Here is a 144179-nt window from a genome sequence, read left to right as displayed (position 1 = left end):
AGTGGGCATGGAACACAGCAGCTGGGACAGTCTTCATTGCTTCAGTGCCATGGAGAAGACCACTGCAGAAAACAAGTGAAATTGGCTCTCGTCCTGACCGACAGCCGATCTTTTCAGTGTATCTGGGCTGGTGTTTAAATTGACCCAACAGTGGAACAGTGAAAGGCTCTGGCACCCGAGATAGTTGAGTAAACATCTCAAAAAGCGAGCAAAATTGGCTCTCATCTCCAATCTGGGTCGGTGTTTAAATTGTCTAAACAGTGCATTGTACTTCACAATATGACCCAGGCATCACTGCTGCAAAAAGCCCTGGCCGAGACCATAAGATCATAAGACATAGGAGCAGAATTAGGCTATCCGGCCCATCGAATCTGCTCTACCATTCAATCATGGCTAATAATTTTTTTTCTCTGCTCCTCAGCCCCAGTTCTCGGCCTTCTCCACAAAACTTTTGATGCCATGTCCAATCAAGAACCTATCAATCTTTGCCTTAAATACACCCAACTACTTGGCCTCCACAGCTGCATGTGGCAACAAATTCCACAAATTCACCACGCTTTGGCTAAAGAAATTTTTCTGCATCTCTGTTTTGAAAGGCCGCCCTCTATCCTGAGGCTGTACCCTCTTGTCCTAGACACTTTCACCATGGGAAACATTATTTCCATATCTACTCTGTCTAGGCCTTTCAACACTTGAAATGTTTCAATGAGATCCTCCCTCATCCTCCTGGATTCTAGTGTGTACAGACCCAGAGCCATCAAACTTTCCTTATATGAGAACCCTTTCATTCCTGGAATCATCCTTGTGAACCTCCTCTGGACCCTCTCTAATGCCAGCACATCTTTTCTAAGATGAAGGGTCCAAAATTGTTCAAAATACTCAAGGTGAGGTCTCACCAGTGCCTTATAAAGCCTCAGCATCACATCCCTCTTCTTGTATTCTAGATCTCTTGAAATGAATGCTAACATGGCATTTGTCTTCCTCACCACTGACTCAACCTGCACGTTAACCTTCAGGGTGTTCTGCACAAGGACTCTCAAGTCCCTCTGCATCTCAGATTCCTGGATTTTCTCCCCGTTTAGAAAATAGTCCACACATTTATTTGTCCTACCAAAGTGCATGACCATGCATTTTCCAACATTGTATTTAATTTGCCACTTTCTTGCCTATTCTCCTAATCTGTCTAAATCTTTCTGCATCCCACCTGTTTCCTCAACACTACCAGCCCCTCCACCAATCTTCATATCAACTGCAAACTTGGCAACAAACCATCACCTAAACGATGACCACACCACCCAATGACTCGCTCCAGGCCCGGGTTCCACTGTCTAGCCTGAAGTTGCTCTCAAGCTCTTCAGATCAGCTCGGTGCCCAGATCAATCCAACCTCACTCTTGAGTCAATTGAACGAGCACTGAATGTTCTCCGTCTGGGCCCTGACTTCTCTTTTCAGCACTCAGAATAATCCAACCTAATTCTGGGGCCAGTCAAATGGGCTTCGGACCTCCACCTGCAATGCACCATCTTGGCTCATCTCCCGAACTCGCCTCGTCATCACTTACCCCTTCATTGTTTGCGTTGATAATTTAACACAATTTGCCTCAGAAAAGATGTTTTTAGCGATGATTTTGTTAGATTTTTTAGCTTTTTGACTCCCAGAAGCTGTCACAAACATACGTTAGCAACATCTTAACTGGAAGATCAAAAATATACTAGAATGTGAGGTATTATCAAGATCATGGGAGGTTGTTGAACTGGGTCAGGTTATACAGGTGGGAGTGGTCGTCACTGAAAATAAGCATACAAATTTTAACTTTAAATATTTCCAGACAGAGCTTATGCAGCTCAGCAAAAATTGATGATAGAAAAGGATGATATAAATTGGATTATAAACAGTATATGTTTTACATGAGCTTAATTTGAGTGGCAAAGTGGGCAGCTGTCCAGGAGAGCATTGGGACAGTTGGGTTTAGTGAAGTCATGAGTGAGGGTACCAACAGTTGCTGAAGGGAGGTGCAGAAATGGGTGATGGTCCAGATTTGAAAGTAGGTATAATGCAAGAGAAGATATAGGTTCACAAGTTTGGTCCAGGATTAAACAGAATTCTCCTTTACACTTCTGCACTGAAGAATAACAACAAATGATCTTGAATACCAATGTTGTAAATGACCTGGATCAGCATCAGACAGCTGCTGGGTAACGGGCAGAATTATTGCAGTATGATGGAGTTTGTGGGAGGGATTGTTGGCTTTCATTGGCTTTCATCTCTTTGGTGCTAGAGGAAATTTATGCTCATTTACCATTGGATGTTGAAAAGCAAACTGCAGCTTGAAGGTCTCAAGAATGGTGAAGATGAAATAAAACTAGGTGCCCTTGATGAGTATGTACTGATGTCAACGAGGGAGAATATGGGTGAGAAATAGTGCAGATGTATGGGCATTAATAGTCACAGGTGATTCTCGGTGATGGGATTAGGAGGGCAGGAGATAGGCAAGGGCAATCTCATCTGACTAATATCAGAGGAATGGTAATAGGAAAGGGTGATGTGATCAACTAGATCAAAAGCTAGAGACAGGTATGTAAAAGGACAGAGAGAGGTTAATAGAGACAAGGAAGGATAGTTACCACACAACTGTAATTTTGTTGAGAGGAGGGAGAAACATAGCTGTGGCCACAAAAAAAAGTACAATTTTCCTCAGCTTTTCTTAATTACCCCTAATACTCAATTAAAGAACCACAGAATAGTGCATTCATTCTCTAGCACCACAAACCATAAGACCAATACTCCACCATTCCACCATGGCAGATTTATTATCCCTCTCAACCCCACTCTCTTGCCTTCTCCCCATAACCTATGATGCCCTGATTAATCAAGAACCTATCAACCTCTGCCTAAAATATACCTAATGACTTGACCTACATGGCTGTCTTTTGCAGTGAATTCCACAGATTCATCACCCACTGGCTAAAGAAATTTTTCCTTACATCTGTTCTAAATGGATGTCCCTCTATTCTGAGGCTGTGCCCTCTGGTCCAAGACTCCCTCATTACAGGAAGCTCTTCTCCACATCCACTCTATCTAGGCCTTTCAATATTTGACAGGTTGCAATGTGTTCCCCCTTATTCTTCTCAACTCTAGCAAGAACAGGCCCAGAGGCATCAAACGCTCCTCATATGTTAACCCTTTCATTCCTGGGATCATTCTCATGAATCTCCTCTGGACTTTCTGCATAACCAGCACATCTTCTCTTAAATAAGGGGCAAAAAACTGCTCATAATTCTCCAAGTGTGGTCTGACAAATGCTTTATAAAGCCTCAGCATTACATCCTTGCTTTTGTATTCTAGTCCTCTTGAAACTAATGCTCACATTGCATTTGTTTTCCTTAACATCAACTCGGCTGGCAAGTTAAATTTTAAGGAATCCTGCACTCACAAGTCCATTTGCACCTTTGATTTTTGAATTTTCTCCCTATTTAGAAAATCATTCACACCTTTATTCCTTCTACAAAATGCATGACCATACACTTCCCTACACTATGCTCCACCTTCCACTTCTTTGCCCATTCTCCCAATCTGTCTAAGTCCTTCTGCAGACTCCCTGCTTCCTCAACACTACCTGCCTCTCCACTATCTTTGTATTGTCTGCAAACCTGGCCACAAAACTATCAATTCCATCACTCTAATCATTGACATATAACGTGAAAAGAAGCAGTCCCAATGCCAACCCCTGTGGAAAATCACTAGACACCAGCAGCCAACCAGAAGAGACCCCCTCATTCAGACTCTTTGTTTCCTGCCAATCAGCCAATCTTTTATCCACGCTGGTATCTTTTCTGTAATACCATGGACTCTTATCTTGTTAAGCAGCCTCATGTGTGGCACCTTGTCAAAGGCCTTTTGAAAATCCAAGTAAACAACATCCATTGACTCTCCTTTATCTATCTTACCTGTTATTTCCTCAAAGAATTCCAACAGATTTGTTAGGCAAGATTTCCCCTTAAGGAACCATGCTGACTTTGGCCTATTTTATCATGTGACTCCAAGTGCCCCAAAACCTTATCCTTAAAAATGAACTCCAACATCTTCCTAACCACTGAAGTCAGGCTAACTGGCCTAAATTTTCCTTTCTTGGAACATAGAACTCTACAGCACATCACAGATCCTTTGGCCCATAATGTTGTGCTGACAAAGTAATCTACTCCAGAAACTGCCTGGAATTACCCTACAGCATGTCCCTCTATTTTTCTTCTGCTGCCCTCCCTTCATAAAGAGTGGAGTGATATTTGCCATTTTCCAATCTACCGGAACCATTCCAGAATCTAGTGACTCTTCAAAGATCAATACTAATGACTCCACAATCTCTTCAGCTACCTCTTTCAGAACCCTTAGGTGTAGTCCATCTGGTCCAGGTGACCAGATTTTTCAGCTTCCCAGAGCATGTACACTACACAATCTACCTGAAGTTTGCAAGGTGCTTCCCACAGATGACGTGGGTTTATTCAGTCTTACAATTGCTTCATAAAGTCACAGAGATTTAGATGGAGACGTAATGTAAAGATTTTTACTCCTCATTAATGTGAAGGACATCAGAAATAAAGTCAGTTCAATTCAATTCAATTCGAGTTGTACAGCGCAGAAACAGGCCATGATGAACCTTTACTCACATTACATCCATGTTTTTTTCTGCCTTGCCTATTCAAATGTAGTAATCGAATCTGATTCCACGGTCTCCTCTGGCAGCGAGTTCAGCTATCAACCATTCTGTTCTTTAAGGGAAAAAAAATGCCCTCAGGTTCTTCCTCTTCAATTTACCATGGTAAGAAGTTTCTGTCTATTTAACCAAGCTATGCTTTTTATAATTATATATGCCTCTGCCTTCTTTGCTCTGGGGAAATAAAGGCAGCCTGTCCAACTTATTCACATAACTAAAGTCCACCAATCCAGGCAACATCCAGGGGAATCTCCTCTGCATCCTCTCCAGCCTCATTAGAAATACAAGCAATTCTTCAGATGCTGAAATCCAGAGCAAAACACACAAAGTGCTGTAGGAACTCAGTAGGTTAGGCAGTACCTATCGATGGAAAAAAACACTTGACAGTTCGGATTGAGACCATTCATCAGGATATTTAGATCCTTCCTATTGTGTGGTCACCAGAATGCACACGGTTTCCCATGTGCAGTCTAACTAATGTTTTGTAAAATTACCACGTGACATCACAGCTCATATATTTCATGACCTGACCTCTGGAGGCATAGGCCTTCTTCACCATCCAGTCTTCCTGTGCTGTCACTTTACAGGGAGCTATGGATTTGAAGCCGAAGTATTAAACACGTGGCAGGCAGCTCAATGATCTAAATGTCCATCGGAACACAGAATCAGAGGGGTTTTAAGTATCAAAGAGATGGCTAACGTATCTGTCTCATCAAACCAACCCAGCATTGCCTCCACAGTTTTCTGCAGACTGTCTTTTGTGGGCAGTTTCTCACCTGCTGTGCCACACTCTCAGCAGGACTCTGGATAGGCTTAAACAGACTGCACTGTTTGAGCCATGACATCTATAATAAGCATATTTGTTTGTTATAGGACAGACAAACAGATTAATAGCATTGATCCTCTTTGATCACCTTTGCACTTTTCTTCTTGTTGATCACTTTCCTGTAAACTGCCGTCTCTGTGTTTTAAGTGGAACTGCGCATTTACTGGACACGCCTTTCTTCTTAGACAGCTGCTTTTCTATCCCAAGGAGACTAGTTTGCTGACTTAGCAAACAATTCATCTTCCAAACACCAGGAATTCTTTTGCTCTTGTGTTCTCCCTCTATTTATATTCAGTATTTCACAGTTGGATTTCCTTGCTCTACACTTTCGTAGCAGTTAACTGGTTGTTGACTTGATTATAGAATAATATTGCACCTTTGTTACCAAACTATCAGTCACCCAGTGCAATATCTCCTTGAATGATTCAGTGTTAATTCTTGTTTGATTATATTAATATGAAATATCTTGGGGTATTTTTGTATGTTAATTTAAATTGTTAATATGGAATTTCTATTGCTCAAGAGTTATGAACTATATACGATAAGATATTATTGCAAACCAGCCGCAAAGTACTTACTGTATACTTTCTGAAGTCTTCAGTTTTTCATGTTATGACCATGCAGACATGGTCAAGATGTTTAATTGTTGTTCAGACCAAGCATCAGAATGGGGAAGAAATGTGATCTAAGTGTCTCTGAGCATGGGATGATTGTTCATCTCAGACATGTGGTTTGAGTATCTCTTAAACTGCTGATCTTCTGGGATTTTCACGAGTGACATTTTCGAGTTTTCAAAGAATGGTGTGAGAAACAAGAAACATCCAGTGAGCGGCAGTTTTGTGGGTGAAAATGTCTTGTTAATAAGAGGGGTCAGAAGAGAATGGCTAGACTGGTTCAAGCTGACAGGAAGGGAACAGTAACTCAAATAACCATGCATTGCAAAAGTGGTTTACAGAAGAGCATCTCTGAATGTACAGCACATTGAACATTGAAGTAGATGGGCTACAGCAGCAGAAGACTACAGTGGGTTCAACTTCCGTATATAATAAAGTGGCTGCCGAGTGTGTGATGCATTGTTGCACAGAGGTACCTGTATGCCAATAATGGCATCCTAAGGCACGGTTCCGAAATACGGATGCTAATGCTACACAGAAAATTTCATTTTCATCAGCCTGGTGCCTGGGCAATGATTGCTATTCATCCAGAAGCAAGTTTTTATTAGGAAATCTGCCCGATCAGGTTGCACCCTGTGGAATTCTGGGAGATGGCTAAAAGAAGTCGCCCTTTGTTCAAAACTTACCTGACTCTGCAGTCATTGCACAACACACCACACAGCAGCCAATCACGGATCTCTGAAGCTCAGCTGATTCCCCCTACCCCCCAATCTTTTTCCTCCTCCTGATTCCTCTATGTGTCCCTTGTCCTCATTAACTGTCTTGTAACTAACCAGTTTTCCTCGGTCCTCTCTAAAACAGGACTGAAAACACCTCCGAGCACAGTAATTGTGCTATTGAATGTGATGCCTAAGCTTCTCGTATAGTAGAAATTTACAAAGTCACCCTTTGTAAAAACTTCCTTTGATCTGATTTGCATTGTATGCTGCGCTCTATGTTAGAATAATAGAACACTACAGGTCAGAATCAGGACATTCAGCCCATCTAGTCTGTGCCAAACCATTAGACTGTCTAATCCCATTGACCTGCACCTAGGCCACAGCCCTCCATACCCCTTCCATCCATGTACATATCCAAATATCTCTTAAATGTTGAAATCAATCCTGCATCCACCATTTCTACTGGCAGCTCGTTCCACACTCTCACCTAATTTGTTTCACTCTTCACCCTTAACTCATGACCTCAAGTTGTAGTCTCACCCAACATCAATGGAAAAGCCAGCCTGCGTTTACCCTATCCATACTCCTCATAATTTTATCAAATCTCCCCTCAATCTTCTACGTTCCAGGGAATAAAGTCCAAACCTATTCAACCTTTCCCTATAACTCAGGTCCTCAAGCCCTGCCAATATCTTTGTAACTTTTTCATGACTCTTTCAGCTCTACTTACATCTTTCCTGCAGGTAGGTGACCAAAACTGCACACAATACTACAAATTAGACCTCACCGACGTCTTATACAACTTCAACATAACATCCCAACTCCTGCACTCGATACATTGATTTATGAAGGCCAATGTGCCAAAAGCTTTGTTTACAGCCCTACCTACCTGTGACGCTACTTTCAAGGATCTAAGTATCTTTATTCCCAGATCCCTTTGTTCTTTAGTGTCCTATTGCTCACCGGTAAATCCAACCCTGGTTGGTCCTTCCAAAGTGCAACACTTCACGCTTGTCTGCATTAAAATCCATCTGCCATTTTTCCAGCTGGTCCAGATCCCACTGCAATCCATGATAGCCTTCCTCACTGTCCACTACGCCCCCTGTCTTGGTGTCATCCACAGATTTGCTGATCCAGTTTAACAGATTATCATCCAGATTATTGATATAGATGACAAATAACAATGGACACAGCACTGATCTCTGCAGCACACAACTAGTCACAGGCCTCCAGTCAGAAAGAAAGCCATCTATAACCACTCTCTGGCTTCTTCTATGAAGCCAATAACTAATCAAATTTACTACCTAATCTTGAATGACAAGCGAATGAAACTTCTTGACCGACCTCCCATGCAGGTCCTTGTCAAAGGCCTTGCTAAAGTCCATGTAGACAACATCCACTGCTTTACTTTCATCAACATTCATGGTAACTTCCTCAAAAACCTCTACAAAATTGATAAGACACGACTTACCATGCACAAAGCCATGTTGATTATCCCAAATCAGTCCCTGTCTGTCCAAATACTTATATATCTGGTCCCTTAGAATACCTTCCAATAACTTGCATACTAATGATATAAGGGACAATCATTTCCTGGCTTATGTTTTGAGCCTTTGCCTATCCTCCAATCTTCTACCTCTCCTGTCACTAAGGTCGATTTAAATATCTCTGCTCGGGCCCCGGAAATTTCTGCACATGCTTCCCACAGGGTCTGAAGGAGCATATTGTCAGCCCATGGGATTTATCCAACTTAATTTGCCTCAAGACAGCAAACAGCTCCTCCTCTGTAATCTGACCTCGCTGCTGCATTGCCAGACATCTATAGACTCTGTGTCCATCTCCCAAGTAAGTACAGATGCAAAGGCTCCATTTAAGATCACCCCCAATTTTTTGGCTCTAAGGATATATTACCAATCTGATTTTCCAGAGGACCAATTTTGTCCCTTGCTATCCGTTTACTCTTAATGTATCTGTAGAAGTCCTTAGGATTCTCTTTCACATTATTTACTAGAGCAACCTCGTGTTTTCTTTTATCGCTCCTGATTTCCTTCTTAAGTGTTCGCTGGCATTTCTTATTCAAAGAGTCATAGCTTCGAAGGTCATTTATTATCAGAGTATGTTGCAGTATACAGCCCTGAGATTTGTCTTCCCACAGACAGCCACAAAACAAAGAAACACCATGGAACCCGTTCAAAGAAAAACATCAAACCCCACCCGCGTGCAAAAAAAGAAATCCTGCAAACAACTAAAAAACGAGCAAAAAACACAGAATTTAAAACACAGTATTGAAAGAGTCCAGCCATATTCACTTCAATCTAGTGCCTTGTCATTCATTATCAGCAGGCTGCCCTGACCAAAGGCACCTAACATAGCAACCCAAAAAAAAGGAGAGATCAGAAACACAAAACCCATCATTACATGACCTACAGAGTCCAGTCCACAAACCGCGTCAATTAAACCTTGCCCAAGACCCAGGACTCCGGCACCATTCTCTGACAGCATCGAAGGAGAGGGAGAGACCATTCAAATACCAACATCTTCCTCTAGTAGCAGCGAGTGAGAGGCTGGTAAACGGTACTGATCAGCCGCTAGTCTTCCTCTCTCGCCTCGATGATTTCAATCTTCCTTGATGCTTTAATTGGCAAGAAATGGAGTCAATCATGGACTTGGGCCCCATCTTTAGGCTTCTTGGTCTTGAAGCCACACACTTCGCTCGAAACCTCACGGAACCTTCTTGGAAACAGCAAAGCACCAGATTACTCAATTGGCCTGAAAACACACCATCAACCTGTACGGCACAGGCTCCAACAGTAGCAGAACTATATTTGAAAGAAAAAGAAGAGGTGAAAGAAGTAGTTTTGTGAACCATCTGGAGGATGTTGTCCTTGGTCGCATTGTTCGCTAGCACCATCTTCTCAAGTACCTCATTTGTTTCTACCTGCCTATGCCTTCTATGCACCTCCTTCTTAAATATTGCTTGAAAAGTACGCTTCGCTAAACCTTTGCCTTTCTTTCTGACATGAGCATACAAACTCTGTATTTTCAAAATTTCACTTTTGAAAGCCTCCCAATGACCAAGTACACCTTTGCCAGAAAGCTAACTGTCCCTATCCACATCTGCCAAATTCTTTCTGATATCATCAAAATTAGCCTTTCTGCAATTTAAAATCTTATCTCAAGGACCAGATCTATCCTTTTCCACAATTACTTTGAAACTAATGACATTATGATCATTAGATGTTCCCCTACACAAACTTTTGTCATCTGCCCTGTCTCATTCCCTAATAGGAGATCTAGTATTGCACTCTCTCTAGTTCAGACTGACGTACTGATTAAGGAAACTTAGCTGAACACTTAGAGTAACTCTATCCCATCCAGCCCTCTTACAGTTTGGAAGTCCCAGTCAATTTGTGGAAAGTTAAAATCACTTACTTTCATAGCCCTATGTTTCTTACAACTGTAGCCCCCCCGGCCAGCCTCAGGGTTGCTCAGCTCGCTATCGTCTAGGGAAACAGCCAGACTGGGTAATAGTTTGTGTGGATGCTGTGTGATGTACCCTACCCTGCCCAAATAACAGACAATACACCAGATACGATTAAATGATTTACAGTTTATAGATGTTACTGGAACTATATAATTAATAGAGAATAAAATATAAAAGGAAACTAAAAGGCGCTACACTTATCAAAGTTCAATCTCTTCGTGCACAAACAGTTGGAGCAAAGGACCCTCCTTCTTCACCCTGCGATCCCCTCAGACCACCTCGACCTGCCACCTGGGACCAACAACGGTGGTCGACCAGACGCTCCACACGAGTTCGTCTCCATCTCCTCTCCTCGCCAAACACCCTGGACTTCGGACACCTGCTCGGGGTCCAACCCGTTAGCGGACTCACAGCACCTGGTTCATCCTCTGTCTCTCTCTCTCTCTCCCAGCTTCTCCCCAAAAACCCACGCATCACACTAACTTACAGACACACAGAAATAATAACATCTATCCCAATTGGTTTGTTCACTCTCTTATCATTAACATGATCCAAACAAACTGCTAGCGGGAGGACTTTCTCAGCAGTTAACATAACAAAGAAGCCATTTCAATTATAACATAACAAAGAAGCCAATTTAATTAGACTATGCAGTAACATGAAAGAAGAAACCCCTTGCACAACAATTTGTGACCTCTCCACTAATTTGCTCCTCAAAATCCCACGGACTGTTGGGTGGTCCATAATATAATCCCATTAATTTGGTCATATGTTTCTTCTTCCTTAGTTCTACCCATAAAGCCCCACTAGACAAGCTTTCCAGTCTATACAGACTAAGCACTGCTGTGACATTTTCCCTGAACAGTAACGTGTTTAATACACCTTTCTAGTTGTCAAAGAACTCTTCAATAAAAAATTGGTTACTCAGCCACCACTTGTAGCATAAGTCTGAGTGGTACTTCCATAGTGTACAGGTAAATGCTTCTTAAGTAGTGTGAAAATAACATAGAACATAGAATAGTACAGCACATTACAGGCCCTTTGGCCCACAATGTTGTGCTGACCCTCAAACCCTGCCTCCCATATAACCCCCCACCTTAAATTCCTCCATATACCTGTCTAGTAGTCTCTTAAACTTCACTAGTGTATCTGCCTCCACCACTGACTCAGGCAGTGCATTCCACGCACCAACCACTCTCTGAGTAAAAAACCTTCCTCTAATATCCTCCTTGAACTTCCCACCCCTTACCTTAAAGCCATGTCCTCTTATATTGAGTAGTGCTGCTTTGGGGAAGAGGCGCTGGCTATCCACTCTATCTATTCCTCTTATTATCTTGTACACCTCTATCATGTATCCTCTCATCCTCCTTCTCTCCAAAGAGTAAAGTCCTAGCTCCCTTAATCTCTGATCATAATGCATTCTCTCTAAACCAGGCAGCATCCTGGTAAGTCTCCTCTGTACCCTTTCCAATGCTTCCACATCCTTCCTATAGTGAGGCGACCAGAACTGGACACAGTACTCCAAGTGTGGCCTAACCAGAGTTTTATAGAGCTGCATCATTACATCGTGACTCTTAAACTCTATCCCTCGACTTCTGAAAGCTAACACCCCATAAGCTTTCTTAACTACCCTATCTACCTGTGAGGCAACTTTCAGGGATCTGTGGACATGTACCCCCAGATCCTTCTGCTCCTCCACACTACCAAGTATCCTGCCATTTACTTTGTACTCTGCCTTGGAGTTTGTCCTTCCAAAGTGTACCACCTCACACTTCTCCGGGTTGAACTCCATCTGCCACTTCTCAGCCCACTTCTGCATCCTATCAATGTCTCTCTGCAATCTTCGACAATCCTCTACACTATCTACAACACCACCAACCTTTGTGTCGTCTGAAAACTTGCCAACCCGCCCTTCTACCCCCCACATCCAGGTCGTTAATAAAAATCATGAAAAGTAGAGGTCCCAGAACAGATCCTTGTGGGACACCAGTAGTCACAATCCTCCAATCTGAATGTACTCCCTCCACCACCACCCTCTGCCTTCTGCAGGCAAGCCAATTCTGAATCCACCTGGCCAAAATTCCCTGGATCCCATGCCTTCTGACTTTCTGAATAAGCCTACCGTGTGGAACCTTGTCAAATGCCTTACTAAAATCCATATAGATCACATCCACTGCATTACCCTCATCTATATGCCTGGTCACCTCCTCAAAGAACTCTATCAGGCTTGTTAGACACAATCTGCCCTTCACAAAGCCATGCTGACTGTCCCTGATCAGACCATGATTCTCTAAATGCCCATAGATCCTATCTCTAAGAATCTTTTCCAACAACTTTCCCACCAAAGACGTAAGGCTCACTGGTCTATAGTTACCCGGACTATCCCTACTACCTTCTTGGAACAAGGGGATAACATTCGCCTCCCCCCAATCCTCCGGTACCATTCCCGTGGACAACAAGGACATAAAGATCCTAGCCAGATGCTCAGCAATCTCTTCCCTCGCCTCATGGAGCAGCCTGGGGAATATTCCGTCAGGCCCTGGGCACTTATCCATCCTAATGTATTTTAACAACTCCAACACATCCTCTCCCTTAATATCAACATGCTCCAGAACATCAACCTCACTCATATTGTCCTCACCATCATCAAGTTCCCTTTCATTGGTGAATACCGAAGAGAAGTATTCACTGAGGACCTCGCTCACTTCCAGCCTCCAAGCACATCTTCCCACCTTTATCTCTAATCAGTCCTACCTTCACTCCTGTCATCCTTTTTTTCTTCACATAATTGAAGAATGCCTTAGGGTTTTCCTTTACCCTATGCGCCAAGGCCTTCTCATGCCCCCTTCTTGCTCTTCTCAGCTCCTTCTTAAGCTCCTTTCTTGCTTCCCTATAATTCCTCAATAGACCCATCTGATCCTTGCTTCCTAAACCTCATGTATGCTGCCAAATTTATTCCTAACATCCTGCAAAAGATCTCCAAATATCAACCACATGCCCATAGTACATTTCCCTGCAAAAACATCATCCCAATTCACACCTGCAAGTTCTAGCCTTATAGCCTCATAATTTGCCCTTCCCCAATTAAAAATTTTCCTGTCCTCTCTGATTCTATCCTTTTCCATGATAATGCTGAAGGCCAGGGAGTGGTGGTCACTGTCCCCCAGATGCTCACCCACTGAGAGATCTGTGACCTGACCTGGTTCATTACCTAGTACTAGATCTAGTATGACATTCCCCTTAGTCGGCCTGTGCACATACTGTGACAGGAATCCATCCTGGACACACTTAACAAACTCTGCCCCATCTAAACCCTTGGAACTAATCAGGTGCCAATCAATATTAGGGAAGTTAAAGTCATCCATGATAACAACCCTGTTATTTTTGCACCTTTCCAAAATCTGCCTCCCAATCTGTTCCTCTGTATCTCTGCTGCTCCCAGGGGGCCTATAGAATACCCCCAATAGAGTAACTGCTCCCTTCCTGTTCCGGACTTCCACCCATACTGACTCAAAAGAGGATCCTGCTCTCAGTTCATCACCTTTGTTCCTGATGCTTCTTGCATTGAGGTACACACATTTCAGCCCTTCTACCTTACTGTCTTTACACCGTTTATTCTGCTTCTCTTTCCTCAAAGCCTCTCTATATGTTAGATCTGGCTTTACTCCATGCACTTCTTTCACTGCTCTATCGCTCTGGGTCCCATCCCCCTTGCAAATTAGTTTAAACCCTCCTGAATAAATTAGTAAACAGATTGTTAGCTATACTCAGAAGGACAAGTTACCCGTCAACAATTTTTGAATCATTTCAAACCGCAAGTGAAGTGTTAACTTTCAGCCGAATTCACTTGCAGATTATGATAATATAACCTTGAAATTCAGTTCATTATTATTATATTTTGTAACTGAAGTGTTGTTGTTACAGATTCAAAGTTATAACTTCTAATGCAGCGTTGCTTATTCCATCCCATCATTGGAAATACAGTGCACGTTAAGATAGACCAGATGCTGAATTGAATTCCGTCCCATCCACATCCCCTGTCAGGAAGGAAATCCTGAAAGTAGAGGATTGTTTATCTATCAGAAAGGAATAGCGTTTAGTGAACTAGAAGCTACAATTCGTGCAGTGAAGATTTGCATCAAATAATGCTTGTGATCATGTTATTTGGCATTTGTATGACAGGAAAAGATCACAAAGTAATATTTTGTCTTAATGGTGAGACTTGAGTAACAGCAATTTTGACACTTCCTTAATCCTTTGAGATAAAATTTTGAAGTTTTACTGTAATTCATTTTGTTAGTTGGATGTGACTCCAGTAATTTTTTTAAAGGTTCTGAGGTTTATCCTGAGGTTTATGCTGAGGTTTGATGGTAACATATAATAAGATTTGGGCTATTTAGGAGTATTGTGATACAAGATTAAGAGGGCAAAAGCAAGATTTTCCCCCTAAATATTAACAAATTGAAACTTCTAAATGATTTAATTAACTTCTGATTGTTTTTGAAAAACTGCAATGTTAATTTCATATGTGGACTTTCTGTGAACACTTTTGAAATCATTAAATCTCTGATTTTTTTCCCCTTTTGATCTTCAAATCTGTGTAAATTGATTGAGGTCTTTCTTGACACAGACTAGCTAAGGCGTACTGCACTGACATCAGTATAAGTTCACTGCAGTATCCCTTGTCCTATCTTTGGAACTCTTGACCAATCTTCGCAATGCATTGCAGACTTCTAAAGTATCTAGCTCAATCTGTGCGTGATTCTGTTCATTTAACAACTCTGTAAGTAATAACAGCCTTATAGACACTGAGCTCTTCTCCAGAACTTGTAAATTTCATTCTATCCATCTATATTGTCTTTTCTAGACTTTATTAAAATTACATTGACCTTGTAGTCGATGATTTTCACATTACCTAAGCAAACTTGTAATATCAAGACTATTGTGCTGAGACTCCACTAAAATGGCTCTCTCATACTGTCCAAACAGATTAGATAATTCCTCTGAATCTCTTGCTATCAAGGATTGTAAGAATTCCCATTGTTTTGAAAATGCTAAATCACTGTAAAAACATTGCTCAGAATATGGGCTGCTTATAGTGAACAATCTTTCACAATGGAATTTCTTCCACTGGTTTTAATGTCTGGCCAGTTTGTTACTTCTCTCTTCAAGTTTGTTTTCCAGCCTCGTGGACATACACATATGCTTCTGTAATGGACACTGGTACCTCATTGCCATCATAATGCAATAAATATTTCGGCCGCTGACCAGCTACAAAATAAATATGTGCCCAAACAATACCAAGCAAATCTATGTCTTTCAAAAAGTTGCCTCCATATTCTCATCCCATTGGAGGTATATCCTCTGCTGATGTGGCCAATTTGCCTTCCAGCTACACTTCTGGAATTTCATCTTCTTATTTACCTGCTTACAATTTCACCGAAGCCACTGACTCATTTTGCTTGATCTCCATAGCATTCTTTGAGCATACACCTAGCTTACCTTTTCACTTCACATTCTTCTTATGAAATTCCATTTGCAATACTGTCACTACAGCTATTGCAATGGATATTCACTACCCAGGAGGTTGCCAAGCTCAGTTTTCTAAACATTGCAGCTGACACTTCTAAAGATCAAAGCATTGATTTTGAATAAATTAAACCAATATACTTCGTTTAGCTTCTGTTCCTAAACAGGAATCAGTTTTCAGTTCTTAATGTAAATGGTAAGCAATAATCAGTTTGAAGTTAAGACAGCTTTGCAAACAAGCACTGTATATAGCGCAGACTTGCTGGCCCCACACTAACTGGACTTACTGCTCAAGAGGAGCAGTGTAAGACAATATTGAATTGAATTGACTTTATTTCTTACGTCCTTCACATACATGAGAAGTAAAAATCTTTATGTTACGTCTCTGTCTAAATGTGCAATGTGCAATCATAGTAATTTATAATAAATAGAACAGTCAATGTAATATAGAGTACGCTCAAATCAGCATGAGTTAATCAGTCTGATGGCCTGGTGGAAGAAGCTGTCCTGGAGCCTGTTGGTCCTGGCTTTTATACTGTGGTACCGTTTCCTGGATGGTAGCAGCTGGAATAGATTGTGTTTGGGGGACTCGGGTCCCCAGTGACTCTATGGGCCCTTTTTACGTACCTGTAACTTGGCTTGTTTCAAACTAGACAATAATGAATAAATTGTTTAGTTCAAGGAAGCTTGCACACCAGATTGATATTATCACTTAGCATATCGATAGCTGATCTGTTAATAGTTGTAAGGTTTGTATACGCAAGAGTCAGCTTCACAGCATTAATTGTGGGTACCTGGGAACTGTCTTCAGAAGTTTTTAGACCACTTGTGTTAAAAGGTATCTGAAAAAAATATCATGTGTGTGAGGTTCAAAGTAAATCTTATTGTCAAATTACATACATGTCACCACATGCAACTCTGTGATTCCTTTTCCTGCAGATATACTTAGCAAATCAATAGATCAAGTAGAGTGCAGATGATGACAAACTGTGCAAACACAAATATAAATGAATAACAAGAACATGAAGTAACAAGTTAAAGGGTCTTTAAAGTGAAATCATCGGTCGTGGGAACATCTCAGAGGATGAGCAAGCGAATGTAGTTACTGTATCCCCTTTTGTTCAAGAGCCTGATGGTTGAGGGGTAGTGACTGTTCCTGAACCTGATGATGCAAGTCCTGAAGCTCTTGCACCTTCTACCTGATGGCAGCAGCAAGAAAACAGCATGGCCTGGGTAATGAGGATCTCAGATGATGGATGCTGCTTTCCTACGACAGTGTTTCATGTAGATGTGCTCAATGGTTGGGACAGCTTTATCTGTGATGCACTGGGCTGAATCCACTACTTTTTGTAGGAGTTTCCGTTTAAAGGCATTGGTGTTTCCATACCAGACTGTGATGCAGCCAATCAATATATTCTCTACTACAAATCTACAGAAGTTTGTCAAAGTTTTTGATGTCATGCCAGATCTCCACAGATTCATAAGGAAGTAGAGGTGCTGTTATGCTTTCTTTGTAATTGAATTCATGTGCTGGGTCCAGGACAAGTCCTCTGAAATAGTAACACCCAGGAATATAAAGTTGCTAACCTTCTCTACCTCTGATCTTCTGATGAGGGCTGACTCATGGACTTCTGGCTTTCCTTTCCTGAAGTCTATGATTAGTTCCTTGGTCTTGCTGACATTGAGTGAGAGGTCATTGTTATGGCACCACTCGGCTAGATTTTAATCTCCCTCCTGTATGCTGATTTATCACCATCTTTGATACGCTCATTAACAGCAGTGTTATCAGCAAACTTGAATATGACATTGGAGCTGTGCTTAGCCACGCAGTCATAGGTATAAAGGGAATAGAGCAGGGGGCTAAGTACACAGCCCTGTGGTGCACCTATGCTGTTGGAGATCATGGAGGAGATGTTTTTGCCAATCCGAACTGACTGGGGTCTCCAAGTGAAGAAATCCAGGATCTAATTGCACTTGATGTATCAAGGCCAAGGTCTTGGAGCTTATTGGTTAGTTCTGAGGGGATGAAAGTATTAAATGTTAAGTGGTAATCGATAAAGAGCATCCTGATCTATATATCTTTGCTGTACAGATGTTCAGATGCTAGGGGTGGCATCTGCTGTGGACCCGTTGCTGCGGTGGGCAAATTGGAGTGGATCTAAGTCAGCTCTCAGGCAGGAACTGATATGTTTCATCACCATCCTCTCAAAACATTTGATCACTGTGGATGTAAGTGCAACTGGGTGATGGTCGTTGAGGCAGGTCATCAAGCTCTTTTTGTGCACCGGGATAATTGAAGCCTGCTTAAAGCAGGTGGGTACCTCAGATTGCCAAAGTGAGAGGTTAAAGATCTCAGTGAACACACCAGCCAGTTGGTCAGCACAGGTCTTTAGTACATGGCCAGGTACCCCATCTCATCCAGGTGCTTTCCTTGGATTCACCTTCCTGAAGGCACATCAGCTTCATATATTGTGATCAAGGGATCATCAGGAGATGTTGGGGTTCGTGATGGTTCCTCCATGTTCTGATGGTCAAAACAAGAATAAAAGGCATTGAGCCCATCTGGAAGTGAAGCCCTGCTGTCCCCCATGTCACTTGACTTAACTTTGTATTAGGTTATAGCATTCAAACCCTGCCACAATTGACTAGCAGCGCTTGTCAATTCCAGTTTGGTTTGGAATCTCTTTCCCCTGTGAGATTGCTTTCCAGAGATCATACCTGCACCTCTTGAATGCCTCTGATCTGACCCTCAGCCAATTTCAGATCTCATGATTCATCCAGGGCTTCTGACTGGGAAAGACTATGACTGATTTAGTGGGGACACACTCATCTACAACTGTTTTAATAAAGTCCGTTACAACCCTGGTGTATTCATTCAAAACTCTAGATGAGTGCTTGAACACAGCCCAGACTACTGACTCAAAGCAATCCTGAGTCCCGTGACCACCTCCTAGTTGTCCTAATCTCTGGTGCCCTGCTTTTTAGGCTCTGCCTGTATGCAGCTAGGAGGAGGACAACCAAGTGATCTGAATTACCGAAATGAGGTCTGGGCAAGGAATGGCAGGAATAGTGTTTTGGGACCTCTGGTGCAACAGGTTATATGCTGGTGATTTCTTTATACAGGCCTGGTTGAAGTCTCCAACTATAATTTGAAATGCATCAGGATGGGCTGTTTCTTGTCTGCAGACAGCATTGTGCAGTGTCGCAAGTGCTTGCTTATAGTCGGCCCCTGGTGGTATATAAGCCACAATCAGAATCACAGATGAGAACTCTCGAGGCAAATAGAATGGTCCACATTTGACCATTAGGTGCTCCAAATCAGGGGATCATGAGTTCAACATAACCGCCACATGGAGCACCAAGGAGAATTGACCATAAAACACACGCCACCTTCTTTTGACTTACCACAGTCTGCAGATCGGTCCATTCTGAAAATCGTAAATCCTTCCGGTCTGACTGCAGTTTCTGGCGTGCCCACAGATAACCAAGTCTCGGTACTGCAAACAATTGAGATTTGCCTCATCTGCCTCTGGTACAGCATTCGTGCCCTCAGATTGTCAATTTCATTCTCCTGCAACTGCACATTCACTAACAAGACGCTGGGTAGAGGAGGCCTCATCCCTCTGTGTTTCAGCCTGGCTTGGATTTCCCCTCTCCAGCCATGGCAAAGGGCCTTAAAGGTGCTGTGCCTGACTGACACGGTTTCTTTAGTCGATCTTGAGATCTGAAGGTCATTGATGTGATTTAGGAGTCCATTGTTAAGAGAAAATTTACATGCTGCAGATTGCAGCGAAAGTAATTCAAAAGATGTATATTTAAGAGGAAATCTGGAACAATTTTCTTCAGCCCACAGAAAGTCACCGACGATCGCTGGTGCTATGAATAAGTCACCCAAGTAACAAAGAAATGGCGTAAATGTTAAGAAAGCTGTCAGGCTTTTGTGGTATGGTTGAAGAACATCAAGAAGAATGACAGAAACAGGGCGAATTAGAAACTATTCATCTGTTTCAATTTCTGCAATGGATGACTGATTCATCAATGGCTCGTGGGTGTGTCTTTTTAGCTGAAAGGACTTGTACCTTTGGAAATCCTGTCTTAGAAACCGTTTGCTATTTGGAAGTCTTTTATAAGGTAAAAGTTCTCTGTGAGTTTTAAATGTGTTTGAAGAGTGTTGTTTGGATTTAAATGTGTATCACTGAAAATAAATGAACTGTGTTTAAACTACTTTGTTAGCTGGAAGTATCTCCTCCTTGGAAGGAAGGGGGGTGTTGTTGCATGAATGAAATCACTGGAGAGAGTTAGTGGTAGATACAAAGCAGCTTCTTTATTCGACAAAACCAGGTACAGCAGGCATCATACGGAGATGCTTTCAGTGGAACGGTCTGCTGGCCCAACGTGGAGCTCGATATTTATTTGCTAAACACAAAGGACAACTCCATATTTACAAAGTATAGACAATGCTTTCTTTTGAAGCTACATACAAACTTCACACCTTCTGATTCCATCCATCCCACAGGCGCCAGCAGTGTCTGGACTGGGATCCACAGCTTTTAGGCAAAGCATTGTCCCAAATTAAATCCACAATACATTATCAAGGAACAGAAGACTGGTAGCCAAAGCCATTTGCTAAATGTAAATGGCCTAAACCCAAAAATCACTCTAACAGGGGGGCTCACCACTCAAATAATAGGTCTTATCCTAAACTCCCTGTGGAGGTTAAACAGGGTAGTCACCTATCTGGGAAGATTGGGTAATTACAGTATAACCTCCATTCTTTCATTGATTTCTGCAAGAAAGTAAATCTCAAGGTTGTGTATGGTGACATATTACTTTGATAATAAATTTACTTTGAACTTTAAAATTTTTTTGTGAGGATACCCATGATTATCTATATCAGATAGGCTTACTTAAGGTCATTATTTGTTTAGAACAGTAATTTCCAACAGGGGCAGTTATGTGTCCTAAGGGGGTGTTAGGGAGAAAAGATGTCATCAGGGGGCATTTAAGATTCTTGGGAGTGGCAGTAAGCAACACCCTAACTTGAGGCATGAGACTTTACTGATGTAATCTTTGCTGTTGTGATCATCTTCATTTTTGACTCGTTGTTCCTTTGTGTGCCACTACCATCATTTCATCCATGTCAACTTGCTGCCATCATCAATATCTGATGGGCATTTCCAGTTTGTGTTAACTTTTAATTTTAATTTAGCCCTGTTGATGATGGATAAGTATATATAGCACGATCTCTATGAGTCTGAAGGTGATGAAGCCTTGAATTCTAATTCCGCTAAGAAACAGAAACTACAGAAAGCACGTCAGTACAATGTTACATACCTAGAGTGTGATTTTATTCCATTCTCATCAGATCAGCGATGCCTCATATTTCTTATTTGTAATACTGTACTGTCTAATGAAACCATGAAACCATCAAGATTGCAGGAACACTTCTGTAAAAGACACCCTGAAAAGGCTACTTATGGTATTATGCAGTTCCAGAAGATGACAGAAATCATTTGCCAAGAAAGCTAAAAGTGATGTGAATAGTGGTCTCATTGCTTCTTAAAACATTTCTAAAATGATAGCAAAGTGTGGGACATCTCATTTTAATAATTAATAATTCCTGCTGTGCCAGAAGTGCTCACCACTGTTCTTAAAATGGATACTAGTATTTTATAATCAATTCCTGTGAGTAATAACTCTGTAGCCCGTCATATTGACAAAATGAGTGAAGACATTGAGTATCAACTATGCATAGAGCTCCAAAAAACAGAATTTGGGATACAACTGGATGAGTCAACTGTGTGAGACAATGAGGCATTGCTAATGGCATATATATGGTTTATCAAAATGGAAAAGTTTATGAAGAGATTCTCTTTAGTAAAAAGTTTAAAACAAATATCAACAGAGAATCAATCTAAGATGAGCTCAAAATGTATACTGAGGATAAAAGTATTCCGATTAGGAACATGATTTCTTGTGCAACAGTGGAGCACCATATATGACAGGTTGCCATGAAGGTTTGGTGGCATTTATGAAAAAAGTAGTTCCAAGTCTGTTTTTAATACATTGTGTACTCTGTTATCAACATCTCACAGCCAAAAACCTCAGCCAGTGACTTTTTTCAAGCATGACTCTCGTAATATCTGCTATCAACAAAATTAAAGCTCATCTATTAAAGAGGACAATATTTTGCCAGTTATACCAAGATAATGATGAGGAGTTTGAACACCTGCTTCTTCACACTGAAGTGTGATGCCTGTCAAAAGCCTGCCGCTTAAAACGCCCTTTGATCTTTTTGACACTGTGGTTAAATTTTTGCTCAATTTTCACAAGAGCTTGGGAAACAAGAATGAATTTTTATGTGGAGATGCGACATACCTAAATGATCTGTATGACAAAATGAACATTATAAATATCAAACTGCAGGGTGAAAATTTCAAGTTAATCCAGGCAAAAAGTGCAGTGTCCTCTTTTATCAGAAAATTGGAAATATATAGTCATAGTCATACTTTATTGATCCTGGGGGAAATTGGTTTTCGTTACAGTTGCACCATAAATAATAAATAGTAATAAAACCATAAATAGTTAAATAGTAATATGCAAATTATGCTAGTAAATTATGAAATAAGTCCAGGACCAGCCTATTGGCTCAGGGTGTCTGACCCTCCAAGGGAGGAGTTGTAAAGTTTGATGGCCACAGGCAGGAATGACTTCTTATGACGCTCAGTGTTGCATCTCGGTGGAATGAGTCTCTGGCTGAATGTACTCCTGTGCCCAGCCAGTACATTATGTAGTGGATGGGAGACATTGTCCAAGATGGCATGCATCTTGGACAGCATCCTCTTTTCAGACACCGTGAGAGAGTGCAGTTCCATCCCCACAACATCACTGGTCTTACGAATGAGTTTGTTGATTCTGTTGGTGTCTGCTACCCTCAGCCTGCTGCCCCAGCACACAACAGCAAACATGATAGCACTGGCCACCACAGACTCATAGGACATCCTCAGCATTGTCCGGCAGATGTTAGAGGACCTCAGTCTCCTCAGGAAATAGAGACGGCTCTGACCCTTCTTGTAGACAGCCTCAGTGTTCTTAGACCAGTCCAGTTTATTGTCAATTCGTATCCCCAGGTATTTGTAATCTTCCACCATGTCCACACTGACCCCCTGGATGGAAACAGGGGTCACCTGTACCTTAGCTCTCCTCAGGTCTACCACCAGCTCCTTAGTCTTTTTCACATTAAGCTGCAGATAATTCTGCTCACACCACGTGACAAAGTTTCCTACCGTAGCCCTGTACTCAGCCTCATCTCCCTTGCTGATGCATTTAACAATGGCAGAGTCATCAGAAAACTTCTGAAGATGACAAGGCTCTGTGCAGTAGTTGAAGTCCGAGGTGTAACTGGTGAAGAGAAAGGGAGACAAGACAGTCCCCTGTCGAGCCCTAGTGCTGCTGATCACTCTGTTGGACACACAGTGTTGCAAGCACACGTACCGTGGTCTGCCAGTCAGGTAATCAAGAATCCATGACACCAGGGAAGCATCCACCTGCATCGCTGTCAGCTTCTTCCCCAGCAGAGCAGGGCAGATGGTGTTGAATGCACTGGAGAAATAAAAAAACATGACCCTCACAGTGCTCACTGGCTTGTCCAGGTGGGCGTAGACACGGTTCAGCAGGTAGACGATGGCGTCCTCAACTCCTAGTCGGGGCTGATAAGCGAACTGGAGGGGATCTAAGTGTGGCCTGACCATAGGCCGGAGCAGCTGCAGAACAAGTCTCTCCAGGGTCTTCATGATGTGGGAGGTCAATGCCACTGGTCTGTAGTCATTGAGGCCGCTGGGGTGTGGGGTCTTCGGCACAGGGACGAGGCAGGACTTCTTCCACAGTACAGGAACCCTCCGGAGCCTCAGGCAAAACATTGGGAGAAGGATGTTCTCACAGTTTCCCTGCATGGAAAAAACAGATCTATTTCACAGATGGTGATTTGTAAGAGTACTGCTTACACCTGCGGTCACTGAAGAAGGATTTTCAGAATCGATTCAAGGATTTGAACAATCTGGAAATTTCGGACTGGGTAATTAACCCATTTCTTTGCAAGGTGGAAGAACAGGAAGAGACCTTGCAAGAAGAAATTATCAAATGCTTTTCAAAGATGTTGGCTTTTATGGTATTTGGCTACTTTGTATTAGAAAGTTCCCTGGTCTTTGGAGAAGAGCTAAACTGCTCTTCATTGCATTTCCATCCTCCTACCTTGTTGAAAGAGGCTTCAGTGCAGTGAACTACATACTCACACAAAACAGAAACCACTTGGTCATTATTACGCATGGGTCTTTTGCTGTCACAACTTGAACCAAATATTTGATCTCTTGCTAAAAACCATCAAGCTCAAGGATCACATTGATATCGAAGCTGCTGTACAGTGCACAGGTACTGTGTAAGCTAGGTTTAAAGATAAATAAAAATTTAAAGAAGAATCATTTTACTCGTGTGAGCATATGGTAGACATGTTTTTACACTATGGGGGGTGCTGGAAAGTGTGAAGGTGCTTTAGAGCCAAAAAAGGTTGGGAAACACTGCTTTAGAACATCTCGGTCAGCATACCCAATACCATCATACTACTTACATCGGTCCTCTTTAGGATGGCAGCTTGCCTTCATTCTACTCTTTGAGCAAGTCATATGACATCTAGAATCAAATTATGAAAACCTTCTATGATCATTTGTTATTGTAGATTACATCATGGGTAAGGTCAGTTCCTAAATGTATATAATCACTCATAATCTACACTGTTAATCAATAATAGTTAATAACCTACACTTCATCTGAAATTGATGGTATAGTGAAGCGCTTTAAAATAGTTCTGAGATGCAGGACACCGGCTGGATGAGAGATGTTTTAAGCTTTGTGTGATCTATACCAGTTGTGGTTTGGTATCTATCAATCTTTGGTTACCATGGTTTCTAGTAACTCAGATCCATCAGCGTTTGTGATCTCTATGTTGTTATACTATATTGATACTAGAACATACAATCATCACAGCGACATTTGATTCTGCGCTTCCCGCTCCCTGGATTACAAATATAAAATACTAAAAATATTAAAAAATAGTAATAATTAGTAAATATAAAAATTTAAATTATAAATCATGAATAGAAAATAGAAAAATGGAAAGTAAGGTAGTGCAAAAAAATAATGAGAGGCAGGTCCAGATATTTGGAGGGTACGGCCCAGATCCGGGTCAGGATCCGTTCAGCAGTCTTATCACAGTTGGAAAGAAGCTGTTCCCAAATCTGGCCGTACGAGTCTTCAAGCTCCTGAGCCTTCTCCCGGAGGGAAGAGGGAAGAGGGACGAAAAGTGTGTTGGCTGGGTGGGTCGTGTCCTTGATTATCCTGGCAGCACTGCTCCGACAGCGTGCAGTGTAAAGTAAGTCCAAGGACGGAAGATTGGTTTGTGGCTGGTATTCTACCTCCACATAATCTGAAGAATCTCTTTTCCAGATGTGCCCACATCATTTTGCTCTGCTTCAGTAGAAATTGATTGAGGTAGTTCTAACACACGTCCCGGTCCACATCAGACCAATGTGCAGCAGTATCAATATACTTCTTTAAGGTGGATTGGCTTTCTGAAGTAATATAGAGTCCTTAAACATATTGTCTTTATCATCTTTCTGTCTGCAATAGATGAATATTTGCATTTTCATTTTTTGTGTGCCACTCCATTAATAATTATTCCTTACCTCTGCCCTCTTGCAGCCATGACAAACCTGACTGATGTCACAATTACTTTCTTTGGGAACGTGTGGTCCCATGGAATATCCAAGTCCTGTTACCATTATAGCCCAACCTGTCTAGAACAGATAAAACTCAGGTTGGAAGAGCAACACCTCATATTCCATAAGGATAGCCTCCAGTCTGATGGCATGAACATGACTTCTGGTAATTACTACCCCCCTCCCCCTCATTTTCCATTTTCCATTCATCTCTTTTCTTCTCCTCACCTTCCCATCACCTCCCTCTGGCTCCCCTCCTCTGTCCTTTTCTTCCATTGTCCACTGTCTTCTCTGATTAGATTCTTTCTTTTTAACCCTTTACTGCTTCCACCTATCACTTTCCCCTCAGCTGGTCTCACCTATCACCTGCAAGGTGGTACTTCTTAGACTATAAGGTATAGAAGCAGAATTAGGCCACATTGCCCATTGGGTCTGGTTGATCTGGATCTTTCAATATTCGGTCGGTTTCAATGAAACCCCACATCATTTTTCTAACATCCGCTGAGTATAGGCCTAAAGCCATCAAGTGCTTCTCATATGTTACCCCTTCTATTCCTGGGATCATTTTTGTGAATCTCCTCTGGACCCTCTCCAATAAGGGGCCTAAAATTTCTCACAATACTCTAAATGTTTTCTGACCAATGTTTTGTAATCCAAGCATTACACCTTTGATTTTATATTGTAGTCCTCTTGAAATGACTGCTAATATTACATTTGTCTTCCTTATTACCAGCTAAACCTGCAAGTTAACATTTAGGGATCCTGCCCTTGGACCCACACGTATTCTGGATTGTTCTCCCTTCCTTTCCAGTCCTGATGAAGGGTCTCAGCTTGAAATGTTGGCTGTTTATTCCCCTTCATAGATGCTGCCTGTCTTGCTAAGTTCCTCCAGAATTTTGTGTGTTTTGGTGAAGATTTACAGCTGAAACACTCTGGTTCTGTCGGCTATGTAAGTCTAGGGAAGACAGTCTCCAGCCCCACCGAACGTGTGAGATTGAGACGTGAGCCCACCCCAAACCCCCTGTTTGTGTGGATGCTGCCCGATTCGTTACCCTGTTACAAATAAGTGCCACGAAATAACAGACAGCACACTGCTTACAATTAAAAGATCTCGCGTTATAATTCTTAATTTGACTAAAGGGTTAGTAAAGAAAGAAAAAACAAAAGGCTAATTTTAATGACACAGTCTAATGTGCACAAGTTGGAGCTCATGGTTTCCCCTTCGCCGATCCTCCTTTGATCCCACCCTGGGCTTCGTTGAATCATGGCCCCACTCCAGGTCGAATCCCACAACCTCTTCTCTCCAGCGTTTCTCTCTTCATCTCCTTAACAAAAGACCCCAAGCCCAACTTTAGTGTCCTTCACCAGAGAAACTTCCCCTTAATCCGGCCACCCTAATCGGATGGCACACAATTCTCCTATCTCTTATCTCAACAGTAACCCAAACAAGCAGCTTGCAGAGAACAGCACCAAAATCAAATACAGAACAGCATAACAGTAAAAAAAATATGAACCAGGGCATTTCACAGCATCTGTGGAATCACTTGAGTTTATCCTTTATTGAAGCTAGTCAACATTCCATTAACAATACTGCTGAGTAGACCAACGTATTAAGCAATCTCAATGCACGGAACACTTAGTCTTCGGTCGTTGCTCTGCTGTTGCTTGTGCGTGGGGTTGGTGGTAAGGGTTCTAACGATTTTACTGTCATTCATTCGTTGGGGCACTCTTCTATTTTCGTGGATGTCTGCAAAGAACAAGAGTTTTTGGTTGTAATTGTATACAAGTTTTAGTACCCCTGAAAAAGGGAGGCAAACAAAACATGAACTCTGTAATGTTCATACATCAGTAACTTTGGTGAAGGAGCACAACGTGTACCACCTCGGCATTCTCGTAGGTATGAGTAATCAATCGCTGCTGAAGATTGATGCAAGCCCTTACAAGTTAATGCTTAATACTTTAAAAGTATACCTTGCACACAGATTCTCAGAATTTTCAACTAAGCACTTTTCAACGTTTTTGAAGTAATATCCCTTTTTTCTCAATGTGAAATGATATTCACATTAAATAAATTATTTTAACTCTTAAAAATTATTTGAACAATTATTTAACAGATTTCAACCTAGCCATACACTTCCCCTCAAAAGTAGATCTTGTCCCGACATCTTCTCCCAGTGTTAGACTTGCAATCACTAGTTTCCTTGTATGAAACATTCCTTTGGTTTGTAGTAGGCACATGGTAATCGATGTAGGAACTGAGGTACAGATAGCCATGAAGTTATTGACGTTACACAATAACAAGGCAAGGCCTGATACTGATGTGGCCTCCAGTCTACAGTCTGTAAGCTGTGACATATGGGGGTCCCAACTCTATCGTAAGTAAAGCATTTTGTGCTCGTCATCCTCCCTGAGGAAACTCTGAGCTCACTTGTCTTTGCTCCATCAGGTTGTTGGGCTCATCATTCACAGGAGTAAATACAGGAACTGGTATTGGTTCACATACAGAAAAATCATTTGGTTTGGATTAAGGTACAGGGACTGGTAATGATTCACAGTCGGGTAAGTCATCTAGGTTACTTGGTACAGACGAAGATACAGGGACTGGGACTGGTTCACATGCGGGTAAACTTAACAACTGTTCATTCTCAGACGTTTGTCGCTGGAAGTATTGTGAATCCTCAATCCTCGTTTGCTACTCAGCAAGTTGTATAGGCTCTACTTCAAAACTATTGCTGTCTTACTACTGTGAGGTTGGGGACATTTGACTTGGTAGTAATATTCATCCTCACTGTCATTCCCTTTCTTTAGGAGAATGAGCCCTGGTGGTTTGTTTTGGCAGAAACCCTTGCTTTGTTGCGGTATCTATTTGTGGTTCAGCATCCAAAGGCAGGTGTTCACATGGCCTGAGAGGATTGTGATGTAGTACTCTGGATCTGGATCAGCTTTTATTTCATAGATTGGCACATCCTCCCCAACATTTCATAGAACAATATGGATACAGTCCTCCCAATAGTTCTGAAGCTTTCCCAGACCTCCACAGGGTGTCAGATTCTTTACTGGGACATGATTCCCAGGTTGTAACCCTGTAAATCTCACTGTGCTGTCATAATTTCTCTTATTTCTCCCCAAACCCTTTTTGTATATACTCCTTGACAATCTGATAGGCTTCTTGCATGCCTCTTTCCCATCATTCCAAATATTCACTGTGGGTTGCAGGACTTTTGTCAGTGTTCAGGCCAAAGAATATATCTATGGGCAAACTTGGCGATCTACCGAAGAGAAGGTAGAATGGAGAGAATCCTGCTACTTAACCGATCTTGTAGATTTATAAGCATAGACTACTTTATTTAATGAAACACTCACAACACGCTGGAAGAACTCAGCAGGTCGGGCAGCATCCGTGGAAAAGATCGGTCGACATTTTGGGCCAGAACCCTTCGTCAGGACTGTCCTGACGAAGGGTTCTGGCCTGAAACGTCAACCGATCTTTTCCACGGATGCTGCCCGACCTGCTGAGTTCCTCCAGCGTGTTGTGAGTGTTGCTTTGGCCCCAGCATCTGCAGATTATTTTGTGTTTACAATTTTATTTAATGACACTTCCCAATTTTCTTTTTGTCTTTCTGTTGGAATTTTCAACATTTGCAGAAGGGTCTGGTTGAAAGCTCTCAACTTGTCCATTTCCCTGGGGGTGGTACAGTGTAGTTCTTGATCCAGCCTCACCGCTATGCTTTCTCAGTGGTGTGAAGAGTTGGTTCTCATATTCGGCCCCTTGGTCATGGTGTATTCGTGATGGGAACCCAAACTTCAGGGCAAAGTCATTGAAAAGATGCACAGCAATAGTTTTTCCTGACTTTGAAGTTGTGGTGCAAATCATGTAAAATGGTCAGTAATCACTAGAATGTACTTGTATCCACCCTTGCACTTGTCTAGGTGAAGAAAGTCATCTGAGACAAGTTCAAATGGCTGCGTTGCCATGATGCTCTTGAGTGATGCCCTTGTTTCCCAAAATGGCTTCTTTTGGTTGAGACAGGTACAGACTCTTCGCACATGGTGCTCAATGTCCTTATGCATTGAGGCCAGAAAGATCTCTCTCTTACCAGACCTGTTGTGCAATCAATGCCTTGGTGCCCCATTTTATCATGTAGCTCTTTCAGAACTGTACACTTGAACTTCTCAGGTAGCGCCAATTATGTTCGTTGGGTAGTTTTCTGATGAAGGATACCATCCTCATCCAATACTAATTTATCCCGCTTTCACAGAGAGCACCTGGCTCACTTGCTCAATGTCTATATTTGTTGAAAAGTATGCTTCGAACCTGAGCATACAAAGTCGATTGCTGTTGTGATGTTGCCATCCTCTTCTGTGCTTGACAAATCTCTCTCCTGGACACTGGTGGAATTGGCATGTTCACCAAGTTGACGTTTATTGTGTCCAACTGTATAGATACTGCCACGGACCAGGGTATGTCTGTACTTTGCTGCACTTCAATAACCTGAGCTGTGGCTCCCACTGAAACGGATGGGATTTCTTCTGTGTACACATTTCTAGTCATTTCCATGGCTACTAACATTTGGGGCAAAGAACCAGCATCAACATTTTCTTTTCCAGGTCGATAATAGATAGTGAAGTAGAAATCGGCCAGTTCATCAACCCATCTAGATGTGGTTGCATTCCACTTTGCTGAAGACAGAACATACATGAGGGGGTTGTTGTCACTGTGAACTGTGGATGTTGGGGCATAGTACAGGTAATCTCTAAATATTTTAGTAATTGCCCACTTCAGGGCAAGGAATTCCAACTTCCTGCTGCGTAGGTGGTGTTTTTTTTTGCATTTGTCAATGTTCATGAACCATAGGCTATTACTCGCAATTTGTCATCTTGCTTTTGATAGAGGACTGCTCCCAACCCCTGACCGGAGACATTAATCTGGAGAATGAATGGCTGTGCGACGTCTGGGAACCCCAGCACAGGTGGCTCTACTAGGCAGTCAATCAGCTTCTCCAAAGTTTCTTGATGCCTTTCTGTCCAAATGATCGGTTTGCAAGAGGGCACACAGTTCCTCCTCTTATTTTCTTTCTAATGCTACCCCTACTAAGCTGACTTTGGACACTGTTGTCTCTGCTTTTTAACAGGTCATGGCGGGGGTGTTGTGATTTGTGAGAAACCTTTCGTGTACTGCTGATATTAGCTTAGTAGGCCCAGAACCTTTCTCAGTTCTTCCACTGTGTCTGGCCTCTTCTCTTTCAGTGCTGTTACTGCCACTGTGTCTGCAGGATTCATCCGATATCCCCCTGCCAGCACAATTCTCCCCAGGTAGTGAACCTCTGCTTAAAGAACTCCCACCTGCCGGGTTTAGGTTTCACTCCATGTGCCTGTATTCACTGTAGCACTCTTCTCAGCACATCAACATGCTCATTGAAGATCTTAGTGAACACCAGCCTGTCATCCAGGTATGGTGCACAGACTCCATCTCTTAATCCTTCAAGGCGCCCCTCCATGAAGTATTGGTAGGCTGTTGGCACATTCATGAGTCCAAAGGGGATTCAAACTCATACAAGCCCCACAGGTTATGAAGGCTGTTAGTGGCCTGCTTTCCTTCATCATGAATCCTTCATGGTATGCTTTCCCTTGGTCAATTTACGAGAACCAAGCATTCACCCGTAAGCTGTCCGTGATGTCTTGCACTCTTGGAATGGGCTGGCAGTCAGGAAAAGTTTTCCTATTCAGGTCCCTATAATCAATGCAGAGACAAAAGCTTCCATCTTTCTTTCTGACACATACAATTGATGAGGTGTAAGGAGAGTTAGATTTCTCGATCCACCTGTGGACAATTAGGTCATGTAAGTAATCCTTCATTCAGTTGTAGTGGGGTTTTGGACCTGAAATATCAGAGTGGGCAATCCATTCATCAACTTTGAGAGAGATGCTCAGCTGCAAAGCTTGGATGCATCCAATGTCATTGTCTGATTTTGAAAAAGATTGGCATTCTTCTTGCAGGATCTGCCTCACAATCTGCTGCTGTTGTATACTTAGGTGGCTCACATCGACTGGGGGATCCCATAAATCAGAGTCAAGTTCACCCATATCATCCTCTATTTGGTGTCGAGTGGCTGGGTCGATTATGGTTCGTTCTTGTGCATTGACAGGGAACACGGACTTAACTGGTTGCAATGTCCAGAGCACTGTCTCCTCAGCAGGCACGATGTCATGGTCTATTCTGTTGTGCACATCAATACAATGTATGACATGCACTCCTCTGGAGTGTTACAAGTGCTTCACACAGTTCAAGGCCTTCTGCCTGCTGTGGGTTCACTTGTGGTTCAAAGAGCATTGTTCTGTCTTCCCTCACAAATGGAACCTCTACATGGCTTTGAACTTGCATTGTTGTACGTTCTGGTATGTTAATTCTCTCCTTTATTGTCTTTACACGATACTCACAAGGATTCTCAATGCTAATCAGACTGATGAATGCTTTAATTTTGCTTCTCTTCAGGCTTGGGAACGCAGCTCTTATTGTTTCATACAAAGGCTCGCCCTCCCTGTCGTTAAATTTTCTTTCTCACTCTCCTTTATAATCAGTTCAATCACGTTGACTGCAATGAAGGGATGCTGTAGAGGTCTGCCTTTCAGAACCTGAACTGGTATGATTAATTCTTTTGCACCAGGCGAAGCTAATTTGAAAGTGATTTCAACCCATCCTACCCGTGGCATGCTTGCGCCATTGGCTGCCACCAGCTGTAATGCCTCAGGTGCCCCTACTGTCTCTGAAACATCCTTCAGTTTGATTGCAGGTAAGTGCTTAGTTTTCCACTGCTCATTTACAATGCACACCTGTAAACCTGGGTTCCATATCACTTCACTTCAACGTCCATGTAAGTAGCATTCTATGAGGCACTGAATGCCCACCAGTGAAGTTACAGACAAATGTTGATTGACTTGGCACTGTGCAGCTAAAACACTGGTGAATGGCTGTCTTACTCCTCGTGCTTTCCACACACCCTCTCTGCTGACAGTGGAAACACCTTCTAGTTCATAGTGAATGAGGTCGCTGAGGCAGGCCAGGATAAGGACATACTGGGACTGGATACTCTTCTACAACTCCATGCTGCCATGGTAAAAATGAATCATTCTGTGGAGCTACTTGACATGGCTGCTGAGCTTCAGATGGCAATGCATATGATACTGTTACATACTGCTGAGATGGGGGAACATTTTGTTGTTGTGGGGCTGGGTATGATTGAAGCAGAGCTGGTTCGATTGAGTGGTTTTGCTCTCTCCACCACTGTTTCTGTTTGCTGCTTGGCCATCTCTGGAGTTCAGATCTGACTATGTTTTTCCCTACAGACTGGTCTTTGTACCCCACTCCGGTGGCTGCTGGTCACTCTGTGCTAGGTCCTGCGGCTGAGAAGGAGTTGCTCTTACCTCCTGCTTTTAATTTGAAACTGAGAACATTGTTGACACACAGGTATGGGCTGCTGAAGTTGCTCCTTGACCTGTGCAATGTCTTCACTGAATGTTTTCAATGGTGAGACTAGGTCTATATGAGTCCTTTCCATCTGACATTTACACTCAACAGGATGCTCCTCTGCCTGTGTAGAGTTAACAGTGGCAGTGCAGGCTGACCCAGCTGGCTTCCGTTTATTCTTTTTCTGTTTATTTGCACATGCAGTGTTTAGCTTCTCTAATAGTACTTCATCTGAGGTTTTGGGATCTAAAAGGTATGGCTGGAGGTAATTTTGAATGCAATCACTTTGTAAGCTGGTGAGTACAGTATGTAAAAACATACTCCGCACTAAGGCTGGATCATATTTCAGACCAGACTCCCCTTCCTGTGAGGCAAGCGGTACTTTCTGCTTCAGATCAGAAACACGTATTAAGAAACCTTGTGGCGTCTCTGTACTGCATTGGGTTTCAGCTGTCAGCTGCTTGTACTGTTCAGTTGCCCCTTTTTCTTGATAATGTGAGCAAAGGATCTGTCTAAGGGTAGGTAAGTTCAAGTCTGATATGGCCTCAAGATAACTGAGCAGCTGGAGCCCAGACAGAACCGCTCTGATCACTGCATCGATGATCTCCTCCTCTGGATAGCCTCTATTTAGGGTGCTTTCTCTCTGGCAAATAAGGCTAGAAAATGACAACTTGTCTTTCTTACTGGGCTTGCCAACCTGACAAGTCTTTGCATCATGCTGGTGGGACAATTTCCCTCTGAACTAACCACTGCTGATCACTCAAGGTCATCCTGTTAGAAGCTGACCTTTGTATTGAACTGCGGGTTATTGTAATTTCCCTGTTTTCTTCCTCCATTTCATCAGCCACAGCAGTTGTTGTAATCACTAACTCATTTAACTTGTCTCCAAGCAGTAGAAGTTCAGACATGCCACTATCATCCTGAAGTTCCAGCTCCTCTCTTCCTGGATGGTGACTTATTAGGGATACAAGAGACAAACGTGTTTTCTTAGTGATGTCCTCTCCTGGGAGCAAAAGGAAGCTACTGGGTTCCAGCAGCTTCTCTTTAGGTAATCCACACACTTTCTCACTTGTTTCTTCTTGGAGATTCCTAAGCACATCCATTTTCTTTTCCCCTTGGCAGTGGTGCAAGTTATTGTGGTGGCTGTAAGATTCCCTGCTGCTGACTGGATGCTGCAGCCTGGAGCATTCACTGTGCCGCAAGTGCATCAGCTCTCAGCCTCACCTACCTCAGTCAACTGCCTCACTCTGCTGCTGCTGTAGGTGATTAAGAAAAGGCTGGATGTGGCTTGGATGAACTCAATCTGGCAAGTAGTAGGTCCACCTGCACACCCAATCCCAGTGGTGCCTCCAGGGTTTTGTGGTACCTCTGAAAAGGGGAGACAAATGAAACTTAAACTCTGCAATGTTCATGCATTAATAACTTTGGTAAACCAGTACAATGTGTGCTGTCCCTCCCAGGCATTCTGCTAGGCATGCACAATCAATCTCGTGCTGAAGATTGAATGTGAGCCCTTGCAAGTCAACGCAGATTCAGTGCTCAATACTAGAAAAGTGTACCTTGCACACAGATTCTCCAAATTTTCAATGAAACACTTCTGCATATTTTTGAAGTAATATCTACTTTTTTCAATATGAAATGATATTCACATTAAATAAATTATTTTAATTCCTTTTGAAAATTATTTGAACAATTGCTTATAAATAAATTGAACCAGATTTCAACCTTGTCACACATTCTCCGATATTAAAAGGAACTATTGTACTAGTATATAGATGTAGGTATAAAGATATTCATGATGTACTGTGTTTAAGAAACAACAATCCCTCCAGTTGAGATTAAATTCATGGTGTACTGAAATACTTAGGTATCATGCATGGACCGCTTGATGAGAAATATTAAGGTCTGGCCAGCATTGATTATGTCACCACCGGCCAATCTGTTCCATTGATCAGCTTTGGAAAGTGTAACTTTTATCTGGGTTAGTTTCATAGCCAAGTTTTAGCTCACACTCCTTTCTATTGGTAATTCAGAAGGGAATAAGGTCAGAGACCATGTTGTGATTAGTCAAAAAAAATCAAAATTTAAACAGTAAATTTAGCCCAACAAGAAACCCTAGATTTACATAATCCCTTTAATAAGGACTCTGCTTTTTATTGTTGCAATGCTTAGCAATTATTTATATTAAAAGTAATTTTGTTTGTGAATATGACAACATGAATGATCATTGTTATGACTGGATGAGCTTTTATAATGAAGGAGTGATTACAGAAAGTTTTCATAATCTGATTTCAGTTATCAGATGACTTGTTCAAAGTATTTTCTTTTTGGTTTTATCTTTCCTATTTTCTTCTCTATCTACAGTATTTATTTGGACTGTAAAGTGATTTCCAGATAATTTATTGCTGAAGCAGTAATGTGATCCATATATTTTCAGATGCCTCATCAGTAATATCTTTCAACTATGACTCTCAAACTCTATAGACTTAGCATGCTAAAGAGTGATTTTAAAACTAAAATAAACTTTAGATCTTGTGGTATAAAGAAAATAAGTACCTGAGAGTGAGATTAATATGGTTTTCAATTTTGCAATTCTGCTGACATTCATAAATGGTTGTTCAAGTTTGACACAATTGGAGCTGACCAGTTGAATTACTGCTTTGTGACTCACTGCTAAGCATCTATATTCTTTACCTTGCTGGTTCTCCGCACCTTTTTCGAACTCACAGTCTTCTATTTCCCTTTATGATTTCTCTCTTCTCAGTGTAGACCTTAAGTTATTTTCAAAAATAAACTGAGAAAGTCTGAATGATGTAATCAGAATAGCAATTTGTCACAAAGGATCAAATATTGGAGCAAAAGCTTCTGTCTTTCTTCTGTCTGTAGAGTCTGGCTGTTATCAGTTGCTGCAGTCATATGGTCAGTATTAAGTGGTAATTTTACAATGCAGAGGAATCTGAGTAAATCCAACCCCAATTGAACATAATTCTGAAGCAAATAGGAAGATTTCTGGACCACGTCTGCTAGGACTTTATTAAGATTCAATTCCATACTTCAATCTTAACTAAGAACATAAGGAAATCATGGAATGCAAAAAGGCCATTGGCTTATATTTCGTTTCATTACAGCCTTGCACTTCAGGCAGGAACCAAGTCCAGGGCCTGAGACACAGACGTTTACCATTAATCCTCTCTGGTGTGTTCTACCATTCAGTCAGGTTAAAGCTCAGCTCCATTTTCCTGCCTGTCCTTGAATAACATTACCTGACAAGATCTACTTCACCTCGAGACATTTCAGCTGATGTAGAGCCAGCAGCCTGTCAAGGGAACACTCTCTGCAATACTTTTATTCTTGTATACTTCCTGTCATTAGTCCTAAATGTCTCAGCTTGAAATTTAGGTTTTGTCTCCTTGTTTTTGATTACTCCTAAACCAGAGAAGGTACCTTCTCCCTCTCTACACTGTCGAATCTTTTAATCATTTTAAGGACATCATTTACATTTGTAGATCATTTCTCAGACTTCTCAATTCGAGCTACTGTATCAGATCTGGCCCTTGTATCAGATCCTTGCACCTTAACATGTTTAACCCTCAATTCATGCTCATGAGTCTGAACTATAGCTTCTCTAAAGTCAATACATCTTCCCTGTGTCCAGACTAAACACAGTACTCTGAATCTAGCTAACCTTAATTTGACAGTATAGCTTCCTTTACTCTGTTTTACAGCCTCTTGAGATGGATGCTAACATTCCATATGAGTTTAAAAAGTTTTTAGAAAATTTACTTTTAGCAGTTTTTGCACGTGTCATTAATCTTTCTGCTTCCCCACACTTCGTAACTTCTTGTCATTTAAAAAATACATTTATCTATTTTCTTATGTCCAAAGTAGATGACCCCACAGTTCACTACACTGACCTCCACATGTCACAGTCTTAACCACCCAATTTATTATGTCACTCACCAACCTCCTAACGAATTACTACTTTTATCACCTCTTCACCTCAAGTACTGGTATTTGCAAGAGTATGAATCAGTACAGTTATCTTTTGATACTTAATCCAAGAATCTATTCTTCATATGCGAACATAGATAATGAGTTTCTTTTCTTTACCCATGCTATGTCAATATGCAGTGGCTATGGTTACCATATAGTGATAGGCAGCAGAATCAAATCTTTTAATTTAAAACCACACACACAAAATGCTGGAGGAACTCAGCAGGTCAGGTAGCATCAGTGAAAAGGAATAAACAGTTGATGCTTCTGGCCTGCTCTGTTCCTCCAGCATTTTGAGTGTGTTGCTTTGGATTTCCAGCATCTGCAGACTTTCTCATGTTTTAAATTTAAAAGCTTCATCCTTGGCTGCTGAGAACAACGGCAGCATTGAAGCTGTTGTTATTAGCTATTCTCCTTCCCTTCCACCTTCCTTTTTATTCTGGTATCTTCCCCCTTCCTTTCCAGTCCTAAAGAAAGGTGAGAAGAAATAATTTCAGAGGGACACGGGCCAAGCACAGGGAATTGGACTATCTTAGACAGGTATTTTAGTTGAAAGGTGAGAAGAAATCATTTCAGAGGGACACGGGCCAAGCACAGGGAATTGGACTATCTTAGACAGGTATTTTAGTTGCATGGAACAGTGGAGCTGAAGGACCTGTATGATTTCTCAGGCAAAATGGGAGCTCAGCAGCAAAGGTTTCCATATAGTTCTGGCAACCAGGGTTTAGTCCTGTATGCCTGTGTGGAAGGTGCATGTTACTTTTGTGTCAGTAGGAGTTTCCGCTAGTTGTCTCTTTGCCCAACCTTATTGACTTTGGGGAATCTCCCATCCACTGCCACCAACCCCATTTTTCCCTTACCCTGCACCTTCCAATTCTATCTCCTATCCAAGATCCATAAACCTGCCTGTCCAGGTAGCTCCATTGTGTCTGTGCTCCACTGAACTTATATTTGTACACCTTGACTCTGTTTTATCTCCCTTTGGTTCAGTTCCTTCTTACCTACATCTGTGACACTCCACATGCTCTCGATCTTTTTAATAACTTCAAGTTTCCTGGCATCAGTCGTCTCATTTTCACTATGGATGTCCAGAACCTATACACCCCATCCCCCATCAGGGGGGCCTTCAAGCTCTCTGCTTCTATCTGGACAACAGAGCTAACCAGTTCCCCTCCACCACCACTCTCCTCGGTCTGGCAGAACTGGTCCTCAGCCTCAATAAGTTCTCCTTTGGCTCCTCTCACTTCCTTCAAACCAAAGGTCTAGTCATGGGCACTCGCATAGGTCTCTGCAATGCCTGCCTTTATGTTGGCTACGTGGAACAGTCCATGTTCCAAGTCTACATCAACATCGCTCCCCAACTCTTCATAAGCTACACTGATGACTGTAATGGTGCGGCTTCCTGCAGCTTCATCAACTTTGCCTCCAGCTTCCACCCTGCCCTCAAATTTACCTGGTCCATTTCTGGCACCTCCATCCCCTTTTTCGATCTCTCTGTCTCTATCTCTGAAGGCAGTCTATCTACTGATATCTTTTATAAACCCACTGACTCTCACAGCTGCCTGGACTATACCTCTTCCCACCCTGTCACTTGAATGATGCCCTCCCCTTCTCTCAGTTCCTCTGTCTCTGCCACATCTGCTCTCAGGATGAGGCTTTTCATTCCAGAACTACTGAGATGTCCTCCTTCTTCAAAGAAAGGGGCTTCCCTTCCTCCACCATCAGTGCTGCATTTCTTCCATTTCATGTACAGCTGCCCTCACCTCATCCTCCCACCACAACATCAGGGAAAAGGTTCCTCTTGTCCTCACCTACCACCCCACTAGCCTCCACATCAAGCACATAATTATCTGTAACCTGTTATCTCCAGTGGGATCCCACCACCGAGCACAACTTGCCCCCCCCCCACCATTTTCTTCTTTCCACAGGGATCATTCCCTCTGCAACTCCCTTGTCCATTCATCCCTTCCCACTGATCTCCTTCCTGATACTTATCCTTGCAAGCGGAACAAGCACCATACCTGACCCTATACCTCCTCCCTCCCTACCATTCAGGGCCCCAAACAGTCCTTCCAGGTGAGGTGACACTTCACCTGTGAGTCTGTTGGGGTCATCTTACTGTATCTGATGCTCCTGGTATGGCCTCTGTATATCGGTGAGACCTGACGTAGATTGGGAGATCGCTTCCCTGAGCACCTTCATCCGCCAGAAAAGCAGGATCTCCTGGTGGCCACCCATTCTCATTCCACTTCCCATTCCCATTCCGACATGTCAGTCCATGGCCTCCTCTTCTGTTGCAATGCGGCTACACTCAGGTTGGAGGTGCAACACCTTGTATTCCATCTGGGTAGTCTCCATCCTGATGGCATGAACATCCATTCTTCAAATTTTCAGTAATTGCACACCCCTCTCCCCATTCTCCATTCTGTCTAACCTCGCTTATCTTATCTCCTTACCTGCACATTGCTTCCATCTTGTGCTCTTCCTCTTTCCTTTTCTTCCACGGTCTTCTGTCCTCTCCCTTCTCCCCCTTCTCCAGCCCTTTATCTCTTTCACCAATCAACTTCTTACCTCCTTACTTCAAACCTTCCCCCCCCACTTTTTCGCCTATCACCCGCCACTTCCTACATCTTCTTCCCCTCCCCCCACCTTCCTACTCTGACTCCCCCTCTTCCTTTCCAGTTCTGGTGAAGGGTCTTTGCCTGAAATGTCAACTGTTTAATCTTTTCAATAGACGCTGCCTGGCCTTGAGATCCTCCAGCATTTTATGTGTGTTGCTTTGCATTTCCAGCATCTGCAGATTTTCTTGTGTTTATGACAATAAAAATCACCAAGGGATTGACATGTAGAGGACTGCCTCACTTAGAAGGACTGTTTAGGGTGCTGGATGGAGCTGAGAGAGAAGATTAGGGGCTGGTGGAATGGTTTATGTGAGTTACAGAGGCGAGTACCTGGAGAGAAAAGAGGGTCAGTGGGGAAGGATGAGTAGATGAGAGAGACACAGAGAGAATAATCCCTGATGAAGTGGAGAAGGCAGTGGAGACCCCACTTGTTGCCTTTAAAATTGTCCCCTCTAACCCTAAAAGCATGTTCTCTGGAGTTTGACACTTCTACCCTGGGGAAAAGAATATTACATGATATTTACATATCTCATAATTTAAGTTGAAGTCTATCAGATCCTTGTTCAGCATCTGACGCTCTAGGGGGAGCAATGCAGATTTCTCTAACCTTTCCTTATAGCTCATACCCTTTAATCCAGGGGGCTTCTGGGTAAATGGCTTCTGCACCCTCTTCACAGTCTCCACATCCTTCCAAATGAAATCAGAAGAACTGCACTTAATATCCCATGTAAGCAGTCACCAACCTGGCAATGTGAGTACCAAATGCTCAAACTTCCGGTAACTGCTTCTGCTCTGTCCCTTTTCCCTTCTATTTCCCTTTATTCCCCAAATATCAAATGTCTTTTTCACTCCATAGAGCAGCATGCTGTCTGACTGAAGTTTTATATAGTTGCAGGATGACTTCCTTTCCCTTATATATTCAACACCCTCACCAATGAAGAGGCATGCCATATGCCTCTTCTGCAGCCATCAATGTACACAATCTACCTTGTTTTGCTCTTAGCAACACACTCAAAATGCTGGAGAAACTCAGCAGGCCAGGAAGCACCTATGGAAAAGAGTAAACAGTCAACGTTTTGGGCCAAGACCCTTCATCAGGAAGGGAAAGGAAGGGAAGAAGTCAAAGTAAGGAGCTGGGGGGAGGGGAGGAAGAAGTACGAGGTGGCAGGTGATAGGTAAAACCAGGAGAGGCAGAAGGGGTGAAGTAAAGAGCTCGGAAATTGGTGAAAGAGATTGCTGGAGAGGGGGGTATCTGATAGGAGATGACAGAAGGGAAGGGGGAGGAGCACCTGAGGGAGAAGATGGGCAGGTAAGGAGATTAGGTGAGCGAGGGAAACAGGAATGGAGAATGGTGAAAGAGAGGAGGGATGTGACACAATTGCTGTAAATTTGAGAAATCGATGTTCATGCCATCAGGCTGGAGGCTACCCATATGGAATATAAGGTGTTGCCTCTTCTTCCTGAGTGTGGCCACATCACAGTAGTGGAGGAGGTCATGGACTGACATGTCGGAATGGAAATGGGAAGTAGAATCGAAGTGGGTGGCCACCGGAAGATCTTGCATTTTCCGGCAGATTGTGTGAAGGTGCTCGGCGAAGCGATCTCCCCATTTACGTTGGGTCTCGTTGATATACAGGAACCAGATACAGCATGTTTTCTCCTGTCATTGAATTCTTCTATGCTGTTTCAAAAATCCCTCTTGGGTTTACTGAAGAAATCCTGCCCCTTCGAGGCCTCTTGTATAAAGGAATTTCCAATCAATAATGGGGAAGTCAAAGTCCCCCACTATGATAACCCTGTTGTTTGTGCACCTTTCCATAATTTGTCTATATATCTGTTCCTCCATCTCTTGGTGGCAATTGGGAGCTTTAGCAGAATCCCATCAGTAACTTCCTTACTTCTAAGTTCCACCTAACTTGCCCCACGGATGAGCCCTTCATTGTGGCCTCTCTGAGCACTCCTATATCTGTAGTTCAACCCCAATGCCTCTTTTACACCCCTCTCCACTATTTATAACAACAAATCTCAAGTACATTGTCATCAGCATGCAAATAGGTCACTATCATTCTTCGAGAGATAAAAATATGGCACTGTAACAGGCTCTTCTAGCCTAATGAGGTTGTGCAAACTCTTTACAGAGAGCAGCAGAATAGCAAAACTTTGAAAATTATACATTGATCCAGGCTCCTTACGGATATTATTAACATTGAAATAAACACACTTCAGCTCATTTGACCCTCCATGTTAGTAGTCTACCTTGCTGTCCTTTCTTTCAGTCTTAGTTATCATGGCATCATTCTTGCCCTCACCTGTGGCCCTGCTGATGTGGCTACCATCCTGCTGATACTCTAGCTTAATGCTTCCCAGGTAGCGCGAGCAAATCTCTCAGTGAGGATATTGGTTCCCTTCAGTTCAGAAGCAAACTATCTTGTTTGTACTGGTCTGACCTCCCTGGAGAAAAGCCCAATGATCCGTAAATCTGAAGCCCTCCCTCCTGCACCAACTCCTGAGCTACTTAATGAACTGCACTAGGTACCTACGGTACTTCTCACCGCACTAGTCCATGGACGGATTAACTGGATGCTTTCTTATTTTTGAACTGTGACATCTAGTGCAGTTCTAGATTTTCCCACAAGAAGAAAAACCTTCTCCATAGCAATCAGTCCTCGTGCAGGATCTTAGCCTGAAATGTTGACTTTCTCTTTGCATCCAAGGATTCTGCCAGTCACGCTGAATTCTGAAAGCTGCTTGGTTTTTCTTTTTTTGCTCTGCACAACTCCTCTGTTAAGACCCCTGAGGATCTTAAATGTTTCAATCAAGACACTTCTCACTCTTCCAAACTCTAGACAATAGTTTAGCCAATACCACCTTTCCTCATAAGGCATCCTGTTAACTCCAGTTTATTAACCCTCCCTAAATTACTTCCTAGGCACTTAAATCCTTCCTGCAATACTGTATATGCAAGTCTTTTGTAGATCATGCATGAAGGCACCAAATTTCACTAAAATTCAATGCCCTCCAATCTCTCATGGTTTTAATTCCCCTGCTAAAATAAACAATTTCCAGATGGTTTACTTGTCAGATTGTTTCCCACTCATTATATGATTGACATCCTTTTGTGATCCACTATGTAGACTCCATTTTACAGAACCCTTGATTAAATAAACTCCTCAAATCCTTCCTCTGGCTACATTTACATATAATTCATCCCAAACATCATGCCTTATCAATTAATTTTAAATATGCAAATGAAAATTTAATTTCCACCCCAAGAAGACTACAGTACCACAGCTTAATGTTGTTATCCCATGCATTAGCATGGAGAAGATTGTGAAACGTCGTGTGAAAGGAAATGCAATAGGTCGGTGAGTCTGACATCAGTTGTGGGAAAGTTATTGGAAGGTATTCTAAGGGACCATACTTGGACAGATGTAGACTGATTAAGGCTAGTCAGCATGGCTTCATGCATGGTAGGTCATGTCTAACCAATCTTATAGAGTTTTTCAAGGAATTTACCGGGGATGAACGCAAAGTAGTGCATGTTGACCACATGGACGTTAGCAAGGCATTTGACAAGGACCCACGTGGAAGGCTGGTCAAGAAGGTTGTCATACAGCATTAAAGATGAGGTAGTAAATTGGATTAAACATTGGCTTTTTGGGAGAAGCCAGAGAGTGGTAGTAGATACGTACCTCTCTGACTGGAGGCCTGTGACTAGTGGGGCGGCACAGGGATCGGTGCTGGGTCCGTTGTTGTTTGTCATCTATAACAATGATCTGGATAATAATGTGGTTAACTGGATCAACAAATTTGTGGATGACATCAAGATCGGGAGTGTAGTGGACTGCAAGGAAGGCTATCATGGATTGCTGAGGGATCTGCATTAGCTGGAAAACTGGGCTGAAAAAGGGGTGATGGAATTTAATGCAGATAAGAACGAGGTTTTATATTTCAGTAGGACCAACCAGGGTAGGTCTTACACTGTGAATGGTGGGGTACTGAGAAGTGTGGCAGGAGAAAGGGATCTGGGAATACAGGTCCATAATTCATTTAAAGTGGCGTCTTGGGTAGATTGGGTTGTAAAGAAAGCTTGTGGCACATTGACCTTCATAAATCAATGTAATGAGTTCAGGAGATGGGTTATTATGTGGAAGTTGTAAAAGACATTTCTGAGGCCTAATTAGGAGTATTGTGTGTAGTTTTGGCCACCTACCCACAGGAATGATGTAAACAAGGTTGAATAAGTACAGAGAAAATTTACAAGGATATTGCCAGGTCTGGAGGACCTGAGTTATAAGGAAAGATTAAATAGACTAGGCCTGTATTCCTTAGAATGCAGAAGATTGAGAGGAGATTGGATAGAGGTATACAATATTATGAGGGGTATATATAAGGCAAATGCAAGCAGGATTTTTCTACTGAGGTTGGGTGGGGCTACAACCAGAGGTCATGGGTTAAGGGTGAAAGGTGAAAAGTGTAAGGGGAGCACGAGGGGAAACCTCTTCACTCAGAAGGTTGTGAGAGTGTGGGATAAGGTACTGGCACAAGTGGTGCATGCAAGCTCGATTTCAACATGTAAGTGAAGTTTGGATAGGCACATGGATGGTAGGGTATAGAGGGCTATGGTCCCCCTGCAAGTTGATGGGACAAGGCAGTTTAAATGGATTTGGCATGGACTAGATAGACTGAAGAGCCTGTGTCTGTGCTGTACATCTCTATAACTCTGTGACTCCGTCAATATATTGGAAGGTTGCTTTAAAAAGGTGAAAGTTTGGAGGCTGATTAACTGAATGCATATCTCTTGCACAACAATTTAGCTACAAGCAAAGTTTACTTGAATGCATTTTGATGATGAACACTAAAAACACTGTTTTTGAAATTTCTTCTAGATTTATTGAGTGGATAAATGCTGTTTACTGATAACTATATTACCATATAACAATTACAGCATGAAAACAGGCCATCTCGGCCCTTCTAGTCCATGCTGAACTCTTACTCTTACGTAGTCCCACTGACCTGCACTCAGCCCATAACCCTCCATTCCTTTCCTGTCCATATAGCTATCCAATTTAACCTTAAACAACAACATTGTGCCTGCCTCAACCACTTCTGCTGGAAGCTCATTCCACCCAGCCACCATTCTCTGAGTAAAGAAGTTCCCCCTCATGTTACCCCTAAACTTTTGTCCTTTAACTCTTAACTCATGTCCTCTTGTTTGAAGCTTCCCCACTCTCAATGGAAAAAGCCTATCCACGTCAACTCTATCAATCCCCCTCATAATTTTAAACACCTCTATCAAGTCCCCCCTCAACCTTCTACGCTCCAAAGAATAAAGACCTAATAATTTAATAATTAAATAACTTAATAATTGTGAGAGATCTAGGCAATGATTTATGGTATACACAGTGTTTAGTTTATAATTGGTGCAGGGACAAGTCAATTTCTGAAGGTACAAATATGCAGAATTCATTGAAATCAGGGAAGCTCACCTGTTGTCCCTTTTGAGTTTGTTGGAATGGAATTCTGTGTAGTGGAAATTTGCAAGGTTCCATGCCAGGGGCAATGTCCCACCAGATGATACTGTAGATTGGAGACACCACACACGACTCTATGACTTACTTTCCCCTTGCACTGAAAGGTGCCAGGAAAAGGCCAGCAAGATCCTGAACAATCCCAATTCTGAACTGTTTGTCTCACCCCTGTCGGGGAAGTGACTACACAGCATCTATGTCAGCACCACTAGACACAAAAGCAGTTACTACCCCCGAACCATTAGGCTGATTAACACCTCCACCTATTAATCACATCACTGCCCCATCACTATGACATACACAACACCTAATGTCACTTTATGTACTTACAATCATTCTATGTACGTAACAGTTGCTTGCACATTGTGTTTCAAGGATTGTTTTATATTTATATTAATTGTGTTTTTATTGTGTTCTTTATGCTTATTGTATTTTTTAAACTGCATCAGATCCAGAGTTAAAGAATCATTTTATTCTCCTTTGTAATCATGTACCGAAGAATGACAATGAACAATCCTGAAGGCTGAATCTTGATGTGGATCTTGCTGTGATGTGGAACCAGAGGCCACAGGTTAAGAATAAGAGGTAGGCCATTCAGAATGGAGTTGAGGAAAAACTTTTTCACCCAGAGAGTGGTGGATATGTGGAATACTCTGCCCCAGAAGGCTGTGGAGGCCAAGTCTCTGGATGTTTTCAAGAAAGAGATGGATAGAGCTCTTAAAGATAGCGGAATCAAAGTTTATGGGGATAAGGTAGGAACTGGATACTGATTGTGGATGATCAGCCATGATCACAGTGAATGGCAGTGCTGGCTCGAAGGGCCAAATGGCCTACTCCTGCACCTACTGTCTATTGTCTATTGGATGAATAGCACCATTCTGCTGGGGGCATCCCTGAACCTCTAATGAACTTGACTACTTCCTTATGATGTGGAAAGAGACCATTCATCCCAACTCCATCCCATTATGCTGTCCTGATTCGGACTGTTTGCTACCTTTTAATTAGATGTGACTTCAGCTTCCTTTGGAGATAAGATAGAACTTTTGTCAGCCTGGAGCTATCCCAGCAGTTTCATTTCCTGCTGCGTTCTCTGCCAACCTTATTTCCTTGCCTGTCATCTTCTTCAGTTCTTCATCCACTTACACTAAGATCAATTTACAGTAGACTATAAATGCATCTGGATATCTTTGGGAGGTGGAAGAAAACCAGACTATGGAGAGGAAAGGTACTTGTTCACAAAGAGCAGTGTAAGGTCTACACAGAGAGCCTGGGAGGTCAGGATCAAATCGGATGCTTGGAGCTCGGAGGTAACAGCTCTGACTGTTGTTTCTCTGCTCCATCTTACTGACTCACACCGTGCTACTCCTTCATTTGATGCAATCAGCTTTCTTTGGGAATGGGCTAGAACATAAGCAATTCAGTGACTGTTTCCAAGAACTAAAACTTAATGGTCAGCATTTTTGCCCACAGAACTGCTGCTGACTGGATGTTTTTCTTTTGTTTTTCGCACCATTCTTTGTAAACTCTAGAGACTGTTGTGCATGAATATCCTGGGAGGTCAGCAGTTTCTGAGATACGCAGAGCACCCCATTTGTTTCAAGCCAACAATCACCCTTTAGATAACATTTCACCTCCATTTTGATGTTTAGTCTGAACAATAGCTGAACCTTTTGCCCATGTCTACGTGTTTTTATGCATTGAGTTGCTGGCACATAATTGTCTGATTAGATATTTGTATTAACGAGCAGGTGTACAGGTGTATGGTGGCCACTGAGTGTATGTTAGTGATAGTAAATCTGATTCTGCTTCCACACTAGTTCTGAGAAATGGAAGATGCTTGTGCATGAATTTTTCTAATGTGGGGTGGCCATTGCTCACCAGTTACCACATGTGATTGAGACAGCGAAGTCGTTGATCAAAGATTATCCAACAAGAAAGAATTGCAATTCCTCTCAGCATACTTCCTTCCACAGCTCTCCCACTCCTGCTCTTTCATTCACCCCTACATCTTCCCCTTTACAGCTCCCCTTCCCAGATCCCATTTCTTCATCACACTCTCCTCAACTCATGCACATCGCTCGACTGCCTCTTCACATCATCCCCCTCAACTCACATGAACCCTCTTCATTTGCCTCCCCTTCACGTTAATTTGAGGACGTGTCACTGTAGTATTGTTTGGCCATTGTATAATTAACCAGATGATAACAGAACTTCACATGTAACTTGAACCACATGGTGGTCAATTGGCATATTATGCTTTGTTAGCTCTAGAAAGGATGTTGAAAATTAACTCCTGTCCCTCACTATTTCTTAGTAGCTCTGAAAATTTTTTCTCCTTCATATACTTACACAATTGCCCTTTGAAAGCTATTATTGGACATTTTCCACCAAAATTTCAGGCAATGCTTTCCAGATAACAACTCACATCAAAAATTATTTTTTTTCTTACTTCAATTCTGATTCTTCTAGTAACTTCTGTGTCCTTCTGTTATCCACAGTTCTACCTCTGGAAATATTCACTCTTTATTTACCAAAATTCTACTGCCATCAATATGCAAACGTACACAGCTGTGAAGTGAGCTGAACAACTTCTCAAAAATCACCCAAGATGGAAGCCTTCTTCTGGGTTTTTAATGAGATCTCTTTACTTTGACGGCAGCACCAGGCTCAAGCCTTGGTGTGGTTAAATCTGGTTTGAGAGCAAGCCAGGATTAATCCAATTTGCTATATCTAGAGTATCTGTAACCTTCAGGTATGCAACAGCAGCAACAGCTTTAGTTGGTGCATCACAAAAGATGTGCATATCTTCCTTTTGAGCTGTGGAATTGTGTCAGTCATTGGAATTTTCAAGCCACTGCTGCCACTGCTCATGCTTCTCTTCAAGAAGTGGGACATCCATCCACAAATGTTTGAGGTCAACACTCTAAGCATGAATCATCTCTGGATGCTGACTTGAGCAACAAATCCATGAGGGTCAAGTAGGCTGCTGATAGTCGATAGTACGCCATGGCGTATAGGAGTCTTTCAATATTAGTGGCCTGGAAAGTAAAGTGTTGGTAACAAGATCCTATCCAAGGCCCAGGCTGTACTGCATAGGAGGGAGATCCTGTCTAAGATCAAGCTTCTATAAACCTTTGGCCAGATCTTCAGATGAGAAACATAGTCATAATCATAGTCATACTTTATTGATCCCGAGGGAAATTGGTTTTCATTACAGTTGCACCATAAATAATTAAATAGTAATATGTAAATTATGCCAGGAAATAAATCCAGGACCAGCCTATTGGCTCAGGGTGTCTGATCCTCCAAGGGAGGAGTTGTAAAGTTTGATGGCCACAGGCAGGAATGACTTTCTATGACGCTCAGTGTTGCATCTCGGTGGAATGAGTCTCTGGCTGAATGTACTCCTGTGCCCAACCAGTCCATTATGTAGTGGATGGGAGACATTGTTCAAGATGGCATGCAACTTGGACAGCATCCTCTTTTCAGACACCACCGTCAAAGAATCCAGTTCCCTCCCCACAACATCACTGGCCTTACGAATGAGTTTGTTGATTCTGTTGGTGTCTGCTACCCTTAGCCTGCTGCCCCAGCACACAACAGCAAACATGATAGCACTGGCCACCACAGACCAGTAGAACATCCTCAGCAACGTCCGACAGATGTTAAAGAACCTCAGTCTCCTCAGGAAATAGAGACGGCTCTGACCTTTCTTGTAGACAACCTCAGTGTTCTTTGACCAGTCCAGTTTATTGTCAATAGGTATCCCCAGGTACTTTGCATGACTTCAGCACTGTTGGATGTGATCTTATGCAGTCTGTGATTAGACTGTGCTAATATACCTTGCGCTGCTTTCAGCTCGCTGATTGCTTCTTCTGCACAAGAAAATTATTTAAGAAGGTCATCAACATAGATATGTCTTTCTAATTACCTCCATGCTTCAGTCCTGAATCCTTTCTCTCCCCTGACAGCTGTCCTCTTAAGGCCATAGATTGCTGCAGTGGGTGAGAGACAGTTACCAAGTACTCTCATGTGGTATTTCAAAATCTTGTTGTCCAATTGGCAGTCACAAAGTCACAACAATCTGAGATAGTCTCGATGATCTTCTCTCGCTGGAAAGCTGTGGACCATTTGTTTGATGCATGCCATCACTGTGACGGAGTCATTTCTGAAATGCATGAGGACCACAAGCAGACTTGTTGTCTGGACCCCACAAGAGCACATTGTTCAGTGATATGCTTTTGAACTGTGCACTTGAATCAAAGACAACCCATACTTGTGCAACTTTCTGGGGATGGTAAACACTGAAGTTGGGCAAGTACCAGTTTACTTTGTCGTGACCTACTGAGGGTGCTAAGTCAGCATGATTGTTCCTGAAAAGTCTCTCCACGAACTCCACAAAATATAATTGAATACATACTGCAATTTGAGAGGGGGAAGCATAACTCACATGTATCTGCATCACAATGGAATAAAGGGAATTACAGAGGCATGACAGAGGATCTTGCCCAGGTGGATTGGAGAGGGATACTGGTGGGGATGATGGAAGAGTAGAGATGGCTGAAGTTTCTGGGAATAGTCCACAAGGCGCTGGATAGATATGTCCCACAGAGGAAGAAGTTCTCAAATGGCAGGGGTAGGCATCACGGCTGACAAAGGAAGTTAAGGACTGCATAAAAGCCAAGGAAAGGGCATATAAGATTTGCAAAAGTGAGTGGGAAATTGGATGATTGGGAAGCTTTTAAAATCCAACAAAAAGCAACTGAAAATACGATAAGGGAAAAGATGAGATATGAGGGCAGACTAGCCAGTAATATAAAGCAGGATACCAAAAGTTTTTTCAGTTATATAAAGAGTAAAAGGGAAGTGAGAGTTAATATTGGGCCACTGGAAAAAGAAGCTGGTGAGGCAGTAATGGGGTAAAAGAAATGACAGATGAAATTAACGAGTACTTTGCATCCATCTTCACTATGGAAGACACCAGCAGTATGCCAGAGGTCTGTGAGTGTCAGGGAGCAGAAGTGAGTACTATTGCTATTATAAAGTGAGTACCATTGCTATTATGAAGGAAAAAATACAAGGCTCAAAGGTCTTAAGGTTATGGACTACATCCCAGAGTCCTGAGAGAGGTTGCTGAAGAGATAACTAATGCATTGGTCATGATCTTTCAAGAATCACTTGATTCTGGCATGGTCCCGAGGATTGGAAGATTGCAAATGTCACTCCACTCCTTAAGAAGGGAGAAAGGCAAAAGAAAGGAAATTATAGGCCATTATGCCTAACCTCAGTGGTTGGGAAAGAGTTGGAGTCTATTATTAAGTTTGAGGTTTCAAGGTACTTGGAGACTAATGATAAAATAAGTCAGTCAGCATGGTTTCTGTAAAGGGAAACCTTGCCTGACAAATCTGTTAGAGTTCTTCGAGGAAGGAACAAGCAGGGTGGACAAAGGAGAGTCAGTGGAAGTCATTTACTTGGACTTTCAGAAGGCGCTTTAAAAGGTGCCACACGTGGGGCTGTTTAACAAGATAAAATCCTATGATGTTACAGGAAAGATACCAGCATGGATAGTGGAATGGCTGACAGGCAGGAGGCAACGAGTGAGAATAAAAGGGGCCTTTTCTGGTTGGCTGCCAGTGACTTGTGGTGTGCCTCAGGGATCAGTATTGGAATCGCTACTTTTCACATTGCTTGCCAATGATTTAGATAATGGAATTGATGGCTTTATGGCAAAGTTTATGGATGATGCAAAGATAGATGGAGGGGTAGTTAGTGCTGAAGAAGCAATGTGATTGCAGCAGGACAGACAAATTGGAAGAACGGGCAAAAAGTGGCAGATGGAATACAGTGTTGGGAAATGTATGATAACAAATTTTAGAAGAAGGAACAATAGCGCAGACTATTGTCTAAATGGGGAAAAGGTTCAAATACCTGAGGTGCAAAGGGACTTATGAGTCCTTGCGCAAGACTCCCAGAAGGTTAATTTACAGGTTGAGTCCATGGTAAAGAAGACAAGTGCAATGTTGGCATTTATTTAAAGGGGAATAGAATATAAAAGTAAGGAGATAACGCTGAAGCTTTATAAGACACTAGTCAGGAGTATTGTCAACAGTTTTGGGCCTCATATCTCAGAAAGGATTTGTTGTCATTGTAGAGAGTCCAGAGGAGGTTCACGAAGATGATTCTGGGAATGAAGGGGATAACATATGAGGAGAATTTGGCAGCTTTAGGCCTGTACTCACTGGAATTTAGAAGAATGCGGGGGGGGGATCTCATTGAAACTTACCGGATGTTGAAAGGGCTAGATAGGGTGGATGTGGAGAGGATGTTTCCTATGGTGGGGGTATCCAGAACTAGAGACCACAGCCTCAAAATTGAGGGGCAACCTTTTAAAACAGAAGTAAGGAGGAATTTTTTTAGCCAGAGTGTAGTAAATCTGTGGAATGCTCTGCCATAGACTTCAGTAGAGTCCCAGTCTGTGGGTATATTTAAGGCGGAAGTTGATAGTTTCCTGATCGGTCAGGGCATCAATGGATATGGCGAGAAGGTAGGTGTATGGGGTTGAGTGGATCCGGGATCAGCCTTGATGGAATGGTTAGATTAGATTAGATTGGATTATGAGGACATGCAGGCCTCTTTTATTGTCATTTAGTAATGCATGCATTAAGAAATGATACAATATTCCTCCCGTGTGATATCACAGAAACACAGGACAGACCAAGATTGAAAAACTGACAAAAACCACATAATTATAACATATAGTTACAACAGTGCAAGCAATACTGTAACTTGATGAAGAACAGGCCATGGGCATGGTAAAAAAAGTTCAAAGTCTCTTGAAAGTCCCACATCTCATGCAGATGAGAGAAGGAAGAAAACTCTCCCTGCCATGCCCGACCACAGTCCGAAAACTTCGAGCCTCTGACCAGCCCTCCGACACTGAGCACCGAGCACCATCTCTGCTGAGCGCTTCAACCCCAGCCCCGGCAACAGGCAACAGGCAAAGCCGAGGATTTGGGGCCTTCCCTCCGGAGATTCTCGATCGCACAGTAGCAGCAGCAGCCAACCGGGCATTTCAGAAGTTTCTCCAGATGTTTCTCCATGCTTCTCACAGCTATCTCCATCAAATCAGAATTGTGCACGGTACCCTATTTAACAAATACGATATCATTTCACCGGAGAGGCTGCGCACACTGCGCTCTGATGGAGACAACTTGATGGGCTGAATGGCTTAATTCTGCTCCTATGTCTTGTGGTCTTATGCATATGGATAGTGTATCTGACAAGAAACTGGTGAATCTTAGCAGAAGGGTCAAGTGGAGTATCTTGTTAGCTTGCACTTTGGGGTGTGAATGATCATGTGCAGCTTCAGAAATTGAGATTTTATCCATGTTGTTGGGACTGTAGTCGTACTCAGTGAGGGTTGGCAAGGGTAAGTGGAGACAGCCCTTTGATTTTTCCTCTTATCATCTTCCAAATTCTTACTTCAACTCCCCTCACCCTTCCACTTGCTTCATCTACTACCTTCCAGCTTGTCCTTCTTCCCACACCAACCTTCTTATTCTGACATCTTCCCCCTTCCTTTCCAGTCCTGATGAAGAGTCTTGGCCTGAAAAGTCGACTATTTATTCATTGTCGAGTTCCTGTAGAGTTCATTGTTTATTCCGTTGAGTTTCTCCAGCATTTTGTGTGAAGTACAAAGGCTATTTTAAAAATTGAAGGTCACGTAATACCAAGTCAATTTTCTGACAATGTCAGTCAATATTTGACCATGAAAGTAGGAGAAGAAGAGTAACAGAAAAATGTTAAACTTAGTGATTGTTTTTTTCTTCCTGTTAAAGTAGGTTTTCTTAAAGGAATTGATTTCACTCTTAAAATGGGAAGTTATTTTCTTGCCAGCTGTCCAGATGACTATGCTTCCTGCCAAAAAACACCCTTAAATAAGTTATTCAGGTTATTCTCCCTACACTTCTGCTGCAGGCTGGAACATTTCAAAATATGATGTCCTCATATGTTGGAGAAAGTTAAAGATAGTCCTATATGAACATCAGCCTTTGGATAACTGACAGGTTTACAGTTTTACATTCTAATCTCTGAGGATAATGGGCTTTTACTATAAAGGAATCAGCAGCAAGAAGGATATTAAATGTTGCCTCTCTGAAAACAGGTAGTGGATTGGCATTCATTGTGATGTGCCATGTCATGCAAAATAAGTTTGCAGTTCTCTGTGTGACAAGGTTTCTATTTTGGCTGCACTGTCAGAGGGAAGCCATAGGAGGCAGTGACAAAACAAAACGTTCTACAAATTATTTCTAATAATGACAAGCAGAGACCAAGAGATGGGTTGTTTGAGAGGGTATATTTTGAAAGACAAGTTAGAATAAGACTTTTTTTTATAAAACACTATCCTCTGAGAGGTAATTTTTTCCACTTTCTCTGCATTGTATTAGTCCTTGGACTATCTATTCATATAATAAAACCTTGCATCCAAACATATGGCTTTTTATGTACATGCACAAAATAAATATAACTCATTGGCAGTGCAAATTAAAGATAAAGCACCGTGTTCATAATAACAGCAGCTGATTTAAAGTATAATAACCAGAAATTTTAGTCATCAGACCAATTTTGAACTTAAGAATGTTATTAAAAGAGCTATTTTCTGTAGTTAATTCATCATATCAATTAGGTCCATGTTTAGAATATCTTGACCTCTTCCATTCGTTTTATTTTTAACTCTGAACCTTTCTAAACTAAAGTTTTAATTTTTCTCTAGTGTGTTTCAATAACAAACTAGGTACTTCAGTTTAGAAATGTCATCAATACTATCCTACTTTCCAACTTACCAACTATCTTGTATAACATATGTACTGAATTGTACAGTATATGCTATAAGCTCTAAAGCTCTAAGAAGTAATAAAAGTACATTGAATATCATCACAAATACATTTCATTATGGACTCATGCTCTTCTTATCAAAACTTTAACTGAATGAGATGTTATTTCATTGAAGTCTCAGGTCCTCTTCTAGTTTTAGCACTTCATCTTCCGGGAACAGAACAAAAAAAAATTGATATGTTTTATTACGCCTCCATTTTTTTTGTAAAAAAAAGTAGATAATGATAGCCTTTAAGTGGATGGACAGAAATCAGGTAAAATATAATGCCAAAAACTAGAAAGTAATACATCTTGTGATAAGTCTGGAAGTCCTCGTGCATAATTCCCTAAGGATTAAGCTGCAAGTTGAGTTGTGGTAAGGAAGGCAAATGAAATGTTAGCATTCATTTTAAAAGGATTAGAATATAGAAGCAAGGATGTAATGCTGAGGTTTTACAAGGCATTGGTCAGACTGCACTTGGAGTATTGTGAGCAGTTCTGTGCCCCATATCTAAGAAAAGATGTGCTGGCATTGGAGAGCGTCCAGATGAGATTCATAAGAATGGTTCTGGAAATGAAAGGGTTAACATATGAGGAATGTTTGATGGCTCTGGGCTTGTACTCACTGGATTTTAGAAGAATGAGGGGGATCTCATTGAAACATATTGAACATTTGAAGGCCTAGATAGAGTGGATGTGAAGAGAATGTTTCCTGTAGTGGGTGCATGTAGATCAGAGAGTAAATCCTCAGAATAGAGGGGAGTTCCTTTTTGAACAGAGATGAAGAGGAATTTCTTTAGCCAGAGGGTGGAGAACCTGTGGAAATTCATTACCACAGACGGCTGTGGAGACCAATTCATTTAGTGTAAAGATTGATAGGTACTTGATTAGAAAGGGCATCATAGGTTATGGGGAGAAGGCAGAAGAATGGGGTTGAGGAGGGTAATACATCAGCCATGATGGAATGGCGGAACAGAATCAATGGGCTGAATGGCCCAGTAATGCTCCAAATGTCATATGGTCTTATGATTATGGTCTAAATGTTGTGCATCATTGTCTGTGTCAACATGGTTGCTCTGAATGCCCCACAAATTGGACATAATCCCAGTAGCACAGGGGTCCCCAACCTTTTTGCACTGCGAACTGGTTTAATATTGACAATATTCTTGCGGACCGGCCGACCAGGGGGGTGGGGGGGGGGAGGATTGCCAACGGACAAGAGAGTAGCAGTCAAATACGTTGTGTTTACCCCGAGAAAGACTACAATGAGCATGAAGCCTTGCGCATGTACCAGTGCGCATGCGTGACCTGTGCATGCGTGTACCTGCCGATTTTACCCGCCCCCCCCCGCAAGTAGATTTTGGCGATTCTGTTCGTGGGGGGGGGGGTGTTAATCACGACCGGAATATCGGTGATGAGTGGCTAATACACTCAGTTTTGTTTCTAAAAGGGTTTAGCTAACGAATTTAATATTTAACACACAGCGCATATTTTCCTCGCATGAATACAGTGATAAGTCAATTATCGGGGAGGACAGGGGAGCTTGAAGTAAGTGTTGAATGAGCTTCCAGTAAAAGTAGTAGAAACAGGTTCGATATTATCATTTAAAGAAAAATTGGACAGGTATATGGACAGGAAAGGAATGGAGGGTTATGGGCTGAGTGCAGGTCGGTGGGACTAGGTGAGAGTAGCGTTCGGCACGGACGAGAAGGGCCGAGATGGCCTGTTTCCGTGCTGTAATAGTTATATGGTTATATAAGTAAGTCAATAGCATCATGACATTTTAAGTAACGCCTGGATATTAAACACACAGCGCATATTTTCCCCGTATGAACATATAAAACCATTGCAACACACCAATATCGCTGAATCAGTGGGATACCTGGGCTTGTTTCCCTGCAACAAGACGGTCCTATCGAGGGGTGATGGGAGACATCAATACTTGAAGGGGGTTCCTTATGTCCAGTCTATTCTGCAATTTAGTTTTCGTTGCATTCATTGCAGAAAACTCCGCTTCGCAGAAATATGTTGGAAGCAACGTTTTCAGTGCTTTCGTGGCTATCTCAGGATATTTTCCCTTGACTTTGATCCAGAATGCCGGCAGAGATGTTATGTCAAACATACTTTTCAGCCCACCGTCATTTGCAAGCTTGAGGAGCTGATCTCCTTCCCGCGCTGACATGGATGACGCGCGGATAATGACCGTGCATGCGTAATGGCTCAACAGTGTGTGACAGGGAATGAGGAAAGGTGCAGCTGACTCATATCGCCAAATCATATCGTTTCCTCGCGGCCCGGTGGTTGAGGACCGCTGCAGTAGTAGGAGCATGGAGTAAGCATTTCCTCTTAAACACTTGTGTAGAGGACTTAAGCCGGTAACTATTACATTCGACTAGAGCAGGAGTTCCAAACCCTTTTTATGCCATGGACCCTTACCTTTAACCAAGGGGTCTGTGGACCCTAGGTTGTAAACCCCAGAAGTAGAGTAAAGGACTCCTTAAAAAAAATACTCTGCTATTGTGTCTTAATGTGAAAAATGCTTGAATGCTATTAATTTACTTTTCAAAAAATCTTTAGAAAGGATACATACAAATTTCTTGCATAAACTTCATTGGACAATCATAAGCAGATTGCACAGGTATTGACATTTTAGTGCATGCTTTGCAACACGAACACATTTCTGTCCTATTGAGTTTTCTGCTCGTATAACTGCCCGAACTGTGACTTCTGACTAAATTTCAAATAGTCATTTGAAAACAAAGCACTACAGAGATGTATTGCCAATGTTTGCCCTGCAGCACACAAAGGCACTATTACAGTTTTTACCACCTGTTAATACTCAGCAAAATAGACCAAAGCAGAATTTACGGAGTTATCTAAATTACTGCAGACTTTGCACATTTATACATTGTGCTCCAATTTAAACTATTTTTAGGTATTAATTATTTTACCAAGTACTGTGTTGGTGAAGTTTTCAGCTAAAATATAAATTGATAGCAGATCCCTTATTAATAATCTTGCTCGGATCTATTTGTCTGAAAGTATTTTGTTTAAATGCGAGTCCCTCTATCTCTTCTCCTTAATAGAAAGTCTACAACTTTGTGAGGAGGCTGAAGGAGACTTGCAACATGGCGTCACATCCCTGCCGTGATGTCTGGGACAGTTTCTATTGACATGTTCGGGTAGCCTTGATTACTCAGACTATTCCTCATAAAACTAAACCAGGTGTCAGGGCCTGCTCAATAAAATTTAAAACCAGTCAGGAAGGCAAAGGGTAGAATTAATCTGTCGTGACAGCTGCTGTTTTGCTCAGGCAGCAGGGGAAAAGGGGCCTCCCCTCCAGGACATCCAAAGGGTCAGAAGGGGTCAAACAGAGCACCCCAACTTGGCTGTGACCTTGCTGGAGTGATCACAGCACACATCTGGAATGGATTTCCATTTCAGAAGTAATAAAGAAAACACAGAACGAAACAGTAATCAAACAGAGAATTTGAGAGATATGGGCTCTGACCCTTTCTAGACCATGTTAGCCACTGAGTGTCAGTTAAGTTTGGCTCAGCCTGAAGTTTTAGTTGCTGTTATTGCACACAGATAACTTACATTTCTCAGTCTAACTGTACAGTCTCAAATTAAAATATTATTCTGATGAAGGGAGACATATTCCCATGTAAAAATGCAGCGCTCTTTGACAGAATGTATGTGCGTGCTGAATTTGAGGAAAATTACCAACTGCTTTGCACTGGCTGCATAATGAACTCTCATGTGCTTTGGATGAGCACATATGAGGCCAGATGGTAACAGGTCAGAAAAGTATCGCAATGCATAGAGCCAACCACGAAGAGAAGCAAGCTCTCAAGTTACAATTTTCTATCTCTAGTCAAACAATACCTGTGAGTGAAACCATTTAGGCTGAAATTATTTCCAGGTTTTAGAAGCTCAGTGTTCCCATGTTAAATAAATAAACAGAAAGCCCGTATTATGTTCATCCTTACATGGTACCTTAGTGGCCCACCACGTCAGTACATCTTACAATGATTAGTTTAACTTAGTTAACAATACAGTAATGAGGCACTCCTTTCCAATGATCCCTTAGGTATAATTCATGGGTGCTATAGTTTGGAATACATTGAGATTAATTATTGTCTCATTTACCCCAGTGCTCCAGCCTCCATCATCATGGGCAGGATTCTGAGGTGGACATGTATTTTTCACAGACTCCAGTATAACTGCAACAGAAGTATCCAACCAACATAGCAAGATATTTCCAGATGCATGTCATCCGCAAGTTCAATCTAACCAAATTATCATGCAAACAGTAAATGAAAAGGAAAAAAATAAACTGCAGAAATCTTCTGGTAAGATGACTGTGCAGTTGGCCGCAGTGGCCTCTCCGGATCCAACAAATGGTGCAACTGTGTATCTTAAACGTTTTATTGTGACTGCAAGGTGCTGGTGTACATTGGTAATACGAAATACTGCAAGCCTGGTTCATTAGATCATTGACCAATGACCCAATGGTGTGGGAGATACGTGGCCTCACTTGTTGTGTGGACCGGGCCCTCATTCAACCAGGGGAGGAGGAACTGGAGGCGGTATCAGAGTGAACAAAGGGTTGGCGGGCGTACTGGCATCTGGGCTGGCCCTTCCCACCAGTGCTGCTCTCCAGTATTCACTCCCTGGAAGACGAGCTGAATTGCCTTCATCTGCGGCTGACCCAGAGCAAGGTGAAGAACTGCTGTGTGCTTATTCTTGCAGAAACATGGCTTCAAGACAACGTCTCATGTGCCATTAATCTTCAGACTTTGCCACTCAGGGAATTGTGCTAATATTAGTATTGTAATTCTATGTGCTATCATAACTACATGTGCTGTGAGTGACTCTATGGACTTTGATTTTCACCTTGGCCCAACAGGAATGTAGTTTTGTTGAGCAGTATGGTTGAATGTGGGCACGTGGCCAAGTGGTTAAGGCATTGGACTAGCGACCTGAAGGTCGTGAGTTTGAGCCCTAGCCAAGGCAATGTGTTGTGTCCTTGAGCAAGGCACTAAACCACACAGTGCCAAGCTGTATGGGTCCTAATGCCCTTCCCTTGGACAACATCAGTGGCGTGGAGAGGGGAGACTTGCAGCATGGGCAGCTGCTGGTCTTCCATACAACCTTGCCCAGGCCCGCGCCCTGAAGAGTGAAGACTTTCCAAGCACAGATCCATGGTCTCGCAAGACTAATGGATGCCTTAATGGTTGAGTGACCATTAAACTTGAACTTGATTCTGCAATAAAAACAGAAAGTACTGGATATACTTGGCAAGGCAGGCATTATCTGTGGAGAAAGAAACAAGAATTAACATCACAAATCAAAGACCTTTCATCTACCTGCAACTTTAATACTACTTTGCTATTCGTGGTGCTGGATGACCTGTTGAGTATGTCCAACATTCTCTTTTATTTCACCCTAATTGTATTAGGACCAAGGTATCCTGAGATGTCAGGCTGAAAGTAGCCACCTATGTGATGGGGCCACATCATGCGACTCAAAAAGATTGTGGCTGGACAGAAGCAGAGGGTATGTTCGGTGTTGTGAGCCATATGGTGAGGGCTCTGTTATTTGCTGAAATGCAATCGTTTAACAGTTTTGGGAGACTCATATCAAGTGACGATTCTTCAGGTACTTAATCTTCTTGTACAATTTATTTTGTTTTTTTTTGATTAAGTCTTTCAGAATATAATATTCTGAATAAATGTGGAATCTGATGCACACAATCACAGCATTTCCTCTTTGACTTACAAACTACAGTAAAGCTGGAATCAATAAAGTTAAATCACGAAACGTCAAAAGAATCACACTTAAATTTTTGTGATTGCTATCTACAAACTCCTAGGTTTTTGTGTACAGTTTGAGTTGTTTACTAATTGTGAACTGGTTTGTTATGAGGAGCGCTTGATGGCTCTGGACCTGTACTTGAGTTTAGAAGAATGAGGGGGGAATCTCATTGAAGCCTATCAAATATTGAAAGGCCTAGATAGCGTTGATGTGGAGAGAATGTTTCCTAATGGGGGTGTCTAGGACCAGAGGGCACAGCTTCAGAATAGAGGGACATCCATTTAGAACAGAGATGAGGAGGAATTTCTTTAGACAGTGGCTAGTGAATCTGTGCAATTCATGGCCACAGTCAACTGAGGAGGCCAAGTCACTGGGTGTATTTAAAGCAAAGGTTGATATATTCTTGATTAGTCAGGGTGTCAAAGGCTACGGGGAGAAGTTAGGAGAATGGAATTAACTACAGGTGTCCCCCGCTTTTCGAACGTTCGCTTTATGAAACCTCACTGTTACGAAAGACCTATATTAGTACCCCGTTTTCGCTTTCAGAAGGTGTTTTCACTGTTACAAAGAAAGGCAGCGGGCGATATAAGGCAGCGCGCACCCCGAGCATCCGCTCTGCCCTGGATTCGGAATGGCTTTGCTTAAACACGTTGCATTGAGCAGCCGTTAGCAAGATGAGTTCTAAGGTGTCGGAAAAGCCTGAAAGAGTAAGGGTGTTACACTTAACGTAAAACTAGACATAATTAAGCGTTTCAATCGTGGTGAACAAAGCAAGGACAAAGTGAGTTTGGCTTCGCGGCAATGTGTTGGGTCGGTGGCCTGGAGAGTGGCGGCCACTGCACCACCCAGCCTGCGACGACTCAGTCTAACACACCATCATCAGTGTGCTCGGTGCTGTTTTCCCAATTCCGGTAAGTGATACTACACTGTACATACATTATTTCTACTTTATATATGCTGTGTATTTTAACGTGTTATTTGGTAGATTTGGCAGCTTCATAGTTTAAAGGTTACTGGAGAGCGCATCTATGCCAACCGCGCTTGCGTGAGATTTTCTGCCGAGAGCGCTTGCGTGAGATTTTCGCTACGGAGATCTGTGCAGGCAATCATTGTAGAGAAGTATTTCTACTTTATATAGGCTGTGTATTTATCATATCATTCCTGCTTTTACTATATGTTACTGTTATTTTAGGTTTTATGTGTTATTTGGCATGATTTGGTACGTTATTTTTGGGTCTCCGAACGCTCACAAAATTTTCCCATATAAATAAATGGTAATTGCTTCTTCGCTTTACGACATTTTGGCTTACGAACCATTTCATAGGAATGCTCTACCTTCGGATGGCGGGGGAAACCTGTACTGCTACGTCAACTCAGGCCTAGGGGGCCGGTGTCGGGCACGATGACGGACTCTCCACTTCTCCCTCTCCCTCATCAGTGTTTTCAGTTCATCTACATTAGCCGCGTCGCTGTCTTCTAGAAGCGTGTTGACCATAGTCTTGGGAGGGCGCCCAGGGTTCATCCTCCTGTGCTTGGGCTCCCATATGATGACTAGGCTGGCAGGTAGCTCGGGGTGGCATAGACAGTGCCCCGCTAGTTGCAGTCTCCTCACCTCGATTTTAGTGGTGAGCATTGGTAGGTCGACATAGAGCTCAACGTTCGTCATGTGCTTTTGCCAACTCACGTCGAGAGCCATCCAGAGCATTTGTCTATAGTAACCATCTAGAGACTTTCGCATCGTCTTGGTGAGTTCCACGTCTCACATCCGTATGTGAGAATGGACTCTATGACTGCTATGAAAATCCTCTTTTTAAGCCCTTGGTCAGGTTCGACTTCCAGATTTCCTTCATCTCGTTCGTAGCCCTCCACGCCAGCGCCTTCCGTATCTTTATGTCCTTCTCTGAACTCATCATTCTTGACTCAAGGTACTTGTAGTCAAAGACTTTCTTAATGCTATCATTCTTTACGGTCTTGAGAGTACTTTCGTCGCAGTTAAACGCCATGTACTCTGTCTTTTTAGCGCTTAGGTGAAATGGAATTAAGAGGGATAATAAATCAGCAGACTCAATGGGCTGAATGGCCTAATTCTGCTCCTATGTCTTGTGGTGTTATGGGTTATACATATAATGCACATTTGCATGGAGGCCTTGATGAGAAATTAAACATTCAAGAACCACTTGCATAATATTTATTTGAAGATTTGTGGCACTCAGGATGATGAATAGAGTTGTTCCAAAGCAGGCCTCATAATCACACGAATTCATACCTACCTCATACTCCACGGGCATTTGTCATCATCCTCTACGCACTCTGCAACCAGGCTGCATTCCTCCTCGGATGCCACCACAGTGGAGAGAAAACTTTCTTGAGTGTTTGCATGTTTGGATTGTACACGATGCCTTGTCCTTCACATGGTTAAATATTGTTCCTGGGAGTCAGGCAGAAGCAGAGGTAGGACATCCATTGTTTCACCAGTTCAATACACATTTTGAGAGGAAAAGGAGTTTCTGGGCCTGTGCTACAAGTATCACCTCAATAAATGACCCACTTTCTTAACCAAATGCTGTATCCTAGAACATTCTACCTCAATTTCTTTTTAAATGCCTTGCATTTATGTCTTTGCCCAAACTTTGGTCAGATATCCCATTACCTTCTAACATATTAGTATCAAACACTTTGAGGCATTTTCCCATAAGAGCATCAATTGATTGTTGAAATAAGACAAGCCAAATTCACCAGAAGGACAGAAACCCCATGTAAGATTCAGGCTTTACTTTCACAAGTATCAACCTTTTTTTTGATCTATACAGAGATTCCTGGGTCAGAACTCTGACATGTTAAATCTTTTGAAAATGGCAGGAGGACATTCTTTGAATAAACCATGTCTTCCAGACTAATTACTCCTTTCAACAACTTGGCAGTGCAAGTGGCTGATAGGTTAGTGTTATAGCAAGTAGTTTAGGAAATAAGCAGATAACATAGCTACAGTAGATTTATATTTTCCAAATTTTAGTTGATCTGAATATGAGATTAATGAAAGCATTGCAATTTGAACAATCTGAGAGATAACAAGTACCACATTTTTTCTGACAATGTTGTTGTGATCGATGAGGTAAGTGTGATGCACATTTATCCCACCAGGGAAATGTCTTTGAAAAGGGATTACCCATGACATGCTACTTATATTGTAATTTTACCTCCATGATATTGCACAGTGCAACTACAGAAAATTCACCCACTGTGTCCTGTCAAAGACGTTGACAAAAATGGTCTGGATCGGAGCTCCATAAATTAGAGAAGACACAGCACAGCAAAGCAATAATATGCAGGAAGGCATGCAGTTTAGTGGGAGAGAGATAAATTAGAACAGAGAACCAAGCACCAAAAGGATCCAAAATGTTGCCAGCTTGTTCAAATAAAATAATATACAAGCTTTGCTGGCTTTGTTTGAATCAGGTTTAAGTGTGATCTGTGTGTATGTGACAGATAGCATTCCTGTTGACATAAAGATTTTCAACTTTTCCTGTTAACACAAAAGCTTTGTTAGATTTACTCAAGTGCTGCTGAGAGATTCGAGCCACTTAATAACATTCTAGGGATGGATTTTTAAATATTCTTCATAATCAGTCTTCTAAACAAGTGGATTTCAGGACATGGCAACAGGTATGGAAACTAACTCTAGTGTGCTGTGTACATAAATAGGCGTGACTTTACTGTCTGACATATTCTATCACATGAGTATCATCATGCAAAGTCTGAGAGAGACACTGAATAAACCAGACTTGTTATTTAAAATTCTCTGTGCATCCTGCTATTACTTTGCACATCTTGCATTTTACTTCACTACAGACTAGGAATGCACAAGGAATGCACAAGGAATCGACATTGACTTGCACTGGCAATGAGAATAAGATGGAGAAACATTGCCTGAAGCAACAAGATCATTAAATACATCAAGGGAGTACTGTATATACTCCTGGTAGCAGACAGAGTCTGAAAATTCAGATTAGTCACAGTAGCTTCATCAAATGGAATTGAAATAATGAATCTTGAGTTTAGATCTCCAGATACAAATCTTGAAAGATGACGATCATTTGATCACGCTTTATAAGAAGCTTTGGTGAATGCTGTGGTCCACGAGTTCAACTGTAGAAAGTGCACAAAATAACCACACTGATGGAGCTGGATTTCAAAATTATTGAGGAATTTTAGATGTTGCACACCACTGTATCAGGACAAACAGCAGTACGTAGCAAAGGCATGAGCTGTAATAATAAGTCTGAATGTCTTGAGTGAGTCAGACAGAAGGGGTGGAAAGTGGTAGGGAAAAATGCGAGCAAAATGCTGTAACAAAGGTCAACTATCACAAGTATGCTAGTTCAGAGTAGTGAAATACACACTGTGGCCACTTCATTAGGAACCTCCCTACCTAGTAAAGTGGCCACTGAGCATATGTTCATAGTCTTGTGTTGCTGTAGTCCGTCCACATCAAGGTAGTGATAAATGCCTTGTATATTCAGAGATGCTCTTCTGAACACCACTATTGTAAGGTGTAGTTATTTAAGTTACAGTTGCCTTCCTGTCAGCTTGAACCAAGTCTGGCCATTCTCCTCTGGATTCTCTCATTAACAAAGTGTTTCCACCCACAGAACTGCCACTCACAGGATTTTTTTTGTTTTTTTTTGCATAATTCTCTGTAATCTCTAGAGACTATTGTGTGTAAAAGTCCCAGGAGATCTGCAATTTCTGAGATACTCAAACCACCCCATCTTGCATGAACAAGCATTCCATGGTCAAAGTCACTTAGATCACATTTCTTTCCTAGTCTGATGTTTGTTACGAACAACAACTAAAGCTCTTGACCATGCCTGCATGCTTTTATGCATTGAGTTGCTGCCATATGATTGACTGATTAGATATTTGCATTAATGAGCAGGGGTACAGGCGTACCTAATAAAGTGGCCCCTGAGTGTAGCTTATCTGGAGAAAGACCGTATCATTTCAGAGTATTAAGTTGAATCGCATGAAAGGTGAAGTGTAAACACTATATATATCGCTAATAGCAATAATGGAAAACCTCAACTGATAAGAATATAAATCTTTTCTATCACAGAGGTTACAGGCTGCCCACTAATCCAGGTTGGTCTAATCAAGCAGATATATCCAAAAAACCATAAAGCAGAGTACTAGAGAAATTTCAGTCAGCGGATTTTGATATAGTTAGGATGAAATCAGAAGCACAGAACTTTGCCAACATCCTCACAGAGTGAAGTGACCAGCAAAGTGGATTGAGATAAAGCATTCGAAACCATGCACCACCACTCAGTGCGCAACAGAGAACTCAGACCCATTTGTCTGATATATCATCTTTTCCAGGAGATGATATGTTAACACTCTGCAGTTTCAGCACGTTTTGTTTAAAGAACTTGAAACCTAATTATAATTCAGCCTCAGGTACAGAATTTGGGAGATCAGTGTGTACCATAAAGGAGATATGAAAGAAACAAACATAAAGGGGAGATTGCATCTTACTATTAAGAATGGGCTTGCAGATTTTCTGTGAGATACTTGTATCAGTATCAGAAATCTCTCCCACTTTACTCCCCTCTCTCTTCCTGTTCATTCACCCCTTTCTCCTATCCTCTGTCAACCAACTATGATATTTATTTTCATTTTACTCTTGCCACTGGTACAGCCAGATGTGCTGAACATTTCCCACAGCCCTACTATCAACAGCACCTTACACTTCTTAGTTTGTGTCAATTCCCATCTGACTGCCCCTGTTGACCTATTTGACTGGATGATCCCTACAGTTCATCTCTGTGACAACCTTTTTGCAGATTCCCTTCATGCGATCCATTACCCCTGCCTCCTATAGATGCTGCCTGGCCTGCTGCATTCACCAGCAACTTTTATGTGTGTTGCTTGAAATTCCAGCATCTGCAGATTTCCTCGTGTTTGCGTTTTTTAAATTACCCTTTTCCAATTCCAATAGAGGTTCTTTTCTCCTGAAACAGTAATTCTGTTTCTTTTTCAATGGATGCCTCCTGACTTACCGAGTGTTTCCAGTATTTTCTTTTTGTATTTTAGATTTCCGATGTCTTAACTAGAGTCAGGAAGAGGTACATTCAAGGAGTCCAGGATGGAGGACGCACTAACTTCTGGCGCATCTCCAGGAGAAATAGAAGTGAGTTACAAAGGTCACGGAGGATACAAAACCCAGTTAATCAGTTAAACTATAAATTTGTAAGTGTTGTTAAAGCAGCTTCACTAAATTTCTTTTAAAGGAAAAAAAGCAGTGTATTCTGCAAAGATAATTGTCATACCACTTAAGGGCTGATTGATCATCTGTAATTTTGTGGGCACATGCACAATCTGTGAAGATCTCTGAATAAAATAACAATTCGTTTAAGGTTCCTTTAGCCTGAAAACTTAGCTCTGCTTTTCTCCCTCCACAGATGCTGCCTGAAGTTGCTGGTACTTCAGATGGTTTCTGTGTTCATTTTGCATTTTCAACATCAGCAGTAATTTGTTCTTGGATCACTTGCATCTAGGATGGGTACCATTTATATATTATCTCTTCATGCAACATTTTAAATTATTTTCTTGCATATTTTTTAAATCTTGAAAAGGCAGCACGGTATATTTACTGTTTATTAGCAAGATGGTCCTAAAGCTGACTGCTTTGTCTGGATCCTGGAATTCCATTATAATTTCTATATGACAATTTCTTATATCTCAGTACTGTCCTGCACTTGTGATACTTATGGTTTTTGCTTCAGTTATAAATACTTGACAAAAGATTTTCATAAAAAATCACTTCTAAAATTCAACATATCTCTGCGAGTCAATAAGAATTGAAGAGGTACATTCTGTCCTGAGCTACACTGAAATAGTATCATTGCACAGACACTGAATCACATCTTGTTTCACTTATTTTACTTAATGAGGTCAGTTGATAAATACAGGAGAAATTGAACCATAAAGATCTGTTTGAGTTATGATCTTTTACTTTCTTGTTGAAAGTTTAAAACCCAAAATCATCAGTAAAAAACGAAGTTTGCAGATTTATCTTTTTTTTCATGTTATATGTAACAACTGAAAGTGTTGAGAAATCTGGTTTAATGAAGAAGACAATTTGTTTCCTAAATGAAATGACAGTTGCAGATTTGGTCTTTGTTATATCAAACATTTGTTGGCCCTTTGATAAGTGAAATCTTATTTGTTTTACAATTGGCAGTTGGTAATTTACCCAAGGAAGAAAACTTAAAGGATTCAGCTGTAGAAAGTTTACAATGATTAAGATTAGGTAAACAAATGAAATCCATTTACAAAATTTGTTTTGGAGAGATTAATCTATAGTCAAAAGATTCTGTATATTTTTGTTTCTTTCAAATAAATACAAAAAAATTTGGAATTGAACTTTGTGAGCAGTTTAGCTCATTTTATGGAAGGATTCAGGATATTTTACCGTTCTGTTCATTAAATATAAGTAATGTTGACTTTATTAACTTGCTGTCAAGAAAAATAAAGGGAGAGCTTCTATCTGCAACTTTCTATCTTTCACCCCATCATCTCCTCATACCTACCACACAACATCCACCAATTAACTGACCCACTTCTCATTTCACCCACAAGACCATAAGACATAGGAGTAGAATTAGGCCATTTGGCCCCATTGAGTCTGCTCAGCCATTATCATAGTGGCTGATTTATTATCCCTCTTAACCTCATTTCCTGCATTCTCCCTGTAACCCTTGACATCCTTACTGATCAAGAACCTATCGATCTCCAGTTTAAATATACAAGGCCTCGACAGCTGTCTCTTCACCACCTTCTGACTAAAGAAATTCCTGCTCACCTCTGATCTAATGGGACATCCTTCTATTCTGAGGCTGTGGTAGCCGGTCGTAGACTCTTCCACTACAGGAAACAAGCTCACCAAGCCCATTCTAACTAGGCCTTTCAATATTCAAAATCCCTTCCCACCCATTGTCCCAACTGACCACCTTGGTCCCTAACCCCTCAGACCTCTCCTCAGTGTACTTGCTCTGTGATCTCCGTTCTCCACAACGGCTAAATATCACTGAAGAAAGACTTTTGTGTACTTTTCCATGTAGACAGTCTTTTCTATGACATGCAACAACATTAACCCTATGTGCAGCAGAATCATAGCTTTTTTACCATGGGATGGAACTGACTTGTTGGATTATTGACTGATACATTGCAGAGTACTTTGTGGATAAATATCGTTGCAGATTGTAAATAACTACAATCTGGTTATCATTCTCCTGAAAAAATGTTTTCCATTATAACATTGACCATGTGAAGAGAACTACCTACAACAAACTGGAAGGCTGCAAGAGCAAAGGAAACAGAAAACAGTTAGAGAGAGTGCTGAGGAGATTTACAAAGATGTTGCCTGGATTGGAGAGTGTGCCTTAGGAGAATAGGTTGAGTGAACTTGGCCTTTTCTCCTTGGAGTGATGGAGGATGAGAGGTGACCTGATGAGAGGCATTGATTGTGTGGATAGCCAGAGGCTTCTTCCCAAAGTTGAAGTGACTAACACGAGGGGGCATAGTTTTAAGGTGCTTTAAGTAGGTACAAGGGGGAAGTCAGAGGTAAGTTTTTCACACAGAGAGTGGTGGGTGCGTGGAATGCACTGTAGCGTTGGTGGTACAATAGGGTCTTTTAAGAGACTCTTAGGTAGCTACATGGAGCTTCGATAAATAGATGGCTATGCAGTAGGAAAATTCTAGGCAGTTTCTAGAGTAGGTTACATGGTGAGCACAACATTGTGGGCTGAAGGGCCTGAAACGCTTTGTAGATTTCTATGTTCTACGTTCTAGACCACTTAGCCTGATATCTGTAACAGGGAAGGCTTTGAGAACTATTATTAAGAAAATGTAACAGTACTCTTCAAAAGTAATAATCATATTGAACAGCATCAACATGGATTTATGTAAGGGAAATCATGCTTGATAAATTCTGTTAGAACCTCTTCAGGTTGCAAGTAGAATGGATATGGGTGAACCAGTTGATATAGTGTACTCAGACTATGATTGATTATAGATAGACTATGTGAATGAGTGAGGACATGGCAGATGGAACAGAGTGGAAAACTAAGATAAGCAAGTGTGATTTAAACAGAGTGAAATGCAGTATATTTTAAAATGGTGATGCTGACGTTCTACTTCATCAGTTAGTGGGCAATTATAGGCAGGTACATTGTGAAGAGTGGAGGCACCTTGCCTAAATTACATAGATCCCTGTGAGACTGTGTGGGGAACATTGCGCCAAGGCCTATTCTCTTGGCTTCAGGAGTTTCAGATCATTAATATAGAGCTGATGTTTCATTTGGCTATGATATTTGGAACCAGGGGTCACCGTCTCAAAACTAAGGGGTTAGCCATTCAGGATAGAGAGCAGGAGAAATTTCTTCACTTGGAGGTTGATCCACAATAACAATTTTTAATCATGATACTAAAAACTATTTTTGCTTGCCTAAATTTATTTTTCATGTAATCTTATAACCTCCAAGAAAAACAAAAAGCAATATTTTAACCAGTTGGATTCTGCCTTTGTTAATTTTCATCATGTATTTCAAATAGTAGATGGCATTTCCTGCATAATAATCACAATGGCAAATCAGTCTGCAATGTGTTGCTTCTTTCATTAAGTTGCCTAATAGAAGCATTTAACAAAAGAGTTTGAGTGAAAGGGGAAAGCTCTACCAGCTGTGGTAACATCCAACCAGAGTCTAGACGTCCTTCAGATGTCCCAATTACGTGTATACTCTGCTGATTCATGGTCTTAGGAGTGACCGGCTCACTGACAATAATCTCAGGAGATACCTAATAAAGTGGGCACTGAGTGTATGTTGTGAAATTTATTGTTTTTGTGGCAGTCGAGCAGTGCAAGACATAAAACAAATTACTATAATTTACAATAAAAAATAAAATAAATGAATTGTGCAAAAGAGGAATAGTGAGGTCATGATCGTAGGCTCATGGGTCGTCTAGAAATCCGATATTGGAGGAGAATAAGCTGTTCCTAAAACTTTGAGTGTGTGCTTCGGGCGCCTATACCTCTTCCATGATGGTAATCATGGGAATAGGGTTTGTCCCGGATAGTGAGGGCCAGCCAAGATCCCCAGGGGCTACCAGGACGTAGAGGGCATGTCCTGGATTGTGAGGGCCCTCAAAGGATCCAAGGGACAACCAGAAAGGAAAGATCATTAATGAAGATTTGAAGCACCAAGCAAAATAATGACTGTTGCTGTGTTTATCTTGGTGGGCATGGAGAATGACAGAGTTGCTGAGTTCACAGTCTTACTGGAAAAATCATAATGGAAAGTAATTTGTGGGTAAAGTACAGAGGTGAGGGCATTATGTTTACCAATGGACATATTCGTGCATTTAGGCAAAGAGAAAGGTAGAGAAGGAGCTAGTACCAATTGTCTTATTTTCAAGTATATTAGAACCATTGCAAAATATGACAGAGATCCATATTGTCCTCTGCCTGAAAATGGTTTTTCTTACCTCCCTTCTAATCCAGCTGCCAGTCCTCTTGCTCTCGCTTATTGATCTGTCACTCAGGAGAAGTAGGCCCTTCCATACACTTTTAATCAAGACTTTGTCAGCCTCCTCAGTTCAACGAAAACAACACTAAATTTATCCAATGCTTCCAAAAACAGAAGTTTTCCATGCCTAGCAACAATCTCCAAAAGTCTTCTTTCCCTCTGCAGTGAAACATATCTTACTTATAATGTGGTGACCAGAACTGTAAACTGTACTCAGGCTCAGAGATTTTAATATTCCTCTCACGTGTGTTTGTTTTTCTGTACTTACATTGTCTCTCTTGGCCTCTCTTTGCCTTTCTAATTACCTTATTGCCATGAACTAGCTCTAAGTATTGATGGATGTCGACTACAACACTACTTAGTAATCTCCTATTTATTCGACATTCCCTTCCTCTACCTTCCCAAATGTATTACTTCATACTTCTCTGGATTACATTCTATTTTCTGCCATATTGACTACACTTTCTTGCAGTCTAAGTTTTCCTCTGACAGCAGGGAAATGAAGGACTGAGGAAGGAAATGGGAACAATTTTCACAAAGATGATTATGATTTTATATGGATAAAATTTAACACATCCACAGAAACATATTTAATTTATATACGTAGCTAATAAATACTCACGCCTATCAAAACGTGAACAGCTGCAGATGCTGGATTTCAAGTTCAAGTTGAAGTTTTCTGTTATCTGACTAGGTCTACACAGCCAAATAAAACAATATTCCTCCAGACCAAAGTGCAGCCATGAAACATATATCACACACAGCACAGAAGACTAAATATTCTGACAAATCAGTAAATAATATATAATTCAAAGTGCAGCTAGTGTGCGGTACAGGTAAACAGTAAACTGTAAACAGCTCGCTAACCTAGTGATGTGACGTCAGCAGGGTATTCATTAGTCTCAAAGCCTGAGGAAAAACTGTTACAGTAAACTGTAAACAGCTCGCTAACCTAGTGATGTGACCTCAGCAGGGTAGTCAATAGTCTCAAAGCCTGAGGAAAAACTGTTGGCCAGTCTGGAAACCCTGGTCCTGATGCTTCTGTACCTCCTTCCTGATGGTGGTGGGTCACAGAGATTGTGGGATGCGTGGTAGGGATTTTCAACAGTGCTTCGGGCCCTTTGTATACAATACTTCCGTTAAATGTCACAAATAGGAGGGAGGGAGACCCCAGCGATCTGCTCAGCAGTTTTTACTATCCTCTGTAGGGTCTTGCAGTAGGAACATCTGTACAACAGAATGATGCAGCCAGAGAAGACACTCTTGATGAGGCCGGGGAGCCTTGCATGCCTCAGTCTCCTCAGAAAGTGCAGATACTGCTGTGCCTTCTTGATTAATGAGGTGGTGCTGTGGTTCCAGGTTAAATCATCCGTTATGTGCACACCAAGGAAATTTGTGCTTTCCACTTTCTCCATGGCAGAGCCACTGATGTATAATGGAGATCGGGTGACCTGCGCCTTCCTGAAGTCCACAATCATCTGTTTTATGTTGTCCACATTGAGACTCAGGTTAATGTTCCCACACCCTCTACCTCCTCTCCATATGCCCACTGTCACAACCACAGATTTGGCAGCGCAGCAGATAGTGCAATTGCGCTTGTGAATATACACACGTCAGCTAATTATTATTTCATTATGATGGTATTTAACTCCATTCTTTTCATCATAGTGCTTGTTGAGACTTGAGCAAAACACAGCCTGCTTGCATTTGGCCTTGTCTGAGAAATTGGACTGTCAAGTCAACTGACTGAAAACTAGCGGTATTTGTTTTATATCTAGTTATTCCTTTCAGCCATAGAGTTGGCTTCATTTTCCATTTGAGAGTTTTAGTTAATGGCCCTGTTTGGCCTAGCATTTATTGTTTTCTTTTTCTCTCTAACTCTGATAACTTTACAGTCTGTGAACTATCAACTTGCTTCAATGTCTTGCTCAGCACTTGGGCCAGTGCAGTTCTTGGGCGAGAGAAGAGATTGCTGAGCCTCTGGCTAGGATCTTTATGTCCTCGTTGTCCACCGGAATGGTACCGGAGGATTGGAGGGAGGCAAATGTTGTTCCCTTGTTCAAAAAAGGCAATAGGGATAGTCCGGGTAATTATAGACCAGTGAGCCTTACGTCTGTGGTGGGAAAGCTGTTGGAAAAGATTCTTAGAGATAGGATCTATAGGCATTTAGAGAATCATGGTCTGATCAGGGATAGTCAGCATGGCTTTGTGAAGGGCAGATTGTGTCTAACAAGCCTGATTAGAGTTCTTTGAGGAGGTGACCAGGCATATAGATGAGGCTAGTGCAGTGGATGTGATCTATATGGATTTTAGTAAGGCATTTGATAAGGTTCCACACGGTAGGCTTACTCAGAAAGTTAGAAGGCATGGGATCCAGGGAAGTTTGGCCAGGTGGATTCAGAATTGGCTTGCCCGCAGAAGGCAGAGGGTGGTGGTAGAGGGAGTACATTCAGATTGGAGGATTGTGACTAGTGGTGTCCCACAAGGATCTGTTCTGGGACCTCTACTTTTCGTGATTTTTATTAACGACCTGGATGTGGGGGTAGAAGGGTGGGTTGGCAAGTTTGCAGACGACACAAAGGTTGGTGGTGTTGTAGATAGTGTAGAGGATTGTCAAAGATTGCAGACAGACATTGATAGGATGCAGAAGTGGGCTGAGAAGTGGCAGATGGAGTTCAACCCGGAGAAGTGTGAGGTGGTACACTTTGGAAGGACAAACTCCAAGGAAGAGTACAAAGTAAATGGCAGGATACTTGGTAGTGTGGAGGAGCAGAGGGATCTTGGGGTACATGTCCACAGATCCCTGAAAGTTGCCTCACAGGTGGATAGGGTAGTTAAGAAAGCTTATGGGGTGTTAGCTTTCATAAGTCGAGGGATAGGGTTTAAGAGTTGCGATGTAATGATGCAGCTCTATAAAACTCTGGTTAGGCCACACTTGGAGTATTGTGTCCAGTTCTGGTCACCTCACTATAGGAAAGATGTGGAAGCATTGGAAAGGGTACAGAGGAGATTTACCAGGATCCTGCCTGGTTTAGAAAGTATGCATTATGATCAGAGATTAAGGGAGCTAGGGCTTTACTCTTTGGAGAGAAGGAGGAAGAGAGGAGACATGATAGAGGTGTACAAGATAATAAGAGGAATAGATAGAGTGGATAGCCAGCGCCTCTTCCCCAGGGCACCACTGATCAATACAAGAGGACATGGCTTTAAGGTAAGGGGTGGGAAGTTCAAGAGGGATATTAGAGGAAGGTTTTTCACTCAGAGAGTGGTTGGTGCGTGGAATGCACTGCCTGAGTCAGTGGTGGAGGCAGATACACTAGTGAAGTTTAAGAGACTACTAGACAGGTATATGGAGGAATCTAAGGTGGGGGCTTATATGGGAGGCAGGGTTTGAGGGTCGGCACAACATTGTGGGCCGAAGGGCCTGTACTGTGCTGTACTATCCTATGTTCTATGTTCTATGTTCATATGCGAACGTGGTGACAGCTACTTATCAATGTTGCTGATGAGGCCAACCACCACAGGATCATCAGCAAATTTGATGCTGCAGTTTGAATGGGATCTAGCAGTGCAGTTCTGGGTCAGTAGCAGGATGAGCACACAGAGCTGGGTAGCACCAGTGCTCAGCGTGATGGAGCTTGAGATGTTGCTGCCAACTCAGACTGACTGGGGTCTCTCCATCATGAAATTCCACTTACAGAAAGGGGTGTCGAGTCCTGATGAGGGTAATTTACTTACAAGCCTCTGAGGGATGATCGTGTTAAGCACTGAGCTGCAGTCCATAAACAATATCCTGGCATACGAGACATTATTTTCTAGGGTGGAGTGGAGGGTGGAGGTTATGGCATCATTAGTGCACTAGCTTGAGCGGTGGGTGAACTCGAAAGGGTCCATTGTAGCTGGAACACAAACAAGAGAAAATATATTGATGCTGGAAATCCAAGCAACACACACCAAATGCTGGAGAAACTCAAGCAGGCCAGGCAGCCTCTATGGAAAAGAGTACAGTCGAAGTCTTGGGCCAAGACCCTTCAGCAGGACTGGAGAAAAACAAGATGTGGAGTAGATTAAAAAGGTGGGGGGAGGAGAAGGAGAATCACAAGGTGATAGGTGAAACCAGGAGGGGGAGGGGTGAAAAAAAGAGCTGGGAAGTTGATTGGTGAAAAAGATACATGGCTGGAGAAGGGGGAATCTAATAGGAAAGGACAGAAGGCCATGGAAGAAAGAAAAGGGAAGAGCAGCACCTGAGGGAGGCGACCATCAGGCAAGGAGATAAGGTGAGAGAGGGAAAAGGGGATGGAGAATGGTGAAGTGGGGAGCGAGGACATTACCGGAAGTTCGAGAAATCAATATACATGCCATTAGGTTGGAGGCTACCCAGATGGAATATAAGATGTGTCCTTCCAATCTGAGTGTGGCCTCATCGCGACAGTAGAGGAGACCATGGATTGACATATTGGAATGGAAATGGGAAGTGTAGCTGGCAGGTGGGATTCTGATATGATCCATTACCAGACACTCAAAGCACCGCATAATTGTTGAAGTCAGTGCCACTGGGCAGTAATTGTTTAGGCCAGTTACCATGGCACTCTTGGGCACCAGAATGATGGTGGCTACCTTGAAACCTGCAGGGACAGGGACAGTGGACTGTTACCAAGCGATATTAAGACCTCTTCAAGCTGGGCCATGCAGTCTCTCAGCACCTGACCAGGTATGTTGTCCGCTCCGCAGCTTCGCATGGGTTTACCGTGGCTCAAATCCTCTTCACCTTGGCTGCAGCCAGACAGAGTGCCTGTTCCTCATGGGGAGAAGGGGCTTTTTTCGATATCCCATCATCCATTGCATCAAATTGTGTAAAGATGTCATTCAGCCAATCAGGAAGGGAGGCATCACTCTCATTGAGGTGCAGAGTGGGCTTGTAATCTGTTATAGTCTGTCTACCTTGCCACATGTGCTGTGTGTCCCTGATACCACAGAGGTGCCTGTTAATGTTCTGTGAGGACTCTTGCTTTGCCCTTATGATGGCACGAGAGAGTGCAGCTCTGACCTTAGAGTCATCCTATCACCCAATTTGAAGGCAGCATCTCAAGCAGTGCATGAACATCTGCAGTCAACCATGGTTTCTAGTTCACCCTGGCGGTGTAACGTTCTCAGTATATTTTCCTATGCAGCCAGTCACCAATCCCGGACATTCATCAATGTTGACGTGATGATCGTAGGTAGCTAAAACACAATTCCAAAGATAAAACACAAAACATGAGAAACACTTAGCAGGTCAGGCACCATCTGTGGAAAGAGAAACAAAATAAATACCTTGACCTGGGGCATTGCCTTAGTTTCTCTCCTCACAGACACTCCCTGTTCTATCTCCTAAACACTTGATGCCAGTTAACTTCAAAAGCTCATGAGGATTACAGTGCTCATAACTGATGAAATTCACTTTTATACCCAACCAATATTTCCAGTCACAAGCAGTAGGTAGAAATCTGGAAATTCAGAAGTTATTTGTGCCCACAGATGAATATGCTTTTGACACTAAACCACAGAGTTAACCAGTTGAAGATTCTCACAAGGAACGGGCCCCTGAATTCTGAGAGTTAAAATGGCACCGCGTCTTGCAAAGATATTTTACAGCACAGCAACTTTCATTTTATTCATGCTACATTAAGATAGTCAATTGTGCATTGGAATTAAATTTCCAAAAAAGTGGTCGCTGCATAAAATTTATGCCAATGGTAATTAAGCTCAACCTTCAGATCAATGAATTAAAGCAAGCCTTATTTGGGTTTTATTATTCAAAATGGACTGCCTAATGAGGAACTTGCACCTAATCTGTCTCATTAATTTAAAATGTAACCTATAGTCCTTTTCCTCATAGTTTTCATTGCATAAATTATGGGCCTTAGTCTTAGTTTCTGTATGATGCAGAAATGCTATACTTAGGTCACAGCGACTCTTGGGTTCATAAATGAAACACAGATGTCCAGACTGTCAGGTTGGAACTTTAATTTGTGAATTAACTCTTTGCCAAAACTGATATCATGTTTTGGGGCAAATGTAATTCACTTACAGCCATGAATTCTGACTGCTTGCCAATTTTGACAATTTACATCAAAGAGAGACCCCATATTAAGCCTATATGAGCTTACCAAAGGAAGGGGGAAAATCATACTGATGACTGAGAATAACCAAGCAAAAGATTTGTACATATCCAAAACATAAATACAAAAATTCTGTGGATGCTGGAAATCTAGAGCAATATGCACAAAATGCTGTAGGAACTCAGCAGGTCAGGCAGCGAACACGGAGGGGAATAAACAGTCGACATTTCAGGCTGAGACCCTGCATCAGGACTGGAAAGGAAGAGGGAAGAAGCCAGAATAAGAAGGTGGTGGGGGAAGAAGGGGAAGGAGCACAAGCTAGAAACTGATAAGTGAAGCCAGGAGGATAGGGTACAATATGAAGTAAACAGCTAGGAGATGATATATGAAAAAGGTGAAGGGCTGGAGGAGAAGGAATCTGATAGGAGAGGACAGTGGACCGTAGGAGAAAGGAAAGAAGGCAGGATACCAGAGGGATGTGATAAACAGGTGAGGAGAGAGTAGGGTATGAGGGAAGACAAAATGGTGAATGGAAAAAGAAAGAAGAAAATAAGTGGGAGAAATTACCAGAAATGGCCAGAAGTAGAGAAATGGCATGCTGAACATGCCTTTTAGAGGAATGTACCTGAACATTGATTTTGATGATGGGAGAGATGGCAGAAGGCAGGGAGAAGCATAGAGGCAGCAGGATGATCCTAAAGAGTTCTGACAAACTGGGTGCTGGCCTGGCATGGTGATGCTCAAGTGAACCTGAAATGGAGAAGTCTGAGTATGGTTCAGGCAAACCTGAATGGGAAAAGTTTGCAAGGAATGCATTCTATCTGAAGGGAAAACATCAATATGGACACTGACCTGAAAGGGAGAGAGTAAGCATCCCATGCAGAGTGTACATTAAAATGAAAAAGGCACAAACCAAGGAATGTGCAACAGTAAGTGGCTGCGGGGGAGGATTCAAGTAGACCTGAAAGAAAGACGTAAGGATGGATGTGGACCTGAAAGGTCATTGGTCTAGTGGACAGGAACAGGGACAGGGACGGATGGAACGAAGGAGTAACTAATCAAGGAATGCACAGCAGTTTGAAGCAGGGAGAGTGGCATGTGAAACAGAAAACAATGCAGGTAAATTGAATTAGTTTAGATGGGTACAAGAGTGGCAAAGAGACAATGGGCTGAAGGGCCTTTTTCTATGCTGTGTGGACTGTGACACTATGACTGTAACTCTACCTCCATTTTCTCTTCAAGTTTTAACATATAAAATACCAAGTAATGTTTATCATGATCTCCTCACTTGGACCAAAGCGCAGTTTTTCTTCCACTCGTTCAGTGTTCATTTGTTAAAATTGGATGAGATTAGACATAAGGAGGGGCCCATGAGACCCTACTTCCTTGTTAACTTTCAGATTTGTCCTGCTGCCAACTTGAAGGGGGCCCTTTGCTGGGCATTCTAAATGTCTACCTCATTCAACAAGAAAACTTCTTTTAACATGACAGTTGAGGTGCTGTGATATAGACACATCATGACAGAAATGATTACAGTCTGAGCAATGCAATCTTTATCACCTCTACAAACTACAGAAGTGTAGAGAAGGTAAACTGGGAAATAACTTTGTGGGAGTGAGATTTCTCCACAAGAAGAAAGGTTATGGACTATGCAGCTATGCCAGCCTCTTACAAACCCTAATCCCCCCACCCCCACTCAGAAGCCTTAGAAGACTGTCAAACCAGCAGACCTTTTTGTAGGTAATGTTCACCAAGCTACCTTCCATTTCGTTTTTCAACTTGCTGCCTACCTAATCAGATCTAGGCTTGAAAAATCTTGGGCTTATTTGTGACTGGTGGAGAATCAGCTGGTGCCTTCTCGGTTGAAAAGTTTAACATAGTGAAAGATAGTAGAAATATTGTTGAAGTAGTCAAATAGTGTTTGCAGGAGTACTAAAATAAGTGTGAAAAATGCAAAAGCATACATTCTCATATACCTGTGAGATCAATGACTTGGAGTTCAGGTAAAGAAATGGTTAGTAGGCAATGAAAATTTCTTACAACCGGTTATCTGTGGCACAAAAGTGGCTAAAATGCATTAATGTAAGTTTCTGGCTGGAGCAGTGCTAATCCCCAGCATCTACAGATTATTTTGTGTTTACAATCCCATAGAGTATACTGTCCCTGGCAAAATGTCATTCTTGCCCTGGCATCTATATTCTTTACTTATTGAAATATGAACCCCATGTTGATGTGTTATTTACAGCAGACTGCACCTTTCAAAAAAGCTGTGATATGTATTGAATTTGAAATTTGAATTTATTTAAATCTTATATCCATCCTACAACATGAGGGAGTAAAAATCTTTCTGTTTTGACTCTGTCACAACGTACAGGCATATAAATTTATAAATCTAATGTGTTGTAGAAAGAAGTAGTAAAGAGAATTTTAGCCATGTAACTTGCCACAATGTTATTAAAAATAATGTGTTGACTCTTCCTTATTTACATTATTACTTTAATTTTTATTATTAACATTATATGAATACTACTATTGATATTATTAAATATTAAATTAAAGGACTTTCAAGAATAGATTTTGTGTTAGAAACTTCCTCCTGAGCTACATATTTTCTGAATTACTGCCACAGGGACATAATCAAACCACACCCCGATATCCTTATTATTAGTACTGTTTAGAGATTTCCTAATGTTGGGGAAATGTGAAATAAATGCATGGTAAGGGTTCCAAATCTTGAGAATAAATGATATGACACACTTAGATAATGAACACTAAGCACCCGTTGTAAGAGTAAGTCAAACGAATAATGGTAATGGGCTAGGTCTGTTGAGTTATGAATGTTTCTAATATTCATCAACAAGCTCAATGCAAGTTGAGAAAATGAGAAGGGGCATTTGGTTCAAATTTAACGTGAGTAGGTTTAATACGCTTGTGCACGTGGAGCAAGACCAGAAAGGCAGCTGTTGCATGTTGTGGAAACAGTTTGCCAGAGATGTTTAGAACAGAAGCAGAGTAATTGTAACCTGAAGCTTGAGAAATGGCAAAAGTAGAAACAATGAAATTGATTTGATACTTGCTAAAAACTGATACCACAGGCTTTTTTTTTACACTAGTCATCACTAAGATTGGTCCTGCTGTTGATGCATTGGTTAGTATTGTGGCTTGTATGCTGTCATAGAGCATTTGTAAAATGGAGATGAATTTCTGTGAGCAACTAACTTAGAGTGGGGTGTTTCACAGTCCTTCTTGTTTAATGAGACACGGGCTTCACTCAGTTTAAAACAAGCTGGTACTGTTTCTGCACTGCTGTATGGTAACAATCATATTAACTGTGTCATTAGATAAACGGAATCCACTCTGTGATCTGGGCAGCAGTTCTTAGCTGCAGGGAGGAGCCCATCAAGAAGGGCCCTGGCAATGGATTTCCAATGGCAGATAACAGTTCGACATTAAGATGAGCACAACTACGACACATTTGCAGTCTCTTAGTACTTCCACCACGTCTCATGTGGGCTCCGGAACCAAACCACCATCAAATATATACTTCTTATTCAATCATTATTTTTGTGCTCTGGATTAATGCAGCAATATCTAAAAATCCAAAGCAAATTAAATCGCCCGGCTCTCTCCCATGTTCTAAATGACTGCATGGGTTTCCTATGGTGTTCCAGTTTCCTCCCACATCCCAAAGACTTATCATTAGATTTAGAGAGTTGTGGGCATGCTATATTGACACTGGAAGTGTGGCAGTGCTTGTGGGCTTCCCAGCACAATCCCTGCTGATTTGATTTGAGACAAACAATGCATTTCACTGTATATTTTGATGCTAATAGGACAAACAAAGTTAATCTTTCCAATCTTTTTAAAAAGTTAATACATTGTGGAGACCCTGAGAAGAAAATGTTGGAATGGTTGACTACATCCACCAATAGCCTATGATAATATATTGTCTGCCAATGACCACATTATTTGAAATAATCTTGTTTCCTACTCAAAACATCAACTATTCTGCTAGGACTTTATTTTACTTGGTTCTACTAATTGTTAATTAAATTTACACTGAGTTTTACTTCGGCTGTCCGAAATGTTAGGAGTCCCTGGGCAAGATGTTCACCTTGTCAGCTACTTTAGTGGAAATATTAATCTTCCTGCACTGTCAGCTCTCACAGTCTTCAAAGCACAAAGTACATTTATTATCATTGTACAGTATACCATATACAACCGTGAGATTTATCTCTTACAGGCAGCCACAAAGGAAAGAAATACAAAACCTCGAGCCACAATGACAGTCAAACATCAAATTTGTGAAAAAGGAAGAACAGAGCATGCAAACAATAATTAAAAAAAAACAAATAAACAATCCCCAGTGCATGAACTGCACAGTCCCTGAAAGTACGTCCACAGCCATGGATTCAGTTCAGCACTGAGGTGAATAAAACCTCATAGAATAGTGAGCTGAACACCAGTTCACCCTTCGCCCTCGGCCTCAAAACCTTAGTCTTTTTAATCTAGCTGAGTGCTTAAATCAACCAAACATTGGTTTATTATCTGTTCTTGGGCACAGACCCCATCACTTCAATCTGGCCCACATCTGCTCCAGCAAGGGCTGCCATGGCCACACCTGCACTCTCAAGTGTCCAGCCTGATGAATCCTTCAGAAGACTACAAAAATGCCAGGTCATACAGTTGGTTCAAAAACAGGAAGTTACAGGCTGTGGATTGCAGTGACCATCGTCCCGAAAAAGTATATTTAGTAGAATTGTTAGCTGCCTTAAAGCATTGCCATGTTTCACTAGCACCATTTTGCTGCTCATGAAATGGGTGATGCTTGCCTCTCCCTTTGTCTGGACAAATGCAGTACATTTATTTTGGGAATGCAGCAGGAAGAAAAATATATTCTTTGGAACATTATAAACTCACTTCCCAAAGTAAGAAAAGACAAAATTAATGTGAACTTTACAGAATGAAAGATGCACAGTTTTTAACTCTCTTGGACTGATTGAAGGGATGGATTGTGAAGGTATAGATCTGACCCTGAAAGGAAAGACCCTCTGATCACGCAGAGTAAACAAATAGGAAAACAGTGAAATTATGGTTTGGTAAAGCAACACATGTGTCCAATTAGCACAAGGACAAGAAGGCTTGACATATCTTTATTACCTTGACATCAGAGAGTTGCTTGACTCCTTGTAATTTCATTTTGCACATTAATTTTCTAACAGGCATGTCAAAAGTAGGAACATAATCATCTCAGTATTAGATTCCTTTGTACGATTAAAACTATTTCTCACTTATTACTGGCCATATATAAAAATTTTGTGGAGCAACATAGTTTTTTGGATATGAAAAATTCAGTTTGTCAACTGACATTGTCTATTTTAACTCAAATCACTTAAATTGAAGGCAACAGTGATTTATGGACTACTTTTAATCATTTGCCATCATTTCCCATCTCCCTGGCCACCACAACTATGGAACTGATTTTCCAGCAGTTAGTCGGAGTGCCTGTCTGTTTGTAATGGTAGGCCTTTTTTAATATGACATACAAAGGTTGAAGATGGCTGTTTTTTTTTGCGGGAGGTGTGGTTTGGGTCAGTGTCCTTCACCACCTGTCCTAAACAATTAATTAGAAGTAAGTGGGTGAAACAATGTTATTGACTTCATTTCTGTGGAGCCAGGAGGGACAGTGGTCGTTCCATGGCATCCACAAGAACATTGTAGCATGCTGTGAACATGGAACAGTCTAGTTCAGCAGTCATTTTCTACAAAGCTCTTTGCTTGTCTGCTGGCATTCTGTATGAGTTCAATGACATGCACCAATTGGGCACACAGCCAGTAAAAATAGGAAGTGCCAATGGTTGGGGAAAGCGACATCCTGAGGTAAATGGGCGGACTGCCTGAAGCTCAAAATCTATCCTTGTAGCACCTAAATAAAGGTTAAATTGATTTCTCCAAGTTGATTTATGTGTATTGAAATTTTGTTTTAAGCATTTGCTGCTTTACTTTGACTCGGATTTATATCAGCTTAATTGATTTTAGCACCATCTGCAGATAAGGCATCGAGCCAAGATCACATCTACTTTTTGAATGATAGTAACGATTATTCATCCAGTTGGTCTTTTGCAAAGCAACAATTGCATCATCTGGGATGAATGTTACAGAGGGAATCAACAGCTGCAGAACAGTGCATGACTGGCAGATGTGGGATAAGATGCCAAATACTGTGCTAACTAAATCCGAAAGAGCAAATTGAAATGTTTTGTCAGGTCAGACTTTCTGAATAAAAGAATAGTTAGTGAACAATAGCCTGGATTTTGTGAGGCAATGCTGGCAAGTCCTACATGAAACTGAAGGCATTTACTTGTAAAAGTGCCAACAAGTTCTGCATTTCAGTGTAAACGCCCACAGATGAGAGAGCCTTGAACCTCTTGCCAGCTGTTCTTGATAGAATCTTGTGGCAGCAGGTCCAGCAGCAGTATGTGGCAATTGGGAAGCCAGTTCAAGAAATCTGGTACACAGACGTTTATCTCATTGATTTCAATGATAGAGAATGGCAAGGAGAGATTAAATGTCAACAATTATAGATGTTTTTTTTAAAAATTCACTATTACTGGAGGTTTTAAGTAATGTGAATGTTTTGTTTTCCCATTTTTGTCAAATTTTAATGGTTCATTTACATAGTAATTATTTTGGAATGTTATTGAATATTTCTGGAATACCACATTCGTACAAAAATATTGAGGTTTTGATACTTTCGACAGTGGGCTAAACCAAGCTATGTTCTCTAAGCTGGGTCAGAAGGTTTCTCTGCCGTATTTTGCTCCTTTCCCTCTTCACAGGACAGAACTTGCGCTTGGCAGATATGCTGAGGGAATTGAATTTAAAAATGGTTAAGTCAGGAACTACTTGATGGAGATTGTGAAAAATGTAAATGAAATCATATGCCAGAGATCAGCTGCGAGCTGCCCACGTCTCCTGCAAAGTCCAGATTAATGGTTTCTCTGATTTAACTATCGTTATTTAGCTTAGAAGTTCTAACACAAGTCACAACATTTATGTGCATTGTATACTACATCCTTCATAATCAGTTATGTTATTCCTCTCTGCGCCTTGTGGCACATCAGGCAGCAACCTTGCTGTTTCTTTAAAATTTTGTCTCTCTTTTTATAAGGCTGTGTTGCTAGCTCACACGCAACCCACCATGTATGGAAAGTTTGCTGAGAGTTACTCACCTCACGGTCTGGTGCTGATGCCACTACAAGACCGACCAGCTATTTATAATACGTAGGTACTTATTTATTGAGCAAATCCAGAATCATCAATGGATCTAGTGCACCAACATGCCTGATGTGTTGTCTCTCAATGCCATTTTCTGTGATTTCAAAGTAATTATAATTTAAATAAACTATTTGAAAGTTGAATATAAGAGTCAAGGATTGGGAAACAGCTTCAGACAATCTCTTTAAGTTATAACCTAACCAATCATTACAGCTTTCTCTTTGGTTTCCGAAGCCACTCTGCCCAAGCGCTAGCCTGGCTCTTATTAACTACCTCACTCTCCCAGGTTTAAGCCTGACCCTCAATTCCACAGTCAATCATAGCCAATGTTCCATGTTCTACATCCTATTTATTTAGTTTAATATACTTCCATTTTGTGGAGTGCTTAAAGAAAGGCCTAGTCCCCATCAGTGCTTGGATCTTGCACACGATGGAAATGTGCAGTGGTAATTGAACACTTTTACCAGCATCAATCCTCTCATATTATTGCAGGTATACAGTATACTGATTATCTTATTCTTTTGCTCGATGTCCAACCGTTATTTTTGAAAAAATTGGCTAACACTACACTTAACAATGAAGAAAACCCTCCACAAATCAACTTGGCAAATCCAACTGATGCTTGGAAATTACAGTTACGTTGACATCTTTCGCTTTCTGGTTCTCAGAATGTCCCACTGTACCTTTTGGTTGAATTAATGACCTTCTGGTGTGTAGTGTTTTAATGTGGGAAGTACAGCAACTAATTTGTCCAGAACAAAATCCCACGACAACAATGAAATAAGTGTATCGTGAATCTGTTATTGCTTGTGATGATACTCTTCATACAGTCCTCTCACTTACCCCATTAAGCTGTGAACATCCATGAGAAATGTAAAGAGTGGTGTTAATAATAATTGAATAATGGACTGCATACTGGATTCATCTGATCTACCTTTGCAGTTCCTATAGATGACATTATTATGCATTGTGCATTATGCTTGCAATTTGGAAAGATATTTATTTTCAGCACAAGAAAAGAATACTTCCTAATAGGCACAAATGGGTAACGAAGGCCAGAAAATGATAAGAACAGGTGAATGATCTAACACGTTTGTATGACTTTCCTTTTCTACTCTATTAATGGAAGACCCTTACTTGCTTATCTTGGTTCTTCTGTTAAATAGCGGTTTGCAGAATGACTTAATATGTAGAGCACTAACCTGTTTTTCTTTTCTCGTTTCACATGGTGAGAAATTTTTGAAATACAAAGTGGGTTATTCAGCACAATCAGGAAAAATGCCAACATCTTGGATGTAACCCCACTAGAACTCAATGCCAAAGATCTTGAAATTGTGTTTTCTCATTTTTCTGAAGCTATTCAAAATAAATATGTTTATTTAAACAGATAAGTTGGCATACCAAAAGTTAATATAATGCTTTCCCTCTGGGCTGCAATGAAGTTAGGGAAAGGGGCAGATGACATTGTGAGGTAGATTTGTGGCACAAAAAGTTTTAATGTTATCAAACTCTGGAAGGTCATTTTAAAGTCCATACAGCTACTACTGTTTCCATATTTGACAATATTTACTCACTTAATTTGGTCTAAAAGTAATGTTGCAATAAGCTTCAAAATGTACCACATTAGGCATCAAGATCAATCATCTCTGGGAATACCTGAAATACCCCCAGTCTCTGTCTCTCCAAGGAAAATAAATTTTACGCCATAGCCTCACATTTCTTCTCAGTAAGTTTACTGTCCTTGCAGTGTGTATGTACTGTAAAAAGCATGTTAAGCACTTTCTCAAAATTTACCTGAGACAGAAGCTTCTTCAGACTTTTAATAAGAATTCTTACTGGTGAAACTGCAGAAAGTTAAGCAAAATATGAAGTAAATTCAATACAGAATTGTCATGTGCCTGTCAATTATTCTAACAACTGGTGTTAACCAATGAAATACACATCAGAATCAGAATCAGGTTTAATATCACTGGCATATGTCATGACATTTGCCAAATTAGTGGCAGCAGTACTATGCAATACATGATAATATAGAAAAAAAATAAATGCATGTATTACAGTAAATATATATATAGAGAGTTAAATTTAAAAATAGTGCAAAAACAGAAATAATAAAAAAGGTGAGGTAGTGTTCATAGGTTCAATTTCCATTCAGAAATCAGATCACAGAGGTGAAGATGTTCCTGAACAACTCCATACTCCATAACTATGCTGTGTAAACAAGAGTAAACTCATGGCGCAATGATAACAATAAAAATAAATGATTAGCACAATACTTCCTTTGAAATATATCTACTAAACATTTACCAATACTAACAAAAAGCTTAGGGCTCCCAGATATTGCTGTTCCAAGGGCAAATAAAAGGGAGGATAGAGATAAATGTCTTTTCACCATGTGCTTTAAATTGAATCAAAAACTAACCTGTGCATGAAATGATATGAAAGCATATTATGTATTGAAAGTAATGTTCATACAAATTGAACTGCACCTCTGGAGGCCAGAGCCCACCCCACTGGTGTCCACAGGATTTCAACTTAACTACTGAAACTGAAAGTGAAATGGTCACTTCACTGTCTTTGGCAAAAGAAGGAGAGTCTGAGAGACTGGCATTCTCACGTCGAAAATACTGGCCTTGATGAAGTTCCAGGTGGGGATCAGCAAGAAATGCTGGGCCAGTAACCATGAGGAGAGGGTGAGCTGATTTGCTTGGAGCCCTCTTTTGGTATGATCAGCCTGGCTGAGATCAGTAGGAACATTGTTTCATCGACTCTTCTGAGTTGGTCGCTTGATATGTTGGATCCTATTATGCACAAACGTAGAATCTTCTTGTTTCATTAAATATATAACCAAGCACAACCTTGTTGTTGGTAAAGAACTTAACGTTATCTAGTTCTGTGCCCAGCTCTTTGATTATCATCTCTATCATCTCAGTTGCTAGAAAAGCAGCACCAAGTTCAAGCCTTGGTATGGTGAGATCTGGTTTGGGAACAAGCTTTGCCTTACCCACAATAAATCCAACTTCACGATATCAAGCAGCGTCTGTGAACAACAGGTATGCAACAACAGCAATTGCTTTAGTTGATGCATCACAGAAGATGTAGGCATCTTTCTTTTGTGCTGTAGATAGTGGAATTGTTATGGAATTTTCAAGCCTATAAGATCCTGAGGGGAAGAACATCACTGCTGCCACTTCTCATGTTTCTCTTTAGGGACTGGGACATCCCGTCCACAAATGTCCAAAGTCAACTCTCTTAACATGAAGTGTTCCTGCATGCTGACTGGAGCAGCAAATCCAAGAGGGTCAAATAGATTGTTGCAAGTTGTTAGCATGCTACAACATGTGAGGAGTCTTTCAATATCAGAGACCTGGAAAGTAAGGGTGTCGGTAACAAAGTCCCATCCAAGGCCCTGACTGCACTGTGTATTACTGAGTTCCTGTCCAAGATCAAGATTCTGTCAACTTTTGGCCATTGTGCTGTTTACGTACCTTACATGCACGGATAGTGTCTCTGCCTAGCAACAGAAGAATCTCAGCAGAAGAGTCAAGTGGAAGAATCTTTTCAGCTATGGCCTTAAGTTTTGAATGACGGTTTGCAGCTTCAGGAGTAAGGATTTCATCCCTGTGGTTGGAAATATGATTGAACTCAATAAGAGTTGGCAAGGGTAAGCAGACCTCCCTTCCTATTCACTCCATGACAAATCCATTGGCTCTTCTTCTAACAACTTCAGATTTGCCAGGACACGTATTTGAAGTGTATGGGAAAACAAAACTTTGAATTCTGAATGTGTCAAAGAATGTTGATTTTTCCAATGACACATTGCTATGATCATTCAATATCACATATGCCTTTACTTTTTGTTCAGGATGTCTTTTCGAGTAGATGCTGGCTAGACATATTTTGGAGCAGAGTTTGCCTTGGAAAGCTTTCTTGCATACCTCTGTGCATGAGCAAGTAGCTACACCTGACGGGTGCTCAGCTGGTTCTCTGCCATGTTCTGCTGTAGGTGTGCTGTTACGAGTAGAAGCCCAAGGTGCTGGCCCAGAATGAAGTGTTGAAATGTGCTAGTCGCTGTTGTACTCAGTGCAGTGTATGATAGCTTCACAGCTTGCTGTACTGTTGAAGCACAACATATGAAACATATTGAGTGGTCTTTTAGAATGTGTTGACGGTCATAAAGCAGTTTTTTCTCTGAATCCTCTGCATTTTCTTAAAGGGTGAGGTTTCTTATGAACAGGGCATTGTCTATCGGGGTTCATGACAGAGGTTTCTACTTCAGTTTTGTTAACTGTGATAGGGGTTTTGTTTTTCCATGATTTTGCTGGAGGCCTCTCTTTGAATGATATATTTACCAGTAGTTGAAGTGTAAAACCAGGGTAATTTTACATTTCTGTGGGATGACAGACAAATACCCCAAAGAATAAAAATGGCAGATAGAAAACGTGATGCTTTGTTTTATACTTTGCTGACAGAGTGATTGTAGACAGGTCATATTCTGCATGGAGGTCGGTGACCAGTCGCGTGCCTCAGGGATCTGTTCTGGGATCCCTACTCTTCGTGATTTTTATAAATGACCTGGATGAGGAAGTGGAGGGATGTGTTAGTAAACTTGCTGATGACACAAAGGTTGGGGGTATTGTGGATAGTGTGGAGGGCTGTCAGAGATTACAGCGTGATATTGATAAGATGCAAAACTGGGCTGAGAAGTGGCAGATGGAGTTCAACCCAGATAAGTGTGAGGTGGTTTATTTTGGTAGGTCAAATATGATAGCAGAATATAGTATTAATGGTAAAACTCTTGGCAGTGTGGTGGATCGGAGAGATCTTGGGGTCTGAGTCCATAGGACATTCAAATCTGCTATGCAGATTGACTCTGTGGTTAAGAAGGCATACGGTGCATTGGCCTTCATCAATTGTGCGATTGAGTTTAAGAGCTGAGAGGTAATGTTGCAGCTATATAGGACCCTAGTCAGACACCACTTGCTCAGTTCTGGTCACCTCACTATAGGAAGGATGTGGAAGCCATAGAAAGGGTGCAGAGGAAGATGATGAGAGGTATTGATCGTGTGGATAATCAGAGGCTTTTTCCCAAGGCTGAAATGGCTAGCATGAGAGGGCGCAGTTTTAAGGTGCACAAAGGAGATGTCAGGGGTAAGTTTTTTATGCAGAGAGTGGTGAGTGTGTGGAATGGGCTGCCAATGACAGTGGTGGAGGCGGATATGATAGGGTCTTTTAAGAGATTCCTGGACAGGTACATGGAGCTCAGAAAAATAGAGGGCAATGGGTAACCTTAGGTAATTTCTAAGGTAAGGACATGTTTGGCACAGCATTGTGGGCCGAAGGGCTTGTATTGTGCTGTAGGTTTTTCTATGTTTCTACTTGAACCGTTCCGTTATCAACTGTTCTTTCATATTGCTTGGCACTGCAACCACTATAGAACTTATTCCTGCTGTTGTGTCCAAGAAACTGAGTTCTAGTAGGTAACCTCTAGATAACCCTCATTTTTTGCAGCCTGCAGTTCTGACAACAGATCTGCAAGCTTCAGTAGCTTCTATGGCTCTTTGTGTGAGAGCTTTGGAAAATTATTGCGTCTTCTGAAGAAATATTCTTCAGTTGCCTCCAGAGAGCCATAGCATTTGTCCAGCCTCTGCCAGAGTGTTTGTAAACCTGTAGCTGGATTATTAATGTGAACTGCTCTAACCCTTCAGTATGAGAATCAGGATTAATATCACTGACATATGTGTGGTGAAATTTGTTAACTTCGTGGCAGCAGCACAATGCAATACTGCTGTGTTGGCATGTGGCCAAGTGGTTAAGGTGTCAGTCTAGTGATCTGAAGGTCGCTAGTTCGAGCCTCAGCTGAGGCAGCGTGTTGTGTCCTTGAGCAAGGCACTTAACCACACATTGCTCTGCGATGACACCAGTGCCAAGCTGCATCGGCCCTAGTGCCCTTCCCTTGGACAACATCGGTGGCATGGAGAAGGGAGACTTGCAGCATGGGCAACTGCCGGTCTTCCATACAACCTTGCCCAGGCCTGCGCCCTGGAAACCTTCCAAGGTTCAAATCCGTGGTCTCATGAAACTAACGGATGCCTATTATTATACAATGCAATACATGATAAATTTAGAGAAAAAAACTGTGAATTACAGTAGGTATATACATGTTCAAAGTAAAATTTATTATCAGAGTACATACATGTCACCACATGCAACCCTGGGATTCTTTTTCTCTGGTCATACTTAGCAAACCTACAGAACAGTAATTGTAAACAGCATATGTAAACTGTAAACATCAGGAACTGTAAACTGTAAACAAAACTGTGCAAATGCAGATAATAAATAAATAGCAATAAATAACGAGCAGGAAATAACAAGATAAAAGAGTCCTTAAATGAGTGTAGTTAACCCCTTTTGTTCAAGTTTCTGTTTGTTGAGGGGTAGTGACTGTTCTTGAACCTGGTGATGCGAGTCCTGAGGCTCTTGTACCTTCTACCTGATGGCAGCAGCGAGAAAAGAGCATGGCTTGGGTGATGAGGATATGTGATGATGGATGCTGCTTTTCTACTAATGTGCCATATAGTTAAATTAAATAAGTAGTGCAAAAAATGTGAAGGCAGTGGGGAAGAAACTGTTCCTGAGTCACTGAGGGTGTTCATTCAGCCTTCTGTACCTCCTTCCTGATGGTAACAGTGAGAAGGGGGCATATCCTGGGAGGTGGGTGTCTTTAACTTTGGATGCTGTGTTTCCGAGGCACCGCTCCTTGACGATGTCTTCGATACTATGGAGGCGTGGTGGAGCAGACTAATTTTACCACTCTCCGCAGCTTAATTCCATCCTGTGCAGTAAACCCTACCCCCATACCAGACGGTGATGCAGCCACTCTGAATGCTCTCCATGGTACATCTGTAGAAATTTTTGAGTGTTTTAGCTGACAGCCCAAATTTCCTCAAACTCCTAATGAAATATAGCTGCTTTCTTGCCTTCTTTATAGATGCATCGATAATGTTGGAACCAGGTTAGGTCCTCAGAGATATTAACACACAGGAATTTGAAACTGCTCACTCTTTCCACTTCTGCTCCCTCTGGAAGGATTGGTGTGTGTTCCATCCTCTTATGCTTTCTGAAATCCACGATCAACTTTTTGGTGTTACTGAAGTTGAGTACGTTGCACGTTGCAGTAACTCCCCACCAAGCCACTTACAGAGAGTGGCTTCACAAGGTTTGAGATGTAGTCATTTCACACCATTGCAAACGATTGACCTCCTGAACAGATAGTTGGCAGATTGGGTGTTCAACACTTTTAGTCCTATTTTGAATAGGTCCCAATGAGCCAGATACCAAGCCAAGTCTAATGCACCTGCAGCTCCTGAAAGAGACCATTGTGAAGATCGGTTTGCCAAAGATGTGCAGTGGGTTGGATGGAAGTTCTGTCTCTGCAGGTGGGAATGGCCTCAGCAGCAACTATTGCCTGAGATCTTTGCTGTGATAGAACTGCAGACAGGAGTGTTTTGGGTCTTTGTTACTGTAAACCTTTACTATCGATACCTGGACCCTGTGAAAGGCATGCTGCCTACGTGCTGTGGACAGCTTCTCCTTGCAGAGCTGGGAAACGGTCTTTTTCATAGCCAAAATGTGTTTCAACATATTTGTTAGAAAGGTGCATTGGCTGTTGTGATGGCAAAGCATGACTAATTCCAGTTACAGACTCACACTGTCTAAATCAGCTGCTGCCTCAAACACCTTTGCCTCAGCTTCATGCTCCCCTTTGAGCAAACTTAATGCAGCCTCTACATGAGCTCTCTCTATGTCTATACCAGCTCTCTCCATGTTTATACCAGCTCTCTTCATGTCTATACAAACCTTCTATGTTTGAATCTCAACCTCGTACTTACCATGAGCTGCTCTCAGTGTTACTGCTTCACCTCTGGTGTGAGCTCCTCCTGCAGCTGTGCTAATTATGGTTTTGCTCGCGTGTCGTGAAGATCTGATCAATGAGCCACATTCTGACCTGATTTCCAGGTCTTAGCGATTGATGTTGCTGGGACAGAATCCAACATTACCATCTATGGCATTTAGATGCATCTTCAGTCCCTAGGCGATGCCTTTCAAGATGAGTTCACTGCCCTCACATTACATATGTACAATGCAATGCAGCAAATTATACATTTTCTCAAAAAGCACCTGGAGGAACTTCTTTAGGGCTTTATTGAGAATTCTTACTTGTGAAACTCCAGAAAGTTATGTAAAATATGTATTAAATTCAGTGCAGAATCGTCACTTACCTGAATATACTAATACTGTCTATTACTCTAATAATTGGTATTAACTTAGGTGATACACATACACTATACTCCATAACTTTGCCGAATAAACAAGGGTAAACTTGTGGCACAGTGATATCCCAATAATGATAAATGATAAACATAATACTTCCTTCAAAATGTATCTACTAAATGTTTACCGATATCAACAAAAACTTAAGACACACAGATATTGCTGTTTCGAGGGCAAATAAAGAGAGGATGGAGATAAATATCTTTCCACCATGTGCTTCAAACTGAATCAAAAACTAACCATGAAAACTAACCTACACAGGAAATTATATAAAAAAAACAGCTCACGTACAGGAGGTAACATTCATAAAAAATGAACTATGCCTCTAGAGGCCAGAAGAGTACGTTTTAAACCTTCCCCTGTTACATAATTCATTGAAAGCAATAGGAATGTTGGGTATATTTGCTGTCTAAATTTCAAAATTCTGCTCTTTCTATCCGAGGTATGAAAATCCTTTGATTTTGCTCTTGCACTACAGTGGTTCATGAGGTGGTATCACTGGTATCTTCTCAAGGGAATGCAATGACAGGTAAATAAATAACAAGAAAAATAAATCTACATTTTGATTTACTTGTATTTCCAATATTGTGCTGTTCTGTGTTTGGAACACTTAGCTTTCATTAAGGTTAGGTTAATTCAGATATATCAACGTGATCTCCAAACACGGTAACATCATCAGAGACACATTATTCTTCAGATTGCTTTAAGATAGTTTCTAGATGTTTACCTCCCTAACATTATATCTAACGTTACATCATATCTTACTTTATATGAATGGGAGTGGTGAGCTTTAGACAAATAATCTTAAATGATACAATGGGAAATATCCATTAGATTTCTGTAGGGCCAGAAGTTAAATGCATGTGATATGGTTTCAACAGAGTTACCCAATGGAAGAGTACTAACCTTAAGCCTCTGCAACACACACAAAATGCTGGAGGAACTCAGCAGGCTAGGCAGCACCTACGGAAAAGAGTACAGTCGATGTTTCGGACTGAGTCCCTTCAGCAGGACTGGAGAATAAAGGAGATGAGGAATCAGAGTTAGAGAGTTGGAGGTGGAGAGGAAGAACACAAGGTGATAGGTGAAACTGGGAGAGGGAGAGGTGAAGTAAAGAACAGGGAAGTTGATTGGTGAAAGAGATACAGGGCTGGAGAAGGGGGAATCGAGTAGAAGAGGACAGAAGGCCATGGAAGAAAGTAAAAGAGGGAGGAGCACCAGTGGGAGGTGATGGGCAGGCAAGGAGATGAGGTGAGAGAGGAAAAAGGGGATGGGGAATAGAGAAGGGGGCAGGGGGAGCATTACTGGAAGTTTGAGAAATCAATGTTCATGCCATCAGGTTGGAGGCTACCCAGACAAAATATAAGGTGCTGCTCCTCCAACCTGAGTTCCAGCATCTGCAAATTTTCTCTTGAGTCTCTGCAATTTTAAAGGGTACAATTTAAAGATGGAGTGCCATCTTCTGCAACTTGGTGGTAGTACAATAATAGTAAGCATCAAGTTTTAAGGTCGGAGTGTGCCATCAAGATCATGTTGCACGTTTTTACGTATTGCAGGGATATATAATTTCTCACCAACAGTCCACTGAATGTAACAAGAAGAACTTCATTAAAAGGTCCAGTTTTTTTTATTTCAAAATATACTTTATTCAAAAATAAATATATACAATAAACCATTCAATAACTTTCCATCCTTTGCATACGTTTCCATTATACTCAGTACATATCCGTATTTATAGCCACCCACATGGCACTCCAGTAGTTCAGCTTACCATATCATTGTTGAGGGGTATACTCCCCGCCCCCGACCCCTCCCACTCCCACGGGTGGAGAAACTCATACCGTGGTCCTTCCCCACCGAGCCCTTGAGGTGGCTGCACCGAGTTTCAGTGCGTCCCTCAGCACGTACTCCTGCAACCGAGAATGTGCCAGCCTGCAGCATTCTCCCACGGACATCTCCATGTGCTGGTAGATCATCAAGTTTCGGGATGACCAAAGAGCGTCTTTCACCGAGTTGATGATCTGCCAGCAGCACCGGATGTTGGTCTCCTTGTGCGTCCCCGGGAACAGCCCGTAGATCAGAGAGTCCTCTGTTACGCAGCTGCTGGGGATGAAACGTGACACTAGTCTGTCCATCCTCCTCCACACCCTCTTTGCGAACTGACAGTGTGCAAAGAGGTGGGTCACAGACTCCTCCTGACTGTAGTCCTCCCGTGGGCAGTGGGGTGCGGAGACGACGTTCTGGGCGTACAGGAGGGCTCTGACTGGGAGGGCCCCTCTCACCGCCAGCCAGGCAAGGTCTTGGTGCCTGTTGGTGAGATCTGGCGATGAGGCATTTTGACAGATGAACTGGACAGTCTGCTCAGGGAACCACCCCACTGTGTCCATCACATCCTTCTCCTGCAATGCCTGCAGGACATTATGTGCCGTCCACTGCCTGATGGCCCTGTGGTCAAAGGCGTTCTCCTGGAAGAACTTTGCTACGTAGGACAGGTGACTGGGGCGTTGCGCGGGACTGGGGCCAGACCCATCCTTCGTAGCCAGGGTGACAGGTAGAACCTGGGCACATAGTGGTACTTGGTGCCCACATACCTGGGTTCTACACACAACCTGATGCAGCCACATACGAAGCAAGGTCCAGTTGTGACGATAAACACACAATGATGTCAGAAACTGGTATGTTCATCTTATGTAGAGCTTAGGTAAGGTTGTGTTTTTGGAACACCCTTTTGTTTGTGAGAAACTGTGGGAGGTAAAGGATCAATGATAAAGCTTGAAAGGGATTTTAGACTCATCTACGAGAATGGGGTACTTGCTACTGGCCATAAGACTGGATTTTACATAGTTGTAAGGCAATTGAGATAGGCCACACATGATGTGTATGCAAATGACTGTAAACAGCAAGGTTGAAAACATTGAGTTGTCTTTCATTGGATAGCACACCTTTGATCTCCTTGTCAGACAATAGGCAAGATAAAATCTTTTCAGCAGCTGAACTGTGAGATAAGCAACAATGGAAGGAGAAATTTTCTTTGTACACCACTTGGCAAAGTTGAATGAGGAGGAAAGAATTTTAAGATGCTGCTTTTTCTGGGCCAGTCACCAAGACTGAGGGCAGTACCAAATAAACATTAACTGCTTGATTCTAGTGAGTTTCAGCGAGTCAGAAATACAGCACAGAAATACGTCCTTTGGCGCAGTTCGTTCATATCAATGAATGTGTCTTCCTGTTCTAATCCTGTTTGTCTGAATTTGGTTTACCTGCTTCGAGCCTTTCCTGTCGGTGAACTTGTCCAAATGTGTTTTAAATAATGTAATTATACCCTCTTCTACCACTTCCTTTTGCAGGTCATTCTGTGTATCCATCGCCCCTTGTATGGAAAAACGTGCATCTCAATTTCCCTTTAAATCTTTCCACTCTCACTTTAGTGTATGCTTTCTGGTTTTAGACTCCCTGACCCTCGGCAAAAACTGTGACCATCCACCTTATCTATGCCCCTTAAACTCATATAATCTCTATAAAGTCACCCCCTGCCTCCTCCGTTCCAAGGAAAATAGCCCCACCCAGTTTGGCAAAAGAATAAATCAAGGAAGGTAGTGCACCCGTGGCTGACAAGAGAAATTAGGGATAGTATCAATTCCAAAGAAGAGGCATACAAATTAGCCAGAAAAAGTGGCTCACCTGAGGACTGGGAGAAATTCAGAGTTCAGCAGAGGAGGACAAAGGGCTTAATTAGGAAAGGGAAAAAAGATTATGAGAGAAAACTGGCAGTGAACATTAAAACTGACTGTAAAAGCTTTTATAGATATGTAAAAAGGAAAAGACTGGTAAAGACAAATGTAGGTCCCCTACAGACAGAAACAGGTGAATTGATTATGGGGAGCAAGGACATGGCAGACCAATTGAATAATTACTTTGGTTCTGTCTTCACTAAGGAGGACGTAAATAATCTTCCAGAAATAGTAGGGGACAGAGGGTCCAGTGAGATGGAGGAACTGAGCGAAATACATGTTAGTAGGGAAGTGGTGTTGGGTAAATTGAAGGGATTAAAGGCAGATAAATCCCCAGGGCCAGATGGTCTGCATCCCAGAGTGCTTAAGGAAGTAGCCCAAGAAATAGTGGATGCATTAGTGATAATTTTTCAAAACTCGTTAGATTCTGGACTAGTTCCTGAGGATTGGAGGGTGGCTAATGTAACCTCACTTTTTAAAAAAGGAGGGAGAGAGAAACCGGGGAATTATAGACTGGTTAGCCTAATGTTGGTGGTGGGGAAACTGCTGGAGTCAGTTATCAAAGATGTGATAACAGCACATTTGGAAAGTGGTGAAATCATCGGACAAAGTCAGCATGGATTTGTGAAAGGAAAATCATGTCTGACGAATCTCACAGAATTTTTTGAGGATGTAACTAGTAGAGTGGATAGGGGAGAACCAGTGGATGTGGTATATTTGGATTTTCAAAAGGCTTTTGACAAGGTCCCACACAGGAGATTAGTGTGCAAACTTAAAGCACACGGTATTGGGGGTAAGGTATTGATGTGGATAGAGAATTAGTTAGCAGACAGGAAGCAAAGCGTGGGAATAAACGAGACGTTTTCAGAATGGCAGGCGGTGACTAGTGGGGTACCGCAAGGCTCAGTGCTGGGACCCCAGTTGTTTACAATATATATTAATGACTTGGATGAGGGAATTAAATGCAGCATCTCCAAGTTTGCGGATGACACGAAACTGGGCAGCAGTGTTAGCTGTGAGGAGGATGCTAAGAGGATGCAAAGTGACTTGGATAGGTTGGGTGAGTGGGCAAATTCATGGCAGATGCAATTTAATGTGGATAAATGTGAAGTTATCCACTTTGGTGGCAAAAATAGGAAAACAGTTTATTATCTGAATGGTGGCCGATTAGGAGAAGGGGAGGTGCAACAAGACCTGGGTGTCATTATACACCAGTCATTGAAAGTGGGCATGCAGGTACAGCAGGCGGTGAAAAAGGCGAATGGTATGCTGGCATTTATAGCGAGAGGATTCGAGGACAGGAGCAGGGAGGTACTACTGCAGTTGTACAAGGCCTTGGTGAGACCACACCTGGAGTATTGTGTGCAGTTTTGGTCCCCTAATCTGAGGAAAGACATCCTTGCCATAGAGGGAGTACAAAGAAGGTTCACCAGATTGATTCCTGGGATGGCAGGTCTTTCATATGAAGAAAGACTGGATGAACTGGGCTTGTACTCGTTGGAATTTAGAAGATTGAGGGGGGGGGATCTGATTTAAACGTATAAAATCCTAAAGGGATTGGACAGGCTAGATGCAGGAAGATTGTTCCCAATGTTGGGGAAGTCCAGAACGAGGGGTCACAGTTTGAGGATAAAGGGGAAGCCTTTTAGGACCGAGATGAGGAAAAACTTCTTCACACAGAGAGTGGTGAATCTGTGGAATTCTCTGCCACAGGAAACAGTTGAGGCCAGTTCATTGGCTATATTTAAGAGGGAGTTAGATATGGCCCTTGTGGCTACGGGGATCAGGGGGTATGGAGGGAAGGCTGGTGCAGGGTTCTGAGTTGGATGATCAGCCATGATCATAATAAATGGCGGTGCAGGCTCGAAGGGCCGAATGGCCTACTCCTGCACCTATTTTCTATGTTTCTATGTTTCTATCCAGTCTACTTATAACTCAAGTTCCCTAAGTCAAGTAAAATTGCTTACTGCACCCTCTCTGGTTTAATCAAATCCATCCTATAGTGTGGCAAGAACTGCACACAATTTTCCAAGTGTGATCTCATCTACAACCTAACCACTGAAGCGTGATGTTCCAACTCTTGTACTCAATCCCATATCCATGCATGCCAATATGTCTCCTTCATCACCTTGCTCACACGCGTCAGCACGCTCAGGCAACTATGTACTGTACCCAGATATCTTTGTTATATGACACTCCCAGTGGTCCTGTCATTTACAATGTAAATCCCTCACTGGTCTAGCTTCCAGAAATGCAACACTTTGAACTTATAAAATTAAATTTCATCTGCTATTCCCATGCTCATTTTTCCAGTTAATCTGGATCCTGTTGTAACCTTGTCAATCTTTTTCACTGTCCATCACAATACCAATTTTGGTATGATCTGCAAGCTTACATGCCTCCTGTATTCTTATGAAAATAATATATATATATATATATATATATTTTGTGTGTGTGTGTGTACGCACATGTATGTACACAAAGAATAGTGGACTCCACCTTGATCCCTGCGCACACCAGTCATCTCAGAGCTGTATTCTGGGAAACTCCTACCGTCAACACGTCAATTTTGTATCCATTTGGCTATGTGATCTAATTTTCAGAATCAGCCTGTCACATTGGGTCTTGTCAAAAGCTTCGTTAAAGTTCATGTAGATGGCATCCACTGTCCTGCCCTCATCAGTTCTCTTGGTCACTTCTTCAAAGGACTCAATTAAGTTTGTGAAGAATAATTTTCCATACCCACTGGCTTTCCATGATCAGTCAAAGTCCTTGCCTTTCCAAATGCAGATGGATCCTGTCTCTCAGAATCCCTTCCAGTATCTTGCCCACCATTGATGTTGGGCTCACAGGCCTTGAGTTCCCCGGTTTATTGTTTCATCCCTTCTTAAGTAAAGGCACAACATTAGTCACCCACAAGTCTTCTGGTACCCTCATTGATGATGAAAGAAGATACAAATATCACTGACCGAACCCCAGCAATTTCTTTCTTTGCATTTTGCAATGCTTTAGAATACACTTAGTCGGGCCCCGATGATCTACGTGTCTCAGAACTGCCAATTCCTTCATTTTCATTATACCTATAAATTTCAGAACATTTCTGTTTTCTTCCATGATTTTTTCCTACAATAAATACAGAGCCCATTTCCTGGATCAACACACAGATGATATTTCAGAGTGGTCACACACAGCTTATTGTGAAGAGTTCAGTGAATGAAAAGTCCAAGAAAGTGAATGAATTTCAAACTGGTTGAAGGAACTACTATTTATTATGATAACCACAGTAATTCTTAAGGGGACCTGTCCTCTCCTTAGTTACCTCTTTACTCTTAAGGTACTTATAGAATCTTTTAGGAATCACCTTTACCTTATCTGCCAAGGATATCTCATGTCCTCTTCTTGTCCTGCTGTTTGATCCCAGCTGCGTATACCTGACAAATACTATTTTTTTCCCTCTGGCTCAATATCCCTTTCCGGCTTGGGCTCCCTAACCTGCTAGCCTTACCCTTCACTCTTACAGGACCATGATGATCCTGAACGCCCCAAAAGCCTCCCACTTGCCATATGTCTCTTCACCTGCGAACAGCCTCCCCCAAACAACCGTTGCATATTCCTATCTAATGCCCTCAAAATTAGCCTTACCCCAATTTATTATTTTAACCGGTAGACCAGCCCCACTTCTCTCCATAACTATTTTAAAGCTAATAGAATGATTGTATTTTCCCAAAGTGACACTATTCCCCTACCAAAATTTCAGCCACTTCACATCCTTGAGAAATGAGGTTGGATCCTCTGTATAGAAATGCCATCTATATATTGATTGAGAAAACGTTCTGAGAATCAATTAACAAATTCTCAGAACCAGTAAGTATTAGAGAAGTTAAAATTATCTGTAACTACAATCCTATTAATTCACCAGTCATCTGTAGTCTCCCTACATATTTCTCCTCTAGTTCTTCTTGACCTTTGTAAGGCCTATACAACAATCCCATCAAAATGATCTGCCCCTACTTATTCCTAAATTCTACCGATATAATCTCACTAGATGTTCCTGCAAGATTATTCTCTCTAATTACTATCATAATGTTCTCCCTAATCAAAACACAACTCCCCCTCTCTTATCTTCACTTACATCATGTCTATAGCATCTTTACCCAAAAGAACATTGAATTCCAGCTCTTCTCATCCCTCAACCTTGTTTCTGTTATAGCTATCAAATTACAATCCCATTTTCTTATGCATGCCCGGACCTCATCTGCCTTACCTGTCAAACGTCATGGCTTTAATCTTATCCTGCTCTTAGACTGATATGCAAATTAGCCTATCAGACTTACCTTGCCTCCTGCTTGTTGTTCCTGTTCAACATGCAAACTTTAACTTCATTATTTTCTTCAACTTTCTTCTTAGACCCACTACTTCTTTAGGTCCTATCCCTTTACCAGACCAGTTTAAACTCTTTAACATAGTTGTAAATCCTCCATCAACTGAGATGGTGGGCAGATCAAAATTTTCACACGTCCGCGGAATCGAAAACACTTGAGACATGCTTGATTATGTTGAAGTTGCAGGCTGTAAATTGTAAATTTTGATATCTGGAGAACATTAATCTGCAATATTATTGTATGTAGAATTCTAGAAAGGAGGGGCACCGAGGGATGTGATAGGCAGGTGAGGAGAAGAAGTAATAGGTAGAGAGAGGAACAGAAGAAGAGGGAAGGTTGAGGGGAAAAGAAAAATAATTACCAGAAAGAGAAATCGATGTTCATGTCATTAAACTGGAGGCTACTCAGACGGAATATGAACTGTTGCTCCTCTACCCTGAGAGTGACCTCATTGTGGCAAAAGAGGAGGCAATGAAACTGGGGATAGGAATTAAATGGTCGGTCATCGGGAATTTCCACTCTTTACAGTTGGAGCAGAGGTGAGTGTAGCATTTCTGTCGCTTGTAGGGATATGTGCCAGGAGGGGGATTGGTGGGGGTGGATAAATGGACAAATCTTTGCGGAAAGTGGAGAATGGATGGGGGGGTGGTCGTGTGGGAAGTAAAGATGTGTTTGGTGGTAGGATGGAGGAGGCTGCGGAGAACGATGTGTTGGATGCGGAGGCTCATGGAGTGGCAGGTGAGGACAAGAGAAACTCTATCCCTGTAAAGTTAGCAGGAAAATAGGATGAGCACGGCTGTCAGGAAAATGGGGGAGATGTGGGTGAGGGCAAAGCATCGTTGGTGGTGGAAGGGAAACCACATTCCTTGAAGAAGGAGGACAACTCTGATGTCCTGGAAAGGACAGAATCATGCTTGGACCAGATGTGACAGAGATGAAGGAGACAGGGTGGAAAGACGTATGGTCAAGATAGACACTGGAATTGGTATGTTTATATAAGATGTCTGTAAACAGATCGAGAAATGGGAGGGAGGTGTCAGAAATTGACCAAGTGAATTTAAGGGAACTTGAAGCTAAAGTTGATGAAATTGACAAGCTCAGCATGGGTGCATGAAACAACACTAATACAGTTGTTAATGTACTGCAAGAAGAGTTGGGGATCATCACCAGCGAAGGCTTGCAACATGGACTGTTCCATGTAGCCAACAATAAGGCAGGCATAGCTGAGCCCATGTATGTGCCCAGGGCTACTTCTTGAGTTTGGAGAAAGTGAAAGGAGCCAAAGGAGAAATTGTTGAGGAGGAAGACCAGTTCTTCCAGACAGAGGAGGGTAGTGGTGGAACGGAACTGGTTGGGTCTATTGTTGAGAAAGAAGCAGGGATCTTTAAAGCCTTCTTGATGGGCGATAGAAGTGTAGAGAGACTAGACATCCAAGGTGAAAATGAAGCAATCAGGGCCAGGGAAATAAAAGTTGTTGAGGACATTGAGAGCATGTGAAATGTGTGGATGTAGGTGAGAAGGGACCGAACCAAGGGGAACTGAATGGAGTCAAGGTATGCGGACACGAGTTCAGTCGGGCAGGAGCAGGCAGAGGCAGAGACAATGGGTCTACCTGGACAGTCAAGTTTGTGGATCTTGGGTATGGAGGTAGAAACAAGCAGTGCAGGGTAAGGGAACTATTTGGTGGCAGTAGATGGGAGCTCTCCAGAGTTGATGATGTTAGTGATGGTGTGGAAGACAATAATGACGTGGGAGTTAGAGATGGTGTGGGATAGTCCAGAGTGAGGTCCTTTTCAAGGAATAAGTAAGAGGAAGTATCTGACAGTTTCCACCTGGCCTCAGCAAGGAAGAGGTCAGTCCACCACACGACAGCAGTACAGCCTTTTCCTGTGGATTTGATGGTAAGGTTGAGATTGGTGCAGAGGGTGAAGGGCAGTACATTCAGAGGGGATAAGGTTCCTCCCATGCTTACAACTGACTATCCTGTCATTTGGAAGCATAGGAGGAATAAAGAGCAGCAATGTACATTATGCAAAAATTGAGGCAAGCAGTAGAATTTGCCAGCTTATTGAAAGGACAGCCATATTTGGTGAGTCACTTATCATCCAACTGCAGTGGCAGGACGAGTAACAGAAAGGGAGAGCAGGTTCAGGTTCCTGGTGTCAACAGCTCTGAAGATCTATCCTAGGTCCAGCATATTTATGCAATTATGAAGAAGGCATGCCTATGGGTATATTTCATTCGGAGTTTGCGGAGATTTGGTATGTCATCAAAGACTACTTCTGCAGATATACTGTGGAGACTATTCTAACTGGTTGCATCACCATCTGGTATGTATTTTACAGAATCAGAAAAAACTTCATAGGGTTGTAAATGCCGCCGGCTTCATGCGACCAACTCTTTTTACGTTATATGTTAATGATTTGGATGTTGGAATTGATGGCTTTGTTGCAAAGTTTGCAGACGATACGAAGACAGATGGAGGGCAGGTAGTTTTGAGGAAGCAGAGAAGCTACAGAAGGGCTTAGACAGATTAGGAGAATGAGCAAATTAGTGGCAGATGGAATACACTGTTGGGAAAAGTATGGTCATACACTTTGGCAGAAGAAATGAAAGGGTTGACTATTTTCCAATTGGAGAGAAAATACAAAAAACTGAAGCAAAGGGACTTGGGAGTGCTTGTGCAGGATTCCTTGAAGGTTAATTGTAGGTTGAGTCTGTGGTGAGGAAGGCAAATGCAATGTTAGCATTCATTTCAAGATTACTAGAATATAAAAGCAAGGATGTAAATGTTGAGATTTTATAAAGTACTGGTGAGGCCTCAATTGGAGTATCATGAGCAGTTTTGGGCTCCTTATCTTAGAAAGGATCTGTTGAAATTGGAGAGGTTTCCAAGGAGGTTCATGAAAATGATTCCAGGTTTGACTGGCTTGCAATATGAAGAGCGTTTGATGGTCCTGGGCCTGTATTCACTGGAATTCAGAAGAGTGAGAGGTGACCTCATTGAAACCTATCAAATTGTGAAAGGCCTTGATAGGGTGGATGTGGAGAGGATGTTTCCTATGGTGGGAGAGTCTAAGACTCAGAACAGAGGGGCATTCTTTTAGAACAGAGATGAGGAGGAATTTCTTTAGCCAGAGAGTGATGAATCTGTGGAATTCTTTGCCACAGGCAGCTGTGGAGGCCAAGTCTTTATGTATATTTAAGGCAAAGATTGATAGATTCTTGATTGGTCAGAGCATGAAGGGGTAAGGTGGCAATCCCGGGAGATTGCGGCTGAGAGGAAAATTGGATCAGCCATGATGAAATGGTGGAGCAGACTTGATGGGCCAAATGGCCTAATTCTACTCCTGTGTCTTATGATCATACGGTTTTATCATGGGAACTAAGCTCACCGCCATAGAGGACATCTTCAAAAGCTGATGCCTCAAGAAGGCGGCACATAATTAAGGCCCCTCACTAACCAGAACATGCCCTCTTCTCATTACTAGAATCAGGGAGGAGGTGCTTATTTGTGTTGCTTGAATTTTCAGCATCTGCAGAATTCCTGTTGTTCACTGAGATTAGTGTTCACATCTGCTTGAAGGAAATGGAAAGCTGGAGGGAAAATACCATCTTGAGCTAGATGAGGTTAAGCAGTTGATGGTACATCTTCCAAGATATGTTCCAGTAGCTGTCAAAGACAAAATGAATGCCGGGTTTGATAGACAGAGGTTATCCTACTCTCCAAATCCTTGTTGTATGTGGATAGGGAAAACAAGCTGAGGAACTGTTTGGTTCCACATTATCTGAATAAAGCACTAAAGGAGAATCACAATCCAATGAAGAAAATTGAATATTTCCTGCCATATCTACACAGACCAAAAATCGTCAGTGTACAGGATGCAAAGCATTGAATTCGACACATAGAACTTGGAAGTGGAAGTTTGTTTCTAATTATCCCAACACTTCCTTTGGGAGATCTGTTGTCTAAGGAAACTTTTTTTTTGGATCGGAATAGCACCAAAAGAATTTCAACAAAGCTGGCTAAGGAGCTTGAAGGAACTGCTGGTGTTAAGGCCTTGAAGGATTATAGAAGAAGACAGATGTTGCAGAGGCAGTGATAGACCGTGACTGATAGATAATGACCATGTAGCGAGAGGCTGCTAAGAGAAATATACAGAAACCAATGTTTAAACTGCAAGTTCCCTTCATGCATTATGTGATTACCATATCCAAATCAATCCAGATCTAGCAAAGGTGAAGGCAAAAATCAAGATTCAAGATAGCTGGCCTCCAGTAATTACTAGGATTTTTCAACTAATTATGCACATTCCTTTCCCATCTGAAGATGAACCATTAGCAAGGAAAGAGTTTGAAAGATGTTAGATGGACTTCTATGAGTAAATAGACTAATGACACAAAGAGGTGGTCAAAAATAACCACCGAAATACTACTTCTCACTAACAAGAGTTGGCCCTGCTAGCAGATGCTTAGGAAATGGTCTATCATGCAAATTGGCCAGTTGATACAGCTTGTAAGCAGAGCTCTGGCAGATGCTGAGACTCTAGGAGGTATTGGCTGTGATATTCGAGATTCCACCAGCACACATATGGAAGACTAATCACAAAATAGTTGAAGCAATTATGGTGAAGAATCTCCAAGCTCCAAAGGGAGTCTATGCTTGCAGATGTATGAAATACAAATTGTCTTCCATCCGTGCAGTAAGAAGTACATTTTGAACATACTGTGTCATGTGTATATACTGAAGAAAAGCAGATTGCAGCCATAAAGAATTCAAGAAAGTGAATACACTGCTCGATCAGCCTACAGCAAGACGACTAACAAAAGGATAATATCACTTGATACAACGAAGGATCTCGGCCTGAAACGTCGACTGTACCTCTTCCTAGAGATGCTGCCTGGCCTGCTGCGTTCACCAGCAACTTTGATGTGTGTTGCTGCAACTTTTTTAAGAATAGTTTTTGTGAGAGGAATGATAGAGAAGCAATTGGAATTTCTCATAAAATTCATTCTATAATGTACTTCCGCCTTCAAGATGAGCTCAGAGCTTCTCTTCAGAGACAAAATTTGTTGATACCAAAAGCTTTGAGGAGATAAATACTAGAGTGTATTTAGTTATTCCATCTGGTAGAGAACAGGGCCAACACACTGGAATGGTGAGCACTACTGCTTTGCAGTACTGAGATTCAACTTCAATCACTGTCTATGTGGTATTGCCAGTTCTTGTTGTCATCACATTATTTCATCCAGGTACACCTCTTTGTTCCCCCATACCAATGATGTAATGCTTTATAGGTCAATTTGATACTGTAAATTGCTCCAAATGGAGGTGAATTAAGGGGTATTGGTGAAAATATGAAAATAATAATGTGGGGCTATTTTAAATGGATGTTTAATAATTAGTGTGGTTGGAGTTCCCATCAAGACTGTGATTCAAAGAGAAAAGGTTATTTGATTGGAGCTCTGGAACCACTGGACTGGCTTGGAGTGAACACAAACACGAGAAAATCTGCAGATGCTGGAAATTCAAGCAGCACACACAAAATGCTGGAGGAACTCAGCAGGTCAGGTAGCATCTATGGAGGAGAGTAAACAATTGACATTTCGGACTGAGACCCTTCATCAGGAAGGAAGACCATTTTCAGTTGCAAGGAATGAACACAGATGTGTGGCATCTGGCATGAAAATGTAATATGTGCAGATCTATGGATGCAGGACAACAAAAATGGGCCTATGCTTGAATATGAGGTACCAGATAGACCTTGGGTGAAGGTCATGAAGATCTTGGCCCAAAATTACCTGGCAGCAGCTACTTATTTTTCCTACATCCTGGAAATAGAATGTTTTAATTCATCCATGCCTTCAGCTGTCATTAACAAGCTGAATATTCGATTTGCTAGATATACTGTAGTATTCCAGGCAAAACTGTAAAAGACAACAACCATAATTCATTACAGATGAATTTGCAAAGTTTGTGACAATATGAGAATTTTTTCATGCAACATCATAACTGAACTTACAAACAAGAGAAAATCTGTAGATGCTGGAAATTCAAGCAATACACACAAAATGCTGGAGGAATTCGGCAGGCAGGCATCCCACCACTAAGTACATCTTTCTCTCCCCTCCCCTCCCCCATTTTCAGCTTGCCGCAAGGATCGTTCTCTGCGTGACTCCCTTGTCCATTCATTCCTGCACACTGATCTCCCTCCTGGCTCTTATCCTTGCAAGTGGAGCAGGTGCTACACCTGCCTCTACACCTCCTCTCTCACTGCCATTCAGGGCCCCAAACAGTCCTTCCAAGTGAGGCGACACTTCACCTGTGAGTCTGTTGGGGTCATCTATTGTATCTGGTGCTCCCCTTGTGGTCTCCTGCATATCAGTGAGATCCGACCTAGATTGGGAGACTGCTTTGTCGAGCACTAAGTCTGCGAGAAAAAACGGAATCTCCCAGTAGGCACCCATTTGAATTCCACTTCCAAATCCCATTCTGAAATGTCAGTCCATGGCCTCCTCTACTGTCGCAATGAGACCACACTCAGGTTGGAGGAGCAACACCTTATATTCCATCTGGATAACCCGATAACATGAACATCAATTTCTCGAAATTCCGGTAATGCCCCCCTCCCACCTTCGTCCTTCACCATACCCCATTCCTATTTTTCCTCTTTCACCTTATCTCCGGTCCTGATAAGGTGTATTTGCCCGAAACGTCAACTGTACCCTTTTCCATAGGTGCTGCTTAGCCTGCTGAGTTCCTCCAGCGTTTTGTGTGTGTTGATCATAATTAAACTCTCCACATTCCATTGAAAAGGAAGAGAATGTTATGAACTTAGCCAAATTGCTTTTGAAAAAAATCAGAAGAAACATTGGTTAGGTGGACCTCCACCACTTGACATGTAGAAATAAAATAAAATTATGGTTCATTGCTAGTGCAATCCAGAGATTGAAGTACCTTTGAACCAAATTTTTGATGGAAATAAATTGACAGATGAGAGAGAGAAGGAAAAGTAAGATTCCTTCAAGAATAGAACAGCTAAGGAGATGTCACCACCTAAATCCAGTGATAACATGAGAATTCAACCATAACGTGAGCAGGAATCTAAATCCTTTGAAATGAGCACTGAGGAGACATCTTCTGATGAAGATTGTAGAAAGGAGACTGAAGCCACCAATGAGCCAACAGAAGACCCATCCCAACCCCTGGCACAGAATATGATCATCACAGCTCAGTCATTCCAAAATAAAGAGCAATAACTAGATCTAGGAGAACAAATATTTCTCAGACATTGTGTGGCTGTTGATATACCAGGGGTGATTGATAAGTTCATGGCCTAAGGTAGAAGAAGTCAATTTTAGAAAACCTAGCACATTTATTTTTCAACATAGTCCCCTCCTACATTTACACGCTTAGTCCAGCGGTCGTGGAGCATACGGATCTCGGACCTCCAGAAAGTGCCCACAGCAGGGGTGATTGAGAAGTTCATGGCCTAGGGTAGAAGGAGATGAATTATACAGCTCTCATTACATGAACATGCAGTTCAACGCTTTCAGTGATAATGCAGATATTTTGAAGTTGATAACTCATCTCCTTCTACCCTAGGCCGTGAACTTATCAATCACCCCGATGAGTTATTAACTTCAAACTTTCTGTATAATCACCCGAAGAGCTGAACTGCATGTGCACATAATGAGAGCTATATAGAAACATAGAAAATAGGTGCAGGAGTAGGCCATTCGGCCCTTCGAGCCTGCACCGCCATTTATTATGATCATGGCTGAAATATCCAACTCAGAACCCTGCACTAGCCTTCCCTCCATACCCCCGATCCCCGTAGCCACAAGGGCCATATCTAACTCCCTCTTAAATATAGCCAATGAACTGGCCTCAACTGTTTCCTGTGGCAGAGAATTCCACAGATTCACCACTCTCTGTGTGAAGAAGTTTTTCCTCATCTCGGTCCTAAAAGGCTTCCCCTTTATCCTCAAACTGTGACCCCTCGTTCTGGACTTCCCCAACATCGGGAACAATCTTCCTGCATCTAGCCTGTCCAATCCCTTTAGGATTTTATACGTTTCAATCAGATCCCCCCTCAATCTTCTAAATTCCAACGAGTACAAGCCCAGTTCATCCAGTCTTTCTTCATATGAAAGTCCTGCCATCCCAGGAATCAATCTGGTGAACCTTCTTTGTACTCCCTCTATGGCAAGGATGTCTTTCCTCAGATTAGGGGACCAAAACTGCACACAATACTCCAGGTGTGGTCTCACCAAGGCCTTGTACAACTGCAGTAGTACCTCCCTGCTCCTGTCCTCGAATCCTCTCGCTATAAATGCCAGCATACCATTCGCCTTTTTCACCGCCTGCTGTACCTGCATGCCCACTTTCAATGACTGGTGTATAATGACACCCAGGTCTCGTTGCACCTCCCCTTTTCCTAATCCGCCACCATTCAGATAATAATTTGTTTTCCTATTTTTGCCACCAAAGTGGATAACTTCACATTTATCCACATTAAATTGCATCTGCCATGAATTTGCCCACTCACCCAACCTATCCAAGTCACCCTGCATCCTCTTAGCATCCTCCTCACAGCTAACACTGCCATCCAGCTTCGTGTCATCTCCTTCTACCCTAGGCCATGAACTTATCAATCACCTCTGCTGTGGACACTTCTGGAGGTCCAAGTTCCGTATGCTCCACGACCGCTGGACTAAGTGTGTAAATGTAGGAGGAGACTATGTTGAAAGATAAATGTGTTAGGTTTTCTAAAATTGACTGTTTCTACCTTAGGCCACAAACTTATCAATCACCCCTCGTTATATACTTAGAATTGGAAACTTGTGTTGCTATTTTATGCGGAAAGCACAGTAGTTTGTTTTGTGTGGACACTAATGTATGTTAATTTAAGCTTTTGGAATACTAGAAGCACAATTTTCTGTCATATTAAATGTTGAACTCAGCAACTTTATAAGCAAGTGAAAGGAAGAATTTAAGAAATTCAGACCCATCTATCACTGTCGAATTTAATAGAACAATTATAAGCATCAAACTTTAAGATCAAAGATAAAAATGTGTCACAGGCTTGAAGGATGGAACTATTGCAAGCTTGTAAATAACTCAAAGTCATTTTCTAACATGACTAACTGAGACTCTTACAGAATATAACAAGGAATGCTTCATTAAGAGGAATATCTAACTCAAAGTGACAGACCTTACAGTACACTTGACTTTTAATGACCCCTGTGAATAATTCCTTTGCTTTAATAGAGTTTCAAGAGTTTCAGGAAGAATATACATATGAAGTTTAAATCCTGCTCAAAAGCAATTCTGGCAAATACTATACTGTACACTCAGTGACCACTTTATTAGGTACCTCCTATACCTAATAAAGTGGCTACTGAGTGTATGTCTTATGATGCTGTAGCCTGTCCACTTCAAGGTTTGATGTGTTGTGCATTCAGAGAGGCTCTTCTGTACACCATTGTTGCAAGAAATAGTTATTTGAGTTAATGTTGCCTTCCTGTTAGCTTGAACCAGTCTGGCCATTCTCTGAACTCTCTCAGTAACAAGGTATTTTCACCCACAGAACTGACACTCCCTGGATGTCTTTGTTTTTTTGCACCATTCTCTGTAAATGCTAGACTGTGTGAAAATCCCAGGAGATGAGCAGTTTCTGAGATTCTCAGATCACTCTGGCACCAGCAATCATTCTACGGTCAGTGCTGCGTAGATCACATTTCCTCTCCATTTTGAGGTTTTAACTGAACAACAACTGAACCCCTCAACCATGTCTGTATGCTTTGATGCATTGAATTGCTGCCACATGATTGGCTGATTAGATATTTGCATTAACGAGCGGGTGTATAGATATACCCAATAAAGTGGCCACTGACTGTATAAACAAAAACAACCTGCGTTTGTGGAAGGGGCAATGCACATACACCTCAGAGCCTGGAGCCTAATATGTTGTCTACAAGGCACATTGATGGGCTTGCTCATTTTAATTACTCTTCCAAATGCAAACCAAATTTTTGAATCTATGATTAACCGAGTTGTATAATTGCTGTTGGGTAGAGGGAGTTAAAATTATGCAATAGTGAAACATGGTAGAAGACAAGTAAAGTAAGATTTTAACCAAAATTGAAGTGTTTTACAACCCTAATCAACTCCTAAAGATGTGTATTTATTAGGAAAAATATTGCCCACAACTGAAGGACAAGACTACTGTAGAAGTGAGCTATAATGTAAAAAATTACACTGAATATCTCAGTCCTCATCTGTAATTTAAAGATGAATTCTTCCAAGGAAGTTGCTGGGATTTTGACAGGTGGGTGAGACAGACAATGCTCATTCCCTTGGGATCTTGGATTGAATCCAGATAAGAACTTTCTTAATGGCTAATGTAAATGCTCGAAATACAATGATTTCTTGTCATTTTCATTCAGTTTTTAAGACTCACACATTAACCATACCAATCAGCACATAATACAATGCTAATTAATATTACATTTCCATCTAAAAGTTCTACATAGTCCTTAAAAGGAATGGAGAACTGAAAAAGAATGAAAGGAATGGCCAAGTGGTGTATTTGGAGTACTACTTATGATGCTACATGTTCAGCACAAGGTATAGAAGAAACATAGTGTTCTACACCCTGTGTCAGTGATAGAAATGGTGGAAGTTAGAAATGCCCTCTGCTCCAGAAGTAATCTATTTTAACACTTGGGATATACTTAATCACAGGGTGAATGCTTGGCCACCCTGATGGATCCTGCCAGTTTTGGGACATGGGACGCCTGTGGTATAGAAACATAGAAACATAGAAAATAGATGCAGGAGTAGGCCATTCGGCCCTTTGAGCCTGCACCGCCATTTATTATGATCATGGCTGATCATCCAACTCAGAATCCTGCACCAGCCTTCCCTCCATACCCCCTGATCCCCGTAGCCACAAGGGCCATATCTAACTATGTATGAGAAAGAACACTGCCAACGTTGGTTGTGCTTGCAGAAATGAATGCAGTGGTGCACCTGCTGTAGACTCCGTTTATGAATCTATAGGACATTAAAAGATCAGGGACAATTCCCTAATGGTGGGTCCCTGCAGTACTAAGGCAACACCAATGTCACACAGCTCAGACCTCCATTGATGTCTGAGAGACTGGGCAGAGATTAAGCCACTTTCCCCCAAATAGTTAACTCTGTTGCCTTCTGTTTAAAATCTATTTTCTTCTGGATTCTAGCTATTTAGCTAGTTAGATATCCATTGCAGACATCCCTCCTGCTGGTTAATATTATGTTTTACAGTACCTCATTTATCCATGTGTCATCAATTACTCCATGCTGCAACTTCTCATCTAACAGGGAATACAGAGACTATGAATATAAGGAATCTCTGCATGATCATCCTCTGCCAAACAGAAAATTCTGTGCAAGGCATTCAGGTTTGTACAAGGATGCTGATTCCTTCACCAGACAAGAGAGTTGCTTTGAAGGAACGTACTCAGATCACTGCAGATCTTAAAAGTCCAAATAAACACCTACATTTTTGAATTGCTTCAGTTGAAACTTAAATGCTTTTAAAATTGATTATAATAACAAGAAATTATTGAAATCACAGCAATTTTTTTCCTGTGTGCCCACAACCAAATGACCAAATGAATAGTATAAGAACAACCTGTTAGTGTTCAAATACCCAACTGAGATTTAGTTACAAGTTTCCACTTTAGCATCTGTCTTGTCGACTATAGGCAAGGGCAAATAATAAAATGAAGTAATCTTTCAAAGTATAGCTTGTTGTGTTTTAATATTTCAGTAATATTTGAATAATATTGGAAATATGTTGTTTGATCAAGCATTTGTTTATGTTTACATAATTCATTACAGGTTATATATAAAAGTACATGAATGCACAGGTCATGATGCCACCACATCATATGTGCATGTTTCACTACAATAAAACAAAGTAACTACATAAGCATTCTGTGTTTTTCTTTTGATTAATTTCTGGAGTTAAAAAACTTAACAAACAGTGTTGAGAAAGTTTTAAAACAAATCCAAAATGAACACCTGCCTGCTGAAGAGCAGTGAGGTGTCTGAGTTAAAAAAAAGGCAGAAAACATGAAATTCATTTGTTCATAAACAATGAGAAATAGATAGTAATAGTAAACAAAGCAGAAATGGCTGGCAATGTCAGAGAGATAGAAGAGTTTAATTGCATAACAGATAAATGGATATTGTATACAGTACTGAACAGATTGAGCAGTATTTTAAAGCAAGTGGAATAGCCACTGAGAAATGAGTGCCAGTTTTACTGAGTTCAAAAGGTGGAAGTGCATAGAGATTGCTTAGAAGTTTGATTGCTCCAACCAAACCAGCCAAAATGAGCTTTGCTGATATTGTGAATGTAATGAAGGAACATTTAGAACTGAAACCATTATTAGTTGCAGGACACTTTAGATTTCATAAGAGGAATCAAAAGAAACGGGGTCCATTTTGGCTTACATGGTTGAACTGAAGAAATCGTCTGAGCATTGTGATGTCAGTGATGGACTTAATGATGCACTAAGTGATTGTTTAGTTTGTGGAATCTTACAAGAAAGCATTCAATAATGGCTCCTAGCTGAAGCAAAACTTGCATTTGAAAGAGCAATTGAAATCGCTCTATCAATGGAAATAGTAGCCAGAGAATTGCAGTCAGGAATGAAAGTGAGTGTTGTCAAAATTGCAACATCTAAACAGAAACCTGCCCAGCAGAACAAATTGTATTACTTCAGGAGCACACATACACCAGAATTATGCAGTCTTAAAGGCAAAACTTGCAGAAAATGCACAAAAATAGGTCACATACAAAGTGCATATCGGGCAGACAAAGTAAATAAATGGAACAGGGAAGAGAAAAGGGTATAAAAAATCAAGTTGCTGTTTCAAAAGGAGCACTCGTCTACATGCTGTTAATGAAAAATCTGATAATGATGAGGGTGACACAGGAATGAGTAGCATTAAGATTTACAATGTGAAAACTAACAGGGGACAAGCAATATGGCTTACACCAGAAGTGAATAGCAAATTAATTAAAATAGAATTGGACACTGGCTCAGCTGTTTCAGTCATTACAGAAAATGAGTTTGAACTACATTTTAAACATACTGAAATGAAGTCTAAACATAAGAAATTATAATGGAGAAAAGATAACTCCTGTGGGAATAATATTCTTAACAGTGAAATACAACAAGCAACAAGCATATTGGGCCCTGCAGGAGGCAAGTGAAGAAATTACTGGGGCCCTAGCAGAGGTATTTAAATCATCCTTAGTGACAGGTGAGGTGCCAGCAGATTGGAGGATAACTAGTGTTGTTCAACTGATTAGGAAAGGCTCTAAAAATAAACCAGGAAATTATAGGATGGTGAACCTGACGTCAGTTGTGGGAAAGTTATTAGAAGCTGTTAGAGTATTTTTGGAGTTAAGACATATAGCAAATAACTTCAACAACTAACTACAGCCACCAATTTTCAGATCTAAACATAGACTGTAGATTAAATTTAAATCAACATTGTTTGGCCATCCAATTAGCTGTGGTTCACAGCTCTTAGGGATGCATTATTCAGAGCCTCATTTTAAATTTAGTCTACAGTTCATATTCAGATCTGAAGATTGGTGGTTGAAGTTAGTTGTTGAAGTTATTTGCTATATTCCTAACCCCCAAAAGCCCCTAACAGTCCCTCCTTTTGGTCCTCCTAGGCAAAAGTAAATTTGTACCAGGAAAGGCCACCCTTAAGGAGGATCTACTCAGATAGGGCAACAGAAATACCCTGCCTCGGAATTCCCCCCCCCCAATTACTTTAGTGCATCTACATCAACCCCATCATCCCTAAATGGCTACCTACAAAATGCTATATCAGTGATCTGGATGATAATGTGGTGAACTGGATCAGCAAATTTGCAGATGACACCAAGACTGGGGTGTAGTAGACAGAAAGGAGGCTATCGTGGCTTGCAGAAGGACCTGCATCATCTGGAAAAATGGGCTGAAGAATGGTAGATGGAATTTAATGCAGACAAGTGCGAGGTGTTGCTCTTCGACAAAGGTAGGTCTTACACAGTGAACGGCCTGTGAGTAGGAGTGGGGTAGAACAAAGGGATCTGGGAATACAGGTCCATAATTCATTGAATGTGGCGTCACAGGCAGATAGGGTCATAAAGAAAGCTTTTGGCACATTGGCCTTCATAAATCAGAGTATTAAGTACAGGAGATGGGATGTTATGTTGCAGTTGTATTAGACATTGGTGAGGCCTAGTTTGGAATATTGTTTGCAGTTTTGGTCACCTACCCGCAGGAAAGATGAAAATAATGTTGAAAGAGTGCAGGGAAAATCTACAAAGCTGTTGCTGGGTCTGGAGAACCAGAGTTATATGGAAAGATTGAATAGGTTAGGATTTTAGTCCCTGGAACATCAAAGAATGAAAGGAGATTTGATAGAGGTAAACAACAGGAATACTGCAGATGCTGGAAATTCAAGCAACACACATAAAAGTTACAAGCAACATACATCAAAGTTGCTGGTGAACGCAGCAGGCCAGGCAGCATCTATAGGAAGAGGCGCAGTCGACGTTTCAGGCCGAGACCCTTCGTCAGGAAGGGTCTCGGCCTGAAACGTCGACTGCACCTCTTCCTAGAGATGCTGCCTGGCCTGCTGCGTTCACCAGCAACTTTTATTTGATAGAGGTAAACAAAATTATGAGAGGTATAGATATGGTAAATGCAAGCAGGCTTTTTCCACTGAGTCTGGGTGGGACTGCAGATAGAGGTCGTGGATTAAGGGCGAAAGGTGAAAAGTTTGAGGAACATAAAGGGAATCTTCTTCACTCCGAGGGTCATGAGAGTGTGGAATGAGTTGCCAGCGTAAGTGGTGCGAAATCGATTTCATTATTTAAGGCACGTTTGGATAGGCACATGGATGGTAGTGTATGGAGAGCTATGGTGCCAGTGCAGGTCGGTGGGAGTAGGCAGTTTAAATGATTTGGCATGGATTAGATGGGCCAAAGGGCCCATTTCTGTGCTGTACTTTTCTATAACTCTATGAATAACATACTGCGAGCAATATCAGCAGAATACACTACACTAGCACTTGCCAATTTCCTCCTTGCATATTGCAATGCAGCACACTCTGCAATCAACAACTTATAAGTTATGCTGTTTCTGGGTTGTCCTTTGTGCTCATACTTGGATCTCCTCAAACCAAAAGTCAGAAGGAGTGTGCAGGACAAACAACTGAGACAATTTGAGGGTTTCCTCAAACAAGGAAGTTTGATGTTTCACTCCGGGACAAGCAGTCCTGGCCGGGGACTAGAGAGGTGATCGAAAGTAGGTACTTGGAAAGATTAATGATAGAACTGGACCACTGTCTCACCCAGTGGAGATTGTGTCTGATGTCATCTGGAGATGGTGCATCCATTTGTTGAGGAGAGCAGAGTCAATTGTTAGAGAAGAAAGGAGGCCAAGGTTGTCAGAACCACTTCCTGCAGTTCCAAAGTCAACTCCTGCAACCACCACAGAGGAGACTCCAGAACCTGAGATTGTTTCATCGCCACAATGCTCATCTTTCAAGCCCAGTGACACTCCTTGTCAGCAAAGACATTGTCATATATATACATATATATGTTGTGTATTTAATATTTCAGTAATATTTGAGTAATGTTGTAAATATATTGTTTGATTAAGTATTCTTTATTGTCTACATCATTCATGACGAGTTCATGTAAAAGTACGTGAATGGCATAAGTCATTACGCTATCACGTCATATATGCATGTTTCACTACAGTAAAACAAAGTAAGTATACGAGTACCCCAGGCTCCTGCGTTTTACTTCCAATTAATTTCTGGAGTTGCAAAACATAACATAGCTAAGTCATGTCTCAGTATTGTTCAACGTTTACCACAGAACATTTTTTGTTGAGGTTGGCTGAAATGCAGGGTCCAGCTGCACAATCAACACGGTTTCTTTAAAATGCAAGCATAAGTTATTCACTTATTTTTATAAAACAGAACTGATGCAGTTAACCAGCGACAGATATGCAGTGTTCTGCATCATTTAACACTGCACATTCTAGCTTGTCTCATAGGGATTGAGTTTGATGCATCTGGTTTCAGATAGCACAAGTGGGTAACTGTTTTCCTATTTCATTGCCAACAAGTCGTGACATATAATACAGCTGAAAACAAAATGCAATTTGGACCTGTTTACATGACTCCACATATGGTTTAACTTTATCATGTAAGCAGGTACATCATTGACTTAACTCAGCATGTTACACATAATTCAAACAATCTACTCACATATGTTCAGTCATAGCTTAGGGTAATAGCAATCTAAATAAATTCTTAAGCTGAACTCCACTTTTTAGTCCCCGGACCTCAAGGATCTGGCAGGGATATGGGTTTAACCATGCTTTGTATTTGAGAAAAGAAAAATTGGAGCTGTCCATTTCTGTTTACACCCAGAAGGCTCTGCATGAATACATAGAACATCCCTTTTGCTATGCTTGTCAGTCATAATTGTCAGAGGGCAGACCTGTGTTTTGATCTTTTGCACTTTTGAAGTGGAAAAACAATAAAAATAGATTTTTTTTCCTCCTAATTGTGTGCTTTGACAGTCTATCAATAATAAGTGGCACTTCCCTTTAACTAAGTCCTTCAATTCCTATATTTAGTCAGAATGAGGGATGCCAGAGATGATAGATGATACTCTTGGGAAATTGCTTTTCACAGAGGATTGCTGGAGCTTTGCCATTAGCAGTTCAGAGAGAGACTATTGTACCTTTGGATAAATCAAAAAAAAAGCATAATTATATGAGGCAGAAAGAGTGGTAAATTTGGATGAGTTTTTGGTTTACTTTAGCAAGCATTGGATACAAATATACTGCATCAAATGATCTATTCTGTCTTGCAAACTATATGGGAGTGATTCTTTTATGGCTCTTCTGTCTGTTGCTGCCTTACCTGGAGATTCAGGGAAGTGTGGTGGAGACTACGGCAATGGTGGCTGTGGTGTGGTCATGTTCAAGACCCACCCCAGAGGTATAAACATATCTATCATGACATTCACATGTTGTGCTGGGGAAATGCTGCAAGAGATAGCATCTTATTGGTGTGATGTTAAACCAAAGCTGTTTATCCTCCTTCGATGAATGTGGAAGATCCTGTGGTGCTATGAAAAGGAGTTATTGCTGGAGTTCTGGAAGATATTTGTCTTTCAATATGCTTTCATAAAGAGCCAAGTAACAGATCATAATCACATTGTTGTTTGTGGAAGCTTGTGGGAAAAATATCCACGTTAACGAGTCATCCTACCTCACAAAGCATGTAATTGGATGAAAGTTCTTTGGAAATATTCTGAGCATCACTCTACAAATACAAGCCTTTCTTCACATTATACTTTGTTGCACCATTTTACATATCTGTCAGGTTTTATTGGTGGAGAAGGCTTGTGGGACAGAATGGTCTTACCTATTATGGTTTTAAGTTAATTCTTTTTTATTGCAGAAAAATACATTAATATTTTCAATATGAATTAACATCTCCCAGTGTGATAGTTTGTCTCAGAAGCTTTTTTTTGAATGGTTGAAAACATTTTCTTCAGTTTACTTAAATTGAAGCAATATCCAATTGTAGTTAAATTAGAACCTTACAAGTTAGTGGAAACTTCCTGTGAATATGTATTTCTTACCTTATACAATCAGCATAAATAACATGTTGTCTGTCCTAATCTACTGTATTGAAAGGGTTATGCATTTTGGAATGCAGAAAGAAAACATTTTCTCATACAAATTATGAGCTTTGGCTGAACTTGCATCCTGTAAACTTGTCAAAAAGCTGCATGCTATTATGGACAAATAACCAGAGAGCTGTCCAAGAATAATGAGCGTTTCTTTTGTCCTCTTGCAGATAATGGAGGAAAATCAGCATTTATTTTTTCAATTTATAGAGCAGCTTGTTCACCTGATTTAACCTTTGCTTCATTGGAGTTAATTTTGTTGGGGTGGGGAAGTGGAATGTTTCAATAAAGTAGCTTTCAGAATTTTATTTAAACCCAACAATGGAGCCAACATGTAGGCTCAAAATACTTGCATGTACACTGCTACGCAATATAGTTTACAGGTTTAGCAAATCCAGAGTTGTTTTGGGATAAAGTTGAGTTGGAATTTCAACAGGCATTCTCTGATCTCCTAAACACAAGAGATTGTGCAGATGTGGAAATCCAGTTCTTCGATCTCCACCACATCTGTTCTCAGAATGAGGCTTTCCATTCCTAAAGAATGATGTTTCTCTTCCCCTACTACTGGTGCAGCCTATTTTCTGTATATCCACCCTCACCCCATCTTCATGCTGCCAATAACAAGGTAGAGCTCCCCTTGTCTTTACCTGCATCCCCACTACCTCCATACCCAACACATCATTCTCCATAACTTCTGCCTTCTTCAGTGGGATCCTACCACTAAACACACCTTTCCCTTGCTCCAGTACTCTCCCCTTTCTACTTTCTGCAGGCATTACTCTTAACGTGACCCCCTTGTCCACTTGTCTTTCCCCTTGCAAGTGGAACAAATGCACACCTGCTCCTACGCCTCCTCCCTCACCGGCATTCAAGGCCCAAGCAGTTCTTCCAGGCGAGGCAACTCTTCAGCTCCAAGTTATCTCCTGTATCTGGTGCTTCTGGTGCTGCTTCTAAAATATCAGCGAGACCTGACATAAACTGGGGAACTGTTTCATCAAGCACCTTCGCTCAGTCCATCACAAAAGGTGGGATTTCCTGGTGGCCACCTATTTCAATTTAACTTCCCATTTTAATTCTGATATGTTGGTTCATTGCCTCCTCCTCTGTCACAATGAGGTCACTCTCAGGTCGGAGAGACTGAGAGTGACCCCATTGTGTAGCTTTCAACCTGATGACATGACATCAATTACTCTAACTTCTGGTAATTTCTCACCCATAATCCCTTTTCTTTCCGTTCCCCATTCTGGCTCTCCCCACCACTTCCCTTCTCCTCACCTGCCCATCACCTCGCTCTGATTCTATTCCCCCTTCCCTTTCTCCCATGAGGCACTGTCTTCGCCTATCATATTCCTTCTTCTTCAGCCCTTTACCTCTTCCACCTATCACCTCCCAGTTTCTAACTTCATCCACTTTCCCCTCACCTGGCTTCACCTATCAACTGCCAGCTTGTAACACACACAAAATGCTGGAGGAACTCAGCAGGCTAGGCAGCATCTATGGAAAAATGTATAGTCAACATTTCGGGCAGTCTTTCCACGTGAGGCGACACTTCACCTGTAAGTCTGTTGGATTCATATATTGTGTGCGATGCTCCCAGTGCGGCCACCTATATGTCGGTGAGACCTGACGTAGATTGGGAGACCGCTTTGCTGAGCATCTACACTCTGTCTGCCAGAAGAAGTGGGATCTCCCAGTGGCCACCTATTTTAATTCCACTTCCCATTCCCATTACAATATGTTTATCCATGGCCTCCTCTACTGTCGTGGTGGGGCCACACTTAGGTTGGAGAAGCAACACCTTATGTTCCATTTGGGTAGCCTCCAACCTGATGGTATGAACATCAATTTCTCAAACTTCTGGTAATGCCTCCCACCGCTTCCCCTCCTTCAACATTTCCCATCCCCTTTTCTCTCTCTCACCTCATCTTCTTGCCTTCCCATTGAGAAAGAAAAGTGTGTGTTGGTTGGATTTCCAGCATCTGCAGATTTCCTCTTGTTTGTAGCTACTAGCTTGTACTGCTTCCGCTCCTCCACCTTCCTGTTCTGGCTTCTTCCCCCTTCCTTTCCAGTTATGATGAAAGGGTCTAGTTGGAAACATTTTTGACTGTTTACTCCCCTCCATAGATGCTGCCTGATCTCCTAATATGCAATACTCAGAAACCCTGAAGAAACGCCGTAAGTGGCCTTTTGCAACGCTACTGTGACACTGCAATTTCCTTTGGGATTAATAAAGTATCTATCTATCAATCTGTCTATCTTCTATTCTCTCTTGGGTTTTCACCATTTAGAGTGAATGACAGAAAATCATATGGAAATCACAGGCTTTATACTTTATACTTTATTGTCGCCAAACAATTGATACTAGAGCGTACAATCATCACAGTGATATTTGATTCTGCTCTTTGTACTCCCTGGAGTACAAATCGATAGTAAATATTAAAAATTTAAATTATAAATCATAAATAGAAAATAGAAAATGGAAAGTAAGGTAGTGCAAAAAAACCGAGAGGCAGGTCCGGATATTTGGAGGGTACGGCCCAGATCCGGGTCAGGATCTGTGCAGCAGTCTTATCACAGTTGGAAAGAAGCTGTTCCCAAATCTGGCCATATGAGTCTTCAAGCTCCTGAGCCTTCTCCCAGAGGGAAGAGGGACAAAAATTGTGTTGGCTGGGCGGGTCGCGTCCTTGATTATCCTGGCAGCACTGCTCCGACAGCGTGCGGTGTAAAGTGAGTCCAAGGATGGAAGGTTGGTTTGTGTGATGTAACTTTAACTTGTAAAGAAAACACAATACAGTAAAAAGAACTGCCACAGGCCATCCTTTCCCTAAGTAATCACCTACTGTTGGCTACATAGATTCTATGTAGGTGACTTTAAGTAAATGACTACTTGGGAAAAGGGCAACCTCGTGAATATGCCTTTACATACCACAAGGTTTAATAACAGAACTTATTACAACAAAATAAGGAACTCCAAAGATAAAAACTAACAAAAATGGCAATAAAATATTTTGTTGTTTATATTTAAAAATCGGTGTTGTTGCAAAGTAAGGGTTTTTTGTTCAGCTTTGACCTGGTGCTGGTTTCATTCAATAGAATTACGGAGAAAGATAGTTTCATTCAATAAAATACAACTCCTGTGTATGTCTTCTCCCAAGCCACAATGGTACAATGCCGTAAATGTTGTAAGTAGCACATGTAAAAGAAAAACAATGAAACCCGAACAATGCTTCATCAATTGCTGCAGTTTGCATAAATTTGAATGGCCAGATATTCAAAATTGAGAATTCCTCTGTTATTCTTTTCTGGAATGTCAAAGCTGGATATTTTCTTAACATCATGAGTCAATTAAGAAATTCTTTGAAAGGAGGAACTAATTAATTTTGGGCATAAGGGTATAAGAACATGAGAAGCCGGTGTAGGCCAACCAGCCCCTTGAGCCTACTCTTCCATTCCATAAGGTCCTGGCTGATCCATAATCTCACCCTCTCCCCATACCACTTGACTTGTAGTTTACAAATATTTGTCAATCTTTGCCACAAATATATTCAATGACTTCATCACCACAGCTCTCCCAGTGGAGTTTCCAACTAATAGAGACTCACAGCTAGGTCAGAATTTTGCTCTATTAGTATAATGTCAGCATTTGTGTACTGGTTACTTGAAAACAAACCAAAGCCGCTGAGAGACTGGGTATGGGAGTTAACACTAACTGACACGCTTCCAGCTAACTGAGTTCCAAGTAAAAAAAATACATTCGATCCTTTATTGCGAAACCAACAAAGAGAAACAATATTATTGCAATAAAAAACTAATGAAGCTAAATTAATGATATAACAAAATAAGAGTAATTAGCATTCAAATTTGCATAATTAAGTAAAGATCATAAAGAAGTGTTCCAATTAGCATAATTAGTGAAACAAGCAGACAACAAAAAAGAGTATCGCTCACTCCCTTACAACTAGACGAAGACAAAGCATGAATAAGTAACTATACTCATTTGCTTCTGCTGCATCCCAACACACGTGACAAATTACCCACAATAAATGCGCAACACAAAATACAATACAGATGGAAAGAAAATACAGTAGATACATTCTCCTACACTTTGCTCTGTCAATATTGTATAATTGTCCTACAGCAAGGAGAATGGTGTTACTGCAGAAGATTGGAATGCTCTCCATTTCAGGCAACTTATCTCATATTAGATACAAAATGACTAGAGACAGAGTAAGTTCATCCCACTCTACCAATCCCTCATCAACAATCTCAACTTAAGAGTTCTTATTACATCTGAGTAACATTCTATTTGGTATTCTAGATATTCTGTCACCTGGGGTATTTGAGGGGTAGCCATGAGCAACCTCATGGGCCCCAGATATGCCTGCCTCTTTGTTGGCTATGCTCCAAGCCTTCCCTGGTAATGCTGCTCAACTCTTCTTCTGCTACAATGATGACTACAGTGGTGCTGCTTCATGCATCCAAGCTGAGCTCACCAATTTCATTCACTTTGCTTCTAACATTCACCCTGCTCTTAAATTCAATTGGTCCAGTTCTGACACTTGCTCCCCTCTCTCAATTTCTCTGCCTCCATCTCCAGAGACAAACTGTCAACCAATATATTTTATAAACCTACCAATTCCTACAGATACAATGCCTATAAAAAAATATTCACCCTCCCTCCGGAAGTTTTCATGTTTTATTGTTTTACAAGTTTGAATCACAATGGACTTTTTAGATTTTTTGACACTGAACAGCAGAAAAAAACTTTTGTGTCAAAGTGAAAACAGATCTCTACAAAGTGATATAAATTAATTACAAACATAAAACACTAAATAATTGATTGCATAAATATTCACCCCCCCCCCCCTTAATATGACACAAGAAATTATCACTGGTGCAGCTGATTGGTTTTAAAAGTCACATAATTAGTTAAATGGAGATCTGTTTTTAGAGGCCTGTGTGCAGTAAAAGTATTTCAATTGATTGTAGTAACAATACATCTGTATCTGGAAGCTCCAACTGCTGGTTGTTCAGTATCCTGGCAAAATCTACACCATGAAGACAAAAGAACATTCCAAACAACTCTGCGAAAAGGTTATTGAAAAGCACAAGTCAGGAGATGGATACAAAAAAATTTCCAAGCCACTAAATGTCCCTTGGAGTACAGTTAAGTCAATCATCAAGAAATGGAAAGAATATGGCACAGCTTTAAATCTGCATAGAGTAGACCGTCTTCAAAAACTGATTGAACGTGCAAGAAGGGGACTAGTGAGGGAGGCCACTAAGAGACTTATGACATCTCTGGAGGAGTTACAAGCTTCAGTGGCTGAGATGGGACAGACTGCACATACAACTGTTGCCCAGCTACTTCAGCAGTTGCAGCTTTATGGGAAAGTGGCAAAGTGGCAAAGAGAAAGCCACTGTTGAAAAAAAACTCTTATGAAATCTGGGCTAGAGTTTGCCAGAAGGCATGTGGGAGACTCTGAAATCAGCTGGAAGAAAGTTCTATGGTCTGATGAAACCAGAATTGATCATTTTGGCCATCAGACTAAACACCGTACATCATCAAAAACACACCATTCCTACCATGAAGCATGGTGGTGACTGCATCATGCTGTGGGGCTGCTTCACTGCAACAGGCCTAGGAAGGCTTGTGAAGTAGAGAATAAAATGAATACAGAAAATACAGGGAATTCCTGGAGGAAGACCTGATGCAGTCCGCAAGAGAACTATGACTTGGGAGAAGATTTTTTTCCAACAAGACAATGACCCCAAGCATGAAGCCAAAATGACATACGAATGAATGGCTTATAAACAACAAATTTAATGTCCTGGAGTGGCCCAGTCAGATTTCAGACCTCAATCCAATTGAGAATTTGTCACCGGACTTGAAAATGGCAGTTCACTCATGACCCCCAAGCAATCTAACAGAGCTTGAGTAGTTTTGTAAAGAAGAATGGGAAAAACTGCAGAGTCCAGATATGCAAAGCTGATAGAGACTTATCCACACAGACTCAAGGCTGCGATTGCCAAATGTGTATCTACTACATACTGACTTGAAGGGGGAGAATACTTATGCAATCAATTATTGTATTATTTATATTTGTAATTAATTTAGATCACTTTGTAGAGATTTGTTTTCAGTTTGACATGAAAGAGTCTTTTTCTGTTGATCAGTGTCAAAAAAGCCAAATTAACTCCGATGTGATTCAATGTTGTAAAACAATAAAACATGAAAACTTCCAAGGGGAGTGAATACTTTTTATAGGCAATGTATCATGACTATACCTCTTCCTACTCTGTCTCCTGTAGTAACGCTATTCCTTTTTCTCAGTTCCTTCATGTATGCCGCATCTGTTCCCAAGCCACAGCTTTCCTTTCCAGGACATCAGAGATTTCCTCTTTCAAAGAACAGTGTTTCTCTTCCACCACCATAGGTGCCGCCCTCTACTGCATCTCCTCCACTTCCAGAACATCCGTGCGGATTCCATCTTCCTGCCACCCTACCAGTACTAGAGTTCCTCTTATCCTTACATACCACCCCATGAGCTTCCAACACATCATCCTCCACAAATTCTACCATCTCCAAAGGGATCCTACCACCAAACATATCTTAACATCCCTCCCCCTCTGCTTTCCACAGGAGTAGCTCCCTCCATGATTCCCTTTTCTATTCATCCCTCCCCACTAATCTCTTGCCAGGCACTTATCTCTGCAAGCAGCCAAAGTACTACACCTGCTCATTCACCTCCTCCCTCATCTCATTCAGGGTCCCAAACAGTCCTTTCAGGTGAAGCAACACATCACCTGTGAATCTACTGGAGCCATCTGTTGTGTCCAATGTTCTCAACATTGGTGAGACCTGTTGTAAATTGGGGGATCATTCATTGACCTCTGCTCTGTTTGCCAAAAGCAGAATTTCCAGGTGTCCAAACATTGTAATTCTGATTTTTATTGCTATTCCATCATGTCAGTCCATGCCCCCCTCTTGTGTCAAGATGAGGCCACCGTCAGGGTGGAAGAGCAACACCTTATATTCCATGAGGGTAGCCTCCAACCTGATGACATGAATATTGATTTTTCCTTCGTGTAAAAATATTTTTCTCTCCCCCGCCCCCTTCTTCTATTCCCCACTCTGGCCTCTTGCCTTTTTTCCCCTGCCTGCCATCCTGGGTTCCCACCTCCTTCCCTTTCCCCTATGGTCCACTCTCCTCTCCGATCAGATTCCTTCCTCTCCAGCCCTTTATCTTTCCTACCCACCTGCCTTTACCTATCACCTTATAGCTAGCCTCTTTCCCTTCCGCCCACCTTTTTATTCTGGCATCTTCCCCCTTCCTTTCCAGCCCTGAAGAAGGGTCTTGGCCTGAAATGTCGACTGTTTATTCATTTCCATAGATGCTGCCTGACTTGCTGAGTTCCTCCAGCATTTTGTGTGTGTCACAATCCATAATTCATTTGCAATTATTTTTAAATTAAGCACCTTATTTCTAAGGCAGTATCACTTTGACATAGAGATCTAATGATTCCATTCCCAGTCTGGGATTTCGAGGCCTGAACTACTACACAAGAAGCGTGAATTAGAGTCACAGCATGGCAGCAGCCACATTCAGATTTGATTAAATAAATGTGGAAATTAAAACAAGAAGTCTATCTCAGCTTTAGTGTTCATGAAGCTGCAGAACTACGAATAAAAAAAAACAACTGTTTCAGTTAAATTTATCAGACAGCCAAGTTCTTTCCTGAAAAAAGAAATTCATTTCAGTATGGCCTACATACAGCGCAGTGGTTGACTCATAGCTGGCCATAACAAACAAGAAAGGTGCTTGTTTGGAGTAATAGGGGAATAGGCAATGAATGTTGGCCAATCCACCATAAATCATATCCTGTGAATGAAAAACCATTTAAATAAATGATCTCATGTTGCCCAACTAGTGCAGGTTTAAACTTATTACAGTGTTAAACTTAGCAAATTGTGGAGGGTGTGTAAAATGTCAATATGCAGTAGATGCTGCCAAAATTCATTGCAAACAAAAAACATGCTTTCGAAGGAGCTAGGAGTGCAGCTGAAAGATGAAGGAAAGATGTTGCATTATTAATTAATTACTTTTGCAATGGGGTGCCACGGTAGTGTAGCGGTTAGCATGACACTATTACAGCTTGTGATGTCAGAGTTCAATTCCGGCATCCTCTGTAAGAAAGTTTGTATCGTCTCCCCATGTGCATGTGGGTTTACACCAGGCACTCCAGTTGTCTCCCACAGTCCAAAGACATACTGGTTAGTAGGTTAGTCATTCATTGTAAATTGTCCTGTGATTAGGCTAGAATTAGATTATTGGTTTGCTGGCCAGTGTGGCTCAGAAGGCTGGAAGGCCCTGTTTCACATAGTGTCTGTAAATAAATAAATAGATAGATAAATGAATAAATAAATAAATGTAACTCATCTTTTTAATAAATTATATTTGTAAGCTGGTGGTGAAACCACCTAAAGTAATTCATACTATACATGGTACTATATAAATTTACTGTTCATCAGTTTCTCTATTAGACTAAGGATTTGTTTAAATCTGAAGAGGGTTTAGACGGTAAATGGAATACTGAACAATAAAATATAAACACTTTTATTTTTTGATAAAGTCATAAAATATTGTGGCAATCAAACTTCAATGGAGTGGTTGAATAATAATTGTACCCTTGCGTAACAGTTCACATCTGGCAGAGGATAAAAGATATATAATCATTTGCAGGAATTCCTTCATCACCCTCATTACCCACAATCCACTGCTTTCTGTTAGTTCAGGACAGATGGCATAAAATTTTAATTTTTATAGAAGATAATTATTTCCCACATGAAGTGTGTCTTGTTCACAACTGGCATATTTATTGTCCTCCACAGGAACCTATAAAACAGTCTTTAAGGCATATGGTTGCATGCATCAAAGCCAACAAAATGTACAATCTGTCAAAGGTTTATAAGAAGTTACTATAACTAAACACACTTATAGAACCCATATTCTCAGTATTATTTATTTATTTATTTTTTCTTCTGTGAGTATGCACAGACCGTCTTCTTTTTTCAGTCTTTGTTTATGTACAGTTTTTCTTTGATTCTAATGCATGTCTCTGTTCTACTGTGAATGCCTGCACGAAAATGAATCTCAGGGTTAAATATGGTGACATACAGTATATGTACTTTGATAATAAATTTACCTTCAGCAGAATCAGAATCAGGTTTAAAATCACTGGCATAAGTTGTGAAATTTGTTACAGAAATTAGTTACTTTTGTAATGCCCTGGTTAAGATTTCTACTGCTACGCTGTGAGGTATTTTTATTTCAGCAGATTTTTGCAAAAGCAGTGTGTTCCGTCAGTAAGAGGTTTTGGCTTCTGCTAAAGATAAAGAGCCATGTTGTCCAACTTAGGAATGTTGTGTCAGCTAATCCGGGTTGCCTTGGTATGTTTTGCAACTTTCTGCCCAGTGGGATGACATGGAACCCTTGACAGGGCTGGGTGAGATCAGTTCTCTGAAGGACAGTCATCTGGTTTGGGGTCTTTTGGCAGAAGGTGTGGAGAGAAGAGTGCCGGTGAAGACGCTTGGAGGATCCCATCCGAAGGAGGTGACCCAAATGCAAGGAGTATTTTGCGAGATGAATGATCCAAGAGGGAAGTTCTACCTATGGTTGTTGATGGGAATTCAGCGCTGTGAGTAAAACGATACACCAGGCTACTACAGAAACAAGCTCCAACGTTTAAGTGCTCATTTAGACTTGTTAACTGTAATGGGACCATTTATTTTTTTCTTTCTTTTCCTATTAATTGTATGATAAATTTGAAAACTGGTAAACATACTTACTTTGTAACTTTATACTGGTGTACGATCTGTCATTTCTTGACGACGGATAATTGTGTATGAGCAGTATTTACACAGCTTTTGCTACAATCAATGTTCCTTAATCGGAACATTCCAATGTTCTGGTTTGGTTGAACCCCCAGGTCATACCGACCCCAGAAACATTTTGCTTATGTAAGATGGCCTTCTCACCGCTGAGTTAGGAGGCTGTTAGCAGAGGTAGCTAACAAGCCAAGTTTGTATACGAGCCCCCTTTCAAAATCTAACTGCTCCCACTCGCTGTGAAGCTACTGTGACCAGGCAATGGAGAAGAAAATGTGGAGCAGAGTTGCTGAAGGTGTGATAGCATGATTACATAGTGCAAAGCTGCTCATATTTCAGAGCAGGGATCTGAGCAGGCTGCCCAAAAGCATTGTGCGAAAGCATGAGGAAGCATAAAGTTACTATAATTAACTATAAACAAGAGAAAATCTACAGATGCTGGAAATCGAAGCAACACACACACAATGCTGGAGGAACTCAGCAGGCCAGGCCAGGCAAAAGTTGACATTCTGGGTCGAGACTCTTTGTCAGCACTGAGTTATAATTAACTATAATGACTATAAGGGCTTTTACATAATTATTGGTAAAATATTGTGTTCTAAATTTCCTTCTTATATTAGTGCTACTTTGACTGTTGTTATATTCAAATAGCCCATTTCTTTTCAATCATAGGATGATACAAGACAGGCAAACCATGTAATCTTCTGAGTCCCTTTTATGAAGAAATTCAGTTCATGCCTCTTCCCTGCTCCTTTCATTGAGCTCTTCAGAAATTTTTACCCTTCAACTTTTTATCCAGTTTTCATATTCCTTAATGAGTTTTAACATTGTTAGATTTATTTCAAAATGTTTGGAGAACAACAAGATTGGTGAAAGTATTAGGTTTATTAGATATACACGCCTGGTTATGACTCAGTAACTTTTCAGCAGGATCAGCAGAGTGGAACAGTTAGTTACTGAGCTGCATGAGACAGACCGTGCAAACCACTTGCCCGGACAACAAAGGAAGCACTGGTATGGCATCATGGATTCTTCTAGGATTTCTCTGGAGAGAACGTTCCCTTCACACCAGAATATTCCAGGGAAGCCTCCTTCTAAGGCTCCTCATTTTCAGCAATTTCAATTTTTCCTCCTTTCTAATTGTACTGATTGAAGATTAATGTCTATTTAAGTACAGTTTTACTTGTTATTTATCAGACAAAAGTATTAGAGTGTTTGTTATTTATCAACTGCAACTTTCATCACTAGTAGCTCCGCAGACCTCGAACATGGACTTCAGCCTGGATGACATCTCTCGTTGATTGATTTTAATTACAAGAAGGGAATCCTGAGCAAAATTCCTCAGTTATCATTTCAGAAAACCTGTCCTGGGCCCAGCAAGAAAGTGCAATTGCAAAGAAAGCACGGCAGCATTTTTACTTCCTTAGAAGTTTGCAAAGATTCGGCAAGACACCTAAAACTTTGACAAACTTCTATAGATGGAGTGTATATTGACTGGCTGCATTACAGCTTGGTATGGAAATACCAATGTCCGTCCTTGAGCAGAAAATCCTACAGGTCATGTTCTCTTCTCGCTGTTGTCATCAGGAAAGAGGTACAGGAGCCTCGGAACTCACACCACTAGGTTCAAGAGCAGTTATTACCCCTTTTTGTATTTGCACAGTTGTATTTTAGGCACTGGTTACCCACCCTGTAGGTGTGGTCTTTCACTGATTCTATTACAGTGATTAGCTTTGTTGAGTATGCCTGCAATAAAATGAATCTCAGGGTTGTATATGATGACATATATGTACTTTGATAATAAAGTTACTTTGAACTTTGGTCCCTCTCGTTCTGCAGCTGCCTTGTAGTTAGAAGTCCATTAGTTACTTCTTGATCAGCAGGTTAAACATCATCATCCAGTTAATTCCATCAGTTCTGTAGTGCCTGCTAGCAGAATGCACATATATTATCAGGTTTATTTTGCAGTTCCTGTTACTATCCTAGCAGTTTTTGTTACTTGTGTTGAAACAGTAACACAAAACATCAGTAATAAATATATTTATCCAGTGTATTTATAAGCTTTTTAATTGTTTGAAGGGCTGTAGGGAAGAGGAGTGAACTGATTACTCCACTAAAACAGTGGTTAGTTATTGGCAATAATAAATAGTAGTTCCTTCAACTAGTTTGAAATTCATTCACTTTCTTGGACTTTTCATTCACTGAACTGTTCACAATAAGCTGTGTGCGACTACTCTGAAGTATCCTCTCCAGGCACGTAATTTCATTGGATCGTTTCCCCAGCTAGGCCCCATACAACATCTGGTCTCACATCCTGTTCTGCAATTGTGCTTCACCATAATTATCTTTATTACTTTAAATATATTGTATTATGTATTTTGGATTACTATCATCGTAGTCTTGTCTGTATACACTGAACTGTTCGCATATCACAAGGTTTATCATTAATGGTTACCTCAAAATCAGTTGCAGGAATCTTTGCTTTGTTGATATATTAACATTTTCCATCTTTTTGCCATTGTTTCCAAGCCTTGCATCCTGACTCCCACTACGTCTCCCTGTAGATACTGATATCTCCCCTTTCCTGTCATCACTTTGATGTCACAATGGCTGTTCCACTAACTTTGCCTTTCTGGATTGTCTCCAAGACTTTCAACTCAAATGTGGCTGTTCTCAATGTGTTCCATTACACTTTGCTATTTTGTATTGCTCTGACATCAATTCCCTGCCTGCTGTAACTTCATTCTTAGAATCTTTGGAGCTATGGCTCTTCCTTCATACAGCAGTGAAGTCCTTTCTCAAAGTACCCAACTCAGTCTACATTGATTCAGTTCGATTCTTGTAGACATTGAGCTTTTTCCCAGGACTTGCGTGGCTTTGTCTTTTCTGCTGGTATTATCTTTGCTAGACCTCCCTGCAGCATGTTGTACTGAACCTGCTGTTTCTCTCCTTGCTTGTGAACTCTTGTGGTGTAGCAGCTGTTTTGTAAATAGTGTCAAATAGCCACTTCATGCTGCTCAAATCAATTACAGATATTTCTCAGCACTATTTGATTTCCACTGTCCCATTGTTTTGTAACTATTAATTCACTGTGGACTTGGACTGCTTTTCACTGGCTTTGGACTCGGAACATTTTCTCCCCTAAGATGCCTCACCCAAATGCATCTCCCTAAGCAGCTTGTAACTTTGTTTTGCAGGTTTGTCTGAATCAACAATTTTGTTCTAGTTTCCTGCTGCTATCATAATGTAACACCTACTTCACTTGTGGACAATAGCAAAATATTCCTTTCCTGCCTAACATTGGAACAGCCAACAGAGTGAATCCATGATTCCCAAAGTACAATTTTAAACAAAATAAATACCTTTATGTCTCTGAAATTTTGCTCTTTGTTGCTTTTAATCACAATCCCATTCAGTTCCATACTGGTTCTCAACAACCCTTGGCAAAATAACTTTTCTTTGGTTATTATTGTACGTAGCACCCGCACACATTTCTGCCAAACCAGTACTTTCCCTCCTCTAAGAAGTATTTAGCTGCTGGGCTATCTTTTGAGCCACAGGATCACATTTTTGTTGGAATCTCTGATTTCAAAGTTAGCTTGTGCTAGTGTTGTACTACCATCTTTCAACTGGGTGCTACACCAGACCTCAATGTCTGTATCCCATGCCCTCTCATCTCTGGATGAAGCATTCTCTCAATGTTCGAGCTAGTTATCCAGCTACAATCTGTAACTTTCTTGAGGGAACTGTAATGAATTTGTAAACAGCATAAGCCAAGATGTTGTCATGGAGCTTTGGGCTGAATTGTCTTTAATGTCAAGGAGGAATTTCCAAAGACATTTTGTTTGGTGGAATGTTCCCTGCAACTGCTTCCAATTTACATCCCCTATTTCAAATTAATTAGGATGTTGGCCTGATTTGCAGCTGTTAATCAGACAATAAAATTGTTGAACACCAATTTCAAATCCAGCTACAAAATTAAAATTGTAAAATCTGGTGATTTGTGGTGGGGTACCAGTGAAGTAATCATAAAACTTCCAGATTGACATAAAGCGAACAGCTTCAATTGCAGCTTTCTGAGAAGGAAACTGACTGCTCCCACCAGGTATACGATTCCAGTCCTGAAGCACATGCATGATTATTAATGACTTGGCAGGCCACTTGATTGTAGACAAGAGGTACTATATTTAAAGATAAAGAAACAAATCTCCAGAATTCGGCAACAGTGTGAGCTTCATGCCAAGACAATACAATTTCACCATGTGAACCCTCGGTAGTTTGCATAGTCCAATGATCCAACATTTGTAACGTGCTGAAATCAAGAGAGTTTGCCCATTAAGGTGGTGTTGTACATGAACCTATCCCATATTCTTTCATCCAATGTTCCTAATAAGTGTCAATCAGGAAGGGAGGACCAGCACAGCATTCATTGATCCTTTTAAGGAAACGATTAAAAAAGAATGGGTAGGAGTTTATTCCCTACTGTGTGGGAGAATGGGGAGAGATTTGATATAGGTATACAAGATTACTTTTAGATTAGGGTATAGATAAGGTGAATGCAAGCTGGCTTTTTCCACTCAGGTTGGGTGAGATTAGAAATAGAGGTCATGGGTTAAGGGCGAAAGGCAAAATGTTTAAGGGGGAGCTTCTTCACTCCAGGGGCGGTGAGAGTGTGGGACGAGCTGCCAGTGGAAGTGGTGGATGCAGATTCAATTTCAATATTTAAGAGAAATTTGGATAGGCTCGGAGGCATACATATACACATAGTCACACCCAAATGGAATTCATATTTGTAAGTAAGCACATGTTATAAATATCTCAGAACTGTTTCGCATTCAAGTTCTGTTTGGTTTGCTATGAGAAGAAAAAGACTTTAGCATACACTAGGAGGTGACTTTTGAGATGGGAGAAGTTATGAACAGTTTTTCCTGATGGGTTTCCCTGATCTTCTGATAATTTCAGCTCTTCGATATATTTGAGTTATTCAGGCTCCAGGCCTCAGATAAACATAGAAAATGCTGTAAGATTAATACATGTCAGGCGGCGTCTGTGGGGACCAAAAAACAGGACCTGCAACATTTCTGCGCTGAGATTTTCCAGATTCTTCTGTTTTTTACTTCAGATTTACAGCATTTGCAGTTTATTTTTTCCCTATTGTTGGGCCTGACAGTCAGATTTACAGCATTTGTAGTTTATTCCCCCTAACTTTCGGGCCAGACTGTTAATAGAACAAAGAACACAGAACAGTACGGCAGTGTATGTGCCCAGAATGTTGGGTCAGGCTTTTAGCCTACTCTGTGATCAATTTAACCCTTCCATCCTACATAGCCCACAACATTCCATTTTTCTTTTATCCACGCACCTTTGTGTTTGAAGATCTGACTGCATTCTTCGTGGGAAAAGCAATGGTGGTAAGGGGGAAGAAATTGTGATGGGCGAATACTAGCTGGGTTTGGGATGTTGGGGTGTGCTCTCGTGATTGTGGGAGAGTGACGTGATTAGATTATGATCGGAGGTGATCATGTGACAGAAGGAATGGTCAGTAAGCAGGAGTCAGAGTCAGAATTGGAATCAGTGAATGGGTCAGAGTGAGTCTGGTGTTGTGAGGCATAACAATTGAAAAAATAATCAAAGAGTTTGCGAATGGAATAATTGCATTGGGTAACAAGTTTTACTGGTAAGCTCAATGGGGCTTTCAGGAAACCCTTCAATCTCTCCAGGCCAGTGAGCTCTCTGTGGCATCAGTAAGCATATTGATCTAGTCCTTTCCATCTCCTTTTATTGAAGCATGAAAAACACAGGTGACAGCGGGTAAAATAGACATCTGAGTTAAACTGAAGGCTCCATTTGCCAAAACTGAACATGGGTGCGTTTGAGGGAGCTGGGCTCTTGTCTGAATTTTTTAGGAATTTTTATTTTTTACTTGACCTGAACCCAGCTGCTTTTGTTCAGTTTCTTTTTGTTTGATAACTAACATGTGAAGTTCCCTGTGACTTTACGCTATAAAAGCTGCTATACAAATGCAAGTTGTAGCTGTAAATAATGAATGTTTATGATCTTATTACTGTAACTATCTGGGGCAGGTTACTGAGCCTGGCAGCACGCAGAGGATGAAAGACCATACACAGTTGAAACGATATATTCCAGAAACAAATCTTGGTAATGATCCTTTTACAAAGTTGTGCTTATTACCAACACACACTCTTTTAACTGATGTTAATGGTGCTCTTTTAAATGTACTGTAAAAATCAAGAGGAACAGAGAGACCTTTGAGGTAATAATTGACCGTAACTGATATATTTTTAAGAGGATAAAAAGCTCTGTTTAACTTACCAACACTGCCAGAAGACACAGTCAGGCTAATCACAACAGAAACAAACACCTTTCATTTGTAGCCTGTAAATTATCCAGGAATCTAAATGTTTAACCCAGTTTGTGTTTAAAAAGTCATTATTTTAATAAAAATCTAATAATCCATGATACAAGGGATAGGCTCCTTGTAGTTTAATGAAAGCATTACTGAAAGTAGAGAATACAGTACTTTTGAACAAAATGGTGATTATAGTTCCCTTTTATTACTACTTTTAATCAGCTGATTTGCTGATTTGACCGTTCCTTTGTTGATTGATACTTGATGGGTCACAAGTTTCAGATGGTAAACAGATGATTAAATAATATTTCAGATGTTAAAGAGCTGGTGGAATAATATTACAGGTTACAGCATCAATGAATTGTTTTCTGCCCTGTTTTTAAAAATGCTTTCCCTTTGTTAGACTTATAGAATGATAGAGTAATGCAGCATAGCAACAAGCCCTTCAGCACAACTCGTCCACACCGACCATGTTGCCTGCTTGAACTCACCCCATTTCCTTGCATTTGGCCCTTCTCTCCAAACCCCTTTAATCTATTTTCTAAGAAGAATTTGACAACTTGCCTCAATGACTATTGTCCTGTAGCACTCACATCCACTGTGATGAAGTGCCTTGAGAGTCAGATCTGCTCCATTTTGCCTCCCATTAAAACAGGTCAACAGTAGATGGCATGTCATTGGCTCTTCACTCAACCCTGGAACCATGGGCAGTGAGGATGTTTTTCATAGACCATACAGCTTGGCATTCAATACTACCATCCTCTCAAAACTAATCAATAAGCTTCAAGACCTAGGCCTCAATACCTCCTTGTACAATTGGATCCTCACCCTCCCCACTTGCAGACCCCAGTCAGTTCAGATTGGTGACAACATCTCCTCCACAATCACCATTGGCACAGGTGCACTACAGGGCTGTGTGCTTAGCCCCCTGCTCTACTTGCTTTATGCTCATGACTATGAGACTAAGCACAGCTCCAATGCCATATTTAAGTTTGCTGATGACACCTCTATCATTGGCCGAATCAAAGGTGGTGATGAATCAGCATAGAGGAGGGAAATTGAAAATCTGACTGAGTGGTGCCACAGCAACAACCTCTCGCTCAATGTCAGTTAGACTTAGGATCTGATTATTGACCACAGGAGGAGGAAACCGGAGGTCCATCAGCCAGGCCTCATTGGGGGATCAGAGGTGGAGAGGGTCAGAATCTTTACATTCCTTGGTGCTATAATTTCCGAGGATCTGTCCTGGGTCCCGCATATAAGTCCCGTTACAAAAAAGGAACAGCAGCAGCACTAATTTCATAGATGTTTGCGAAGAATTGATATTTCATTTAAAAATCTGAAAAACTTCAGTATATTAGTGATGGAGAGTATATTCACTGGTTGCATCAAGGCCTGGTATGAAAATATCAATCCCTTTGAATGGAAAGGTCTACAAAAAATACTGGATATAATCCAGTCCATCAAGGATAAAGCTCTCCCCACCATTGAGCACATCTGTATGGAGCGCTGCTGTAGGAAAGCAGCATCCATCATTATGAAATTGACCCCCACCATACAGGCAATGCTTTCTTCTCACTGCTGCAATCAGGAAGGAGGTACAGGAGCCACAGCATCTACACCACCAGGTTTGGGAACAATTGTTACCCTTCAACCATCAGGCTGTTGAACCACAGAGGAAAATTTCACTTAACTTCACTCACGCCATCTCTGAAATGTTCCCGCTACATATAGACTAACTTTCAAGGACTCTTCATCTCATGTTATCAATATTTATTGCTTATTTATTATTATTATTTCTCTCTTTTGTATTTGCAGTTTATTGTCTTTTGCACATTGGTGTTGTCGGTCTCGGGTTCAAAGTTCAAAGTTGAAGGTAAAATTTATTATCAGAATACATGCACGTCACCACATACAACCCTGAGATTCTTTTTCCTGCAGGAATACTTAGCAAGTCTATAGAACAACAACTGTGAACTGGATCAATGAGCAATAAACTGTGAAAATGCAGACATAAATAAATAGCAAAAATGAGAGCATAAAATAACAGGATAGAGTCCTTAAAGTGAGACCATCGGTTGTGGGAACTCAAGAAATAGAATGGGTGTAGTTATACCCTTTTGTTCAAGAGCCTGATGGTTGAAGGATAGTAACTGTTCTTGAACCTGGTGGTGCAAGTCCCGAGGCAGTTGTACCTTCTACCTGATGACAACAGAGAGAAAAGACCATGGCCTGGGTGGTGAGGATGCTGATTTTCATGTAGATGTGCTCAGTGGTTGGGAGGGTGATGTACTGGACTGAATCCACTAACTTTTGAAGGATTTTCCACTCAAAGGCATTGGTGTTCCTGTAGCAGGCTATGATGTAGCCAGTCAATATACTTTCTACCACACATCTATAGAAGTTGGCCAAGGTTTTTGAGGACATGCCAGATCTCCGCATAGTCCTGAGGAAGTGGAGGCTCTGTTGTGCTTTCTTTGCAATTATGTTTATATGATGGGTCTAGTATCGGTCCTCTGAGATTTATGCACCTTTGTGTTCTTTTCAATGATTCTATTGTGTTTCTTTGTATTTGCTGTGAGTGCCCACCAGAAAATAAATCTTAGGGTAACATATGGTGACATACAGCATATGCACTTTGATAATGAATTTACTTTGAACTTTTGAAATATCTTTCAAATGTTAATAATGCATCTTGGCAGGCAATGAGCAATTTGCTTCCATTACTGCTCAAGATTGTCCAACAGAAGATGTCAATGAAACTCTGAGCAGTTCTCTCTTATTTGTTTCTCTCTCCAATCTTTGGCCTATATACCTCTCTCTCACTTCTAAGAGGTGCTGTAGCTGTCACTGTCATGTAGCCAATTTTGGCAGAGATAACAGAGCAGATTAAATGTTGGTCAATCCAATAGTCAATGATTACCTGTCATGGTACAGTCTATGTAGATGTGCTTCTGGTTTTTCCTTGGAAAACGATATTCTCAAAGAGCCTGGATTGTAGCTGTTGCCATGAAGACCTGTGCTGGTCTCTTAAGTTAAACATGGTGGCCACAGGACTCTATGCAATATGTCAGAAGGAAGATTCTGTTGGAGTTAGCTTTCCCGACTCTCACCTTATCTACCGTGCATTTCCAGAGGTTTATATCTTTCATAACCCTGAGATTGAATGCAAACCTTGGATTTGGTATAGAAATCCTTCTTGTCCTTATCTCGAGTTTTCAGTTGGGCTAAATATATTGATAATCGCAGCATGACCTTTCTATATTGGAATAGACCAGTCATGAAATCTTCACCTCTGACAGGGGGAATTGATGAAATACAGGACTAACTTATTTTGGACAAACCCATTCCCTATTGATGACATTCCTTTTTGGTCTGTTGTATCTACCATTTTGTCCTTTGAAGTGACCAGATTAGTTTAGCACCTCTCCAGCTTCTTTCCCTCACCACCTCATCACCTCACCACCAACCTTCCCCCAAATCCTCTGACACGCTGCCTTGTTTTCCAGCCAAAAGGTATCTCGCCACTGTTGAGAGGTGCAACTAATCGTCCAGTACTCAGTCTGTTAAGGACTACTCCTTATAACACAAAAAGTGAGGTCAGTGATAACTATGAGCATGAAGACTGGAATTCCAGCTTGTGATCCTATTGTATCACCCTGCTTAGCTTAACAACAAAATACTTACAGGCTCTGTAAATTTACACAGTTAAGAAAAATAATGTGTGTTTATGAAAATGTGAATATTTAAAGCAATATCCATTATTTAAAAATACATTGAATTGACCTAGAACTTTTTTCTTGTATTTTGTTGTGCTTTCAGGCACGCAGTGAATGTATTTAAGTTTAATAAGGCCATACTGAACTCTTAACCCTATACAGGCCTGTAAAGGTCCTCTGCATAACTTAGGGCTTGATCTGAGGTCTTTGGTTTCATTGTGGAACCAGTGGGTAATGTCAGTGACTGTCCTCTGCAAGAACTTCTATGTTTTTGTTTTGCCTCCATCCATTACAATGCATGCCTCAGCACCTCAAAGGCTTCGTGAGCAGAGACCTGCTTCCATCCGTTAGGTCAGTAGCACTTCCTTCACGCCCTGGGTTAAGATACTCTGGGGGATATCTGGGAGGCCCCATACATTGAAACAGAACAGAAGACTACGCAACAACTTTGTTCCATTCCAAAGTAGTGCACACAACAGGAAATAGCATAAAGCATGAGCTGTATAATTTATTTTCTTTATTAAGTATAAACATATCTCCTTTATTTATTAACATTATTTGGTAGGATCCAAATAAACAAGGAATGGGATGATTTTAATCCCATTAAATGTGCTGCTGTGCTCTGTGTAGAATCAACAAATAATGGTAATATTTTTATTTAGACTCAGCACACTAATGATTCAGGAACAGCTTCTTCCCCTCTGCCGTCAAATTTCTGAATGGACATTGAACCCATGAACACTACCTCATTACTTTTTTGCATTACTTATTTAATTTAACTATTTAATGTACAGTATATACTTACTGTAGTTCACAGTTTTTATTATTGTGTACTGCAATGTACTCCTGCCACACAACAACAAATATCACGGTATATCACATTCTGAGTCTTAAACAGCACATACAAAATGCTGGAGGAACTCAGCAGGCCAGGCAGCATCTATGGAAAAGAGTACAGTTGATGTTTCGGGTCCTTATGAAGGGGCTTGGCCCACGGTGTCAACTGTTAACTCTTTCCCATAGATGCTGCCTGGCCTTTGAGTTCCTCCAGCATTTTGTGTCTTTTGCTTGGATTTCCAGCATCTGCAGATTTTCTTGTTGCTGAGTCTTAAAGGAGTGTTACCTTTAAAAGACAGTATATGCCAATCACAATGGTGAGTGATTATTGATTAAAGTCTGTCACAGTGAGAGGGAAGAATAATCTTAACTCCAGTATATTCCTAACGGAAATCAAGTGACTGAGCAAATCTTTTCAGTCAGAGACTGGAAGCTACCCTATGGGTTATTTTTGGGTATAATTAAATTAAAATCACAATGCCATACCAGGAGAATAAGGCTGCTAGTGTCATAATAAGGGAGTTAAATTCAGACTGTGAATCTGGTTAGTTCTGCTGGATGTCCTTGAATTCTGATTTACATCACTTACCTTTCTGATCTCTGCATACTCTGACCCTGCCATGATTAATGATCTTTGTTCAGCAAAGCGTGGGAAGATGGACAAATAAGGAGAAACAACTTAAAATGATAAAAACTAAAAAAAAAAGCAAACAGCTCTGAAAATATGTATTAGACCAGTTAGGTTTTATAAAGAGAAAGAACGGGTTCCCTCTATCAGAGCAGAAGCATGAAAAGTAACAAATATACAGGCAAAAACAAGAGAAAATCTGCAGATGCTGGAAATCTGAGCATCACATACAAAATGCTAAAGGAACTCAGCAGCCAAGCAGCATCTATGGAAAGGAGTACAGTCGATGTTTCTGGCTGAAACCCTTTAGCAGGACTCAAGGACTCAATATACAAGAAAGTTAAATATTCTGAGGAAAAGAGGCAAAAAAAGAAAAGGGTAAACAACAGATACATCAGCCATTGACTGGGCCTTCATACTGCATGATAAAAAGGTATTATGCCAATTGTTCTTGAAGTATAAAGGCAACTAAATTAAAGAAATCTCTCAACCGCCTACAGAGAGTGGCCTTGGTATTTGCCTAAATGTGTCCTATTGTTTAGGATTATCACATAATAAATTCATATTATTGTGAATAAAATGCAGAGCTTATCAAAAGTGTAAGTCATTAAAGGGAATGTTCAGACTTGACACCAAACAACCAAATGGAGAAGCACTTGACACCAAACAACCAAATGGAGAAGCTGCTAATTCCTTTGAAGTCAGTATTAGCAGCCTTAGTATAGAATAAGGGACACAGAGATGTCAAATTGGAATTGGAGAGCGATCACACTGGTGAAGATGATGAAGAAAATGACTGGCAAGTCTAAAGATATGCTTTGGTCACCAATGCCATTTAAGGGAATGTGAGACATTCCCACTTAGGGCAACTACTGTTAGCATAAAGAAATCCAGAACCAGATGTAATTAAGATCATAGGTAAAATAATTATTGCTCACTTCATATATCATATCCAATATGGTATAAAATAATTAAGCTCCTATAGGGAGAAGTGTAGGAATGAGAAATGAAGGAAACTGGGATGTACTTAGGCTGATAGAACATGACACATCGTCAGGTCCAACTGTCACACATACACTCATTGGCTACTTTTGTAGTTACAGGAGTGGAGCCCAGTGTGATCTGCTGCTTCTGTAACCTATCCACTTCAAGATTTGACATTTTGTGCATTCAGAGATGCTGTTCTGCACACCACTCTTGTAATGTGTGGTTATTTGAGTTACTGTTGCCTTCTTGTCAGCTTGAAGCCGTCTGGCCATTCTTCTCTGGCCTTTCTCAAGGCACGGTATTTTCACCCACAGAACTGTTGCCACTGTTTCGTTTTTTGTTTTTCGTATCATTCTCTTGAGATTCTAGAGACTGTTGTCCATGAAAATCACAGGAGATCAGCTCTTTCTGGGGTACAAACCAACCCATCCAGCATCAACAATCATTCCATGATCAAAGTCACTTAGATTGTATTTCTTCCCAATTCTGATGCTTCGTCTGAGCAACAACCTCCTGACTGCATCTGCATGCTTTTATGCATTGAGTTGCTGCCACATAACTGACTGATTGGAAATTGGTATTAATGAGCAGGTATACAGGTGTACCTAATAAAATGGCTACTATATTCAATGCAATATTTTAATTCCACACCCATATTTGCAAAATGCACTTTATTATTGCCTATTTTAATGTTACACCATCTTAAAACCTGTTGATGTATTTTCATGGATGTGTTACAATGCTCATTCACAATGGAAATTTCCCAGCCCAGACAGAATATAGTGTAGGGAAGATTCAAGTTTCATTTATTATCAAAGAATGTATAAATTATATAACCTTGAGATTTGCTTGCTCATGGGTGCCCACAAAGCAAGAACCCTAAAGAACCCATTTAAAGAAAAAAAAGAACAGAAAAAAATAAAAGACCAACCCTTGATGAGCAAGAACAAAAAAAATCATGCAAGCTATTGAAACAAACAATAGCAAATCAAATCAAAATTGAGTCCTCAGATCTGAACCCCAAAGCAGCCCAGAGTAGGCCCAAAGCCTTGCTTATCAGTTCATCATCTTAGCAGGGATGGAGCACAGCAGCTGGGACAGTCTTCATAGCCTCAGCGCCATGGAGATGACCATCACAGAGAACCAGCGAAATCTGCCCTTGCCTCCAATCTGGGCCGGCTGTTAAATTGTCTCAACAGCGGATTATACCTCACACTAGGACCCAGACACCGCTACTACGAAAGGCTCCAGGCCTAAACCTATGCCTTCTAGTGACTCGCTCTGGTCCCGATTTTGCTGCCCAACCTGAAGCTAAGCTCCAAATGAGCTCAGCACCCAGAGCTATCCAACCTCACACCTGGACAAGTTGAATGAACACCAGAACTTCACTGCCCAGACCCTGACTTCTTTGGATGCCCAGAGTGATCCAACCTCTCTCCTGGGCCAGTTAAATGTGTCTCAGAACTTCTCTACCTAGTATTCTGCTACACACCATCTCGACTCATCCCCCGCTCTTGCCTCGGCCTCATTTGCCCCTTCACTGTTTGCAGTGTTAATTTAACACAATTTACCTCAGAAAAGGTATTTTTAGTGATGTTTTTAGTCAGATTTCCTAGCTTTTTGACTACCAGAAGCTGTTGCACACGTTCGAAGGCACCATCTTAACTGGAAGTGTATGGTCATACACTTTGGTAGAAGGAATAAAAGCATAGAAAATTCAAAAATCAGAGGTGCAAAGGGGCTTGTGCAAGATACCTTGTAGGCTCACTTGCAGCCTACACCTCAGGCTGAAATCCTTCGGCAGGACGGAAGAAAAAAAGCTAAGGAATAAATTTAAAAGGTGGAGGGAGGGGACAGAGAGCCACCAGGTGATAGTTGGACGGGGAGGGATGAAGTAAAGAGCTGGGAAGTTGTTTGGTGAGATGAGGTGAGAAATGGAAAAGGGGATGGGAAATGGGGCGGGGTGGTGTTTGGGACATTATCGGAGGTTAGAGAAATTAACGTTGATGGTTCCGGTCTTGTACTTGCTGGAGTTTAAAAGAATGACGGGGGATCGCATTGAAACCTAAAGAATATTGAAAGGTCCAGATAGAGTGAGTGTAGGGAGGATGTTTCCTACACTGGGTGAGTCTAGGACAAGAGGCACAGCCTCAGACAAGTGGGATGTCCATTTAGAACAAAGATAAGGAGGAATTTCTTTAGTTAGAGGGGTAGTGAATCTGTGGAATTCATTGCCACAGGCAGCTGTGGAGGCTAGGTCATCGAGTATATTTAAAACAGGGGTTGATTGGCTCTTGATTAGTTAAAGTGTCAAAGGTTACGGGGAGAAGGCAGAAGAATAGGTTTGAGAGGGATAAGAAATCAGCCATAATAGGATGGCGGAGCAGACTTGAATGGTCTAATTATGCTCCTATATTTTATGGTCAGATGGTCTTAAATAAGCTGCATTTACTCACCAAGGTCATTCTGACAACACCACACAATCTTGAAAACTATATCACCAAAAAAAAAAGAGAAGAAAAGAAGGAACCCCGGAAATTTCAGGATGCTCTCCAAGTCAGGTACTACCCTGACTTGAAAATGTATCACCTTCATTATCACTTCATTATCATGGCCCATATTCATCTTCTCAGGGGCAGTTATGGATGGACAATAAATATTTTAATTTTTAAAAAATTCTTACTGAATGTGTGGAGTGAAGTGTGCCAATGGACAACCCTGCCTACATGTACTAGATGAAACAATTATTTTCCCTTCTAGTAGCAAGACATATGAACCAGCTTCAGTAATAAAATCTTTCCCACCCTTCTTGACATTTTCTTTGTAAAGTTCCTTCACTGTACTTTGCATGTACAGGGAACCCTTGTGTTGTGGCATCTAGGTTATAGAAATTTGCCCTTATAGAATTCTGCGCACGTGGCCAAGTGGTTAAGGCGTTCGTCTAGTGATCTCAAAGTCGCTAGTTTGAGCCTTAGCTGTGGCAGCATGTTTGTGTCCTTGAGCAAGGCACTTAATCACACATTGCTCTAGTGTCTGTGCAAGGAGTGGCGCCCCACACAGACTTCCAATCTGTGCCTTATAAGGCATGAAAATGCCCGACGCAGGCCTCTCATGGTCCGAGTTGACGTTCCCCCGTTCTCCTTATAGAATTCACAGATCATTGCCTAAAAAAATGAGATATGGAATAAAATTCACTCTCACAGAATTTGTGTGAAAAAAGTAAATGATTCAACACTGTTGTTTTCAATTTGTGTTTCTTGATGACTATGCAGATTTGTGTTATGATGCAACCTATTTCCTATGAATGCAACCTGCACTGAAGTCGCCTGTATTCTTTGTACCTTCAGTGGAATCACCATTTTCACCAAAATAAAATAACTTTTGATGCATTAAGAATAAACAAAACCTTCACATGTCTGTAACCTCACTGGATTAAGTTCTACCATTTACCTCCAGAACCCATGTGGCTCCAGTTGTCTTCTGTTTCCCCAGCTAACTGTACTGCTGGATAAGCATCCTGTCTTCATTTTCCATGCAGAGGTCAATCCATTTCAGAGGTACATTTAGCCTTGTAAAACCTGGCAAGGGCAACCCCTTTAA

This window comes from Mobula hypostoma, chromosome 12 (genome assembly GCF_963921235.1).
Source record: "Mobula hypostoma chromosome 12, sMobHyp1.1, whole genome shotgun sequence".
In the NCBI taxonomy this organism is placed as follows: domain Eukaryota; kingdom Metazoa; phylum Chordata; class Chondrichthyes; order Myliobatiformes; family Myliobatidae; genus Mobula; species Mobula hypostoma.
Note: the sequence above shows the minus strand (reverse complement) of the source record.